This window comes from Sinohyriopsis cumingii, chromosome 2 (genome assembly GCF_028554795.1).
Source record: "Sinohyriopsis cumingii isolate HCF-2022 chromosome 2, ASM2855479v2, whole genome shotgun sequence".
Taxonomy (NCBI): Eukaryota; Metazoa; Mollusca; class Bivalvia; order Unionida; family Unionidae; genus Sinohyriopsis; species Sinohyriopsis cumingii.
The window spans coordinates 78,893,787-79,037,965 of NC_142962.1; the positions used below are offsets into that span (position 1 = coordinate 78,893,787).

Here is a 144,179-nt window from a genome sequence, read left to right on the forward strand (position 1 = left end):
TCTCTTACTGATTTCATGAAGAAGGTCAAATCTATTCTAGAATAGAGAAATCCAAGGTAGACTTAAGGGAGGCAACTCATCAGGTAACATCAAATGTATGGACCAATCTTTGTAAACTAAACCACATCAGTTGGGAAACTTAAACAATGGAATTCTATACCCAGATTTACCCCATCTGTTGATAAAACAATATGCATGGATAATGTATTTTAAGAACACTAAGAAGGTCACATTTAAATCATTTTCATACTGGCTGGCACATAATGTTGTTGAAGTTGCTACTATTTAGACGTTTGTTTTGCTAGTGATTGTCACCTGCATAGAATCGAATCTAAAGCAAACAGAAAATCATGCAAAGTAAAAAAGGAGAGGAGAAAAAACACAATGTAAAAAGGGACATCCATTTAACATAACTCACCAAAAACTTAAATGAAACTGGTGCAGACATATTTGTTCCTGTGAAAGCTCCATAACAATTGGCATGTCTGACTCCCAATAAATTTTTGATGTTGTCCTGCTGTTAGCAATATCACTTCGGCAGGTGTGCTCCCATACACCCTGAGGCCTACAAGAAAATAAAACCCCGAACTTCTTATATATAGATCATTATAACTTAAATTTATGTAAATAAGATGAAATATATGTATTAAAACATTACATCATGAGTAGATATGGATGTAAGAGCATTAAATTAAGGCAATCATCATAAATTAGGAAAATATACTAAGTTTGAAATGAAAATGTTGATAAACTGAATAAGTATGTGAAATACTTCAATTAAACCACCTTGCATGAAACTTATAAGACTTCTGTTGTTCATTAGAAGAATGGATCAGGAGCAATACCTGGTAGCATTAAAACTGTTGAGTTAACTCCCTTCTTCTACTATGATTAAGTGCTATCAAATCTATATGAAGTGTATGTTTGGAATACCTAACTATGTCAGATTCAAGATACGGAGGTAATAAGGAAATGATTTATGGCACAGTGAATCACATTTGACAAGACTGAAAAAATGACACCGGTTCTTAAGGTCTCACTGGACAGTTTATCTGGTGAATTTTCATCCGACAATGGCCAATTACAGAAAAATGAAAATAATTTTACACTGAAGATACAAATAAAAACATACTAATGATTTTTGCAGAAAGCATACATGTGAAATTTTGACTGCAGTAATCAGGTTAATTCCTGATGCAATTGGTGGTTTTTATACTGAACTAACACTGCCACCAACCCCTAAATTTTACATTCATTTTTGACAAGAAATAGCTATTTTGAATATTTTTTTGTGACAAGGCAGCTAAAAGAATCAGTATGTGCCTTATGCACGAATAAAGTTCACTAGTACTATAACAAATTAGCATACTTTTCATCACCCCTCAACCATCTAGATTTTTAGATATTTACCTCTGTAGCAGACACACATAAATACGTAAGCCAAGTCGGCAGCTCATTTGCAGCCCAAGTTACGCATTTGATCTCCAATGCTCATCTAAATGCGACAGGCAGTCACCAAGAAGCCAACCTATTTCCAAGCCTAACTCAAAGTAAATCTAAACCACATTATAGATTTAGCTTATGTGTGAATTTATAAATGCTAGGCTTGTGATAATTAGGTTCATGCCTTCTATCTTAAAAATTAGGGGGGTGTCAAAATACGAAACTATCCAGTGAGACCTAACATCCCAATCGAATTACACTGAATTCCATTTTTTGGCACAGTGCGGAACATTCCGGTCGAGTAGGTGGTGTATAAGAATTAAGATGGCGTCACGTGTCTAGTAAATTTACTAATGGAATGTGTGCAGTACATTTCTTCGTGTTGAATCTATCATGGTGTTGTTCGTCCTTTGAGTTCAAAGAAGACCATTACATCACTAACTGATTTGCTTTTTTGGCTGATCAGGACATATTGTATTCTGATCTGTCTGTAATACACTGGACATGGTATGTCGCTTGAGGTTTCTTGATCAAAAGATGACGTGCTGCAGTAGGCTTTGCTGTACTCGCCTCTGTTCTGCCTCTGCAATTCTCCCCTAGTCATAGTCTGCAGCTCCAGTATGGATGAGACTGCGCCAGGTGAAATGATCCTGTGCGAGATCTTCCTAATGCTCAGGGTCAATTCTGAAGTATTTCGAGGGTGACTAAGGATGTCGGGGGGGGGGGGGGGGGGCTTTGAAAGAATGCTCTTAACTTTAGAATGTCGCTTTTCTTCTTTAGCTTTATACAGGAGACACATTATGGTATTCGCTCATCTTACATCCTGGGGTTGTGGTACGTCAATCTCATTTATGAGTTCATCATTGGGGTGAAGATGCCTATCAGTTTCCTTGGACAGCCAATGTAAAAATGGTGCAGCCTCTTGGCATGGCATCTGTATACAGTCCAGGTTATATGTCCTTATAGGAGGGTCGGCAATACAATATCTCTCTGAAATTTCAATTGTGTTTGCACACTGTTACCTCTCTGCGCTCCCACACATTTGAGCGTTGTCTGTAAATGCCGTACTTTCTTTGGAAATTTTGGCATTGGTTTCGTCATCGATGTGGACTGCGCGTGGCAATGTACAGTCCATGTAGGTGAACTTGTCCACTACCTGAAGCGTTTGGATACTCACTGTGATGATAGCTCGGAGTAAGGCTTTCCCTGGTGCAGGTTGGTTCATCACTTCGACTTTATTGATACTGACTGTGAGACCGAAATTACCACAAGCTGAAGTGTATTTTCTACTGGATGTCAGATTCAGATTTGGCAGACTCCAGTCATCAGCAAGTAGAAGATCAGAAAAGTCACGTCCTGCAACTTTGTTTTCTCCTATAATCTCCTCAAATTAAAGAGCTTTCCTTCAGTTTGGCATGTGATGCGACTTCCAGTGTCATAGTCACAGACAGCACCTTTAAACATAGCAATGAACGGTGTACTGAAGAGGGCTGGGGCCAACACGCAGTTTTACTTTACTCCACTAGTGACTATGGATAATTCAGATGACTCACCGTCGACCACAACTTGAGGGGCCCCGAGTGGCCGAGTGGTCTAAAGCGCTCTCCGTTACGGATCACTGCCATCTCACCTCTGTCTGCGTTGTTTTGAGTCTCGAATTCAGCCAGTGTGGGTATGTGAGAAAGCTTGCCAGTAGCTTCTCGTGGGTCGGTGGTTCTTTCTGGGGTTTTCCCGGGTTCTTCCTCCACCATTAATACTGTTGTGTGCTGAAACATGGCGTTAAACCCCACAACAACAACAACACAACAACCATAACTTGAGCGAGCATCACGTCAAGGAATTACCGAACCGCTAAGACATATTTCTCAGGGCAACCATATTTTGCTATGATCTTTCAGAGGCTACAAAGAATTTTGTCCTGGTCGACGAATGTCCTGTACAGGTTGGAGGTTTATATCTCTTGAAATTGATGATCTGCACACACCATGTATGCGATCCCACGTTTTTTCCTAAACCACTCTGACTCAGGCAGATGCCTTAGCTCGATGTGATGCACAAGACGATTAAACAGAATTTTGGAGAGAATTTCACCTGTTATTGACAGCAAGGCGATGTTCCAATAGTCGTCGCAGGATTGTATATTGTTTTTCCGCCTGTACATGTGGACGAAAACCATCTGCATATATTGGCATGCTCTATTCGGAATATGTATAATCCCAACTGAATAACACAATAATGCAATGCTGGCTTGATTTATCTGTCGCTAGAGCAGACATAACCATGCCATACTCATGAACATAGCATATAATTTACAATCAAAGTATTTATGTTAAAAGTTAGCCAGTGTGAATTTGTGTAAATTATTTTAGTGCCTACTGAAAAGTTGCTGAAAAAAAAAGTTGAAAATGTTTAAGCGATGGTTATTGAATTAGTATAAGGTATATAGTGACAGACGGATAAATGGCGGTGATTGAATATATGTCAGTGTGGACATGTAAATGCATTTACTCATCTTAAATTAAATATAAACTGTTGTTCTATAAACTTTAAATATAATATGTTTTAACCACAATCTGTTCAATCCAAGTCCATTGAATGTGCTGCACCTTAAAACAACAACAACAACAACAAAAAGAAATAAAAGAAAAGAAAAAGAAAAAACAAACAAACACACAAAAATCTTCCAGACGAATATTAATGACCGTTATGTACTTTTACACACAAGTACTCGAAGCGAGCTTGATGTTGAGGAAAAACCCAATAATTTGAAGGGGTAAAAAAAGTCATACAGAGTGACAAAAATACCTTAGATTACCCACATGACGCGTTCTGACATAGGACCGTCAGTAGTGAAGGGGGATATTATAGGGTCTATGGGACTTATCATTAAAAAATACCCTTGGGACAATATAGGGTCTATGTAAATTTAACATGGAGAAAAATCGTGGGACAATATAGGGTCTATGGGAATTAACATGGCCAAAAACCTAAGAATAAGAAGTGGGACAATATAGGGTCTATGTAAATTTAACATGGCCAAAAACCCCTGGGACTGTATAGGGTCTATGTAAAATTGAAACAGGGAGGGTCTCTATTTTTTTTTTAAAAAAAAATAAAAAAATAAAATAAAAAAAGGGGTAGGCAATGGAAAGGCTATCTCTTTTCGAGAAATATGGCTGGCCCTGAAAAGGGCCTTTGGGTTTCTTCTAACACTTCCACTTCTTCAACCATCTTCTCACTTTTGTCACTATTCCTGTCTTCTTTTTCTCCTTTTCCGGCATCCAGTCCGGGTGACCCATGGCTCGGAACTTGGCCTGTATTTTCATCCAGTTGTTATTCAGTTGGTCGAATTCTAATTTCTTCTTCTTATTCTGTTCTTCCTTTCTTTCTTTAGTCCACCTTTCCTTTATGTTCTCTACTTCTTGGGTCAGCACTCGTTTCATAAGTTCCTCGGCTTTTATAAGTTGGTCAACACCCCATTTCACAAATGACCACTCACTCCATACTAATATATCTTGTAGGAAGCATCTTACTAATCTTGTATTATCCAGAGCTTCCTTTAAGCTACCTACTCTTACATAGGGAGGGTTAATGAATCCTCTTATTTTCTTCACTTCTTCTTCCAACATACTGTCAAGGAGATCCATAGCTAGTTTCAGACTCCTCACTTGTCTTGTCACAAAATCCCTTGTAACTGGATATTTCCATTCCTTTTCTACTCTTTCCACAACATATACTCCATCAACTATCCAAAAATAACTGTGTCTCAAGTTGTTGAACAGGTCAGATACAGCTACCATTTTCTTTCCGTTATTCCGTAGAATGGTGCGAACGACTAACACTGTGGGTTCTTATAGTGAAAGTGCGGACGTGATGGAAAACATCCCCCTAAAAAACATAAAAATTGATCTTACCTAGATCATGACCCAACAACGCGCGGACGTGAAGGAAAACATCCCCACTTTTCTCATTTCATATAATATAACCCAAACTATACTCTCCACATACGCTAAGAAACAATAAAGAAACCCATAATCTACTATTCACACAAACTTACTTCATCATTTACAAACACAAACACACAAACACATACACTTCCACTATTAATAAAGAGTTAGTGTTTATATTCACACTACTCTACCTACACACATTGGCAAATCGATCGTTATTTCTTTTCTAGAGTATTGGGTAGCCCTGAAAAGGGCTGTTTTGTTTGGAACTTCATGGACACCTGGTTAATGGTGGCACCTTCCAGGCCTGGCGCCACATACACATCTTATCCCCCAGTTACTTTTTACCTTTTGGGGGGAGAGAGCAGAGGCAGGATATGTCGCTTCAGAATCCCAATTTTCGCTCTCTGGGATTTTGAAATTTCTTCTCTCCTTTTCCTCCTCCTCCTCTTCTTTGTTTCTTCTTTCCTCTTTATATCTTCTTTCTTCTTCTTCTTTATATCTTCTCTCCTCCTCTTCTTTGTTTCTTCTTTCCTCCTCTCTTATCCTTCCCTCCTCGACAATGGCTTCCGCGGCCAGTTCATTTAATATGCGCCTGGCATATTCCAGATGCACATGAAGCTCCAACAGTTTCTCCAGTCTCGTGTTCATTTTTGGTGTTGATCAATCAACAAGGGTAGCTGGACTGCCGAACGAGTTTCAATTTATACTGAAAGCGCGGACGTGAAGGAAAACATCCCCCTAATAACATAAAATTCATCTTACCTAGATCATGACCAAAAAAAAACAACAACGCGCGGACCTAAAAGAAACACTCACTCACTTTTTATGCTACCCATCACTATTTTAAAATTTTTTATAAATCACTTCAATAGACTATCCACATACGCAAAGCAATTCAATCTAACTCCAAATATACACCTCAAACACCAAAAAACATCATTTTAATCTACTATCCACACCAACTTACTTGAGCTCTTACAAACACAAACACACCAACACATACCCTCACATTTTTTAAAAAAAGAGTTAGTGTTTATATTCACACTACTCTACCTACACACATTGGCAAATTAATAGTTATTTCTTTTCTAGAGTATTGGGGTAGCCCTGAAAAGGGCTGTTTTTTTGTTTTGCTATGGCATTCTTTTTTAGTTTCTAAGAATGCGATGTCCTCTGAGGATAGACTTTCTGGCGATAGGTCTGCTTCTTCGGAAAGAGAAGAAGAACTCTTTGGTGTCGATACGACAATCGACAAAGCCTCTGTCAGCTTCAGGTTGCTGCTGCTGTTGTTGCTGTTGTTGCTGCTGTCTCTGAAGTCTGTACTTCTCTGTCCATTCTTCTTTCTCCCTGTTCATTTCTTCTCTGAAGAGTTCTTCTATCAAGTCTTCAGTGATTTTTAACATTCTCACATTCTCTATTTCTTCTGGCTTTGGTATCAGACTGTGTCTGACCCTATGCAAATTCACGTAGGCTTCGTTGAGCTTAGCTAGTTTGGAGCACATCTTCGTAGGAGGATGAGTCGACAATGGATGGTTAGACTGGAAACAACCCCGGTTCTTAAAGTCAAAGCGCGGACGTGAAGGAAAACATCCCCCTACACGGTTTTCTAGTCGCAACGTTCAGTGAGTGTCATGAGAGGGATAGTAAGAAATGAAAGAGCATCAATCCAACATTCCTATAGCTAAACAAACCACAAAGGCATTTTTTTCTTCAAAACACAACATTTTTTATTCAAAAATCACTTAACACTAAACAACAACTCTAACATTTTTTTAACAATATAACATCAAACAATTTTTTTCAAATCACAAACAATTTTTCTCAATTTACAACCTACTTTAAACAGGGCTGACAACGTTGTGAATGAAATTGTGATTTCCACTGTTGGAAATCATTAGGCCATTGATGGACACTACGTTTCCTAGCTTGAGACAAAAGATAAGCATAATGGTCACAAAACCATCGATCTACTTTCACATCATTTCTAGCAGAAGAACGAGGATCGAAATGAGTCACTAAATGTTCTAAGGAATAGCCCAGGCTGCGATGATGCAGAAAATACACACAATATTGTCCACACACCAAGGAATCTGTGCCTTGTAATTTCACGTTATTGAATCGGGTGGTTTGAGCATTTCTTCTCATAAAGTCAATGATATCGTCTTCCAAAGGGGGCAATCCGTACGAATCGAAATATTCCACACATCCTTCTTGAGGAAAGTAGACGGCTACCCAGTGGGTTCCTGGGAGATGACTGTCGTCCGTGTTGATCACGTAAGCTTGATGGTCTTTAGGTTTGCGATGAGGGAGTTCATCTTTAGCACAGACGACAGGATTCCAAGAAGCCGTATACGAACTGTGGTTCAAAAGGTAATAAAGTTCCCAGGTATCCATTGTTTTGTGTTTTTTTTTTCTTCACAGGTAATAATAAGTCGTCAATTCGATCCTGACTTTTTGCTTGAAAATGTCTGACGAATAAACGGTTATTCGTTCTGTTTCCTCACTCTGATTCAGGAGAGCTTCGATACGATGGCTCTCTTGAGTGGTTAATGGTGGACAAGAATGTTCACGCAAGTCTTTATACCACTGGTGCAACACGTCTTTGTCCGAGATGAGACTCCAAGCTTCGTCCAGATACTCGTCCAATTTTTCTTCTTGACTCAACATCAGGCATTTATCGTGTTGAATTTGACTGGGATGATCGTTTTGACATCCATAGCAATTTTTCTTGATCAATTCTGTTATTTTGTCGACCAAGTGTTTGGCAAAACAGGAGACTAAATGTGCTTCTTGTTCTGGCCATCTCGACTTCATCATGATTACTTCTTCTTTTTCCAGGGTCTCCTCACATTCCATGTCCAAAGTTTCTCCACTAGGTAAAGAGGGATAACAGTCTTCCATGGCTTCTAATAATCTAGAATGACTTCTCTCAAACTGTTGATTTCTATGGTATTATCGAATTCTGCATACAGGATGACGTTCACTGTCTCGTCCAGTGGCTTTGCAAACTGAAGTTCCACACGAATCTGGCCAGATTTTATAGGGTGGAAATGTCCCTCGTCGCTGCCTTGGTCTGGAGTGAAATCGAAAGCCCACAAAGCATAGCCTCCTGCATAATCGTCGTACGTAATTCCGTGACTGGTGTTGGTTCCTAACTGACCGGTGGCTTCGTACAGGGACAAGTACGACCTTAAGTAATTCATCTTCGTGTCACTAAAGTCAGGTTCGAAAGGTCGGGTACACAAGGTTTTGCCATCGCGACTGACTTCGATTTTCTTCACGTCGAAGTGTTGAAAGTTGAAAGGATTTTCTTTGAAGGCTCCGTTGAAGGCTTCATTCTCGACCATACCAAGGATTAAACGCTTGGGTAACTGTCCTTGAAACAGATGATCTTCGATCATGGAATGATGGTTAGCGGGAATGGTGAACGTTTTCACTTCCACACGTCGGATCGGATACTTGGCGGTCGTTCTGCTCAACGTTTGACTGATGTCGTTACCCACTTTGGGTAACACTTCCACGCGTCGTACGTAGAGTTTGGCCTCCTCGATTTTGCTTTTAGGATTGCCAGCATCAGTATCAGCCAACAAATGGAAAGTGGCACTGCTACGATTCAGTCTCAAGCGGACATTCACCCCGTTCAGCAAATATTTCTCTTGCAACCACATGTCCAAATGCAAACGATCCATCAGTTCTAAACTCTTTCCACCTAGGATTTTGCTTCGTCTTTCCACAAAGCCGTCATTGTCTTTTTTTAATGTGTCAAACTCCTTCGCTTCGTCAGGTTCCCATAGCACGCAGGCATTGAGATGAGTATTCTTGGCATCTATTCCGTACGTCAAGAGATTTTCCAGGTAGGCACGGTAAGGGTAAGTATCCATGCTGCTGCTGACCAGTTTGTTATTTAAGTACAAGTCCACTGAGCTGAACAAGGAATGCATGAAATTGTTGACGGGAGCTATATTCTCAGTGTCTTCTACTGTACCATTATCCTTATCTAGAACTTTGACTTTCAGGTACAAGTAACTGCTGTTCAGATCGATGTAATCTTCGGGCTGTCCCTTGATTTCAAACTCGATGGGAGCAGAATCGGTCAATGAGGAGACGGGATGAAATTCCACCCACTGAGATTCTTGCATCGTCATCATGGTAGGGGGCATGGCAAACAGATCCAGTTCCGTCTTGGAACATGCGCATGACTCTCGGTGCATCATTTTGTTCTGTTCTTTCTCAATAATCGAAAACGTCTAAGTCTCGAACGGTTCTTCTTTTCTTGGCCTTTCTAGCTTGAAGTCTGGTGAAAGGGTGTTTTCTTCGTCGTCGTCTCTTTCTGCCTTGTCCTTGCTGAATGCCTGACTCGGTAGTGTGCAGGGCATTTATAGGTGTGTCTCGTCGGCCTAAAATGTCTTTGCCCGTTTGCAGCAAGACATTTTTGCCAGCCCTCATGAAGGCTTCTTTAGGGTTTTGTTTGTCGATGATGACATTTTGGAGAAATTCTTTGCCTTGCGTCAGTGCCGCATCTTTCAAGGCGTCCAGTCCGCGTGTCACCATCGGTTTCAACACCGGGGCCACCGAACGAAAGGCGGATTTTAACATGTCTCCTAAACCGTGTCCTCGCTGTCGTGCTACCCCTCGGTACACTGGATACATGACTTACTTACGAGTCGTGAGAGAAGCGTTTTCGAAAATGGAGTTTCACCGTGACTTTTCCTTTGGTGAATGGAATATTTTGTCCCAGATCTCCTTTTATAGCAATGTTGACCGTGTCCAAATACGACTTGCTGACGGGTAAATAGTGAGGATGGACAAATTCGCGGTGGACGTGGTAAGTGTTTCCACCTTCCTGGTCACTGGTCGTGGTACTATCCACTTTGAAAGGAATGACACGCAGTAATGGCACGGAGGTGTGTCCCACCACGTTATACTCCACCACATCGGAATACACGAAGATCAAATTCAGTCCTTGGTTCAGTTCTACCGGGGAACGAAAATACTTGTAAAATTCCGTATTGCCGTTGATCTTCGGATTAAAATTTGGAACCATTTTTGTGTCTCCACCTAAAATATCAAACAAGTCACGATTGAAACTGATGGACAACGTTTGGTTATCCTGAAATTTCATTAGGAAGCGACGAGCCACTTTATGGTACTCCAGGGTGACACTTTTTTTGACTCTGTTCAGGGCTTTGCCAAAGACTAACTCGAACCTGTCCGCAATAGTGTCCACCAAATGTTGGCCACTAAAATAAAACCCTGCCGGAATTTTCAAGGTGTAGATTTTGAAGGTTGGATTGATGGTGGATGTTCTTGTGATCCCTGAAAACCCGCTGATTTCATTCATGGTGTCTTGTAATTGTTGGTTCAGGATTTCGACCTCAAAAGTGTTTTGCTTTTCGGTGATGTTTTGGATTTGTGTAGGGTGAATCATTTCTACTAAAGCCACTTCCCAATGGGCTTCGTGATCTAAGGGGATGGCTTGAGGTAATTTGGCTGTGTAACAGCACAACGTGTTGTGGGGAAACACCTCCATGGAACTGTCACTGGGTAAGGTTAAGTAAAATTGGTTTTCGTGACTCATAATTCCAGAGTTCTGTGGCTGTCCGAGGGGATATTACTGGATGTCAGAGGCGTGTCTCCGCCCAAAATGGGGTTCTGATTGTGGTTGGACTGGTGACTGACACTGGCACTGGACACAAGGTTCCCGGGGTTCCCGTTCGAGGAGAATTTCAGGGAAGGATTAGGAAGCAGGTAACCGATGCAACTGCTCAATAAAATGGTCCACAATTGTTTGTCTCCTTGTTGCAAACTCAAATTGGCGATGGCTGCCCCGATGACACAATACACCACAAAGATTTGGCAGAAAAAGACGATTTGCGTTTTAGGCACACGTTCTCCACACCACACCCACAAGGGTTGTTTTTGTAAATCTTGCACAGAAGAACTAGGTGAAGAAGGAGTGGTCGACGTAGCTGCGTCTGATGTGTGAAAGGGCATGTTGGTCACTTCTTCTTTTTATAGTCGATGACTTGCGATGCGTCGATCCAAGAATCGAAACCGGGTGGATATCCTTTCCAACGTACTTTGACTTCTTTGACACGTCGTTTGCCCACTTTACGGGTTCTGCGTTCGAGAATGCTTTCGATGTCGTACACGTCGTCTTCTTTTTTGGTGACACGTTGTAACTCGGGCAAATAAAACGTTCCTTTGAGTACTTCTCCGTTCATGTCTTCCAATTTATAGACGGCAGGATGACGGCCATGCACTCATCCAGTGACGCGAAACAATTCGGTGGTCCAGTTAGGTAAGTAACCTTTGTCGAAAGTGCGTTTGGTTTTGCCAATGCGTACCCAATCTCCTACGGTCAACTCTCCACTTTTCTTGGGGACAGCCCTCGTCGGGGACGTACCGAACAGACGCTCGAACACCATCACTTCGTTGTCGGGAGTCACGTCTTGCGGGGCACGTCCGATGCTTCGATGGTAAGATTGGTTGTACGCTTGCACCAGGTGCGGTAAGATGTCGATGTACTTCAGAGTGTGGTGATGCGTAAAATATTTCCACATGCGTTCTTTCAAAGTGCGTTGAAAACGTTCCACGATGCTGGCTTTGGTTTCGGGATTCTCGGTGGTAAAAAAATGAATGTCACGTTTCTTTAATTCTTTTTGGAAAGCTTGGTTCAGAAATTCGGTGCCTTTGTCCGTTTGCCATCGAAGAGGGTGACGACCGCTTTGTTTCAACACCCGTTGCAGGGCTCGCACTAACTCGCTGCTCGATTTGGAAGTCAAGGGCACGACCCAGGCAAATTTGGAAAAGACGTCGATGACACAAAACAAATATTTGTAGCCACGATTGTAGCTGGCCAAATGAGAGACATCGGCTAAATCGGCTTGCCATTGATGATCGATGCCTTCCACTCGGGTGCGACTTCTGGCAAACTTGCGTCGAATGGGTTTGTGTAAAGTGTAGGTAGCTTGTTCTTGTAACCATCGTTGCACTTGAGGTAAACGGAGACTTTTCAGTCGCGTTTTGGCAGCACGATACAATTTTTGAACTCCTGCGTAACCTGCAGGATGTGAGGGATCGTAGTAAATGCTGGCTAAGACTTTTTCCATTTTTTTGTGTTGGTTGGTGTGTTAATAAGGCACCCACTCTTGGAGGATGCTACTCTTTTTCTCTTGGGGTATTTTCTTGGATTGCAATGCTTTGCGTGTGCGACCGGCAATAGGTGTCGAAGAGGAGGAGGATGTCTGAGCGGGGGATATCGGTTCTTGTTTCACTTCTGTCTTCACTTCTGTCTTCACTTTCTTTTTCTCTTGTGATGAAGAAGGGGTGGCCATCATCTTTTTAATCCATCCAATTCTGGAGGTAGGTGGTGTTGTTAACTTGCGTACTTTTTCTGGTGGAGTTTGAAACCCTTCTTCTTCTTCTTCTTCTTTTCCTTTTTCTGTCTTGGTCACTAGTACTGGTACTGGTACTGGTGATGGTGCTGAACTTTTCATCAAGGTCTTAAAATCTTTCAGAGTGGGTAGAGCTGTTTCGTCTAAAGCTTTCTGGTGAAAGAGTTGTAGTCGTTGCAAGAGTTGACCGTACTTTTGCGATTTTTCTGTTTCGGACAAATCTTGGCGATCCATCAAGGACTGCAATTCGTGTTGTAACTGGGACATCTCGCTCAAATTGGGATTGGGAGGTAAATGCGGGCTGCGTTGTTCTTGCCACCGATGGTATTCCATCCATCGTTTGTAAGGCACTAAAGCTAGTTTTCGTCCTTCCATGGGGTTGTCAGGGGTCGATTCTGAGATCTTGGGACTTTCGAAGGCCTTTTTATCTTGCTCCCACCAGTCCTCCCAACATGGTTCCCAAGACTCCTTTCAGTATGGGGCCTAACAAGAGAGGCAAAATGCCTCCACGTTGGACCAACATCTTCTTTTTTTGACGAATGGGAATTTTCTTTTGAACCATTTGGCGAAGAACGTGACGATGTTTGCCTAAGCATTGTTTCTGGTGTTTGGACAAAGGGATCGTGCCTTTCAAAACGTTCAAACAACATTCGCACACGGTATCGATGACCTCTTTGGAGGCCGTTTGAATGAGTTTTTTTCGTAGGGGTGGAGAAGCTTTGGACAGGACAGATAACAGGTCCCCATGTTTGGCTAAACGTGGTGGCAGTCCTTTCCTTTTCTTTCCTTGGGGTTTTCTGGAGGGTGACATCTTTGAGTCTTTAGGAGCACCAAAAGAACACTGATACCCTACTTGGTCACAGGCCTTTTTTATACTGGAACGCGTCGCCACTGATTGTCTTTACGGCGTATCAACTTCATGACAGGCATGACACGTCGTGCAGGGGTACGTAACGGACTAAATCGAGCCAGTTCTTGCTTGGACAAATCCAGTAAACTTTGTAACATGCCCGATCTTTCATGGACTTTGATTTTGGGAGAAGGTAATTTGTGAGCAGCAGCCACTGCCACTAAATTGGAGGGTCCTGCCACTGGGGAAGTTCTTTTGGGGGTCATCAACGGAGAAGTTCTTGGTGTGATTAACGTCTCCAAGTACTCTTCAGTTCCTGGTGACATCAACGGAGAAGTGGATAAACGTGAGGCTGTCGGAGACACAGTCACCGCTGTGGCAGGTCGTGGTTTGCGAGTGTAAGGCTGCGTCCTGGCCGAAGTGCCTCTCTTGCGACTAGTTTTCTTCTGTGGACTTTTCTTTTTCTGAGGACTTTTTCTCTGTTTCTTTTTCTGGGGGCTTCTTTTCTTTTTCCGGGGTGGTGTCTGGTAAGAGGAGGGTCCTGCCACTGGAGAAGTTATTCTTCTTGGGGACCTGGACTTTTTCTTCTTGGGGCTTCGTTGAACTTTTGTCTTGGGGATAACTTTGGGGGCATTAGGATCCCATCTTAAGAGTGAACGAATGATGACCCCTCCTAGAGTACCGCTCCCTCCAGGTTTCAAAATGATTTGTTTTTTGGTTTGAGTGTCGATGCGGGGATCGGCCAGTTGGACCAAAGCGACTTTGTTTCGATCGAAAATGCGTTTGGTTTGATGAGGAATCTGAATGATTCCTTGGAGTAATTGACGTGTTGTCACCGTGAACCATCGTAAGACTTCTTTGAGACTAGCTTCTAAGACACGAGCTCGTGTTTGTGGATCTTTTTCTCGACTGATGCCACACAAGGCACGAATCAATTTGACGGGAAGATGCGACTGAAGGGACGTCATGTTCACACTGTGTGAGACAGACGAAAAAGGGTCTGAGGTTTTTATAGATTTTTTTTATGGGGAGTGAAATGAAGTCGAGGACGGAGACGTGTACAGGACAGGCCCTCCGTCTTGGCACCAGTGGTGAAACAAGTGGGTACGAAATCGCAAATCCTCGGGAGTGGTAGGTTTCAAATCGACGAGTAAATAGGCGTGTGGCGTTTGAGTGGCATCGTCGTACGCCTGAGTCAGCCAAGGCGTTCCTAACTATTTGGCTAAGACTTGCACTTGCGATTTATCTCGAGGGCTTTTAAACAAGACCACGTAATGTGCATTGAGACTGATGGTGCGATGGGCTTTACTTTGTTGAAACAAATTTTGGGTGATGTAAATGACACTGGCATTACGGTGATGCCCTTTGCGCGTGAACCACAATTTAATTTCTTCTTCGTCTTCTCCTAACATGTCGTCGAAAATGACCAAATGGGTTTGACGGGAGTCAGAGACGATGCCGTCGTCTTCTTTAGGAATGCCTTCCACAAACACGATGGAATCGCCTTGACTTTCTCGCAAGAGGCTGTACGCCGATTGCCACTCTTTGTAACACCACACGATCCGTTGAGGGGGTCGATCGATCAAATGATGTTTATGTTCGATCAAACGTTTGACGAATTCGGTTTTGCCTGAACCGCTAGGTCCAGCAATGAGCATGTTAAAGGGATGGCGAAGATACAAAGCCTCCCAACTGGCACGATCTAAGTGTTCGTCGATGACTTTGACAGTAGAGGAAGAGGGAGCAGAGACAGCAGAGGTAGTCATGGTGTGAGAAATGTCACTTGTGACACGAAAAACAAACAAGACAAGAGTTTATATACTTTTTCAGAACACGTTTATTGAATGTTTTTTTTTCAAACATGAATACGAAAGACAAAAATACATAAAAGCCAAAGGCTTAAGTACAAGGATAAAAGGCACATGATAACTATGAACGTGGAATAAACACAAGTGTCTGTACAACAACATGTTTTGGGTAATGTTCTAACCAGTTCTATAGTAGGGGGTAAGGTCACACAAGTGTCCTCTCGAAAGGGTCTTTCAGGCCTGTCCACGACAGTCCTGTCCTGGGTGACGGGTTCTTCTGGCACCGTCACTAACACGGGTTGAAAAGTAACTTTTTTCCTTGAACAACTCTCGTGCATATTGGGCCACTTCTTGGGTCCAAGCCTCAAAACCCCATTCTTTCCAGGCACGGACATCTGTCCAATGGGGATGTAAGTCACAAGCTACACACACATCGTCATACACGTCTTGGGTAGCTAAAAGCTGACGAATCTTTTTTTCCTGTTGAGGTCGAGAAGTATCCAGATGAAACCGCAAGGCTTTGAGCAAAAGAAGTTTTTCGTGACCATTTAAGGCCATGGAGGTGGTAAGTACTGATCGTAAAGAGTCCACAAAGAATCGGCTGGTAAACGAAATCCCAGAAAACAAGTCACTAAGACACACACCACTTGTCGTCCCAAATTGAATGGATACAGTTCTTGTAATAATTGATGGTAATGATCCACGGTTTGAATATGGTCATTGAGTTCCTTCCACGGAATCTGTTGGATGACACACGACATAAGTCGTGGCATAGCAGCCTGTTTTTATAGTCTCTTTGTTTCGAAAAGAATACACGTACTTTCTAGCCAGTGATGTTCGTTTTCCAGTTGGGAATGTAAATCTTGCATACTGTAACCGAAACTTCAGAGTTCGATTAGAAGTTTCCTCTTCCGCTAAGTAGATTCCACGGAAAATATGTTGGTAATCCTTTACCTCGTCTTCCTCAATGGGTTGCTCTAGGTGAATCTCGAAGTAACCAAAATGATCAACACGTGAATCATCGGGGGCCTGGAAGTATTGAACAAGGTCTGACCATTGAAACAATTTCTGACGAATCAGTTCTCTTATACCATTCAGGTACCAGTGGTTAAAGATCTGGTGACGTAACGGATGCAATTGTTCTTTACGTTTCACTTGTATTTTCACCAGCTCTCGGTAAATCCTTTCTCTCAATTCCACAGGCAAAGCACGAATGTTCTCTTGTAAAGTACTCATGAATAGGTCAGTCTGTACAATTCACAAAAGTAATCCACATAGTGAGTAATTTCTGACCACTGCCATTCAGGGTAACGTCCAAGAATGTCACTGAACTCTTTTGATGTAAACGGTCTAAAGCGATATAATAGGATGAATGCACCCTTGACCCAAAGAAATCTAACACACTGGTTGACTTTTTTCACTTTCCTCTTATGAATTTCTCGACACAAAAGTTCTACAGTGACCCATTGAGATTTCACTCTGGCAAACCCCTGCCAAACTTCCTTGTAAATCTTCTCTTGTAGTTCTTTAGGTAATGATTCAATATCGTTTTTGAAATGAAGTTTAAATACTGGTCTCGGTGATGTCCAACATTTGACTCCTAGCCAATCTGGTTTCTTCTTCGTCAACGACATGGTAAGTTACTTCAATGTCTCGGTCCCACTAAGGGTAAGTAATGACAATTCGGTGACCATCGAGCATGTTCTACGTAGGCCGAATCTTGCGGTTCCCAGTAGTGAAGTGACACACCGCAACTGAAGCACTTGACTTTATCTCCTTCGCCCAAGTAGAAAAATCCGGCTCTGGCTAATTCTTCGGGGGTCGGTCCTCCCAGATACTTAGGCCATTTTCCTTTGAACGATTGAAGACGATTTTCAAAGTCGCAGTATTCCGACAAACGCACAGGAAACGAATATTCGTCTTTCACAGGTTCGTTTCGATGAGGGTTGGGTGACAGGAACAGGAGTTTGCTCAGGGCTGGATGACATCCGTAGGGGGGTAGACGTGAAGGTGAACATTCCCCTTTAAAACGAAACCCAGTAAAATGTCCAAGAGGACGAGCGGCATCACTTTAGCATCCCTCAGGTTTGACACGCACAGCATCCCTTTCCGTGATAGGGGTAGTGACACTAAAGTTCCCATGATGCTTTACGGCATCGCTAAGGTCACAACGTACAGCATCGTACCCATCGCAAGGCTCACAATCGCATTCCACTTCAGAAGTCTCACACTTGAATTGTGCCTTTCTAAACAACTTGTTTTGTGTTTCTCTGAAAGTATTCATCTTGTTTGCTCGGTCTTGGTAGTCACAATGAACTATCGATCTTGACCATAGCCCCCTTTTTATACTAGTCGCAATGCAGTCTCCAGCTTGTACATCTTTCCTTTTTTACGTTTTTTATGTCCTGTTCTGGAAGGTACCGTCTCTAAGGTACCGTCAACATTGTACCGTAGTGTGATGGGTGGAAAGGCCATAGAAAGGTAAGGGCAGTGCGGAGACCATCGAGTATGTTCCAGAATAGCTGAATCTTTATAGATACATAGATCCATTCGTAACTTCAGTCCACAAGCGAAACACTGTACCTCGTATCCCAATCCTGACTCAGGTCCCCAGTAGACAAATCCTGTTCTAGCTAAAACATGCGAAGAAGGTAATCCTTCCCTATCCGTAGGCCATTTCTGAAACGTGTCCAATCGACGGGCACAATCACAATAGTCAGGTAAGAAGACTGGAAAATGGTAGGGTTTGAACTTGGAGTTTTCATCGGGTTTCTCACTCGATTCTTGCTGTGGCGAAGTCATCTTTCTGGTGAGTGACTATCCTCTTACAACCAATGTTTTATACCAACGTGTTCATACGGTAAGGTGAAATGATTGGGAAGTCGCACTCGCTTCTGGTACACGATTTGATAGACTTTTTCCAAGGGCCGACTGACGATGTGGTGAGTGGGTAAACGTACAATCTTGTTGGGTTGGTGAGTGGTCACTTTAAAGTTTCCATCCTCTCCCGATTGCAAGGCTTCTTTCAACACCCCAAAGTTGACCACTCGACTGGTACGATAATTCAGAGTCAGTCCTTTCACTTTGCACATCGTGTGCACTTCTCCTTGTTTGTCCCGGTATTCGTAGCCGTAATTTTTGGGACCGCCACTGACGAAACTTAGAATCTTGTCGTCGGGATGCTCGTCTGTCCAGGCTCCTAAACGGTCTCCTTCGATGTTAGGGTGATGTTGAATCGGGTGATGGATGTAAATGCAACTGTCCGTGTCAAAGTACAGGACGCGTTCTTCTAACAGTTCTAAAGCTTCGTACAATTTTAAGCGAGCATGAGCTGTCACGTAAGCCGCAATGATGACATTTCCAAAAGGGTCGTCTTGTACAAAGTCCAGATCTTCTTCGTAATTGACCAAGATCAAATTCTCTCGAACGACGTCCACGTGTTTCATGTATTTGGTTTTGTCGTGAATCATCTGGAAGTAGCGGGAAGGTTCTGTCAAATATTCCGTCTTGGGTAAACACGGTCGTTGTGCCATTTTACCCCACAAGCAATTTAACATCACTTTGGCAAACGATCGCCTGCCTTCGTTTTTCTCGATGTGGTCTAAAGAGATGCCTTCTTGTTCGTAGTATTTCTCTTTGAATTTTATTTGGTCTTCGGGAGTGTGACACCAGGAAGGATAGCCGCTGGCTTTTTGCTTCAGTTTCAAAAAGGCATCCACGTAGTCTGCGAAAATGCCTTTCTGAGTAGGGTCACCCTTGCGGTATTGTTGTGTCTTGGGAAAGTGGCAAATTTCGTACACTTCTAACAGTTGGTATCCCATGTCCAGAGCTTTGAACAATTCTACGCTGACCCAGGTTCCCGTCAAGGCCCGGTCTTCCTGGGTGTGCTGACAAGGTTGGTCTTGGTTGCACGTTTCGGCACAAGTACGGCACAAGGGAAACATCAGTTTGCCTTGACAATGGTGAGGTAAGACGGGATGGTATAGGTTCGTGGGAGGCAAAACTTTGCACTTGATCAAGCCTTCGTATTGTCGAATGTTTTTCAGGTCGATGTGTTCCGTCAGCAATTGCGGGTGCCCTGCAGGAAAGCGACAATATTTGCACACGTAGGGATACAGCGAACACACGTCCAAGTATTTGATTTCTTCTCCTTTCTCTTCGTCGGCTTGGTACAGCAAACAGGTGGCATTGGTCCTTCCTCCGTACAAACTATCCCTCGGGTTCAGCGGGTCCATGAACTGGTAACTTTCCACGAGGCGTTTAAACTCGGGATCGGTTTTCATACGGTGATCGTACTCGTGTTCCCACATTTCCACCACTTGGTATCCTTGCTGTTCTAACTTTAGGCGCCGCTGACAAGTGTCCTGGTACAAGTCTTCCATGGTTCGTTGCAAAAACTGATTTTTAGTGCCACGGTCAGGGTAACAGACGGGACATCCGTGAAATAAGCAACCGTTAAACTCGTACACGATCTTGGGGTTTTCTAAGTCCCAGCCATCGACCGAATACGTTCCGATGGTCTTTTCGCCCCCTCCGTTGCGGGCATGTTGAATCCACTTGTCTTCCTTGTCGCACAAGTAATGTAACCAACGTAGGGCTTTGACCGAGTATTGACGCTTGACATAGTGGGTCGTTTGAGGACTGATGACAGCCACGGTCTTTTCAGGCATGAATCGTTGTCGATACACTAAGGAACACGCTTTGGCAATGGTGCAAGCTTCTTTCAAAGGATCGACCCCTCCGTGTTCCATGAACAGTTCTCGAAATTTTCCACAGCAACGCCGTAAAATGTCCGCGTCGGAACGACAATACTTTAGCATTTCTTCCTGAAAGTCGAAAGGGTCCGAGGCGTGAGCGTGGTACCAAGCGTAGAAAGCTTCTCGTTGCTCGGTACGCATGTTGTCGGGGTCGTAATAGTGAGCCTCAGGTAAATGGGGTAGAACGGCGTGTTGATTGGCTTCCGTATTGAAAAAGTGTGGAAAGTACCCTTTAGCCATTTCTGTCATTCCAAACGTTTTAGGCATTCGACTCAAAGGCATGGCCAAGTAACTCATCGAATCTTTAAACTGTACTTGTCCCACTTGCATGAAAATGATTTTGGCTCCGTTCAAAGTCACTTTAGGACGCTCGGTGCCTTGTTCCGTATAGTACCTCAAAAGAAACTGTCCATCGTATCCGGAGAAATTGTGAGCCATCACCGTGGCATGACGATGACAATCTCCGTAACGTTCGATATCCTCTTGGCTCCACGTCTTGTCGACGGGGTCTAAGACCCATTGGGCAAAATCGGCTAACATGTTCGGCCCCGGAAAGATTTTTTCACGCCCTCCGGGAATCTTGCTGCAGTGAGGGCAATGACTGAAGATAGGTTCTTGAATGCACTTCTCGCACGCTCGATGAGCCACGCAGAAATTAGGAATGTGAATGCCGGTCTCTTGCATGCATTCGAAATCGAAAAAGATGAAATTGCCTTTCTTCTTGTGACCGTCCTCTTTCTCTGGTGGGGGTTGGTATTTTTGCACGTAACATTCGTGTTCCAAGTCCACGATGTGGTGACAAATGTGACATTTTTTCTTTCCTGAACATACGTGTGCCTTGGTATTATTGGTACGTATGACTTGTTCACACGTAGAGCACAATCTCAGCAGTTGACAAGCGCATTTCTTCTGTGAACCTTGCGTCTTCAAATGTTGTTGGTAACAGGTAGGGCTGACAAACGTGCGCAGACAAGTTGAACAAGGCACTGGTTCTTCGCTCAGACAGGGTGAAGAGGCCAAACATCCTGTGCATTTCGATCCACAATGCTTGTGTTGCTCTCGATTATTATAACCATGGTCACATTTCTCACAGTAATAACCGTATCCCAGGAATCCGGTGATACTGGTAATGGTATCGAAATGGTCATCGTGATGATAAACGTGAATGTATTTTCCGTCCTTAAAATCTTGCCCTCGAAACAACAGAGACCCGCGCACTTCTTGAGGGTGCACTTTCAAAGTGTATCGTGGAGCTAGGGCATCTTGCAATGTTTGCATTTCAGGAATGCCACAGGGTGTGTCTTTGGACATGCCAGCTTGTCGTAACAGGAGTTCTGCTTCACTTCGTTGTTTGGCTCGGTCCGATTGTCGAATGTTCTCCCAGTCTCTTTTCCATTCTGCCGTGTCGTTCTTGTTGGCATAGGTTCGTCCCACCACGATGGCACGGGCTAAACACATCTGGTCATGAGGATTGTGAATTTGGACAAGGCTACGCTTAATGCTGCGAAGGTCGTTCACCAATAACATCTTTTTGCGTCCGGTCCCTTGAGGAGGAGAGACGTGGGTCATGTCCAATGTGGCTTTTCCATCGGTGATGTCAAACTGGTCATTAGATTGTTGCACGTGTTGAATCTTGTCCATGACTTTGGAAGCGGTCAATTCTGCAGGGGTGCTAAACTCGATCCAAACAGGGGATTTCAAACCGTCGTGTTGTATGGAAAGTCTCAAGCGATCGTCTTCTTTGGGTTGACATTGTCGCTTGAGTGCAGTGAGCAGAGAATCCCACACTCCGGTGATGAACCCTTCTGCTTTCTCTAACGGTACTTCGGACTTGAAATCTTTAAACTTCACCGTGTATTTGTAAGCCGTGGTTCTAAATTTTCTAGAGGAACGCTTTTCCGTCTCTCGAATGGAATAGTATTTTTCAGGGTTGACTAAGGGTGGTGAACTTGGTTTAGAGGTTTCTGATTCTGGTCCTCTTCAAAATCACTGGCATGAATTTGTGCCAAGATGTCAGCCCTGGTACGAGGCGATAGATCACGTTTCTGCCTCTTACTTTCTTCTTCTTCTTCTTTCTTCTTGAATGAATAGGATCGTTTCATCTTGAAAGCAAAAAGTCAAATGACTCAAGTTCAAACACCATGAGCTTCTTTATAGTCATAGCAGACCAGTGTATATAAAAGGGTGTGTGTCTTGTCCTTTCACTATTCATTTCACTCTCAAGCCGAGCACAACGATGGAAGAGACTAACCAGATGGAACGTTTCGTCAGAGCTTTGCGAGGGGTCATTAGAAAATTCTCTTCAGACCAGCCTACGGACTACTCTCCTTCCTTTAGAGATAAAAGTCAAGATACTTGCTATATCTGTCAGAAGAAAGGGCATTGGTCTTCAGAGTGTCCAGACCGTCAAAAAAGAACAAAAACAGGGACTAAAAAAGACAAAAGTCAAGATACCTGTTATTATTGTAAAGAAAAAGGACATTGGTCTCCAGATTGCCCAAAAAAGAAACAAGAGGAGTCAGAAGAAAAGAGGGATTCTTCAGAAGAAGAGAGGGATTCTTCGAAAGAAGAGAGGGATTCTTTAGAGGAAGAAGAGGAAGAAAAAAGACAATTCTATTTACAAGAGGCAAAGAAACAGGAGAAGAAGAAAAGAAGAAGGGAAGAAAATGAGGAAAAGACGGTGAACAAATTCAAAAAACAGAGAGACTAAACAAGGAGAAAGAAGAAGTCAATGAACTTTTTATTAAAGTGTTGTGTTGTGAATTGTGAATTGGATTGTAAAAAATGGATAAAAGAATAAATTAGTGATATAAGGTAAGTGTCTTTGAGTTGTGATTTTAAAATAAGAACGTACACTCATGCACTCATACACAGACACGTACTATAAGGTAAAATGGGTGGGGTTTATTTTTGAGTTATTGGCAAATTGAAATTGTATTTCTTTTCGAGAAATGTGGGTGGCCCTGAAAAGGGCCTTTTTTGGTGTAGGGGTGAGTTTAAGCAATCAACTTTAACTGCCTTAAGCCTTTGCCACGGCCAAGGCCTACTTCTGGACTACGTAATGTTGATGATGATTGAGTTGAAATCACTAAGGGTGGTACGGTAGGCTTAGTCACAGGGTTGACCTGTTTAGCTCGGGAAGGTCGTATTCTCTTCGATCGTGATAAAGAAGTCTGATACATTTGTTTCAGACTTCTTAACTCCGCTAAAATGTCCAACAGTACCGTGACCGTTTGATTTTCACCCTCTTGTTTCTTTGCTGCTACTTCTTCTTGCTGTTGCTGCTGTTGTTTTTTTCTTACCTCTTCTTCTTGTTGCTGTTGCTGTAGGAGAAAAGCCTGTTCCGCTTCCTTTTGTCGTTGTATAAATTTCTCCAATTCTTCTTTCTGTCTCTGTCTAAAATTCTCCACTTGCGGTAATGAAGAAGGTAACGAAGGTTCCGGAACAAATTCTTGCGAGGAGAGAAAATCCACAAAATCCCAATTCACCTCTTCTGAAAGTAAGTCCGGGTTCCCTTGGGCGGTCTCCGCTGCTGGTGCACCCCATTGGATCGTTTTCTGAGTTTCCGTCATGTTGAATCACTGTCGCATAGATTGACTGCACACAAGCGCTAGCAGATCTATATTGACTACGTGACGTCACAGACTGCTCTCTTCGGATTGGATGCGGCTGGCTGAATTTTGTAATGCGTGTTCGGATTGGTGAATGAACTCAATCCGTTTCAATCCTACCTGTACCTATAAATAAGCGCAGTTCAGTGCATTGATTCACCTGTTTCTAGTAGCCTCAAGATGTGGACCGACGTTCAATCTTCAACCCTTGTGTCAACAATGATGTTCAGGACGGACATGCTCATGTATGTCCGGTCCAAGTGGACTGTTGTTGGTAGGACAGATACAAGTCTATGGATGAGGAGAGTTTATATAGAAAGACAAGGATGTCTCAAGAGGGTACTTGTGTATGGACCGGCAGTTAGAAGGAGTTTAAGAAGAAGAAGATGTAACAGATGCCATCTATGTTAATATTAATATTAACATAAACCCAAAGGCCCTTTTCAGGGCCAGCCATATTTCTCGAAAAGAGATAGCCTTTCCATTGCCTACCCCTTTTATCTATTTTATTTTTTTATTTTTTTTAAAAAAAAATAGAGACCCTCCCTGTTTCAATTTTACATAGACCCTATACAGTCCCAGGGGTTTTTGGCCATGTTAAATTTACATAGACCCTATATTGTCCCAGGGGGGTTTTGGCCATGTTAATTCCCATAGACCCTATATTGTCCCACGATTTTTCTCCATGTTAAATTTACATAGACCCTATATTGTCCCAAGGGTATTTTTAATGATAAGTCCCATAGACCCTATAATATCCCCCTTCACTACTACCGTCTCTCTCATACTGTATAAGAGAGAAGGTGCGTAACTACCAACTTCTTGGTTCCACCCATGACCCTCGATTTCCTTATGCTATTTCCGTCTTTAAATGCACACGGTCATACTCTATAGCTTGTTTTACTCATGCGATATTTTTCTATTCATCAAGCTATAATTGACCTTTCTGCGTTATACCAAAAGTTACGGGCTCCGAAATGTGCAATTTTTGCGAAGTTTGCATGCCGGGACAACGTAGTGCTCATGTGACAACCGATGAAAAGAACTACATGTAACCATGTTTGCGACTCTACGATACATCCCTTCTTTAATTACAGAACAGTGGTTGATGCAAAAGTAAGTTTGATTTACAATTAACTCGATTCAACTTTAGGAATCCTGTTCCATGGAAGAATTAGACACTGTCTTCTTCACTAAACATACATCGCATACAAGCGAATCTCATTTTCAAAACATGTTCACTATTGGGAACACACGTCAACGGCGAAATATAAATGGCTCAAAAGGTTGTACTTAACTAACATCCATGCATCAGAGAACCGTTTCATGATGTAGAATATTTGTATCCAGGCAAACATAGGTAGTAACATGATCGTATCATGCTAGAAATCAGTTGAATGTCTTAAATTATTGAGAGAATACATTAAAGTTTGACCTTTTGAGCTAATCATATTTCGCCGTTGACAATGTGTGCCCCAAAGTGTACATTTTTTGAAAATGAGAGTTGCATGTATGCTATGTGTATGAAAGAAGACAATTGACATAAAAATGATACTTTGTAAGTTTAACATCGAAAGTATGACTATGTACCAGAAAGAAGCAATTACACAAGTATTTGAGTGAAAGGTATTTGTGCAAACAAGGACCGACACTGGAAAATTGCTTATTTATCAGTCCATTCAACTTGTGTGCACCCCTTGTCTCGATCATGTAGGAACAGTGTTCAAATTTGAACAACTTAATTTTGATTGGATGCGGTGGCTTGCCATATCATGTAATGGAGCAAAAAACATCATTACAAAAGTCAGAAAACAAATAGTGTAGAAATCTACTACATTACTATAATCATGTTGCGAAAAAAGTTTGGTTTATTTTGAATTTATTAAGCCCGTACACGATAAATAAATTGGCAGCGTTATACTAACCTCATCGTGTCCGCCATGATAGATAACGCAAGACTCTCGCCGTGACCCCATTTCTATATAAGGCTTATGTTACATATATCTGATTTAATATATATTTATTTTAATTTAATTTGTTAGTTTTAATTTTTTCTTACATGCTATTGTAATGTAACTGTATTCACTGGAGTTATTTTTTCAAAAAATTGGTTGACCTGAATCATTCTTTTCATAAACACCAGATGTTGGCCTGGAAGCTGACCTTGATTCAAATTTAGTAAACAAAGTGTTCTATTTTATTTTAAAAGGATTGGTTGTTGTCAAGGTCATGATGGAACTACGTGGGTTAAGAAGTAAACACTTTTTTTTTTATTCTGGAAAAAATCATTGGTCTAATCAAGGCCATATTCTTTGTACGTGATATAAATACGATCACGTGACCCACCGTCTGATTTCGCAGCTTGGGGGAATTTCGAAACTGTGTCTTATGATACAATATAACCTTTGTTTTAGAGAGAGATCTCAGTTTGGGATTTTTCACACTGATGTCAAGTTAATTTGTTGTAGCCAGATTTTGAGTTAATTATCTACAGATCATATGGATTTCAAAAGGATTAATTCTTTATTCCCTGGAAATGTTTTGAGGAGTGCTCACACATAAATTTTAGAAAGACATTGCTTACAAATTTAATTTGGATTTCCAACAGCGGAGTGCCATTATTTGTATTTCTACAAGGAACTGTAGATAAGCACAGTACTGACTACAGCATACGTCATCGTCATCCATCATGGATTTTCCATCAGGATTCGAATTTTTGCAATTTAATTCGTGGATTATTCTTAGATTATTTTTGGATTTGATTCTTGACCTCGTAAGTTATTCTCTTTTTTCATTTTTACCGAATTTTCCAGGAAAATAAATCATTTGTTAAATTTTGAAAAGCTTGTTGTTTTCACTCTTTCTTTGTTACTGTTTATTCAAGGAACATGGTCAAAATTGTTGATATTAGGCTAAAAACGCTCCATTGACACATATAGTCCATAACAAGTAATGCAGTTTTTTTCTTCTTCTCCATCACATGCAGTTTTTCATTGTGCTAACACTGCGTGCTACATTCAATCCGGTTTGTACTGTAAAATATCCACGTACTTTAACATTGATTTTGCCGTATTTATTTATCGAGACGTGTATCTAAAAGCGAACAATCGCCATTTAAAAGTGCGGCTATAATCAAGTTCTAAAAAAACCAAATTAACCCATTGCTGACTATTTGGTGCTGATGGCATTCGGACCTATACGTTAGACCTAAAACTCCGCCCAGCTGCAAACGAGCCTATAAAACACGTACTGTTCATTATCTTTTCCAGCGACCATATTAGTCGGTGATCCATATCATCACATGTTAAGGTTATATTGTCACACGACGTACCACTGTATTGCATTACTCATTTCTGACCAATCAAGCATGCCTTTCCCTGTTTTTTTTTTTTGTTTTTTTTTTGACAGCAGTACCCGGATGGCATATAAGAAACATTTTGTGGCTAGATACGTAATATATAAGAATGTTTATCAATTTTAACGCCCTTTATAGGAGATCAGCGGCTAATACTGCAAAGGTAAAACATATTTTTAGGAAATTATTGGACATCTCAAAATATGTTTAATATTCAGTGTGAGGTATTTTTTATTAACAAAAAAACACGAATTTCATCTAGGTAACGCCGACGGATGTGTTGGCGTATCAAGCATATCAATCCAGTTTTCTGAAATAAATACTACACATCATTAACAATTATTGAATCAAAACTTGAAAATACGAGCGCTCAGCTGATTTTAGCAGTGAATGAAATGCAATTTCAGAAATACGATTTATAGCAGATAGCGGGTTTTTACCAGAATACACTTTTTGGGTTACTTCCCCTCTAAATGACATGGAGCCACCACAAGTTAAATTCAGCGGATTTATGAATCGTACACCACAGTCAAACTCCAAACGTATTTACCTGGCACAGTGATAGTATCGCAGAAAATTTTATAACCCCATTCTACCTTTCAAATTTAGAAGCATACATAACTCCATCAGTGTAAACTTTTGTAGTTTGTAATTATAGTCAAGGGCATATGCAATGAAAAGTCGTTGCTATTTTTAGGAGCAGCCAAATTAACATGATGATCAGCAACACATCATTGGCATCATTTTTGTTTATTACTAGCAACTAGACGTTATAAGAAGTCTCTCAGTGAAAACCTTATGCTGATTCTTGCACAGATAATAAAGAAAGTACAGTTTTACTGTATACATTATGCAAGATACTTACCACCGATGACTACAATTAAAATAATATAGACTAACAAAATTTTGTGAATCATAACAGCCATGTACATAGAGTACAGACCTTTCATCTTGTCATAGATCAGAAAAGCTTATGGGTTGGTTGGTCTTTAGCCCCTTGTCTGTAATCTGTCCATCCATTTGATAGCACAAGTTTGATGTCTTGTTGATCCTTAATGAAAATTTGCTGATTTGATGTCTTATGTACCCATACAGTAGCCATCTTCAGTCTTGTGATTACTACTTCTATCAAGTGGATATTCATATCAACATGGTGTTTTCAAGGAATGATTTCTTATGATGTCTGGTTCATGCCTGTGTGACATCCAGTATGTCCACAAATGCAGCCATCTTAAAAACGTATTTATTGCTAATGCTTCAGAATTGAAATTCATATTAACATGGGATTTCACCAGCAAATTCTTATGATGTGTGCTTGGATCTGAATGAAAATAGTGCTGTGTTGATGTTCAGTATGGCTGCCATGGTGGCCATGAAGAAAAGCTTGTTATAACTACACCTTCTGCTTGGATGGTCATATTAAGATGGAGTTTTCACTGATTGACTTTATATGATGTCTTGTTGGTCCTTAATGAAAATGATGCCAATCTCTTCTCCGATGTGACTGCCATCTGTTCCTATTGAATGAGTGGTCATATCAACTTGAAGTTTTTACTAGAAGACATCTTATGAAGTCATGTTGGTCATAAATGAAATTTGTGCTGAACATACATCTTTAATAACTTGACTACAGAATGAATAATCATATCAGCATGGTATTTTAACTGACTGACTTCTTATGATGTCTAATTGGTAGTGAATTAAATGGTGCCGATTTGTCTTTTAGTATGACCATCACAGTAGTTATCTGTTCCTTCTTTTACCAGAAGACTTCTATTTGGTCTTAAATGGAAATGGTGTACATCTGATTTTGAGAATGGCCACCATATCTTGAACATCGTGTTATTGAAAATATTCCTTAACAGAAAGTCATACTATTATGGAGTTTCTCCAGAAGACATCATAAAAAGACTTCAAGGTGCTAAAATAAAATGGTGCTGATCTGACATTCAATATGGCAACCATTAAGAATGTAATGAAAATCTTCTTATTGCTTCTTTTAAATGAAATTAATTTTGATGTGGGGTTTTCATCACAAGAGTTCTTATGGCGTCTATTTGGTTCTAAGTGAAAATAAAGCAAATTGAGCCTCAGTATGGCTACCATGGTGTCCCTCATGAAATATTGTTATCTCTACTCTTCAAAAATGGATGGCTTTATCAACATGGGGTTTTCACCATTAGATATCTTATGATATCTAGTTAGTCCTCAGTGAAAATGGCATCAGTTTTTTTTAATCTGTTATGGCTACCATAACAGCTACTATTCCAAGGTTCTAAATGAAAATTGTGCCAATCTGATATTTGGTATACCCACCACAGAAGCTTATTTGAAGATCTTGATATCACAGGAATTTTAGAGATGATTTCAACCCTTATCATTCAAAAGTAAGAAATTGTTGTGTCTTGAATTCATTCCTGGAAATAATTTTGGGTCTTTAGAATGTCAGTCTTTCTGAGGAACTCCTGTCTTGATGCATGCCAAACATTCCACCATAATGCAGTTGGAATAGAATTGGCTTTACTTTTCGATGTCTGCAATATGAATATCATTTTAAAGCATTGTGTATTGTAAATAATAATTAATAAATAATAATAATAATAATAATGATAATATTATCAATATTATTCTAAAAACTATAATTTATATACATTATTTTGATTATGATTATTATTATTATTATTTAAAAAAATTGTTAATTTCATAATTATGATAGAAATATCAAATATTATTTTAAAATGTTTTGTTTGTTTTTGTTTGTATTCATCAATGATTTCAACAATAAAATTTATTTAGTCATCAAAATTGCTTCATTACTTAGATTATACATGCATATATTAATATTTCTTTCTGTCTTTAATTTTAGTAATAATAATTTAAAAAATAAAATTAGTAGATACTTATATAAAGACTGCATTATTTGGAATGTTTGGCATATAATAAAAAGAAGATAAAAATTGTAAACTATGTAACAGTACTCTAAAAACATGACATTTTTTTTTATTCAGAGAATTTTGTCACTGGTTTCATCTCCCTGTATTTTAAATGTAGCTTTTATGGCTGTACCTGCAAGGTGTGTCCAGTATAAATGTTGACTTTTTTCTTGCATGAGTCTGCATCACACCAATCACGTACATTAGGCTGCTTTGTGTCCACAAAATAGCAACGATTTATCATTGCACTTGCCACTGGCAATTTAATTTTCCAAACTACAAACATTTGATTGGATGGAGCATTTGCATTTGAAAGAATTTGCCTAAAATAGTGGCTTCAGATTAAATATAATTTTTAAGCTTGCAGATCTGGAACAACATAAGATATTATTGACACAATAGCAGCATTTCTTTTATGGTTCTTTCAGCTTAGCATTGTGAATGATGTTTGCATCTGAAGATCAGTGAATTTTCACTTAAGCATTTGAAAATGTAAATAAAATTACACAACTCATAACAAATGATGCCCTTGTATCATACAGGTGATGCTTACTATATGACAATTCAATTTACATGCTTTAATTTTAAAACCATTGATAATGAGGAAATAACATTCAGTTTATGCCCTATTTGCTATCACCAGCACAATGTGCCGTAACTTGTGTGCAGCTTATATATGTGCATACACAAATATTTCATCATTCAAAAGGTGAGCACAGTTAACTTTTGATTTGCATTAATGTCTGTTTAACCAAAACCTCAAGAACAAACCAGTTGGATGAATCAAGTGTTGCCTGTACAGAATAGTGCCACACATTTGATAAATGCTGTAATCCACCATGCATGCATGTTATTTCACTGACAGACAGGAAAATGTTTGGACACTGTTATCATTGCCATGATGATTCTTAGACTTGCCAGATACAGTGGCAGTTACTCAAAATCCACTTGCTGATCAATGATGTTTCACAATGATAGATCTGACCAGGCAGACCATACCTTACATCCACTTACACAGGTAGCTTTTGTGGACCTACAACCTGCTGGTGTGCCAGCCAGAACTGGCATCAGTGGCATCCATCTGGTGTTTGGTAACAGCCTGAATTTCAACTTTGGATTAACATTTTAATAAACAATTTTACTTTAATCTTTTAAACTCATTTCTTTTCTTATTCATGTATAGTAGGTACACAAGTATAATAGGAAGTAGGTACATAAGTATAATAGAAAGTGATTAGTATAATTTTAGTTACCCTGTTGAATGAAAACATCATGGGAACGGATATGACATATTTTTTAATCGCATTTTTATTGAGCAGTTTTAGATGTTTTTCCCAAAAATTGCTCATTTGTATGAAAATCAAAGAAACTTAAGCTGCATAAGATATGTTTAGTAACACAAAATGTGAAAGTAAATTAACATAAGAATTGATGTTGAAAAAACCTTTATTCATCTCAAAAATAAATAATTTCTTCAGATGCAATGAAAAGCAAACATTGTATCATATAATGCCTACATATTATGCTAAAATTTAGATGCTGACCCATTACTTGTAAAATTTGCCAATTATGGGCTACGTATAGTGTTCAGAATAAAGACTTTTTTAAGATGGCATAACAAATTATATTTACTTTTGTGGGATGATACATTGTTGTAGAAAAGAATATTATGAAACAGAAAGTATATTCTGGTGCTTTATAATAATGCTGGTGCACATAATCTTTACTAATTGGCCGATTTATTGTGAAACATACACTAAATGACTTTTTATAATGCTGTCTAGTTGGTCCTAAATTAAAATTTTGCCAGTTTGATGTCCAGTATGTCCACCATTACAGCCATCATAAAATCTTGTCAACACTTTTACTTTTAAATGGAAAATCAGATTGGTGTGTGGTTTTCACTAGAATGTCTGCTTGGTCTTAAAAAATATTTTTGTCCAGATATTCACTATTGTCACCACAGTGGACATCTTGAAAATTTTGATACTGCTACTTCTCTTGAACTTCATGTTAGCATGTGGTTTCTCAGAACAAATTCAGTATTCTATGTCGTCTAGTTGGACCTGAGTAACAATTGTGCTGATAATTTTGATATACAATATGGCTAACACTGCATGCATCTCGAAAACCTTATCATTATTCCTTTAAGATGGAAAGTCATATCAGTGGTTTTTTAGCAGAAGGCTTCTTATCATATGTTGTTGATAGGAGATTTCTTATGTCTAGTTGGTACTAAACAAAAAAAATGCTGATTTGATATCCAGTGTGTCCACCATGGCAGCTATTTTGAAAATCAGGTTGTTGCTACTCATTCTAATTGGAAAGTCTTATTGACATAGGGTTTTATCTAGAAGACTAATTATGATCATGTCTAGTTGGTCTTGAATATAAAAAGCACAGATCTGCTCTCAGTATGGCTACTGTATTGAATACAATTTAAACTTTTGTCTCTAATTTTTTTGAATGGTCATACCAACATGAGGTTTCCACCATATGTCATTTAATGGCATCAAGTTTGTCCTAACTGTTACATCAAAGTATCCAGGCTGCCAACCTGGATAATTTGACAGTCTTGTTGCTTGAGAATATCAGAGATGACTTCAATGCTCAGAAGCTATAATGAAAAAATGTCTTATCGTGAGCTCCTGTACATTTTTTTGGTATGATAGAGTTTCAGTATCTTCAAGATACTCTTGGGTGGGGATAATGTTATAAACATTACTATCCTCCAACTTCCCCTTGTCCATATGATTTTAGTCGATAATAATTACCTATTTCTATATTTTATATATATATATATATATATATATATATATATATATATATATATATATATATATGTATATATATATATATATATTTTGTCTTTTTTTCTTCTTTAAAATAGGGATTGATGTCCTTGTCTGGTAGTTCTTCAGCACCAGGGTTTGACAATAAGACTACAAAGCGTAACCAGCCTCTTGGAATACACCCTACACACCCACGATACTTGAGACAAATGTTTTATCAGACCTTATATAGTGTAGGTATCAGTATCAAATGCACTCATTGTTTTCAAAGTATTTAAATTTACTCCATCAAAAGGGACAGTAAATTATTTCTAACTTGTATGTGAATTTTGAGACATACTTTTCTGTCACTTAGACAGCAGTGGTGTCAGTGTTGAGATTCTATCATTTACATTATTTTCTGTATTCTTTTGAAATGTTTGGTAGATTACTAATATAAAAGCTGTCTTCAAAGACCCTTGCTGTTAAAAAAATTCACCTGTTTTGAGAGATCAGATGCTCATTGCATATACAAGAATGTTACAAAGATAAATGATCTCCTGAATGAGATTCCCCTGTCTTGAGACACCATGTGATGTTGGCAGAAGTGGCAGCCTTTGAAAGTTTTTATAAACCTTTATCTTTGACAGAATCTTTTTAAGATACCTAACAATTTTGTTGAGCTGTTTCATAGGTCAGTTGGTTTCACTTCTGTAGGGAGTGCATTTGTTACAAGTTTGGTTAACCACGTGCCTAGGATCAACCTGGAACAAAGTGGATTGGCAATCCTTGGCTAGAGAAGGTGCTCAGGGTTCCCATACTACCAGGAAATCGAGAAAAAGTAGGGGGAAATGATAATGTTTTTCCTGACTGTGAAAAGGTCTTGAATTTTGCATTTACTGATGTAAGTTGGGGAAAACTCTGGCATTTTCTGCTACCACTTGACACCTGAAACAAGGATGTAATTGAGTCATAACTAAACTGATCCTGGGTTAAATTTATCGAGTTCTGACCAGAATATTTGGAGGTTGTGGTATGGATCGTTTGGTTGCTTGCCATAAACATATTTGTTGAGTCAATCCAAATGCTCAGTAAATTAGATTTGTCTAGTAGACTTTTCTTCCACAGACAGATCGTTATTATTTTTCCTTACTTGGAAGGTATGAAAACCAGTCTAACATCACAAGAGGCCAACATGGTGGCTGCAAAACTTAGATCCTTACCAGATGGCCTTTGTTAAATTCTTTGTTAAATTGAATAATATCAGCATGAAATTGATATGAAAATTATTTATTTCTCAGAAATTGAGAGCATTAAAATCCTTTTGTCTTTAATCCACTGAAAGACCAGATAAAACTACGGCGTTCATGAAATTTGACCTGGTACTTGGATTTGCATTGTTAATCGCATGAGTACACAAATCATACAAACCACTTTTTCAAATGTTGTAGAAAAAAAATAAAACATAAAAAATAACAGTTGTATAATGGTTGTAATAAAAATGTAAAAATGAAAGAACAAAAAATTCTCTATATTTTATTTCATGAACAGCTACTAGGGTTTTGTTGTATCTTGCAACTACCATGTTGATGTGCTCTCTGCTTGATGAAGCTGACTGGCCAGATTGCTGCAACAGCAACAGGTTTCTTGTCATTGTTCTTGAAATAAATACTGTATATTGAGAATAATGTTTTTTTCTGGTTTTTACAAAAGGTATCTGACTTTAATTTAATATAATTCAATTTTTAAAATGGGGTTATCACGTGAGCTGGACTTCCGATGTAGTTATTTGTGAAATCATGTGACTTATAATGCAGATGGCGAGTACAGAGTCAGGTTTCATCTATGCTGTAGTTCTATCTGGTTTGTCAGTGGATTAAAGATAAAACGATTATGATACTTGCCATTTCTTAGAAAATAAATCATTTTCCCATTGATTTCATGCAGGTGGAAGTCATTATAACATCATTTAAATTTGCTAGACCAGCTGCTGAGTGACTGTCATATACCACTACTGCATGGTGGCAGCAAATTCTATATTTTCCATATGCAGTTGCTTACCCCACACTCCATCCTAAATGTCCAGATGTGAAAAATGGGGTGGAATATCCAGGACTGCTATTTGTTTTAAGACAAATTTGTTGAACAAAATCTTGAATCTCTGAGCTGAACTTTGGTGCAAAACTATTACACAGTGACATGTAGCTTGAAACATAAATTCAGATCTTAAATAGAATGCAGGAGAAATGGGAAATCATCATTCCTTGTATATATATTAAAAAACAATACTAGCCCCGTATCAATACAGGTTTGGGCACTAGTTTATTGAATTACAAGAAGACAAGTTGATTTTGCAGAAAATTCAATCCTTGTTTATACAAAAATATATCATTTTGAAGGTGTTTTGTCAGAAAATAAATCAACCCTTTTGAAAATGTTACAAGATAAGATTTTAATACTTTGATTATATTGGTTGTTTTTCATACTGTGATAGGAATGTTTAATTCCTATAACATGCATATATTGCTTTAGAGTTCTTTGTAATCAGAAGTTTGAAAAGAAAAAACCTAATATTTGTTCGTTACATTGTTTCCACATAAGCAACATAATGCAGGTCAGCAAAGTAAATTTAGAAATTTTATTTTGCCAAATTATAGGAATATTAATTGTTTTGATACATTTTTGGGTTTTGTATATGAACATCTTTTCTGACCTAGATGTTTTGGAGAGTCTTGAAAGAGAAACATATTTAGATTTAGAAAATGCATATTTTATAATCTGAAATGTATATTTAATTCCATTCAGTAATGGTCATATGTGAACCTTGAAAAAATTCATTTCATCCTGGAAAAACCATGGAAATTTATCTTCAGAAAAGTATGGGAACCATGGGTGCTATAGTAATTACTGTATTCAATTGAAACTTTATGACTATGGCTTGTTCTTTTTTATGCTTGAGTTTCGTGTCTCAGCTGCATAAGCAGATTGCATTATCATGTTCACTTGTAAGACACTGGGTTCCACAGAACCCATGTTGAATATATCTGCCTAATCCAGTTTTGTAATAACAATACATACTACAGATTGTTTCTGTGAAGTTGAAATTGATTAGTGAAGTGATGAATCAAACAATTTTTTAGTTAGTGGGTAACACTGACCTCAGCTATCTCAAAAGCAGCTGACATGAGCCAAATATAAAATGTTTTGTTCGAGTGAATGGCAGGTCAACATGGTTTTAAAGTCTGTGATGCCTTTTCCTGTCTTGTATTTACTTTCAAATGTGCACAAGTTTTCTTCATCAGTGCTATATTTTTGCAGAATTTGGCATGGCATTCTTTGAAAATTTTGAACCAACACAATATTGGATGAAATTGTGACAGTAATACTGGTCCATTCTGTGTTCTTTGATCTAAGAAAGTTACTTAATAATCGGATGGCTGTTAGCATTATTAATTTAATTATGGATGGATGGTTTATGAAGAACTGGTAAGTACATTATGAATGTTTCTTTTTCTCAGACCACAATGTATTTTATGCATACAGATTTATGCAGACTTTTCCACACCGATATAATGTGTTACCATTTCTTTTATAGCTCTAGTAGTCATAGAGTTGGCAAGCTTGCAACATTTCAGAGATCACAACCTTTGACAGTATATCTATGATATTCCTACTTACACAAAAGAGTGCTTGAAAGCCAGTTAATCTTCTTGATGAATACATTTATGGTCATCAATACCCGTCAATAAGTTTTCTTAGCAGTAGTATGGTTTGATTCATATCTTAAAATCACAATGGAGAGATTGGCCAATTTAAAGTTATAGTGACAGATTGACTTCCACATACATGTAATTGGTACATATAAACTCTAAGATAAGATGACTTTTTTTTTACCTAAACAGTGTTACACTTGGGAGAACAAATGCTTGATTTAAATAGTTGTAGATACACTTAATTAGTAACCAGCCAGTGTTTGGTTAGGAAACAATAAGCAGGTGATTATTTAACCCTTTGCTTCCCATAGAAAAATCTGACCCTGTTACCCATGCCTCCCATATGAGATTCACATTGTTTCAGTCTGGTTTCCAGTATAAAACCCCCATAAACTGTAAGGCAGCGTCATTGCATTGCTGGAAGAGCCTCACAGTAAGCTATTCATTTCTACCACAAGTTAGCATTTGTTATCATTGCCAGATTTTTGCAAGTTATTATTTGTCACCATTACATGATGAAAAAATACTTTCAAAACACAAGTTGATATGTTTTAATACAAAATTTCACTTCCAGTATCATATGTGATATGATTTGATTGAAACTTTGCATATTGAAATGAATGGAAGAAATTGACAACACATTCTTAATTTTGTATTTTCATTTTATATGCCCCACAGTTATGGCTGATTTTGTGTTTCAAACATGTTAAAGCTCCATTAAATATAACAATGTATGGAAGAAGGCTTGCCATGTTTGCGTGCTTTCTAAAAATGTGATTTTTAACATAAATAAGATGATAGCATTATGAATTGATATTATTAATCTAAACTTAAGCATCATACTTGGAAAATATTACACTTATAAGTAACTTATATGACTGAAAAGGCCATAATAGTTAAATCAAATTGAGGTATTATGATCGGCTGACATCTACATATCATTTGTCGGTTAAATTGAGATTCATATGGTCTAATATACATCATTAATGAATTGCCCACTGAACTTAGACACAAAGACACAGTGATCCCATTCAAGAGTGCTCTTAAAACTCATTTCAACTGCAAGAACAAATTTAAAGACCTAATAATCTTCCCTACCTTAAATATTTTCACATTTTTTTAAATGTTTTTTAATTTCATGGTGTTTGATTTTTGTAATGATATCATTATATTTGTGTTTTTTATGTTATAGGTGTTGTCTAATGTTGTAAAGCACTTAGAACTTCTAAAGATTAGGCGCTATACAAAGTCCTCATTATTGTTATTATTATTATTATTAAAACTGGATGTTAGTAAAGTTGATTTATTAATTTTGGTCTGCATTTGGTTACCATGCAGTGAATTAACATTTAACTGGAATATATTACCTATTCATAGTATACACTGTGTAAAGCATAGAAATGCATAGTAGAGGGCAAAGGTAAAAGCATAGCTATGTGTAGATTGGGGGGGGGGGGCAAAGAAAAGGCGTAGAAAAGAGTACCTAAGAGTAAAGGGTGAATACATGGCTTTTAAATAAATGACAATGACTGTTGAGATCAGGTGACCATTAATGTGGGTTTGACTGTAAATTTTATAGGGCACATCATGGCATCAAAACCTTTCTAAATTGTTCAGTTTATGCTGACATGTTATCCAATATATCACAAAAAAAAGAAAATCTTAAAATGACTTTTTCTCAAAAACAACTTTTAGGAATTTGAAAGCATTTGACTGAAGGTAACCTAGAATGAAGGTCATATGGTTTAAGACAAATGATGCTGATCTACCATCAGATAAAAATTGGCAGCTGTTGCCAAGAATGAAAACCCATTAAAAAAACCTCTAAAAAACTGCTCAACAAAATGTGATCAAATTTTACGAAAAGCATGCTGGCATAAAGACATATTCAGAATTGTTTAGTCAATGCTGATCTGCCATAATATATGGCCACTCTAATAACTGTTGAGTGTCTTATTGTACGCCACTGTACAAAATTTGCCAAAATTGAAAGGAACCACCCTTGCTAGAAGACAGTTAACATTTGTAAAAATTTGTAAATCCACCATCAATTTAGACTGCCATTACGTAAATGGAATAAATTTATAGCCTTCATGTTGATCCATTATCAAATATAAATGCATTTCTGAAAATAGAAATTTGTAAGCAAGGACTTCTCCATCTACTCTGAAGCTGACCTGTCATCAAATATAGCCACCAATACTAAAAATGTTTTTTTCAAATACCAACTTTTCAAAAAATTTCATCAGATATGATAAAATTTGGCAGAAAGCAAAAAGGATTTATTAAAAAATAAATGATACTAATCTGTCATCAAATATGACATCTATGACTAAACTATGAATAAAAAAAACTCTTTTCTTCTTAAACACTGCAGAACAGAAATGGATCAAATTTGATAAAAGCATCCAATGAATGCTGACAATTTGATACAAAAAATGAAATTTGACCATCAGATCTGGAGTATGTTACTGGAAAAAAGAAAAACTTTGAAATGACTATTGCTTAAAAATGCTAGACAGAATTTGAAAGTAAGCACCATTGTTTGAAGGGCTTTAAGACTTTTTGAGGTGATGCCAATCCACCACCAAATTTAGCTTCCCTTACTTAAAAAAAGAACATTTTATAGAACTTTATTTTAAAAAAGGTAGCACTGTACAATTTTAGCATCTGACAAAAAGCATCTTGGCATAATGAATTTTTAATATTGGACAATTTATGATAATTATGCCATCAAATGTATTTGATGGTACAAAACCAGGGTTCATTCTAGGCTGCACCCATGTCTCAATGACTCATATTTTTCATCACTGGTGCAAGGAAGTTTCCTCCATGGCACACATAGGGCACATAAAAGAGACAAAATAAAGATTAAAGGTCATTATGATTGATTTAATAATTGAGTCCATCCCATATTAACTGGATATAGTGTGCTCATTACCAATGAAGCATAAGGGGCTCTGAGTGGTCTAGAGTGCTCTCCATTACGGATCACTGCCTTCTCACCTCTGTCTGCATGGGTTCGAGTCTTGGATTCGGCTAATGTGGGTATGTGAGAAAACTTACCAGTCACTTCTCATGGGTCAGTGGTTCTTCCTGGGGTTTTCCCAGGTTCTTCCTCCACCATTACTACTGGCCGCCATGTATAGCCTATCATGTGCTGAAAAATGGCATGAAACCTTACAACAACAACAACCAATGAAGCAAAAAACAATCAGTTTCATTAGCTGACAGAATGTCTTACTGGTTTTGATTAGCTTGGACACCAAAAATATGTGCTTCAGGATCATTGATAGAAAATTTACAGATGATGACATTTTTAGAAAATATGCTACTGCATTTATTTCTATATTACATGTAGTGTACAGCAAGAAAAAATAGAAAATCCAAATTAAATTCTTGAGAAAAACTTACTTGAGAGAAATTTAAATCCCAATACAGAAGGCTTGAGACAGGAGAGGCTGATAATGATCAGGGTCACTTGGGTCATGGATTTATTAATTTTGGCTGTAAAGTTTCATTTTTCTTGCATTATATACTTTGAATCATTCATTGTTGATTTCAGATCATTCACTTGTTATAAATTTCCTTATCAACTAAAATAAACATGTCCTGAACAGTGGACATGGTTATTTTAGCAGACAAGGAAATTATAGAAAATAGTGAAGCAATCTGACTTGACAATGGCTGATTTAAAGCATATAGTACTGATAAAGTGAATGCTTTTTAACAGAAACTAGGTTAATTGCCCATCCTAGGATGGGAAATAAAAAAAAGTATTAAAAAAATAATTTTAAAAAATTGGGATGAGGGAGTTTACAAGAAAGTTTAAACATAAAAATACAAAACAAGGGTTAGAATGTGTCACTGCCGCCACAAGTTTTGAACTCATGACCTCTTGTTTGGCAGCAGTGACACATGGAAAGAAAAATCTGGGTGTTTATATATAAGATTAATAAATCCATGATGTGAACACTAATGAATCTTCTTATGTCAAGAACTAGTACTGGAATTAGAATTCCTCATGCTCAAGACCGTTCCGGTGGCCTAGGGGTTAGAGCATCCTCCTCGAATGCCGGAGGTTGTGAGTTCGATCTCCGGCCGAATCATACCAGAAACTTACAAAAATGGTACTAACAGTTACCTTGTTTGGCAATCAGCATTAAGATGTTAGTGTTAGGACTGGTTGGCCTGGTGTTAGGATAATGTGACTGGGTGGGACATCATGCTACATGTCTGTGGCATGATGCCCCACTGCTAGACATTGCTATAAACTGTCACACTGCAGACATCGTAGCAATATGACTGAATTTTTTTTAACGCTACGTTAAAAATCCAAATCACACACACATACACTCATGCTCAAGTAATGATATTTCCTGTAGAATGTATTTTTGACTTTTGAGTACATTTTTTCCTATCTGTACACTACTGCTGTGGAAATAAATGATATTGTTTGAATTTTTTGAATAAACAAGAAAAAGGTATGGGTATTTGTGACCAGGTAAGAGCTACTGGAACCTGCTTTATTGGCATTTTTGGAACACTAGCAAAAGAAGAAATCTTGAATTAAGTTCTTTTCTTGTAATATCTAGCTCACTCAGATTTCTTGACAAACTGTTCTTGTGTTTGGCTGTTTGTCAGATGTTACATAGATGAGCAGTCTTATTTATAACAGAAGTAATCAAAAACAGTAGCTCTTGCTCTTTTTTTTTCCAGATACAAGATGGGATATTAGTATGGAAGAAGTTCCCATCAGATCAATTGTTCTATAAGACAACAGGACTGTTTGTAACTTTTTGCTTTGCTTATGCTGTGTATAGAATGTCTTGGATAAGTTTGCCAAAGAAGAAAGAGGACTAATCGCTTGTTGGTGATGTTAGGTACATACAGTAAGTAAATCACAAACGACCTTTTAGTCCTGCTGCAAAATCATGTCACTGATGTAAAAAAGAAAGGGGGTGGGGTGGACAGGCTAAAAACCACTTGTGTCCATTAACAAAGACTATATTTAAAAAATAACCTCTATTATCACCAGTGTCAAGTAAGGTGGGGGTACAGACTGAAAGCAATGTCCATTATGAAAAATGGCCCAACTCTGTTGATGGCTGAAAATGGCTTGTTAATTCAGCATGCAAAAAACTATTCTGATTACTGTTGATGATGCCTTGTATTAATTACCTTTATCCAGATGGTTTCTATAGTGTAATACCCACATGCATATAACTGTTTGGCTCTATGTTTTGCCTCTGGAATTGTATCATTTTTTTCCTCAACTTAATTTTTTCTCTACTAAAATTAAAGTTATTAGGATACTTTTTCATAAGCTGATATAATTAAAGAAGTACAGGACAAATTTTTTATGACAGTAATTGTTCAGCAGGAACAATTTATGTATATAACTGTTTGGCTGTATGTTTTGCCTCTGGAATTGTATCATTTTTTTCTCAATTTATTTTTTTCTCTACTAAAATTAAAGTTATTAGGATATTTTTTCATAAGCTGATATAAGTAAAGAAGTACAGGACAAATTTTTTATGACAGTAATTGTTCAGCAGGAAAATTTTTACCGTTCCATATGGGCTTTCAAGTCAAAGGTTGAGTTTCACTCCAGGGTTTATTTTTTGCAGGAGGTCTCTAACGTGTTCTACGTGAATTTCCATTTCCATTTTTCTTTCAGAGTCTTCAAAATACTAAATCATATTCTATGCAATTAATTGCAGTTTGAATTGGCCCAACTTTGTAATATTATTAATTGGTTTGACAGAATAATTTGTATTGTTTAGCACCCATTTAAGTCCGTGATGTTAGTTTCAAAATGCTTTAATTAATTAAAAAATTATTCGTCTAGTTACAGATGTGTTTTAAATTATCTACTGCTCATTTTTCAGCTACCTAAACATCTGAAATATTAAACATGATAATTATATTGGAAGAAAAAGTATTTTAAGATTTTCTGGATTTCTTCTCCTCCAGCATCGTTGGCATGATGTCTATTCCAGTTACTAAAATTAATTTATGCTTCTAATAATAGTAATCTTTTGTTAAATAAACTTGGATAGTAATAATTACATGATTGATGTCTGAATTTGAAGGAAATAAAGATGGACAGAAAGAAATAGGTACACGTATACATAAATACAGTACAAACTGATGCACAATAATAAGTCATATAGGAAAAAAGGAAGTTTATTATAATCTACATTTGTAGAATAAGGCACAGGTTATCACAGGGAAAAATAGAGTCTGAACATTTAAATCAAAAAGATTGGGCATCATTTATGTTCCAAGTCACATTACAGTTTCTTATGGCATAGATTGGTCATGGCAGAATATTCTTGCATTTTATTATCATAATAGTGGTAATGTTTAAGTTATATGTTAGAAATGAAAGAAAAGGCTTATGCATTTGTAAAATTGGAAATTAATCCCTGCAATAGGCAGTAGTGTTAATATTGACAGTCTTAGGGTGCAAAATGCTCAAAGTGATCATTACAGTTACAAGTGAACTTTTTACCGTATATACCTGTACATTGTATCTGACGATAATTACTCAATTGACTGCCATTATAGTAGTGGCTGAGTGGTCTAAAACTCTCACCGTTACGGATCACTGCCATCTCACCTCTGCATCATCCCTCACACTAATTACTCAAGCAGTTGCCATTTCAACACAAAGGGGTGTAACTAAAATTATGCAATGGAAAATTTAATGCGGTGGAAGTAAAATTTGCAGTGGAAAATGGAATGCAGTGGAAACATGCATTGGAAAATGGAATGCAGTGGAAATAAAATAAACACTGAAAATAAAAAATAAATCATGATAACGCTTTTTGTGACTATTTTGAACTACATATGGTTTCTGGTGATAAATGAAAATCAAAACATAAAAATGAATACTTTAAATAATAGTGCATATTTACTCAAATAAGTTTCTACTTAAGCGTGACACAGCATTCATTCATGATTATGTTCTATATTATGCATAATGGTTAGAACATGCATCTGTTGATGAAATCTTTCTGTTAACATTCCTTAATTAAAAGTTGCTTAAAAACAATACAACTCATTTCCTTTGCATACTTTGTTTTTATTGCTCTAAAGCTTTATACTATCCAACAAATTTGGCAGAGAAGATTATTTCATGAGTGATGTTCTCTAATATGTATTATGATTTGTGATTTACATGACCATGCATCACTGCATGGCCTGTGCCCAGACTACTTTTTGGAATCTAGATTCAGTGATACGAGATGCCGGTACTCGTCATGACTTGTGTATGCCATTGCTGTTCGGTCATGTGGGAAATGTGTGGAAGCAAAGATAGTAAAAACTGTAGACTAGAATAGGATAGGTTATGCACTAGTAACGAGTCTAACAGTAGTTTGTGGAAGGAATTCCTCTGGAGAAAAATGTAAATTACGGTCGTCAGTTGTCAGATTGTGCTCTTTGGGGAGCCAATTAACTGTCCCACTTCACTACAGTTAATTTAATGACTTTCATATCTGGTGGGATTGCTTTTGCATAAGAGCATAAGAGTTCGTAAGGGTAATTTTTATAATGTTGGCTTGGTGGTGGTGACCCACCTCCACAAACTGGTACCAAAGCACCTGACATGTATATCCTAGTCTGTGACTTTCTTTGCTGGTAGGTGTTTCTATCTCATGATCATGGTTCAAGTCTGACACATTCTCAGCAGGCTCAGTGTCCATGCCGATTCATTGCCGAGAAGAGGTCAGATTGTTCACACCGGAGTACCGAAAGATAGACCTCTTCGCAATGAGGTGAAACCATAAACTGTCCATCTTTGTCACTCCACATCATGACCCAGAAGCTGGGTCGTGGCCTCAAATTAATCAGTATGGACGGTTGTTCGGGCTGCGTCATATCTGTGACTTTTATGGTACCACAGATAACACACAAGAAGAGAGTGCAGACCAGCTTCAAGATGATTCTCATAGGTTTTTTCGGTGACTGGAGTTCTCGGCATACTTGGCACATTCTGGAATAGGTCCTTAAGAAAATCGGCCCATTACAGAATCGGTCTGTGTAAATTTAACTAAATTTAAAAATTAGCTCTTTCTAGCTAATATGAACAGAATGCATGTAAAAATGGTTAAATAATATGTAAACTGATTCTCATTGTTTAACATTTCTTAAAATATCGATCAATATAAAGTAAACATAATACTTTTCTTACACAAACGTAAAGAAGTTAGTGACGATATTGTTTGTGATGGGACATTTCCTATCCTCTGCCATGTATGAAGTGAGATTTTTTATTAATCCACGCGCTGATCCCGGATTACATAAAACTTTGCATAAAGTTCACATTTCAAATAAATGAAGAACACAAACTTAACTTCGATCAATAGACTTAATGATCACTCATTAAAAAGTTTTTGTCAAAATGTAGTACAGTAAAACACTTTAAAATGAACAACTGAAAATCCCCTGAATAACTTTTTGCATCATTTATTTGTTATATATCCCATGCTTCGTCAAACATGTTAATTCACTTCATACAAATCCTTTTTTATTTGTATGTTTTTTTAAACTTAGTTTACTGTGTTACTTGGATACAGATTACCCGCTTCTAAGTAGAGTCCTACTGCAAACTACCCAGATTTAGATCAGCCATCATAATATGATGGCAAATCTGGGTCAGTGCAGTTATTAGGATTAATTAGTGCAAATAACACAATACAAGCTGATCTCGCGCATTACACGACAAAAAATCAGGGTATTTGCTGTTGGACTCGACTTATAATTGATTATATGTGGCACTTAAAGTAAGATTTTATATTTTCAGATTACATAACTGCTGTGCTTATGGAAACGGGTAAAATTAATTTGGCCACTGGTGATAACAGTTTCTAAACCAAGAACAGTATATATGGACTTGTCACACTGACCACCATTCATTCTCTAGAGCACAGAGATGTTTTCATTTGCTTCCTGTTCACGTCACTTTTGTTGTAAATTTTATTGTTTTAATTAGAATTAGAGAAATAAAGATTTAAAACCATTACCGTTATCCGTATGTTGCATTTTGCTTGTATCTTTTTAGGCATTTCTGAGAGCATAGCACACATAGCTTATTGGCAGCTCATCTCCATATTCATGATTTTCAGAGTGTTTTCTTTCACCGAGAAAAAGTAGCAGCTGAAAATACATCATGAAGTTGTAAATCTTCTCAGTCTTGTTGCATATGAATTATGTACTTACTGGTAGTCCTTTGATCACAGCTCTGTTCACAGGTTTTAGAGCAAATCTGGTATTGTTTAGTTTGGTGTTTTAATGGTAAGCAATACTAGCAGGTTATTTATTATTGAGGTCATTGGAATAAAGTAGCTTGCTCAAGGACGCACCATTGTAGATTGTCCCTGCTGAATTGGAGGCAGGATTGGAACCAGCACCCTTTTGGTTGCATAACTGGCACGTTAACAGTTTAGCCGCTGTTACTTCTGCCTTCATAATCGGCTATTACAACATGCAGGAGAACCCATGGGGATTATTCTATATCTCAGATAACGCAGGAGAAAGGTTATAAATCAAAATTCTGTTATTTAACTTATAAATCCGCAAACTTTTCCCTCAGAAATTTAAAGTTTTGCGAGTATTTGAAGTCTTTACAAGTTTCGATTTGTGAGATATTACGCACACAGACACGCATGCATAAATGCGTGAGCGCGTGTACACATGCACACACACAGTGGCAGGCATTCTAAATTTTCTTTGTGCGAGACAATAAGAAAAAAGTTTGTGTCTCGTTTTAAATAAGAAATAAATCTCTGAATTAAATATTTTCCGAATACTAATAATAAAGTGACTTGCAGGCTTGAAGGCTTGAACATCAGTGGCAGATATATCTAGGCATCAACTTGGCTGGTTGCTATCAATTTTTTTTTTAATGTGTGTATCAGCCTAAAATGTCCCACGACAATGCCATATCGCTAACTAAGATGCAAAAAGGTAGATCTGAAAGAATGTTTGCTGTCATTAGTGTCCAATATTCGTAGTTTGAAGATTGTATGTTATGAACAGTAAATCCATTATGACAATTTTAAAATCACCTTTTTACAAGGTCAGTTATTACCTCAAATCACAAGAAAGATGGAGGGCCATAATTTTACTTATCACAAAGGTTGCAAATTTTGCATGAGAACACTGTGCATGGTAAGATCTCTAAACAACCACCTATTGATTATGAGGTCATGGTCCTGATTGAGAAAAAGGTCCAGTTTCGCTTCAGATTTATTTCTTACATTATCTTCTAAGTGTTATTTTTTACAGTAGATTTGACTAGCTTTTTAATAATAACCCATATATTTTTGGTCTTCATCCATACAGCTCTTACCCATTGACATTTTCATTTATTCATAAACATTTTTTGAAAATCTTTCACTGATGTTTCGTAAAACATTGTGAAACCATGTTCTTGTTACTAGAATTCAGTGATAAGGAGAGAATAATGCCATATGAATGCCAGTAAAGTCATTTTTGATATTGACATTTTTTATTCAGCGATATAACTTAAGTTTTAGTGAAAAGATTTCAATGCAACTTCTTGTACTTATTTCACATTAGCTTGAGTATAAATTTAATTGATTTTGGGGCCAGTTCTAGTGTCAAAGTCACAATTGTTAAGATGCATAATAGCTACACATATAATTTCTGGATAATAACCTTTGTATTTTATTTTGCCATAAAGACCGGTACATGCATACTGATCATTTTATCTAGAGAAAGAAACCTGTTGATTTGGCAATTGGCAGGTTGAAGCGCAAAGTTATTGTTGCTAAAATACGTTCCATGCATTTCTTTTTTGGACAGTAACTGTGCTTCATTTACCGATTTCAAGGAAATATGCATATGTTTCTCCAAAAAGAACCATGAACAGCTAAATTCTTTAAAAATGTTAGGTCAAGAATAAATCGAGTCATATGGGTGAAGACTGACTTGTGTGCTGTTAGAATCATGTCTTTTACTGTGTACTCCATGCATAATGCAAATAAAGTTGATGCAAAGAACTAACCTGATGATGATACATTATTAAGTGTTGTTTGATGTCCTTTTATTTATTGATTTGCTTACATTAGGATTAATGCAAGTAACATTTCATTATTCCAAACACACTAAATTTCAAAGCGAAATATGTACAAGTTAGGACAAAGAGCTGATGGCAATAGGTGCATTGAAAGGAGCATCACTCACTTGTCTGCTCCATAGGGCTTTAAACAGACCAACTTGCGTAGCGACCCACGGGAGAAGCTGAGTCTTTAGGGGCCATTACAGTTCTAAATTATGACAAAAAATGCAGGAAATCCAACTTAAAGATTCTTGGGTATAAAGGTGCAATATGGATCTGGTTAAAATCCAACAATCCAGGTTTGTTGGATTTCTACCTGATTTTTGAAACCTATAAATGTTATTCATCACAAACTCAAATCGGGGCGACGGATTTTTAGAAGTCATAACTGGTGTAAATGATGTTGTTGAGTGCTGGAAATTGAACTTACTCAGTCTCGCATCAGTATAAGGTAGAATGACAAATTTAAATGAAGTCCATAAATTGTTGTGCAGAAGCAGTTGTCAGGAAAACGGGCAACAGTGGGTTATAACTTTTCCAAAGGTAACATGGACCGTTGACAATATAATTCCAGAACTTATCGATATGAAATGCGACCAATCCATATCTAAAATTCAGCAGTCCTTAGTAATTTTAGGCTTTATAAATAAACGCCAGGGCAATGGACAATCAAGTTCCATAACTCCCGTAAATGATGTGGAACTCAAGAAATCAGAATGATTAACGGTCTTACTGATAAAAAAGGGTTAAGTTACATTTGGTGGAAATACAGGAATCCTCAGCAAACTTGCCATGCAGAAATCATCGTTAGGAGCATGGGAAATAATTTAAGCATCCTCTGGATGGTATGGAAAACGAGAATCAGTTACTCCTGGTCTCATCAGATAAAATCTGATGGTGAAATTAGGTTGAAATGAGTCAACTCCTGGTAAAGTAATGCTGCAGGGACTAAAATAATAATTGAGGACAACTCGCACGAAGGATGTACGCATAAATAACGGCATCAGTCTAGTTTTGAGATCATGACTCCATGGAAAGTAGCGAGTACTTTTTCTCATAAAAATTGTCCAAAGCGGATGTTTATGGAAGTCTTTGAGAGACACAGAACCAAAAGGTTAAGAGACGACTCTGCTAAGTGGGAAGTGAGCGAATCTCAAAAGCACAAAGTACATTTAAGGCAACTTTTATAGACATGAATCTGAAGACTTCAATTTTTGTCTTTGATGTTATATGAATTACGTATTCAAAGAATTTCACAGATTTCTTTGATATGAATCTTAAGATAATTGATTAAATTTATTGTCCTAAATGATGTGAATCATGTATTCTAAGAATTCATTATTATTAGGTTTGTAGGATGTTTATTCTCATGAATTATTAGGTAGCAAATGACATCGTTACCACAAGAAGTGAATTTTGTTTTATTTATTTTTGTAACTAGGATTTCAATTCTTTTAACAGAGAATCGGTTGTATTAGCATTGGCTCAACAATTCAGTCTATGTGGCTATTTGTTGTCAGCTGGAAGGTGCAGACCCGACACTTTGTCAAGTTAGTGATTAATAATTCACATGGCAGGGCCCATATTATTTATTAGGTGAGAACAGACTATGTCATGGATCAATTAGTGATCATTACTAGTTATAATGGGGAAATACGTTAATCTTTCTGTACAGTATTATTTTGTTCATAGAAAGAACTATGCTAGAATTTATTAGGTATAGAATGCAAGATTGGGACCTGAAACCATATTAGCAGTTAGTGTCTGAAATATGATAAGACTATCTCTGACATAACAAGAGGAGTAAGTATTTTGTACAAGTAGTAAAAGTCTGTAATATTTAGGTTACATATATCTTGTTTTAAAAGAAAATAGCTCCACAGGATATGGAAGAGACAATCCATACAACAGTTATTGAGCCATAAGAGGCTGGATGCAAGAGAGAGAGACCATTGTAGGCCGCAACACATGGGAAATCAGAGGGAATAAATCAACCCAACCTACTACTAGTGCTGAATCTGGGGTGACTCGCAACCAGTCATCGGGTTATGGAGGCATGCTGGACAATCAAAATTATCACACGATTATATGATGAAATTTGTTTTAAACAGAACTGCTGATAAAACTTTTCATAGTTATTTTCTTGAAGTGTATCCTTAAAGTGTCTTGCACTCTTTTATTTTGTTAATCTACTTAAATTGTTAAAAATCTGTATATGTGGATTGTGTTTTGCTCTGTTCTATATCTCAGCTCAAAAATGCATTTATTTCATCCATTAATTTTTATATTTTTATTATTCACTCAATCTGGACTATAGCACCAAGGTCGATAATCCCCATGACATCGATAATCATGACACCCCAGTCACAAAGAATGAAAGTAATAACAACAGTTTCTTATGAAACCTCAGCACAATTGTGGCTTTTTGATGCCAACCGAAGTTGAGATCAATACATGTAAAAATAAATTGCGCAAACAATGTAGGAAGATAAACCCTTCCAGAAAGAATAAAAAGGAATTATATTTTTTTAAAATGAAAATTAAAGATGTTATAGTTCTGTAAAATGTGTATAACATAATAGACAATGGTACCACCATCTGAAATCCTTAAAATATCATCAAATTTCTTTTATAAACTGCATTTCCTAAAAAGTTGAACAATTTCTCAGTGGTACAGCATCATTCAGTTTGCTCACACAAAACGGATCAGAGAAATTACGTGGTAATATGCCAATTGCATATTGGACTATATACCTGGCACATGCATACCTTTTGAAGCATGATCCTGGAACATCGAACAGAATGCATTCAGAATTGTGGCACAAATTTTAATCTCTGTCATTGTAATCTAATGTTCTGGATTATTTTCAGTCTCTGATAAGACCCTGAACAGGTTCAGAATGTTAGTACTACTTTTTGTCACGTGTCATTTCTGTATTGTTATGAATTGATTCCCTTCATTAGAACTATAACATAGTACAATATATGCAAATGTACTGACAACTTTAACATGATCTAACGTATAGGTGAGGCTTTATATATAAATGTCCAATATATACTTATATCCATTAGGTAGCAGGTCATTCACAGAATGTTTATGGTATAACATGGAATGTTGGATAGTAGATGACTGGGTTTGGGTCACAACAAATGGTATTTTGGATATTCATTGTGTGGTAATTGGTCAATACCCATGGCATGTTGATGGTATATTGTGGGATATTGGTAACCACTCGTGGCATGTTGATGGTATAATGTTGGGTGCTGCTGGATTGTTGATGACTGGGCATTGGTCACTGTATACGATATTCTGGATAGTAAGTGTGGAGTATTAGTCACTACAAATGGTGTGTCAGATAGTAAGTGTGTAGTACTGGTGACCACATATGGAATATTGATGGTATATTATAGGGTGTTGGATTGTAGAATACTGGTTGTTGGTCACTATGCACTGCATGTTGGATAGTACATGAACATTTATGGTACAGTCTGTGATGTTGGATAATAGATGACAGGGTGTTGGACACTACAAACAGCATGTTCATTGAATAATTTGGTGTATTGATCACTACATATGACATGTTGGATAGTATAATTAGGGAATTGGATGGTATAATGCAGGGTGTTAAATAATAGTTAACTAAACATTGGTCACTACACATGGCAGGTTGTATAGTAGATAACTAAGTACTAAATAGTAGATCACCGTTTCTCATAGCCACCTATATACATCCACATAAATTTTTCCATATGGAGGCATAATGTTCAGTTCCAAGTTTTCTGAGACTACTCCCAAAGTAAACCTATGGCATATTGTTGATTCCCATTTCACTCCAGAGTGTCACATGCTGCTATTCACATTTTAGGACACCAACTTTTTTTTAACAAAGTAACCATGTAGCCTCAGCATTAAATTCCCATTAGATGTTATGGGCTCCCATTCGAGGTCAGCATCTTCTAATAATGTAACAATGCATACAATGTGTTCTAGGTAGCATATTTGTCTGCTTTATAGCCTAAGCATTCAATTCCCATTTGGCTCTAGAATGACCCACAATGTAAACCTAGGGCATAATTACTATTCCTATTGGTTTTCAAGTATCACATGAGGTCAACAACTTCTAAAGAATGTAGCAATGTAAACAGTGTGCTCTCAATGGATTAGATAAAAAGCTTTATTGGCTCATTGTTAAATTTCTGTTTGGTTCTAGAAAACTCCATAATATAAACCAGTTTAATGTTAATTCACATTTGGCTCTTTAATAGCACTTATTACTACTAATGGTATATATTTTCTCATCTACTTCCATCCTGACTTTGCAGCATTTATTCATATTTCTTAACAAGCATATATTGTGTTTGATATTTGAGATTTTATATTCCCAAATTATTGCTAATTTTTTAATTGATTAATTCTTTATAAATTTGTATTGCTGACTGTACACTTCATGGCACCTAGCAAATAAATATATCAAGCTTGTCTATTTTGCATGGTGCTGTTATTTTCTTTAAATAATTTTATTATTTCATATTTAGAAACCTGTGAAGTCATCAATTTCAAAATTATTGATGGCATGTTTCATGTTTACTCAAGTGCAAGTCTTCACTGGTAGCCAACTACATTAGATTAATCATAAGAAAATGTTCACTTGTTCCCAAGTCTTGAATGATCTCAACAAAGTCTGAGAAACACAATGCTAGTTTCTTAGAACAACTGAAACAAATTGATTGCAAATAATATTCAGGTATTATTGAAACCATTTCTTACAGAATTATTAGTTAACCATTTATTGAGAAGTTGTGATACAATTTTCAAGATGGCCCTTGTGGTGTCCATATTGGATATCAGATTGGCATCATTCTCATTTAGGACTAACTAAATATACAGAAGTGTTCTGGTGAAAATCCAGTGACAGTATTTCATCCTGTTCAGGAAGTAGTGATAACATAATTTTCAATATGGCCACTATGGTGGCCATATTGGAGATAAGAATGGCACCAATTTTGTTCAAGATCAACTAAGCATCATAAGAAGTCTATTAGTGAAAACCTTTTGTTCAATAATTCATTCAGTCAGGAGTAGCAATACTTAGATGGCAGCCATACTGGACATCAGATCAGGCCCATTTTCGTTTAGGACCAACTAGGTCATCATAATAAGTCTTTCAGTAAAAACCTGATGTTGATTATAACCATTAGTTAAGAAGAAATAGTAAAAACAAGATTTTCAAGATGACTACTGTGGTGGCCATATTGGATGAGCAAAAGGCACCATATTCATTATGGATTAACTTGACCATGGCATGAATGTTTGTGTAAAGTTTCATGGCAATCCTCCAAGGGGTTTATTAAAATTAACAATAAGATACATGTTAATAAAAGTGAACAATGGATGATGGACAACAAAAAGCAGACCATTTCTCAAGTTTGTCTTGTCTACGACTAGTAGAACTCAAAATGCCTACCTCATTTTCTTTGGTTACAATATATTGGCCAATGAATGCCAGATGATGTCTGATCTACTTGTAAACACTTTAAAAGAAATGTCATAGTAGGTGCCAGTCTGATATACTTTAAGTTAATTTTTCACAGTTCAGGATTTAAAAAAAATAATATTTATGGAGCAGTGAGTGCAAGATTTCTTCAGCTAAATGATATCTAACTGGATGCCAATTAATCTGATCTGCACATTGTACAACAACACATCTGGGTCTATGCAGTTTGCAACTAGATTTGAGTTATAAGCAAGTATAGATGCTGCATGGGGGTGAAGGTTTGCTTGTTTGATTTTGTGGGGCTTAAATGACCTTTTACTAAATTAGAGGCTATGCATGGTTGCCAGTATATTTGTTGGGGATGGACCTGGGAAGATCCACTGATCAACGGGAAGCTACTGGTAAACTTTCCTATCTACCCATATTGTCTGAGTGAGACTTGAACTCGCATGGGAGGATGGGGTGAAAGAATATAATATTTGGCAGTAGTTCTTTATTCTTAAGACAACTAATTGTGTAGACAACAGATGTGAGACAATAGTATCACAGATAGAATTATACATACATTTTGTAAAGGCAAAAGAATTCTACATTTGTTTCATTGAAAAAACATAACCAACAAACTACAGTCATATATGGGTATTAACATCTATGATGAAATATATAATAGCTAATATAAATATACATTCAAAAATTATGAAAAGGAATAATTACAAATGAAAAACAAAATGTAAAAATTATACTATGTACTATTCCTTTATTTTTTTTTAAATTGAGCAGCAGGAAAGCGAAATGAGAGTTGAAATGTATCTGAGGAAGGAATTGACTATGCAAAGCTCTGAAGTGATTTAAAAAAAATATCAATAAATGTTTATGGCAATTATAAACAAACTTTTTACATAAATATTTCATACACACAAATACATATTCCTTCAGCCTTAAGTTTAGTTTCACTAAAAGAAAGCTCGCACTTTGATTATTTTTCTGGTGGAAGGAAGTACATCAGTATCAGGAAAAAACTAGACAGTAAAATCCTAAAAATAATGCACTTCTTTTCAGATGTATGGCAATTTAAAGGGAAAAAAGGTAACATACAATATAATTCTTTGCACAATGAGTTCATTAGGTCCTGGTTTTGAAGATATTTTTTGCATGCAAAATATTACTTTTTGATTCAACAAGAAGTCCATCAGGTCCTGGTTTTAATATTTTTATACAAAATATTGCATTTTTTATACAATATATTCAGTGGACAGGAGAAAACTGATCACATATGGGACCATTAATTCTAGCTGAAAGTATAAATCATAGTGGAAACAACAGCTGGAAATAAAAAATGTTTTCTGATTATCTATGAGCAAACTTATTTTCAAGTCAACTGTTGGTCAATAAAGTCTTTGTGAATATTTTGCACATATGGATATATCAAAAAGACTACAAAAGTGTGTATATCTTTCAATCTTCAGGGTCCTAATGTATAATTTACAGATAAAGTTGAGCATAAAATGTTAATATGAGCTATTGGTATGTGCTTCAGCCATGATAATATTGGCAGCACTTCACATTTATATCATCCTAATTGGATACCTTTTATGAAAACTGTAAGGAGAAACACTTTTCACCTAATATATCAATAATACATGTAATAATATGTTTCTGACATAAAGAGTTCCACAACAGCTTGTAAATATATGGCATCAAAATAAACAGCTTGTAAATATATGGCATCAAAATAAAAAATTAGAAAAGTGTTCACAGAACAAGAAATCATTGCCATCCCCTTCGTACAATCTCAAGGTGCATTGTCTATGAGAAACTGACCTAGCTGGAAAACTTAATCAAAGTCAATGAAATACAGATCACTTTTTGTGTTTAGGTAGTGTTGTACTCACCAAGATGCATCCATGCAAAAAGTTGCACACCTCTGCGACCAATAATACCTGAGAAATTGATTTTATACCTTGTACATTTTTCTGTGTGGGATGTTGCTATACTTGTGCCAAAACCATTATATGCAGTGTGCTAGTAGTATAACACACTGCCCTAAATGTTTCCATGTGAATAGGCCTGCCTGGCAAATTTAGTGCACTGTGGTGCATGTTAGGTTCAACCTAAATATTAATCATTTAACCATTTTTGTTGTCTGTTAAAAGGTTTGAAGAGTGTATTCCAAATCTTATGGTTGTAGAACAATTTATTTTTGAAGACTTGTTTTTTTATGTTTTAAAGTCCTGAGAGAATTCATCCACTGTCATGTCAATGACCAACCGTGACTGACCTTTCTTAACTTTTAAATCTTTTAGTTCATTGTCTAGATCTGTATACAATCTGATAAAAAATCAAATTCATTGTTGGCTATATAGATATTGGAGACTATATCTGACTTGCTGAAACCTTCATAGTTATAATTTTAATTCGAGAAAGTACTTAATAAAGTCTGCAGCCTTCATTCTGGAGAAGGGAGAATGTGACCTATTTACTTTTACAAATGGCATATTATGATTATTTTGATGTGATATCATGGTCATTTTCCTTGATGTCTATTGTTTCTAATGGGTGGAGGGGCCTCTAAAGCCAACTAAAAAGGGTGAGTGTTTCCTAACGACATAGAAATTCACCTCTATGAAGATGATGCATAGGCATCGCAATGTGCTTTTGTGTGATTTCAGTTGAGGTGTCAAAATGTGTTTCAAATGAAATGCACTAGAAGCAACCAAAAGCGCTTGGTAAAGGGTTAGCATGAAAACTTAAAACCAAAGTCACAAAAACATGACATGTAAGTCACAGTGACCTACCTACTAAGTGCTGAACTCAACAAGACATACCAGGCTACAAGACTCGGCAATAAAAAATGTCTGAGAAACTGAACAAATCTAAAGCTTAATCAGAGTCACTGAAGTGTAATATGTAAATCATCATGACCAAGTTTTGGTAGGGTTTTTATTGCACTCACAACATTGCATCCACAAAAAGTTGCATACCTATGTGACAAATAATGTCAGAGAAACTGACCTAAATGTAAAACAATGAAAGTCACTTAAGCACAAGTATAGGTCATAGTGACTTATTTTGATTAAAATGATGTTTTACTGACCAATCTGCATCAAACATACCAAGCTGTACAACTTAGTAACCAACAATTCCTGAAAACTGACCTAAATACAAGACTTAAGCAGAGTCTTTGGATCATGAAAATTCACAGTGATTTGCACTTAGTTTATATTTGTGGAGCTCACCAGAGACCTGTTACATACAAGATGCATGGATCTGGGACTTATAATGTCTATGAAATCAACCTAAACACAAAAGTAACCAAACTCTGATAGCCAGATGTGTGTGTATATATATATGGTTGGAAAAGGGTCACACTATACTTCCTTCTCCATTACTGGTGGGGATTAAAAATGCTTTAAACATTAGCCCAGAAAACAAATATATTATGTTTTGTGACATGTGTCTATTACAAGATGAAAACTCTTCTAATAGATCTTATTTATTCTGAATAAGCTATTTAGTCAATTTAATTTTAACATGATATACTGTGCCTGTGTAGAAAGTATTACAGAGAAATTTACACATTAGAACTCATACACACTTCAAAAGCAACAGTAAGTATTGCTTTATCAACATAATTACAAAGGATACACCTGAAAAAGTGTACTCAGAAATACTATATCTATTTGGATGCACTTGTACTCTTGTTCTCTCTTTACCATTATCTAAAAACTAAAAAGTATATTTAAAAAAAGGAAAAATTGAAGAATGCATGGTTTTTGCATTGAATGTGAAATAAAGAAAATACTGAAGCTAATCTATTCTATAATTTGATTAAATGCTTCGTTACCCGAATTGTTATTCTACATATATATGAATTCAACCCTATTCAGAGAAACTCTGATTCAATGTTTTCAGTTATCTTTTATCCCTGATCTCTAATCAGCATTATATATTACAATCTACATCGGTGAATAACTTAAAGGTGTTGCCTACGTAGGCTTGCAAATAATTAAAATTATTTACCTGGTTCCATAAATTTTATATAAAATAATCTATAAGCTAATGAGAACTTTAATAAAACAAACTGTAATCACAAAAATAAATCAACCTTTTATAAGGCAGACAATAAGAGACTGAATTATTTCCTCAAAATCAAGACCTGTTTCAGAAATTAAAGATTTGTACAGATCTTATTCTAATGAACTGTTTAATGCTGATTCATAATAAGTGTGATCCATTTGTTAACAGACAAGCGTGTAACTAATAATATTTACGATTACTGTTGTTACAACATCCTTCCTGCCACAAATTTAAAGATTCCAGACCAAAAAAAAAGACTTCCAGAGATAACTGTGACAAGTTTATTGACCTAATGAGCCGAAAATACTTAAAAACTGCAAGCAAAATGTGAAGAGATGAAAAGTAGAATCTAAAGTACAAGATTTTATCTACTATCTAATACTTCTCCCAAAGGCAAAAAGCAGTCACATTACCAGTTTCTGTAATAATGAAAATTAAGGACTTTTTTTAGACTTGTAGTCATTTTTCAATTTTTCCAGATATTTTTTGACTTGGAAGTGCAATTTTAAAATGTTAGACCTCGCCCAGATTTTCAGACCTGTGTGATAAATATAAGTTTCAATTTTGTCTATCCTTACAATGTAATTTGGTATGCTAATTTTCACTATTTAAGTTAGTTAACCTTTGTCTAAGTTTACAGCATTATTTTGCATCTCAAAATTTTGAGTGTCTCATTTTTGTTACAGGTTTTCTTCCCCCACCCCCTGGTTGAGATTTCCACTGCATAGTGATGAAAGCTGAAGTGGGATAGGTCATCCTGGCTATTTTAGTATCTTAAAGGTTGCTTCCCTTCCTATCAAGGAAATATCTCCACACTGGAAAGCATTTACTCAATAATACATACAATGAAAACATGCAATTCATATAGCCAATAATAGGTATAATATAAAATCTGCAATTTTATTTTATATATAAGTAGACACTTTTATATTTTATATCAATTGGTCGACAAGTATTTCTTCAAATCATGTTAATCTTAGGGATCTACTATTTTTAGCCAGACACTGCATAGTAAAATAACCGCTACTGGGAGATAATCATCTGCCAGGAAGGGAGGTAACTCATACAATACAAAATAGGGAATATGTGCCACTTTTTTTGCAGTGACAGTTGCAACTGTGATAACACCAAAATGAAAAATTATGCCATGATTAAAATGGTTTGACAAATATTATCCAAAAAGGGTACATCTGAGTAGGGATGTACTGATACATCAATACGTATCATGTTGCAATATTTTCTTGCTGATACAATACCTTCTTTGGGTTCCTAATATTGCAATTCTCATAATATGATTAAATAAAAACGAATAATTTCCATTAATAATAGCAGGTTTGTTTAAAAATTACAAACTCTAGACGTAGATATGTACATTTACCACAAAAAAATGAATCCACAGATATATAGAGCCATAAGTTCTGGTACAAATTTAATATTTGCATGTGACAAACAAAAACAACCATTTTAATTTCTCATAAAATGTTGAGAGACTGATATTAAACTATCTTGATGAAATTGATCTTGAAGAAGCACTTGTAAAAAAAGTAAAAGGGTATTACTGTAAAGGATCATGATGACTTTTACTTCCCATTAAAAATTAAATGAAACAGTTCAGATATCGGTCTCTAATTTTACTCTGAAAACTTACGCTCCTTTATGAATGTAATAGTAAACTGTTTTAAATAAAAACAAGTTCTGCACATTACAGAAGGAGAGAAAAGAAAGCAATATATACATAGCTATTGAAAAGTAGTCTGAAAATCTTTTTAATTAAAATAAATAAATGACTGCTGTCATAATTTTTTGATGCAGGCAATTGCATTTCTTGTATCAACTAGTCAGGGATAAAAGATAAATGGATTAAGAGTACCTTACAAGTATTCTACAAGTCCTGGGTTTATGTCTCAGTCTGGTCACATACTTTTCCTTTGTGTCACATGATTAGTAGTTTCTGACTCCACTAAAGTAGAGCTTTTAATATTTTAACAACCTTGTACTCAGCATAAAAACGACAAAAGAGTTGAATGCAAATATATTATTTCTGACTCTGTGTATGTCATACAAAATAGTCAAATACAAATTTTACAAATATGTAATTAGCTCTAAATTTACAGCCCCCTACAAGAATAGTTACTCGATAAAGTATTAAAATGGAGGGAAAAGTTATTAAATATAAACCCTATATACAGGGTAAATTCAATTTTTTCTGCATAAAAGAAGTGGATGTAAATAGTTCCTACTTCTAACATGTAAAAAATTTTGATAACTATTTCATTTTAAATGCAGAACATTTAATAGACCCTGGGATCTCGTCTGACAGGTGAAACGGACCTTGCTCTGGCTCGTGCTGCCTTCCTCTTGATACGTTCTCGAGACCGCTGGATTTTCTGTGCCTCATGACTTCCAGTGGTGCGTCGAAAGTCCTCATATCCACTGAGGAATCCATCTTCCATATCTGCAAGGGCTTCTTCAAGGCTCATGGTTGTAAATGTGTGACTGTGATGCGCCTGGATAAGTTTCTCAAGGCGTGTAATTATCTCATAGTCAGGGATGGCAAGTGTGTTGATATCCAAACCAAGCATGCGAGCCACAACAGTGCGGAAATCCACAAGCTGAAAAAGTCATGGGTAAATTTTGATGAAGAAAAAAAAAATTTATCTGTCATTTATTAACAATATTAGATTTTTCCATGTGAGATGATTTCTGCTGACATTATGTTATACACAAAAGATAAGGCACAATCATTATCGGAATTAACACTACAGCAGAGTGGGCATAGCCCATGAGTAAGTTCAAATCTGATACTGGGCAGTGGGATGCCTGGCTGTTCTACAAATAATTGTATTAGGATCTAGTGACAATTTCAAGCTCCACCAATCACTTTCTTATCATGTCATTGTCATAACCAATCCACTGAAAATCAGCTGTATGTATGTTATATCTTCTGTCTGAATTGTGTATATGTACTATTTATCCTCTGTCCAAATTACTGCTGGAGAGTTGGTTTTGCCTGCTTGATCTATACCATATGTATTGGTGTGGCTTACCTTATCAAGGTGAAAACATACTTTCATTGTTGTGAGTAACAGGAAGGGGATGGGATAGAGAATAATTGAACTCTTACTTTCAAAACCTTTAAGTTACAGTATGGTTTTTAAGCAAACTTGACCTCTTAACTTATTCAGAATTAAGCAGCTTGAAGATATTTCATAATTTACAAAGTTTCACTGGCCCATTATACATTATATACCTTTAATTTTAAAGAGAAACTTCAACCAATTAGCTCAGTTTAATTAAAAAAAACGGAAAAGCTCACTATTTTAATAGTTTAATGAAACAATTGTAATAGAAATGCACAATCATAAACCAAGAATGAAAATTTATTGGGAACTAAACTCGAGGTGGCCTTGATTACTTAGATATATTACTATTATCTCCCATCTACAAATGATAAGATAATGTTAACATTGCACTTCTTATGAATCAAAATCCTATTTATTTATTTTACAACTATTTCTGTGATTCTTTTGATATTATTTATCTTTACACATGTATAGTCCTATTTTAAGGTATTTTTGGTCTATTTACTCCCTGTTTTGTTAACTGCATTTGTTTACTTTCTTTTTATTTCACGATTTCTTTGGGCACTAACCTGCTTTTCTCTGTTCTGAATCACATGCAGAGCATTTTTAGTTGTTTTCAGTTCGCTGGAGAGTGCTTGGACAGCATTGTCAGCAACAACACGTTTTTCCTCAGAGGTCTGTCCTTGTTGTGATATTTCCCCTTTCAGATCTCCAATTTTGCGTGCCTGTTTCTTTCTGAGTGATTCAAGCTCATTTACTTGATTCACCAGTTCTTCTATTTCCTTTCTCTGTTCTATTGTTCTTATCTATAAGTAAAAATGAGTCCTGTTTCCTTATCTCTATATTTAAATTCTCCCATCTTGTTTTTCCCTTCCTATAGCAGGAAGTTCTATTCATTCGTTTATTCACTTACCTATCTTTGTATTGACAAACAAGAACAATTTGGCATGACTTAAAGTGCAAAGCCAAACCATAATTCCTAAAATAACCATGCGTCCATGAAAACAAACAAAAGATACATTTCTAATTTGGTCAAGGATTTAGGAATGGAAAATAACGGCATTAATTTACAAAACAGTAACATGAGAAATAAGCCAAGACCATAATGTTTCATGTTCATGCATCTGGTTAAGTTCTGGTAAAATGAGAGCTGATTAATTTTTTGCAGTCTTAAAAGGTTGAAACATAGCATTACTCTGCTCAATTATAGATTAAGAGCTATTTCATTTAAATTTTAATGTAGATGCGGCTGGGTGGTGGTGGGGGGGCACTTTTTCTGTACCGGTTGGGGTTCATTTGTTTAAATTCTTTTCTACCCATGTAAAGAATGGCATCCCACAGCATTATATTTAAATGAAATAATTTTAAAATTACAATAATATTTTCAGTGTTTTCAGTAGATACAATGATTCTCCTCTTATGAGGTTTCACATCCTGAGAGAAACTATGACTTTATATGGGGATCACCCTGGTAGCCTAGTGATTAGCTCATCCACCTTGGATGCAGGTTCAAACCCCGGACAAGACATACCAAAGACTTATAAAAAATGGGACTAAAAGCTGCCTCACTAGGCACTCAGCATTAAGAGGTTAGTGTTAGGACTGGTTGGCCTGGTGTCAGGATAATGTGACTGGGTGGGACATCATGCTACATGTCTGCGTCATGATGCCCCAGTGCTGGACATCACTATAAACTGCCACACTGCAGACATCATAGCAATATGACTGAAAAATTGTTAAAACTACATTAAAAATCAAAATCACACACTTTATATGGGGAGAGGGGAAGCTCCATGAAGGGGACATAATACAGGATGAGATGATATTCTATCAATACGTAATTTCTCTTGTGGGCTGGGGTTGGAGACCCTTACAGATGCCAGGAAGCACTTTGAAATAAAAATCTAATAAATCTTACCCTGAGTTCGCTGCCTCCCAGAAGTTCTGCCTTGAGATTTGTGATTTCTTGTCTGGCATCATGCAACTGTAACTTGTATTTCTCTATCAGCTTCTCCAGCTTCCTTATCCTAAGAGACTCGTTGTCACGTTCTTGCTCAATTGTTGTTTTACCGAGCAACTTTTCCTCTAGACTAGTGATCTTTTTCCTAAAATATATAATGAGGTTTAACTGATCTTTTATGGAAGCTAAGCAAAGTAAAAACAGAGGACCTATAATTACTTCATTATACCCATTTATTACAGGTTTATTGTAATATACCAAAAAATCGACTCCATCTTTACAAATCATTGCAGGTAAGCTTCTGCAGGGTGATATGGACATAACTGATATCTGGCTCTGATTTGCAAAAGAACTAGTAAGTGTAAAACAGTCTACTGGCTTTACTTGCAAAACCTGCAGAAAATTACAATGCTGCAATAAAAATGGTTGATTTATTCTGGAATTTATGCAATTGCCTTCTGCTACAAATTATACCTCTAAATAAAATCAAAATTCATTTACCTGTTCAAAATAACTCATGCTGCCAACTTTTGAAGCTGTTTTGTTTTTAATTTGGTAAAGTATTTTTCAAAAAAATGAAACAGCATGGTATACCTATACAACTATGTTGAAATAGACTTCAATTGTAAATTCATTGTATCAGTGTATGTATAGCACTCTGTCACTATAAGGCAGCCAGTATAAGGCAGTCACTAAGGTGGGCATAGCATCCGGGCTCTAATTTTAATATTAAAAAGTAATATCATGTACATTAAATCCCAATGAAAGGCGATCCTGTATATTAGGCAGTTCACTTATATGACTCCCATTAACAGCATTATAGCCAGCTGCTATAATGAGGGAGTACTGCAATATATTATACAGTACTTTACAAATAGCCAGCCATTATATTGAGGGAGTACTGCAATATATTATACTGTATTTACAACAAGCCAGCTTTTATGATGAGGGAGTACTGTAATATTTTACTGTATTTACAAACAACCTACTTCTATTCTGGTTATTATCCTGTCATTTTGATTTCTAATGCAATTAGGTGATTTTAGTTCCATGCTGTCAAATAAAGCTGACATGAATGATTTGTGAGTTATGCTCCAGTAGTGAATTTTTTGTGGGTGAAAGCTGCAAAAGATTTTTAACAATTTCTCAAAAACTAGATAAGGAGACAAAAAAATTTAAAATTTTAGAAAATAAACAATTTGTCCAAAATAGCTTGCAAGTTTCTGCCATGTGTACATTTTCATAGTGAAATAAACTACATAGCTCAGAAATTCTCCGAGGGTATGTATACAATTTTCATCAGTTATTTTATGTCAGTATTTTCCCTATGTAAACAATTATTTTTATTTGCATACGCATTAAATGTTGCTGAGAAAGGTAGGTTCTTCATCAACTTTGAGATGTGAAAAAAAACACAGCAGACCTTCATTCAACTAAACAATCATGAGTTTAAGCATTGTATTTTATGTATTATACAGTACAACCTGCCCCAAAGTCACCTCTAGTAAACAATCACCTGTCTTAACCAGCTGCATCTTTAAGTTTCCCTATTGTAATGAAATAAAGCTGAATTAAGCAGCCATCTGCTTTATGAGTTCACTTGCCTGACTTTTCAGAGGGGGCTGCTTAACACATACAAGATTTTTCCCTGGGTGGTGAAGCAGTCTAAAGCATTCGCCTTTACTGATCACTGCCATCTCACCTCTGTCAGCTAAGGTTCAAGTCAATGAGATAGCATGTCAGTAGCTTCCCATGGACTGTTGGTTCTTACTGGGTATTTTCCAGATTCTTCCTTCACTAGTTATACTGGTCACCATATACAGCCTATCATGTGCCAAAAAAATGGCATTCCACAATGACATCAAAGATTCAATATATATATATATATATATATATACACACACACACACACACACACACACACAGAACTTAAACAAAAAACTTTGATATATATTTTAGAAAAACGGGACCTGAACAACAGAACTCAATACCTGAGCATATCAATGTGCAAGTCTTTGCTCTCCAGCTGCTCCTTGAGTGACTTAACTTTGCGCTGAAGGTTGTAGATATGTGTACTGCGATCAGCCAGTGCATCAGCCTCCAATTTTACTAATTGCTTAGCACGTGACAAAAGAGCATCAACTGTCATGTCAAATCCTAGATCAACTGAAATGCGATCCATCTTCATTACTTCACCAAGATGCTGCAAACACTTCATATACTGCAAAGAATACACATCGTGCATCATTCGGATTGATTGCTAGAAACAAAATTTAGAAACAAGTTGAAGAATATGAAGTGCCATCAGAGTGTATAGCACTCCTTCACAACAGGTCTTTCATTTATAAGGCATGTATGGTCATGGATCCCACTTCATTATGTTAGAATAGAAAATTATCTGACACTGTATTTGAAAATAAACATGCTTCATTATAATGCAGATTCACTATAAAGTAGTATACTCCATGACTCCCATGGACAGCATCATGAAGGAATGCTGCATTATTAAAAATGTTTCATATAATTTCAATATTTTCTATATCTAGAGTGCCCACCTAAAGGACCTCCAGCTGGATATTAATTTTCTAATGGTGTAAAATCAAGTCTCACTCATCTGAATTAAAATTATAAAACTAACCCTGATGGCTCAGTGATTGGCCTGCCTGACTGGCAAGTCAAAGCTTGCTGGTTCATATCCTGCCCTACCACTCCGGTGGCCTAGTGGTTAGAGCATCCATATTGGATGCAGGAGTTTGTGGGTTTGATCCCAGGCTGTATCATACCAAAGACTTATAAAAATGGTACTAACAGCTGCATACATGCCAACCCCTGGTGAGGAAAAAGTGTAATCCAAGTGGTCAAAAGAGTAATCCAAGCAGAAAAAGAGTAATCCACATATAGCATGATAAAAATTCAATGAGCATATGTACAAAATGATTTATTTATCCCTCTGGACTTTTAACATCAATTACTGCTTCAAGTTTTCATATATAATGCTTTAAGCTTTAAAAAGCAACAGACTCTCATATTGCATTTCAAAACATTTTGTACCAGCTGAGACTATGAATGTTTGTTTTGCACACCAGTAGAGAACTAAGTGCTGGGTTACAGAGCCTGGATCTGAATTCAGTTTTAGTTTTGCTAACAATACTGAACAATCGCTCACAGTCAGTATTAAAATGGTAAACAACCAATATTCCTTTCATAACCTGACAAAGAAGAGGAAATTTATATCTTACAGTTATTGGGTCTTTTAGCTGGGAAATAAGAGGAAAAAAATCAACATTGTCCGCATGAAGTACATTGTCAGGTAGAGTGCCAACTTGATACTTCAGGAGTTCTCCTTCTAATTTATCAGCAGCCTTTCCTGCAGTGTGGTGCATCATATAACAGAGACAACCTGATATGTACAATAATGGAGACATTTTTCAAAATACAAAATGTAACTCCTTTATGAATTCATTCCAGTCATCACTGATGCAGTATCAGCTGAAAACCCCATACAGTTCTGCCAACTTATGTTTATTCAAATCATTATCAAGCAAATAAAAAAATGTTTTCTCCAGTGGAATCTACTGTTAATTCTGGTAATGAAAGAAGAGCACTCTAACTTTGCCCTTTTTGTTGTCAAAGTCTCTTACATAGACTGGGTACAACTTTTTGTCATAATCACTACTCCTGTCTGTTGCAATACTAAATGGCCCAATTTTCATGGCTTCTGCAATTTTAAGTGAAGTATCTTCTGCTAAACACTAAACAATATTAGATGATTTTGTTCTTGGACATGCAGATTTTCTGCAATTTCGGAATCAGGAAACATCCTTTTGAACAAAGGACCGATGTAGTCTTCTACCGCTAGGGGTAGTCCACGTTCTATTAAGAACTCGGTAGCTAATGCCTCTGCATTTATAAAATTCATGTCCACAATTAAGTTCTGCTGTAAAAAATAGAAGTTACCTTAGTAATGGAGTTAGTAAAACCAGCTAATTCAAGGTTTCTTTGTTTTACCACCATGACCAATATTAAAATCCTTCTCATGTAGCCTGCAAGGTATATGAAGCTGCCCTAGAATAGAACGCTGTATTATGTAATTCATGTATTCATCTCTGAATCAGATTTTTATATCTTCCTAATCCATCTGTGAAATTATTTGAAAATATGTTTGCTCTAACACGCGCATCGACTAGAATAAATCTGACTTGATTTTTAGTGCCAAATACCTACAGACTGGTTCTGTACCAGATATGAATTAGAACAAAGAATCTATGAGCAAAGATTAAAAGTTAGAAAACCAGTCTGTTCTCTCCTAACTAAGCCATACAGCTACTATAAATAGAAACTGAGGTCAAAAGTAGAAACCAGCATGTTTTTTGGAAATAGGGCAACTGCTACAAATAGAACATAATACTGTTAGGAAAGTGCATGCAAGTCTTCGGAAAAGTGTACTCTTATGTCCTAGTTACATAGAAGCCATCTTTTCTAGAATACGGTCTGTGGGATTAATGGGATGTTAAAAAAAATGAGAAAACAAATTATTAATTTTTTTGGAGGGGGATATACCAAAAATGTGTAATCTGAATACAGTTACGTGTAAGGCGCAATATAGTGAAAAAAAGCATAAAGATTAGGCCAAAAGTGTAATGGTTGGCATGTATGCAGCTGCCTCACTTCACACTTACCATTAAGAGGTTAGTGTTAAGACTGGGTGGCCTGGTGTCAGGATCATGTGACTGGCTGGGACATCATGCCACATGCCTGCGGCATGATGTCCCAGTGCCAGACATCACTATAAACTGCCACACTGCACACATCATTGCAATATGACTGAAAAACTGTTAAAGCTACGTTAAAATCCAAATCACATACACACACACACACACATATCCTGCCCAGATTGACTCAAGTTCATTGCTTTTGTGTGTCCCACTTCCTTGGCATATTACAGCATTTCATTTCTTGTGATGCTATCAAATACCAAACAAATTTTCTCCTGCATTTTTAACATCAATGCTTTGTGTCAGATAACAAGGCTAGACTGTGTTAGATGTATGTGTTTACCTTTTCTTTGTCTGTTCTCATGCCATCTCTCAAAACATCCCCTGCTGCCAATTCACCCTCAGCACTGCGTAGTCTTTCATCCATGGCTTTAGCATCATTTTCTGCCTTCCTGGCACGCTCTGCAGCCATCTTGTGAAGATCATACTGATTCTCTAACTGTTCGGTGACAGACCTTACACGGTCTTCGAGTGACTCAATTTTCTACACATACAATGAAAGGTGTGATCGGATGTACTGGGCATGATTCAAATATTGTAAAAACAATTTCATTTTGCAAGCATCAATGTTTTTTTATTTGATTTAAATTACACTCAGTAATGGTGATATTTGCAAACAGTATCATTTGGATGACCAATACTTACTGCAAATAAAAATCTTATATTCGATGGAGAAAATTGTATACAAGTAAGCTAAACCTATAAAACAAGAGTATATAGTTTTTTCTGGTTATGGATTTCTGTAAAACTTCAAACCCGACAAGATTACAAGTATTGCAAAGGTTATTTGAGACTGGATTTGGTCATCAAAAAAAATTAAAATATGTCATACTGTGAATAATTGAGATAAAACAAGTTACTACTACACCTCTCTCTCGATAACTTGCGCACAATGGGGTCCACAAACATAGATCGCACTATAAGCAAGGGTGCGAGTTACTGAGGGACCTCCAAAAATTGAAAAAAGTCACTTTGACATCGAGAAAACCATGGGGGGGAGTGGCGTTAGGGAACTGGGCTGTTTAATTATTGAATCCTTATTTTACAATCACTTCGATAATAAGTTTTAATAATGTGCTTTTTCTAATGAAGTTGTTTGTTAGTCTGTTTAAATAACATTATTATCAAAATGTCCAACATGTGAATTGTTCCAACTGGTTTCCACAACCATCACATGTACGCAAACAATCTGTGTATTACATCACTGCTTTTTGTTTTCTTGATGAGTCTGGTTCCCATAGTGGTGTTTAATAGTATCCTGTCATATCGGGAGTCCACAGAGGAGGGAACTAGACTGACTGTTGATACACCACCAAACAAGATACCTTTTTCTCAAAAACATGCGATATTTATTTCATGAGACAACTGTCTATGTCGAAACTCAATTTTTATTTTGTACAATATTGATGTCGTGATTTCCTTGGAAGTAATAATGAAACTTCTTATCATCCTTCAGGATATCTCCAAGTGCCAGTTCAAGAATTCTCTGAGACTCGCTTGCCCTCAATGGTCTGTATCTGTGAAATCAAGCTCTTTATTTTACAAAATATTCATTTCGCTTAGCTGCCTTGTTATCTTTGATCACAGTTATGAAAGAGTCAGTTAATTTAAGGTAGTTTATTTTACATACACAGTAACATTTATAAGTGTTCAACTGAACAAATGAAGTGAGTTCACCCGACATATGACAGGGGCCACTAGATTTTAAGTTTGTAGAATTTTCGTGCCTTTTAACTTTTCTTTTATTCCACCTCCTTTATCTGATTCAAAAGACATAATGTGATAATACAAAGAAGGCCAGCTTTTAATTCAGTGCAACAATACAACAAATACTTCCGCAAGTCAGTTATCAAAACTCGGTCGGCACTTAATTAGGTTCTCAGAGAAACACTCGCAGGCATAGCTGTTACGGTAGATTGACGCATTTTATTTTTAATAAAAAGAGGAAACATTGCATTTATGACAATTACACTTAAAAGGAATTAAAAGATGGAACTAGAACACAAATTTCAATTGATAATTTTTTAAATTTAATTTGTATTTATTTATTAAAGTACTGTCTCCACTAGGCGTAAGTGACATTTTCATTGACAGAAATTTCCTTATATATCGTTAATTGCGGTGTACTAGGAATATCGTTTGGAAGGAAAATGTAAAAAATTGTATGACCTATTTTTAAATCTGATATTTCAAAGTGTTGATTAAAACTTCCAGGTCCTATCTACTGTTTTCGACGATAAAACGAGTGATATATAAAAGTTTCTGTTACCAATTTTGATTGCGATTTTCTTCAAGTCCAACAGATAGGGATAAATTTTTGGGGTATTTTCTGATTTAAAAAATGGGATCCACACCTGACTTCATGATTTAAGCGGGTTCACAAGTTATCAGGGCGCACGTTATCAAGGGAGTGATGTAGTACTGTCTTAAAAAAAATGCATTTAAATTTCTGAATAAAATGTACTCACCTGGACCCAAAAGTCATGAATAGAAACAGGTTGCGGTAATTCTTCCACAGAATCATAATGTTTAATGTTTATCCCATGTGTCTACTACAATAGTTTTGGCAAATTCAAAGTTAGAAAGCTAATAAGCCAACCCAACACTTTTCAAAACATTTACAAGGCATGCCCTGGGTCTAAATGTAGGAGATATACTGGGCATTGTTATTATGAAGATCTGAATGACTATAAAACAATTTCTCATAATAAGAAATAACTGTTTAATGATCAATGACAAATTAAAAAAATATTTCTATACAAATGCAAATATAACATTTTCTGATCAAGAAAAACAGTGTACCATTCTGAGTTCCCTGTTCTCTGAGACAATCTGATGAATTCTGCGCTTGATGGATTCTTCTGTTGGATGTATCATCAAATCATCCTCACTCAAGAGACTGGCTAAATCTTCACGGAAAGCACTGGATTGTGTCTGGGAAGATCGTATAGAGTGTGTAGATGTTCTATATTCACGGTCAAGGGTTGATAACCTAGTGTCACGTAATTCCATTTCATTCCTTGCTGCCTCTAGCGCCCTCTGGGTTGCTTCAAGCCTTTCTTTGAGTAACCTAACTTCAATCTCAAAATCTCTTCTTGACGCCATTGCATCATCTCTCTCCTGCATAAATAAGATAACAAACAAATGTTTTCAATTTTCATTTAATTTAGAGCTTTCATTCCCTTAATATAAAAATTTCAAATTATTCAAATTAAGTTGTGACTAATATTGACCATCAAAAATTATTCTTGTAAAATATATAATCATAATGGTTGGATTATAGCTTAACCATGATTATTTACGTGGGAGAAAAAGGCTTCTATGTTTGTGGGAACAAATCATGTATCAGATCATGAGTCTGGCCATGCTCAAAATATCAAGCCATACCCATGAGTTTTGCTATTGAGAACATTTATTTAGCTATGAAAGACTTAAAAATTTTAACACTGACATTAATTGAGGGTGGGTGTGGATGGATCGGTACACATGCATACGAACACACGAATAATCTTCATGACGAGCTTTTAAACATAAAAATAAAAATTTTAATGAATTTTTCAATCCACATGAAAAAATATGTATAGTCTTGAGAATATTTACATGCAGTCTACCTACAGCATTATAGATTTTTGGACCTACACAGTTTCATTATCACTGGACTATTTAATGTACAACCACTTATTTTCAATACTATGTAATCCAATATTACCTTGAGCATCATTCACATCTTTCTTAAATTGAAAATGATAAACTACAAACTTAAAGTATAAAAAAAGATCGTACTGGTACTATACCAGTAACTTACCAATCTGAGGGCATCTAATTCTGCAGTGTAATGTGTTGCTACTTTTTGTTCCTTGCCAACCTCTGACACCAGCCTCATTATAGTTTCTCGGCTAGCCTTAGTCTCCAGCTCTGTGCTATTAAGAGCTTCATTCAAGGTAACAACTCTTCCTTTCAGCATGGCATTTTCTTGTACCAGGTCTGTTAACTGCAAAAAAGTATAAATTTACGCAAATTCTACCTAGACTATTTATTTGACATAGTGTCTTTGGCTAATTAATTTTTAAAATAAAAAACTGGATACACTGATGGCATATTCACTGACTGATTAATTGATCCACTTTATATTTGCTTTTGTTTGCTTATTTGATAATATTTATTTATTTAGTTTGCAATTACCTATGTATCTATTTAGCAATTTCTTTCTTCTTTTTCTTTTTCAATTTATTCATAGCTTTGGAGAAAAAAACTTTTTAAAAAAAATCTCAAGCAGCATTGCAGAAAACAAACAAGCAGCTCTAAAATAATCAGCATTTTCTTAAGCATTCCATGAAAAAGAACCATGGGTAAAATTGTGGGACCCTTTCATTTTCAGGGGTGTCTGCTTATTATCCAATTATTTACTATTATTATTATCTGCTTCTTACATCACCAACAACAATGAATATTTACCTTAAATTCAATACAATTTCTGCTTTTATACTAGTATTTCTCTTTCATGCTGAATTATTGTAAAATTTTCTTATGTTCTACAGGTAATAATTGAACAAAAGTTCCTGTGCACATCTCTACAATTGTTTTTATGTTCAAATTGCTGCACAGCTGAAAAGAAACAAAACTGCATTTTTCATTTAAGTCATCTTTTTTAACTATCCTGTTTATTTGGGATTTTTTTCTCTTTGTATTTTTCTTTGCAATCTGTATGCTTTGATGGACAAGCTATCACTCGCTGTACTTGTACCAAATCCTCAGGCGTGCCCTCATTGTGATCATCGTAAACTTAAGTTCAGTTTTTTTCTGTCGTCACTACATACATAGTAATGTATGACAGACTGTTAGTTGTTAATCACCTTCACTGACCGAAGTATTCAGAGTGACAAGAAGGCCATTATTCTTTAGGTGATTATGATTCCCTCACTCAATCAGACTCCATAAAAACATGATGTAATTTTGATCAATAAAAACCTTGCTGCATAGTCCCAGTGTTATAAACAAGCTTCCTGATAACTTAGAGAACTTGCACAAGCTTGAAAATGACATAAATGGTTATATTTTGTTAGATGCCTTTTCAATGCATAACTGCCTGCATGCACCCTTTAAAATATTTTGCTAAAAGGAGCAAGGGTGCTGCCTGGAGAAAACACAGACTAACAAAAAAAAAACAAACAACCAAGATCATAACTTTAAAAGTGCTAAGAGTACATATTTATCAATATTATTTTGCTAGTTAATTCAGGCATATAAAAGGGGAAATTTTAAGTCCATCCAAGGTCAGTACCTACCATATAGTAGATACTTTTTGATGATGTAAAATCAGATTATTTTGTCAAAAATAAATGGGAATTTCAATTTATGGATACTTAATACAAATGCTTATACACTGGGTTCAAATGAAAACATTATAGTCCCAGACCTAACATTATACAATGTGTCAGCACATCAGGCTGTATGCACTTTGTCATACTGATTACTCCTAACAAACTACATAGACCTATATCTGCCTGCCCCTCATGCAACAGTAGATCAGGGTCTATGCACTTTGCAATTGGAGCTGACTCGTAAGTGAATATGTCTAGTAGCCATGTATTACTCATTATGGATTAAGACAGGTTATAATATTTAAGGTTGTAAATTTTGGTGGATTTTACTTTTGCAATCTCAGCAAAATTTCTCCACCACTAAAATTTCCAGGTTTACAGTGCATCCTCTAGGTTTTCTGGTTTCTGCCACTTGAAAGATGACCTCACTAAAATCTGAGCTATTTATAGTTTATTTTGCAAGAGGTCTAAGCTTATTGTACAGTCATATAAGAAAAAAATTACTAACTTTTCTCATTATGTCTTCTGGCTGAGGAAGAGCACCAGTGATTTCCTCAAGGCGCAATACACTGCTGAAGTTGGTGACGAGGTTGTGATATTTTTTCTCAAAACTCTGAACTCGTGCTTCTGCTGATTCTCGCTCCTCCAGTTGTTTCCTAAAGAAGAAAAAATGATTATTTTTTTTTCACAACTTTTTATCTTTAGTGTCATGTAAATGTATAAAACGCTACCACAGTAATACATAAGACATAGTAATTTGGGGGCGGGGTCTTATTAACTTGAATATGTCTGACGTATCACTGCTTAAATATAGTGATTTAAATAGGAAAAATTGATGAATGTCAAATAAAGTAGTGCAGATCACAGATTTATGCTCACTAAAAGTGACTAATATATATATATATATATATATATATATATATATATATATATATATATATATATATATATATATATATATATTAATACAAATAATACTATCATACAGGTCAGAGAATTTTTAATTTGTACTCTACGGAGATTCAAACCCAGGTCCGTGGGTAAACGGCACCCATTGCATTGCCTGCACACATGAGCCCATATTCCCTCATGACTAAGCACACATCACCAATAAATGATGTTACTCAATCAGTGTTAATGCCATTCCATTTCTGGGAGCCATGAATATGACCGGCTTATAAGTAAGGGAAGATTAAACCATAGGATGATCCAATAAAAATGTGTCCTCCAAGTACATTAAAATACAAAATTTTAGTATTTAATAATGTGAAATTTCATTATAAATAGTTCACCTAAAAAATAATCTGACCAACTGAATGGTATCCATCACCATACCTGTGTTATAAAAACAGCAGTGGTACACAAAGTGGAATTATTGTGGGGGATCATTTTAAGTGGCTATTTTCCATACAAGGCATATACCTCAAAGTTTTTGGTTTCCTCCACTTCAGAGATCAACTAATGAGAGTAAATTACATGAATTAATTGATGACAGCTAATTATCTCTATACCTGAGTCTGCTCTCCAGGTCTACAATTTTTTCCTGAGCACTTTTGTTTTCTTTCTGTAAAGCTGACACTGCATATTCACTGCGCCCTGCTACAGTTTGGTATGCCCCTGCTCTTCCTTCTATCTCTGAGATCTGACCTCTCAGGGATTCAACAAGACTTGACAGTCTGCACTCATTTTCTTTACTTGTCTCCAGCATCATATTCAACTCCTTGATTTTCACATCCTTCTCTGATATCAAGTTCTCAAGTTCCTTGACCTGAAAATAGTTACATGTTAAAAAACATAAACCAATGTCAATCCATTTAACTATAGACGATGGATATGCAACAAATGTTTACTCTGGTTGATGGATATATGAACATTTGCCGATTCCAGTTGTTGAAAATAAATGCACAACCTGAGTCAAATATTTCTTGCTTTAGTATCCAGTTCACAAGAAGTGCTTATATTTCTATCATATTAACAATTTTACAAAGAGCACCTTAAGGCGTCAGAGTAATTAATGTACTTCTATCTTGTGGCAAATTGAGAGTAGGCTGCTGCTATTTCGAATTCTCTGAGCAATTCAGCAAATCACTGCTTTTCTGCTGAAATAACTTAGTTTATTTTACATCTATAACCAATAGCTGATCCTTTTCTGCTTATTTCCACTGCATTTCTGCTGAAACATATTCTGTGTGTTTTGTTAGCTTTCCTTAACTTCCACTGTAAAACCATTGAAAAAATGTTTGTTGTTCTTCAAAGTTCTGCTTCAAAATCTGCATAAATATTTTTCCAGATATTCATAGGAAACATGCAGAAAAATATTTTATCCTTAATTTCAATATTTCTACTGTAAATGGACTGAAAGCTGATGTTCTTTTGGTGCGAAGAATTACTGCCTTAAATAATTATAACTACCAGCATATTATGGGATAGCAAGGCAATTCCTACCAGACCTCAGAGTTTAATAACTTTGTTTCTTCAAAAAGCATATCTGATTTACAAAACTTAACACGAATTGTGATGTTCCACTTTATGTATGTTACCCATGCAAAGTAAACTAATGGACTCTATCACAGAAGTGCACAGAAATAGCAAAAATAACATTACCAAGGCGACTGTCAATAAATTAAGTATTTTCTTGAGTGGTGTTTATTTTTAAAATCTCTGAAAGCCTTTACATTTAATTGTCTGACTACAATTAATCACAAACTGTCCAAGGGTGACAGTACTCCACACACAAACTGTCCATGGGTGACAGTACTCCACACACAAACTGTCCAAGGGTGACAGTACTCCACACACAAACTGTCCAAGGGTGACAGTACTCCACACACAAACTGTCCATGGGTGACACTACTCCACACACAAACTGTCCATGGGTGACAGTACTCCATGCACTATAAGCATGAAGCTATGTGAACTATGAGTATTTACTGTTTATAAAGGCTACAGGTTAATGGGATATTTCAGGCTTTCAAACATGTCTCTCTCTTATTTTCATAAGATATACTGGAAAAATAATTTGTAATCATGTCAGTGGTTGGAAGGGGGCGGATGTGGGACTGAAGTAAAACATGGCAATTTTGATACGACACATTGTGATCAAACTATCTGTGATTGGTCCATTTCCTTCAACCTGAGGATCATCATAGACATGTACCACTCCTTGTTCTTCCAAGAATACCTGATGTAGGCTATTAGAGAATTTCTATAAAATCAATACATTAAAGTTCTTCTCACTATAAAGTGCATCCAGGTATAACACAGTCTTGAATACAACACATGCATGTATGATTATAAAGCACATCTGTATAAGATGGTCTTGAATATAGCATGTGTTTAGGAATCCCATTATACTGGGTTGATTATATTTCTCCATTTTAAATGTATTTCAGATTATATATTTTGGTTCTTGTTATTCCAACAATTATGTTTATTATAAAAACAGAACATTCAGCTATCACACACAGTATTCAGCCTTCAAACCATGCCCCTGTATTCCCCAAAAAATAACTGATCATTTCCTCTGATTATGTGATATATCAACAACCAACTTCTCTTTACCTTTACTTCCAATCTCTCATTCCGGACTTGAACTGTGGCAAGTTCACTTCGTGCATGTTCAAGAGCACTCCTATCCCCTAGAAACATGGTGTCCAGCTGAAAAAAGGGAACATTCTTATATCATTGAAAGACAAAGGTAATGTTATAATGTTTTAACCAAATACAAGACCATCATACAAGCATCTAAGTAAGTAAGTAAAAGTAAGTAAGTATAAGTGAAAGTCAAACCTTTAATCAGTACTACAGCAACAGCCTGTACAAAAGGACCTCTGTATGCAAAGCCATGACTAAGAGGACACATTTATATCTAAAAACCACATGATCTTACCCCCCTCCCCCCCCCCCGTCTCCTAAGTACATGTAGATGCAATAAATGTTTTGTTTCATCTGCTGAACTAAATGCATGACTGTAACTAAAATAGGGTTGGTCCATATACCCGATCACAGTTACAGCAAAAAGAATAACTGCATCCAAGCATTCAATAGGTCACAAAAGTAGTTCAGATTCTGACATTTATTCTTGTCCAAGTACCCTGCCAAAATTTGCACAAAGAGTAACTCACATGCAAATTTTACCACTCCTAAGCACACCTTCATGGAAGAAGAGACTGCCAGAATTTTATGTAAATGATCAATGCAGCAAATACTGCTGTATTTTGAAAATGTCTTATAAACAGTAATTAGCATAAATATAAAATGTCAGTGCATCTCCTTATTTGGCTTAAAGCAGGGTAAGAAATTTCAGTTACTGATTTCAAGCAGCATAAAACATATCATATCCCTTTGATTCTGTTGACAGGATTGGTTGGTTTCAGTGTTTGAAGATTATTGACATGCATTATACTATGTGCAAACAGAAGTAATTCCAAAAGGATTACAAATGAACTGAATTATGGTTGGATTACTAAAGAACTGACTCAGCATAAAAAAGGGTCATTGTTGTTTTGGTGTTTAAAGTTTGTTGAGATATCTAAGAATGCATTATCTCCCAATGCTTAAAACATTAAAACCTAAGCAAACAAAATATCACACAAAATTTAATGATGAATGGAAACAAGAATTTCAGAGGTTGGAATCAAGTTCCTGCACATCCCATATAAAGCTTATTTTAATATCTGTTACAGTAGCAAGAATGACAATATACATCATGCAGCATATTAATCCATTATTATTAAATTCAATAACAAATATGCCAACAATGAAATCCCTAGTCTCAAAATTCTGCATCAAATGTGGATAAAGATGCAGAGACACTGTTTGCCAACTTTGTAGCTGAACTTAATCTCCCATTTACAGTAGCAGAAATTTTTTCAGATGTAGTCAAAATAATGTTCCTTGATTCAGAAATCGCACAAAAGTTCTCAATACAAATGGACGAAAACTGCTCATATGGTGACCCAAGCTTTGGGTCCTCAATGGGATAAGAAAGCCAAAGACATATGCCGTAATGAAAAATTCACTATTCTCATTGAAAATATCCCTCTTTTTAAGTTGAAATTCATGACCAAATTTTTCAGATCTTTTGATTTTTCCTCAACTGACACTACAGTTCTGTCACATTTATGAATAATGTTTACTGACTTCACTCCTCTGTGTGTTAGGATATGTGACGAGGTTCATATAAACTTGGAATGTTTTAATATATATAAACTGCAAAACATTATAAATGTATACATTTTCATAATTTTAAAGCCTGATGGGTGGTCTATCTTTTTCTCAAGATGGAGTGGGTGGGTCAATATTACGTATAAACTTATAGCTGTGATGTGAAACTTCTTTATGTTCACCTTAACAAGGCATACAAACTATAACAATACCAGTTTCTGAAGAAACAAATTCACAAGGATTATAATTTTGGAAAAATTCTCAAATATTTGTTAACATGCTCTCTAGTAGTTTTAATTTTAAATTTCTGAAGCATTTGCTACTTTTTCTTTTGCATTTGACATTATCCAGTACAAAAGAAGTAAAACTACAGAACCTTGGCTGATATCAAAGGCATATTCTTTATGATAAAGATAGATATGAACAATAATATTTATGTTTGCAATAGGCATACATACCCTTACAGAATCTGCTGTGCTTCTCATTGTTACCTTGGGTACAGATTCCATGCTGGAAAATTAACAATATATATATATATATATATATATATATATATATATATATATATATATATATATATATATATTCAAACTGATTCTAGTCACCATCCTGTATTTACAAGCAAACTGTGCATAAAGACATCAGTAGTCTACATCTTTATACACTAGCTTAACTGGACAAATATACACCTTGAATGTCTAAACACAAACACAATGAGTTCATGGATAAAGCTGAGTGTTAAATTCCTAGTGAATGAGTTCTTGTACAGTGTGTGTTGAAAGATCTAACTTTGTCGTACTGACTGGACTGGTTTAATTAAGAGCTTTATGGCACAGCAACACAAGTAGGTTATTTAGTACCAAGGCAATTGGAGTGAAGTGCCTTGCCCAAGGACACATCATGGTAGCTGACCCAGGCTGATCAGATGTTAGGATTCTAACCTGCACCCTTTCAGTCATGAGACCGCATGCTAACCATTAAGCTTCCATGACTCCCTCCTACTGACTGGATATAAATCATATAACTAAAGTTTGTATGTCATGGAAATTGTTGCCTGTGAAATTAATGTGCAATCTTCTTAAACTTGAATTTTTCCAAAATTGTCTTTTCACCATATCTACACTGAATAATAAAAGATCAAGACAGCTGCATGCTCTAAAAACACACACATTACACCAATATGAAGATTTACTTCAATATGAAATTTTGAAATATAAATATACACCTGACTTGAAAGACCGCCCCTAGTACCAAAATAACAATGGTTTCTCAAGATGCTGACTCTCATGACAGGTAATAACACAATTAAATCAATAAACCTGTACATTAAGAATTTGGTCTATCAAGATCAATGCTCTCAGGACAGTGATCTTGCAAGACAAGAACTATTTGAGTTAGTTTTCCAAAATGATATAACATTTGATACGTTTTCATAATTTCAATTTGATAGAAAATTGTAGTTGTGTTTTTTTTTATAAATTAGAAAACTCTCTTGAATATTTTACAGGAAGTTGGTCCATTTAAATGTAGCATGCATATCTGACATATCTAAGAAGCTTTATGTTGAATTATATACAGTCAGTAAAGTTAATAATCCATATATATATACAAACCTGACAAGCTGCTGAATAAGGGACTCCTTCTTCTGCAGTTCATCTTGAAAAGACTTGACTTGTTCCTGAAGCTGTGTAAAGTAAAAGGAATGTCTTATCAATTTAACATTAAAATGTACTGCTATGGAATATTAATTTATATTTCATTTCAAATTCAGTACATTTGATACCATTAATATTTGCTATTCAAAGTCTGACATCTCATATGGTTTGCACCAAAGATTTTTATTCCTTAAAGGTTTTCACAAAATTGTATTGTCATACCTGAAAAACTGCATAACAACAGTTTCAACCCATAGGTATATTAGTACAAAGCAATGGTTGGTAATACTCAACATGCTAGACATTTCTGAGAATTCTATCACTGCGGTTCATACCCCTTTATTTTAAGTGTAGTTGTTATAGTGATGAGTATCTTGCATGGTATATATATATATATATATATATATATATATATATACACATTTTGTGTCAAGAAAGAACAATTAAAGAAAGTGATACTCATAAAATGTACAAAAAATATCCCACATTTTGACTCGAAATGCATGTGAAAATGTGATTTCTAAATGTCAACATGATCCACTTCATTACCTTCTTGAACCTGTAATCCAGAAAATCCTATTTACTAAGCATTGTTTAGAAACATACAAATAAATACATTATAAAAAAGATGGAAATGTATACCATAAAACAATTCTGCATCTTAATCCAAGTTTCCGATTTTGCAAGAAGTTGTCCCACACATACAAAATTGTCTGCTACCCAATTTGTCAACTTGCCGCTATAACGGGTTTCTCAAGAAATTCCCCAGAGTATAGACTGTTTTTAAATCGTTTAATAAATTTTTCCCCATAAACAAGACATTGTAAGCATATTACATCATATTCATTGTTGTTTCTCTTCCACATAATAGCTTATTTTTTATCAAATGTTGAACTTTACTAATTTTTTTTACAAGATCAGTTTAGTTTGCTTAATATCTCTTGCCATTTACTGTCATTGTTATGTTGAATTTTGTAAAACTAGCTATAAACCTGACCTAATAACTGGACTGAAATGCAGACAGAAGCAGTCCAAAGTAATGTATTTCATTTCCATTGCGCAGTGGGTAAACATTGTCTTTTCAAACCTGTGCGCAGAATAGGCCAACATATTGCGAGTCATGAAAACATGGGGGTGGTATCCTATGTGTCCAAAATTAATATTATTTTGATCAGAATATTCTTATGACAATTGTATCTTTTCAAATAGTAAGCATTGCAGTATTTTCTTTTCTTCAATTGGTTAAATTTGGTACATGTTTAGCTTCAATATTGGAGACGGAAACCTTATGTGTGCAGAAATGCCAAACAGCATTGTATATGTGTGTATGTAAATGTATGTATGTATATATATATATATATATATATATATATATATATATATATATATATATATATATATATATATATATATATATACACACACAATAGTTCTTGCCACAACCCTGTTGCTTATAATTTTAACTGCACTGCATGTTCCCCTCCTTAACAACAGCATAGACTTTAACACTGCATTGATTGTGAACACAAAATTTGTTCTTTGTGCTACGTTTCACTGATGGACTCCAGTCCAACATACCTATCCGACCTCACCCATGTTTACACACCAGCAAGATACTTACCCTCCTCTTCTGACAATCGTATACTCATTATTCCCACTACGAAAACAAAGTCATATGGACAATGTTCTTTTGCGTACAAGGGCCCAGCAACATGGAATGAATTGCCCACTGAACTTAGACACAATGACACAGTGATCACATTCAAGAGTGCTCTTAAAACTCACTTATTTCGACTGCAAGAACATTAAACTTAAAGACCTAATAATGTTCCCTACCTTAAATATTTACAGCATTTTTTAATATTTTTTAATTTCATGTTGTTTGTTTTTTGTAATAATATCATATGTTTTTTTATGTTATAGGTGTTGTCTAATGTTGTAAAGCGCTTAGAACTTCTAAACATTAGGCGCTATACAAAGTCCTCATTATTATTATTATTGCTGACAACTAAATTTTTCCAGATTATAATGGAAGGGGTTTTGTTATGGTTTGAAATTTGAAAGGTAAATATATGTCAGGTTAAGAAATTTGTTAGATTATTATTTTGCTTAGTGAATACATCTGGAGATTGAAATTGGGGTATTAATTATAACTGAGGTATAATTCTTAATGGATACGAAGCTAACTGCAGACACAAAAGTGTAAAAGTAAGAATTAAAATGCCCAAATCTTATCGGATTGTAGAATTTAAACACGCAAACCTTTCAGTGACGAGTCCTTACATTGGCTTGTACCTAAATAAAATGTGTCATCTTCGAATCAATGTGAAGCGTTAAAGTTTTACACACAAAAAAATATTGAGATAGTGTTAACTACATTGTGCTTACTGAGATTGAGAAAGTAAATGTTGACATAACCAGTCGAAGCACGAATCCCGCTAAAAACAACCTCAACAATCACGTTTGAAAATATCATTTTGGCTAAGCTACATACCTCTACTAGTTGTCGTTTATTATTAGATGGGGATGGAGGTCTCGGTTGAAACAGTGCATCGGATCTGATGTAGCTGTGTGGTGATCCAGTGCGTCGTCTTAGGTCATCCTCGAATGCTACGCGCCGCTCTCGTGAACTGTCCAATAAAGATGATGATGTTTTGATGGCAGGGAGGCCATCTCTCTCAAGTTCTCTTAAATAACTCATGCCAGATTAGTTGTTCTTTCCTTATTCCTCCCTCAGTGTGTATAGGGTATCTTCTTTTATCTATCGTTGCTCAGTACCATGGAGGGAGCATTAGTTTTGATAATATTGATTGCCGCATAGCAACAAAGAAACATTACCAATCTCGCAGATGCACGAGATTTCATGTAGTGTAATTTCTTAGACTAGTTCCCTGTCTTGCTTACCATTATGAGAGATACATGCGTAGATGCGGTAAACCAGGCTAGGTAAATCTGGCCACTTTCCGTTCTAGACTGGTCACCGTTCTCTATATTTAGATAACGGCAATAGGCTACATTCCGTACCTGTAAGTTGAGAGCATGGCCAGTTAACAATCGGAACACCGCTTAGAGCATGAAATAAACTACGAAGAGGTTGCAGTAATACAGACCAATTTTATGCTTTTAGTGATTCGCCTCTGGCCGAGCGGTACGACTAAAATGCGAAAAGTTACCAAAAGTGCGAAAAGTTACCGAAGGAAAAAAAAAAATTAAAATCCAGAATAAAAAGATATAAAAAAAAACGAGAGACAATATTTTATATAAATACTCATGTTTAAATTTGAAATATGTGTGCCGTTTTGAAAGAAATCTACAAAATATAAAGATTTTAGGAGCACTTTTCCCACCCGTTTTAACTTTATTATTTAGATGCCAAAATCAAGTTTTTATAGCTGTTTCGAAATAAGTATTTACACTCATGCTAATGAAGATAACAAAACCCTTTGCTATTACTTACTTGTTTTAATCAACAACAAAAATGTCGAGAAAATGACTTTGTTGTAACTTTGAGTGACCGAATTTTTGGAACAAATAAGCTTAAATGCTCAATACAAGGCAACTTTTTTCGTCTTAGCTTACATTAATGTTTTGTGTTTTTCTCAACGTTCTGTAAGTTTTTGTAACTGTTATCAAACTTTTCGTAACTTTTCGCACTTTTCTCAACTTTTCGTAACTTTCCACACTTTAGTCATATCCCTGGCTGAGTGCACTATCTATGTTATGACATCAAAGGCCGAGGTAGTTCTGATTCTAACCAGTCCGGGTACCAGGCAAAAGTATACTGACAAGGTTATTGATCAAATAAACGGCCAAAACAATCGCTGGTTGAACATCTCAAAAATGTTCTTTAAGTTTAATTCTCTAGCAGGGAGGTTAGTTCAGTCGAGTCAGTTAGCGGCTTACACTCCACAGGTAAAACAAGTTTGTTAAGTAAAATTATTGGATATCGTCAAGGATGTTTCTACTGACTACTGTACAGTATATTAGCCTCGAACACAGGGAACGTTACAAAGAAAATTTGGAGTATCCGTCCATGAATCAAGGGATGGGGGTTCTAATTTGTAACAGTATTGTTAAGGTTAGAACTCCCATCCCTTGATTCATGGACGGATACTCCAATTTTTCCTTGCAACGAATCTCTGTGGCCCGGAACGCTCTATTATCGTGGTACTTAATGTTGTTATAGGTACATATTAAAACCTATCTGTTATTGCTGCAATCTTACAAATTGTAAAGTTTCTCAGACTATCCCTCTATCTATTCCTATAAAAAAAAGTCGCAGTCATTCCAGTCGTGTTAATGTAAATAAAACCGTATATGGCGGCTGACACATACTACCGTACCATGGGGAAACAACTCTATATTGTCGCGGTATTTATTCAACTTACGTATGGTAGTTCGCACATACAATAAACATAAATTTCAACTTAGTGACAAGATGGCATGTCAGCGCTTGCACTGGCTGAATATTTCCACCATAATAAAAGATGCAAGACTAAATTGAATACACTAATGTCAGTTAAGTTGAAATCCATGATAACAACTGTAGATATTAAAATTAAAAATTAGATATCACTTTGTCTGAATTTTAAGTGTAATGTGGGCAGAGAAATCTATATATACAAATGAATCTATTATTAATATTATTATTAGTACAGAAATATTACTGATTTTAAAAATAGCTTAACTATTGTTGCCTTCCTTTCTATTTAGGATACGTAGGATCATCAGCAACATTTTGTCAATTTTGGTTGATATTGGCTACCATGCAATGAAATTCCAAGCATAAACTTGTAAGGACATGTACGTCACCATCAGTATTATATGACTTATAATCAACAGACATCAGACAATAACACTGAATATAGTTCGTAATCAGAGCCAATGCAGGTATAGCAATTTCGACTGGAGTTTTGTATATGATCAACGTAATTGCATGCACTTTACAACAGAGTAATGTTTATTCTTTTTCATTGTAAAGTCAGAGGTTTTTGAAATGTTAATCACGCATGTTTGGACACCAATTTTTTATCTGTAATAGGTGTGTGGCAAAATTCAAAGACTTGCCAGTCCTGCTTCAGCCACCTGCTTTGTGTGAAAATGTGTTGATCATCTAGCTGTGCTGATATTTACAAAGACAGAATTCAGTGGCAGAAAGACCCCTTGATGTACATGTTGCCATTATAAGAGTGCATCAAAAGAACATGATGCAGTAGCTGGGCAGCAAGTACAAAGGTTTTGTCTGGCCAGCTGGGTGGGAAAATGTACTGATATTTAGGGTAACATGGTCATATTACGACCAGTACGGTAATTCTGACCATGGATGTATATCCTGCGTTTACAGCAAATATATGCAAATTACTTGCTATGTACTTTGTTTTTGTTTGTGCACATGTGTATGCAAATTAGTAAAGATGTTAACATCGCGTGACATAATTGCCTCAGTATTCTATCTTCAGCGCAAGTTCATAAGGTGCATTCATACATTTTATTATTCAGTCATCCAAGATTTGTATAGCTTTCAATAACATTATAATTATGTTATCGTAGCTTTAAAATAATGCTTTGTCTTGCTAAAAAAAAGTAAAAATTGCACCAGTTTTATGACAAATGACAATAGTATGCAGTGTTTTATATAGTGGTCGGATTTAACGTGGGTTATTTTTCATAAGGACAATTCCGACCAAGAACACAAGCTTAAAGAAAATGTAGAATTATTATTAGTTTGTATTGAACTTTGAAGAAAAAAATCCTGGAATAAATATGTAATTAAAAACAAATAAATAAAAAATTAAAGGTATAAATCTAAATACAAATAAAATGTTAATTATCACTAAAACAACATCCATAAATATCTGTATAGCAATATCACTTTATATCTGCTATCGCTTTTTCTTGATATAAAACAAAACAATTAAAAGCATTTAAAAATTTCAAGATAAACAAAATCTTTGTATTTTACAGATGAAACTTGTATACGTATGGTCCATATATGGTAGTCAGAATTACTTTATTATTCATATGACAGTATATAATGTGGTTTTTAAAATCATAGTCTAGTCTACCTGAAAATATAGAATATCCAACAGTCACCGCAAAAAAATTGTTTATTATTGTACATGAATGAAGTGTGCTTGAAGCACAACTTGTATGGTTTAAAAACAAATGCAGCATATTAGTAAATTACCTTCATGTACAAAGGTGTACTTCTTAAGTATATATAACAGCAAGACAATAGTGTCAGACTAATCTTTAAAACGAATACATTGTGGAGAACCGTTCACATGACATGTATGGATTCTGTCCAAATTTCAACTGACGTTTCCCACCTAATGCAGGATATTCAGAAAGTTAATTTTGGGTCTCATGAGCTTAAATGTTCGATTATTAAACATAAAGACAAGAATAAATAGCTGTCATCTTGTGTCCATTCCAACGTCACTTTGTCTGATAATTATCCCTTGTAGTGTTGCTTTAAATTTTTTCTGGGTTAAACCTTCATAGGTCCTGCTGCAGATTCATCAGCTTGTTAAATGCAAATGCGAAAATGATACCTCAAACAACATACAAGCAAAGTTTTTTTTTTATCTGCATGTTAGTCCCCTCTTTTGAGTGGGACTAAAAGTGTACCAGTAATTAGTAACTGGAAATAACCAAATCAGAGGAAATCCCATGCTCTCAGCAACATGGAATTTGGCAAAACCATGAGTTTAATAGGCCAACATCCAGTATTTATGAAAAGAATCTAGTGGTACTGTGTGGTGCAGCATTGTTTGCATCATGTGGTTGCCACATTGTGTCCAAGATAATCATATGCAACCAAATTATCATTGGTAATTTTACTGGCATTGGCTGGTAACAGCTTGGCAAGCCAGTATCATGCTAGTACCTCAAGTTTGACAGTTACCTGAATTCCCTACAAGTGTTGTTTGCCACATCATCGTTTGATCTCCAATGTGAAAAATTTAGCTAATGAGATTTTGATTGTGTGTCGAAGCAGATAAGAAAGGCCTTGTATGAAGTTCTTATTGTAAACAGTCTGATATTGACATGTGTCTAATTATTAAAAACCGCTCCAATGTCCTAGTGGTTAGAGCATCCACCTCGGATGCATCACAGCAGCGTGAGGTTGCGGGTTCAAACTCTGGCCCTGTCTAGTAAAAATGGTACTAGCAGCTGCCTCGCTTGGTACTCAGCATTAAGAGGTTAGTGTTAGGACTGGCCAGTCTGCTGTCAGGATAATGTGACTGGGTAGGACATGACGCTACATGTCTGGCATGATTCCTCAGTGCTAGACATCACTATAACTGCCACTCTGCAGACATCGTAGGAATATAACTGAAAAATTGTTAAAGCTATTTTAAAAATCCAAATCACACACAGACCCTACCCCCAATTATTAAGGAGAATATGTTGTAATTGTTATCAATGAGAAGGTAAGTTATTTACTAATTGATTTCAGGATGGTAAGGTTTGAAATAAGGTTTGAAACACCCTTGCCATAAAGCTGCTCTTGTTTAATGCATGTAGCTTGTTCTTTGCATCAACAAGCATATTCTTTTAAGATATCCAAAGGGTCCATAGTCAAATTAATGTTCTGTAGAGAATTGATAACATTACATGTTTTTGTTCACAATACCCATCATATATATCTGTTTCTGTCTGCTGGAGTAAATAACACTTTGTACCAAGCTTGTACATTTGATAAAGCTCTTCAAGTGGAATATAGCTTTTAAGCCTTTTACCTGGGTGAGCTGTGGAAGTGGCTTTAGTTACAGCTGGTTTTATTTTATTGTCATTATCTCGCTCTGTCTTCTCCACATGATTTTATCCCCATGATATTTCAGCCATTTTTTATTTGATCTTCAACAGGGTTTGATGCCCTTTTCTGGTAGTTCTCCAGTACCAGTATTTGACTCCATGACTACTAAGCCTGCTCTTGTGCATGATATACCTGAGAAACCCAAGACTGCACAAACTCGAGGAGCAGCAACATCTGCAAGTGCACTACCTCATGACGCTCCTCATGGAATACACCCTACAAAACAAGGTTACCTAAAACAAATGGAATGGCAACAGATTTTATGTGTATGTATATATAGTAAAATGTGCCAGTTATAAGGATTTCTAAATACCATTGGAATTTTGAGACATATAACTTATCCTGTGGATATGGCTGCATTAATGTTTGTGTTAAGATTCATGAGAAAGCTGTTGAATAATAAATAATCTACCTTTTTTGTACAGTATTCAACTGAAAGTTTTGGTTTTATATTACTACAGTAATACCTGTCTCCAGAGATCACGAAAGACGTGCTGTTTGGAGAGATCAGTTACTCTATGCATGAACTGTTAGTTATATAGAAGAATTACCTGCAATGGGATCCACCTTTCTTTAGAGATTTCTTTTGGTGGAAGGGGTCATTGCCCGAAATGGGATTAAATGATTTTCATAGATTGGTCTGTTTTCCATCGGCTGATGTCTGTAGATCCATTAGTTTTTACTGATGACATCATTGATCATCTGGTTGGTCCTAAATGAAAATGTTTCTACTTGTACATCCAATATGGCCACCAAAGTGAGTATGGGCAAAACAATGCACCCATGTAGTGTATCGATATGCTTCATGATTCAAAACTTTACAAATTTGCCAGAAGCATCCTGGCACAAAGGCTTTCAAGTTTGTAGAAAGGATACCAATTTGACATCAAATATGGCAGCTGTTTATACTGAAAATGGAGAAACCTTAAGATGTTTTCTTTACAAAAATTTATGGATCAAATTTTGCTTTAAAAAAAAGCATCCTGCTATCAAGAGCTTTGAATTTGATATAAATGATCATAATTGACCATGAAATATCGGCAGTGTTACTGAAAATGAAAGATCTTTTAAATAATTCTTTCTCTAAAAACACTAAACAGAATGTGATGCATTACACTGGAAAGATTATGACATGTGCTTTCGTATTTGTACAAGGTATGCCCATCCACTACTAAATTTGGCAATAGTTAATACAAATCTACAAGCAATTAATTGATGTAAACTTGAAAAAACTGCTTTGACATTGACAGAAGGTTTATCAATGTAATACAAAATAATGCAGCTGATATGACATCAAATATAGATGAAGGTATATGAAACAATTATTTTCTCAGAATATTTTATCATTTGCATTCGGAAATATTTCTATCAAAATGACTCAGATTTCTTGGGTCACAAGTACTTGCATTTGGCTATTAGGCAGATGTTGAGTGAATTCAGGCCCGTTTGGACTTTTTGTTTATAACAGCTGTAATGCAGATTATCTTTTTTAAATAATTTTTCATTTTGCTTTTTCTTTTCAGAAACAAGATGGGAAACTTGTATGGCAGAAACACCCAGTAGACAGAGTTTTTTTATATTTGACATTTGGACTTGTTATATTTGGCACTGCTTTTGTTGGCTATAGAACATTTCTGATGTCTTTCCCACAGAAGAAAGAGGACTAAATGCTTGGTAATGATGTTAGGGAGATACTGAAGGTAATTGATAACATGAAATGGGATCCGTATCATTCTACTGTATAATGATGTTCATGATATAAAAAGAAGGGGTGTGATGTAAACGAATTAAGGGAGGGGGAGGGGACAGGCTGAAAACAATATATCTGACAGGCTGAAAACAATATATCCATTGATAACAATGGTCATATGTATGTGTGTGACTTGGACTTTTAACATAGCTTTAAAAAAAATTTCAGTCATATCGCTACAAAGTCTTCAGTTTGGCAGTTTAAAGTGATGTCTAGCTCAGGGGCATCATGTCGCAGACATATAGCATCATGTCCCACCCAATTACATTATCCTTACATCAGGCCAACCAGTCCTAACACTATCCTCATAATGCTGAGCATTGAGTGAGGCAGCTGCTACTACCATTTTTGTAAGTCTTTGGTATGACTGGGATGGAGTTTGAACCCATGAGCTCCCACATGCGAGGTTGATACTCTATCCACTAGGTCACTGTAACGGTCGATAACGATGGTCAAACTCCATTCATGAAGATATATGAATGTTTTATTCTGCATAATGCCACCAGTTATGTTGATTACTATTTGGGATACCTTATATTAAGTTTATCCGAACACTTTCTGTAGTTTATACAACCATGCTAATGACTGTTTGAACTATGTATTTAGTTGCGATGAAACGGGGCTTTTCACAGTATTGTCTGCTTTTTAAATTAAGAAAATTAAAGTTAATTTTTAGATACTTTTGTTTATTAAGATATAATTCATGAAGTATGGGGCAAAGTTCCTGTGGAAATTTTTAACTGACTGTTTTTGAGCAGAAAAGATTATAACAATAATTTATACATAGACTAAGAGGTCAAAGGTTACACTTTTGAGTTTATTTTTCATCCACACCATAATAGATTGTTGAAGAATTTTATTTTACATTTGATTAACGGTATACATTGTACAACAGTGTTGTATGTTGATCAATCCCAGGGGACAGTTTCCCACCCCAAACTGCCAGTGTCCCTCTAAATTTAACAGTTCCTATTATCTAGATTATTATATTGGGACAAAAGTATGTAAGATGTCCTCAACAGCTCAGTCAAGGTGCAGCATAGATACCAAGTAGACATTATGCACTTAATTTCACCTTTGAATTGGCCATACATTGTATGTATTATTTGATGGTTCAGCTGAATCACAGTGATGTTTACCCTTCATTCAGTCCAATCATGCATCATGTAGTAACTGTATAGGTTTCTTTGTGAGTGTTGACTTTAAGATGCAACAATTCAGTTTTCTAGACAATTCAGAAAATTATTTCTTCCATTAAAAATGCTTTTGCTTGTCACAGTTTGAAAGAAAACAAAATTTATTCTGAAATGAGAATCATGTGTCTAATCCTTAAGCAGTACATACTGTTAACACTTGCACATTGTGTAATACACAACTTTAAGCCACCTTAGATTCTGATGCAGTAGGGCCATCTGCATATGTACTGTGGCAGGGTTGCATCTAGGACACTCGATCATTCAAATACTCCCCAAATTTGAGATTTCCCACAAGATTTTTAATCCTATGGGGGCAAAATCGTGCAAAAAATAAGAATTGTGCTCATTTGTTTGTTAAGACTGCATTATTTTATTATTTTTTTGCTGTAAAACTCCCGGTTGTCACTCCAGTGGATATGTTGTATTTGTATAGTCCTAAATATGTCATGTATTTCTATGTGTTATGTGCTCATTTGTGTGCATCTAGGACACTCGATTGTTCAAATACCCCCCAAATTTAAGATTTCCCACAAGATTTTTTAATCCTATGGGGGCAAAATCATGCAAAAACTAAGAATTGTGCGCATTTGTTTGTTAAGAATGCGTTATTTTATTATTATTTTTTTTGCTGTAAAACTTCCGGTTGTCACTCTCAGTGAATATGTTGTACTTATATAGTCATGTATTTCTATGTGTTATGTGCTCAATTCTGATTGGATAATAACAAAGGTCAGAAGAGCATATTTGATACAGAGGCTGGCTTGGTGGTACAACGTGTTAAATGGCTAAATCAGTTAAACTCGGACACTTTTTCATTATTTTAGCAGTAACACTTCTAATAGCAGTCAGGGTGCAGAAGTTTCTGTCAATAGGCACAATGACAGCGAACAAACACTTCCTCTGGCTAATCTCATATCAGACGATGCTAGTGATGATGTGCTTAAAGATGCCCGTGATGAAACTAAGGGTCCATCTAACGCCAAGAAAATAAAGTACTCTTTCAATTCATGCTGGAAACAAAATCGACCATGGCTAGAAATTAATGAAGAAAATGAGATGCTTTGCAGATGGTGTGTAAAAACTGGTAAAAAAATAATTTCACACTTGGAAATGCTAATTTCAGGACATAACCCTTGACATACATGTTGAATTACCAGCTCACAAACAGGCGATTCAGGATTTGAAACTAAGTGAAAATCTTAAAACTACATGCATGGCAGCTATCAGCAAGAAATCTGAATCAGTTATTCATGCTATGTCAGTTTCCCATTACTTGGCAAGGTAGAATATTGCTTCTCTAAAATATGGCTCACTGTTGGATTTTGTTGACTTTCTGGGTGTTGGTGTTGGCAACATGAGAGGTGGAGGAAACACAACATATTTGTCAAGGGCTTCTGTAGAGGAATTTCAGGTAAGTTCTTTTATTTTATTTACATTTTTTCTATTGAAATTTAGATGGAGAAATGGTGTTTACTAACAAGCAACCAAAACATGATCAGTTTGGTTTCAATCAGTGCATCTCTTGAGGAATACATGTGTTACTAAATATAGCACCTAGCATTGTGACTGGCCAATAAAATTGCATTTGGTAGCTAGTCATCATAACTTCACGTCAGTGTTGAATGGTTGATAACATTTTTCTGTTTTAATCAATCTGGATTATTGGTACCCGTTTCTTTTGTCATGAAATTCTTTCCTGTCTAGACAGGTCACATTACAGTATCACTACAACGGGTTTTCGTGTTTGAAATGATGATACAGTCACTGTTGTTTGAATAATTTCCTGAGCATGTAAGGAGTTGCTGTCGTCATCATGATACAGCACCATAGTCAGAAAAATCCCATCACTTGAAACTTATATAATGCTTTAGTAAATAAGTTATTATTTGCTCTGATGATCATTGCAGCAAATGACATTGACCCTGATCTGCTTATATCACAGCTGTGCATATGTAGGGACCCATCAATGATGTATATAATAGCAATGTTTGTTGTTTTTAAAATCATTGTATACAGACAGGCATAATCACTTCCTTCATTACTATAATTGAATGACTTTAATTAACAGAGAGAGAGACTGTAGTGCCATATTATTTTAGCATTTAAACACCTTGATGGGATGTCTTAAAATGACCAAATTATCACAAGGCAACATCCTTAGATACTCCATGGTCTTAGGTTAAGGTTCTTGCACAATTTGCATCTGAATTTGGTCATTTTACTTTGTTTTTTAAAAATAAAATATTTGTTTTCCATTTCTCAAATTCCTTTAATAATAATAAAATAATAATAATGATAATACAATACTTTTATACTTTGATTTATCATCAAGCTTTATTTTTTTCCAGGATTGCATAGCAACAGTGATAGAATCTGAGTTAATGCAGAAAGTATGATGTAGTCCATTCATTAGCACCTTAATTGATGTGAGTACAGACATTTCAAATACCAAGAAGCTGGTCATTTATGTGTGACCCAAAACAAGTTTCGACAGTGGGGGTCTCTTGCTAAGACTATCATTAAAAGAGAAATGTACCCTAGAGACAGAATGTGCGGACTCTGGCAGATTGTACATCAACATCATGCAGACACGTTTCCAAATTTTCTTCAGTTAGCATCAGCGGCCATGGTTATGCCACACGAAACTGCTGACTGAAAGAGGATTCAGCAATCAAAATTGAACCAAAACTGCAGGAAGAAGTCATGTAGAAGAAAGGGTGCTCAACAGACTCATGATTTCAATTGAAGGACCTCCTCTGAGCGACTTCAACTTTAAGAAGGCATTGGTAGAGGATGAGGAATGACAGGAAGCTATTTAGGAAATAGTGATCATATCTGCAGAATAATGCATTCACAATTACAGTCTGTCTGGATGCAGATGTATATATGTCCCAGTAAAAAGTTAACTTATAGAAACTGTATATATACTTTCCCTAATTCATTTTGAGCTTTGGACTTTTCCTTAAAAATTATTTTTTGTCATCCATGAAAGGAAAATATGTGCTCTTCTGATCTTTCTTAGTATGGATTTGTAACCAGTCAGAAACACACGGAAGTACATGACACTTTTTTAAGATTGGCCAGAGGAGTGACACTATTTGCAGTCTATGGTTTGATTCTTTAATGGTTAGTGTGTAGATAGAATGTTATTAGAAAACATAAGACTTTGATTTCAGTTCTAAGTGTTATACTATAATGTAAGAAGACATGAAATGCATTTAATGCACTTATTATACTTGCTATTGCTCTTTTTGAATGCATTGAGGGTTTTTTTACACCATACTGGAAGCCCCCCCCCCCCCCATGGCTACAGCCCCCCCCCCCCCCCCCGGCTGCGTTGGCCCCCTCTTTTTTCAGATTCAGTGGTAGCAAGTACCCACATTTATCAAATCCTAGATGCAACCCTGCTGTGGTAGGGACTTGACTTGAATAGATGCTCTGCAGAAATAGACACTTAGGTAGCCATTGTCCATGCTGTTATAAAATGTTGACAAGAATTGTCATCAAAAGCAGATGTCAGTTTCAGATCCTGGCTAGGTTAGTGTGTCATTTATATCACATGAAATCATATATTACAGTCTATGGTCTTAAACTAAGTAACAGAAAAAAGCAAAACAAACAAGGTTAGTAAAAATTATCCGATAATTTATTTCCATAGAATACAAAGTGAAAATTTAAAGGAACTTCAGTATTGTGAATGATACTGCAAATAAACATAAAAGTTCTATCACAAGTCCAAAGTATTGAGTGTTCTGAATGAATTCCAGTGGTGTTCTGAATGAATTTATATCCTGATTGTGATGAAGCACAAATAGTATTGAACATGCTGGTGTGCTAACAGTCTTGATATATTAGTTTTATAATTCAGAATATCTTTGAATGAATTCACAAAATACCAAGATAGTCCAAACAATCAATGATCACTTTGTAATTCCAACAAACAATTTAATAAAATAAATTATTCCTTGTAAATTATAACTAAACACAACTAAACAACTGATATTATGAGAGACATGAATAATTGTTTACTTATTCCTTTTATACAGACTGTTACCTGACTTAGGACACAACAAAATGGGTTCTTAATAGTTCGTAGCATATATATATTGCAAAAATTATGTTTTTTTTTAAAGGTGGTAAAGATTGCTTTAATTTAGGTTAATTGTAGATTAACAACTTTTGTATATAAATTGCAAATGCTGAATTTTAAAATTTTGCATGTTATTATATTATCTCACATCACACTTTGTAACATATTATAGTTGGTGATGAGTATACCAAATAATTTGGAAGCTAAGTCACCGTAATTCTACCAAACTTTCTTATCAGTACTAAAAACATTTATTCAGTACTAATTTCAAAAATAGACTGTAGATCTTAGGCACTGGGATATATCCTTTACCTGTTGTTTACAGTCAGTAATCTACTGTTAAAAAAACAGAAAATAATGTTTAAACAAATCATACCATTCAGAAGAAAGTGGTATCAGTGGAAATGTTTGAACCAAGTGGATGGTGCTTTTGTAAGTAATTGTGAATGTATCTAGTTGATAGAACAGAAAGTATCACTATTTCTGGCTTTAAAAGTAATATCCATTAAAGAGCATTTATACTGTACTATATTATACCATCAGCGATTTGTGGGAAACCAGTGATCATCTTCGAGCTTAAAAATTGCTTCAAGGGAGATTACTAAAAATATCTTGTGACTAATGCCCAACTAGTTAGTGAACTTTGAACATTGATCAAGATCCATAGCTGTCAACCCTCATGATTTTGGCATAAAATCACAACTTTCTACAGAGATTCATGGATTCTCGCTGCATGCAAAACAAATCGCGAATTCCCCAATTCTTAAGTATTTTAAATTTTCCCATTTGTTTTTGAACATTTTTCTTCAAGATTTTAAAAAAAGGCACAATTGATTAAGGTACCTTTGATTCCCCCTGCATTAGTTATTTCTTCTATCATGATTATAAGCCATATGCCATATTCTACATAAGCCCACAAATGAGATCAAAACTGTGACAAATATATTGAATTATGAGTGCACATGTATAATTCCTGGTATGCCATATCAGCAGGAAGCAGCAGCTGAAACCCATTTAAGACATCTTACCGTTTATGCCTGGTGGTGCCTTGGACCTTAACTTTGAGAATAAACTTGATCTAAAAATATGTATCTTTAGTATTATCCTGTTTGCGGAGAGAAAGCATCTTCAAAATGAAGAGCTCACAACAAAGTCAGAGGGTGTTAACTTGTAAGTATATGCATATGATTGGATCATAGCTTTTGTCATATTGATTTGCAGTTATTATTAGCTTAACTTGGGAAAATATATCCAAATTTGTAAGTTTACACAGTACTAAATTATTTTATAGATACAGTATTACACTTTACCTGAATTCATTGCATAACAAACTGTTTATTCATATACTATGTTTTAATGTCGATTGTTTACAATGTAGTTTTCTATTTTCAGATTTAGTGATTCTCCATGGATACTATCTTGGTAACTTGGTGTGTGAAATCTATAAGAAAGTACAGAAAAAAGTGGGTTTGTCATGCTGACCATCATTCATTCTCAAGCAAAGATTTGCATAGGGAGTTTCTTGTTATCTATTTTGCTTTGATATTTTATGAGAAGTAAAAAAATAAAGATTTTAAGAACATCACATATTCTGTTGCGTGTGTGTGTATCTTTTATCACTGTTTTTTTAGATGAATAACAGTTTTTAATGACCACTAGCAGTCACAATGTCAGCCAATAAGCCCATCTTAAGTGCATTCCAAGATGAATTCTCCATCTCCTCTTCCATCTCTCTTCTCTCAACAAAAATAAATTCAGTAATGATGATACTCTGTTATCCAGGTAGTTAGGCGGTTGTGTCAGTGGCCTACATCATGGAGGTAAACCATCTTGATGACATCAACACCACCCTCACCGACCACTAATCCAATGTCCTGCATATTCCAAGACTGTTTGGTCAAAAGCCATTATTTTGTAATTATACTCTTTCAATACATATTGGCTCAAAGATTTTGTAATGACTTTTTTACTCCGTGGATTGTCATCAAGTTTAAACATGGGTTTATTGGAGAACATTGATGATATAAAATGATCTGTTGGTCTAAAGATCAATGTTCTGGAATCTCTTTAAAGAACAGGGAAGTGAGGTTTGAAACAGTTATGTTTGCAGGTGGACACTGAGTATCAAACTAGAATATTTTTTTTTTTTAAATTGTGTCACCAGTGTAACATAAAATGACTTTGGCAGACCATCTCTATTATCTACAATGATAAAAGTAATGGCATCCTCGAAAAAAACATCGAGAAATGCATCATGAGGTGGCAGATTTCAATCTAAATAGTAATGACTTAATTTTCATGCATGGTTCTTCGATTTCAGTGCCCACAGTCCTGTCCTAGCTTACCGGTTTCAGGTTTTAAAAATATTGTCAGTCACGTGTATAAAATTTGCAGATTATTTCTTGATAAATTATAAAATTTGAAGTCTTTCAAATGTATAGCATACAGTTGTTTGATATTGTGCACACAGACAAACATATTTTAGACCTGCCAAATGAAGACCAGCATTTTGTATGTTAATTGTCAATTATTCCCTGATACTTGGTTGTACTGAATAAATTCCAGAAATCTAATTAAAGACCTGTCCTATCTCAGTACTTGTTATTCCTTGCCAGTGAAGTTATGGGGGAATATAACTTTTTTCTTATTTGTTCAGGTTTTCTTTGTTATTTTATTTTAGTTGTGAGAATGCAGTTCATGTAACAAATTTAAACCATATGTTTCTTTCTATTTTTAATGTGATGTACCATCATTGTGTATTTATTATATTAAATACACAGTCTTAAGATATTTATTTTGTAGTATTTATTGTGTAGGCCTAATGTTTATGAAGTTTTGGGAGGCTTTATCTTCCTAAATTTTTACATCCAATTCTTCATTGTTTCTTTATTGGAGCTGTTTTCTTTTAATAGGCATTTTTAGTCACTATTGTGCTGACATGCTGATAAACCCTACAACAGTTACTACTTCTATTACTTGTTAATTTGCAACTAGAGTCATGACAACCTCAGTATCTTGGCTCCTGTTTCAACTACACAGAATAATTTGGATTCATATCAAGGTGAACTATTTTTGCTTTACTGGTTATAGACTAGAAGCGTCTAAGCAGTTGCTTTTCATCCAGTGTCTGGCCTTGGTTGGCACAAGTTTTGTTGTCGTACTGGGAGTAGTTAAATCAACTGCTTCAGATGCATTCTTCGCAAGATCTTGTAGGTCCCATATGAAAATGGTGCCACATTGATGCAAATTTTCATGATGACAATATTGTTATTGTTACTACTCCAAAGTGGATGGTCATAATGACGTGGGTTTTCACAAAATGACTTTTTATGATATCCAGTTGTTTAGAAATGAAAATGATGCCAATATATCATTCAAAATGGACACCAAAGTGACTATCTTGAAAAACTTAGTATGAATAGATGATAATATCAACATGGGGATTAACCTTTAAAAATTCTAGTGAAGACTAGTTGATCATAAGTGAAGATGGTGACAATCTGGTATCCATTAAGGCCATCATTGTATTCATCTTAAATATCTTGTCACTGCCACTCCTGAACTGATGGTCATATCAACATAGGTGTTTCAGTAAAATACTTTGTATGATGTCGGGTATATTCTAAATGAAACAGGTGTGTTTGTTGGACAACCAGTCTTGAAAATCATGTTATCACTACTTGAATGGATTGTAGTATCAACATTGGTTTTCACTAAATGACTTTATATGATTAGTCCTAAATAAAATGGTACTGGTCAGACATCTACTGTGCCCACCTTGATGACTATCTTAAAAGATTGGTTAACACTTATTTTCCTGAATCGACAGTCATACCTACATAGATTGTTCACTAAAAGACTTGTTTTTTTCCATGATATTTGATGAAATTGGTGCCATTCACACATCACACATATATATATATACACACACACATTAATGGGGCTAAAGTGCCACCTTCAGATGCCAATATTTCATTGTAAGACTAGCTGGTGTAGATTCATTGGCATTGATTTAAAATAGATGGGATGGTCAACAATATTGAAAATATTTTACGTTAGAGTCATCCAGTAAAAACTTTCCTCGTGGAGCGTATCATGCATTCTAAACCGACTAATTCTTACCAGTATCCACTCCCGACTAATTCTTACCAGTATCCACTCCCGACTAATTCTTACCAGTATCCACTCCCGACTAGCTGTTAAGTAACACTGAAGAAAACTAACTAGCATGTCCACTGCATGGTAACTTTCCGCCCCAATGCGCCAAAAGTACAACATACATTTTGTAAGTATTAACACTATACTGAATCGTCCAATCTTCTGACGGGTATATTTCAAGAAATTCCTATGGATGCATACCTTAGTCATAAAAGCCTAAACCTATTAGGATCACGGGTAACTTTAAACTAGACCAGAGATTCAGACCAGCATTGACTAATTTGCAAACATATGCCTAGAACCAAATCTTCAAGAAGTTCAACAAAGGGAGTTAGATACCTGATTAATCAGAAGTTAGGATTTTAGACAAGAATGGATTCTGTCTTCTAACTTGCAAGATTTGTGTCATTCAAAATGTCGGCAAAACGGCAGATTTCAGAAGGGGAATGAATAACTGCAAAAGTTGCATTTGTAACCAGCCAATAAGACTTGACTGGACACTCGGGTTCCTCAAGATGCTACCGACTGAATCAAATCTCAGGTGGACCGGCTCAGAACACTCATTTAAGGAATGATACTGCATACTTATGACGTGACGGATTTGTTATGCCGTCACTGTGGTAGGCGTGGGGTGGGGTGCTTCCAATATTTTATTTAAATTATTATAGAAGGCACACCCAGGCTCGATTTGGTTGGAAGTTAAATTAGTAAAAGATAGATGTACAGCTCCGAGCTCCCCGTCAGCAATGCCGACGATTAAATGATTGAATATACAAAAAAAGTGAAATTCAGCGAATAACAATTTAATGACAATTCAATAGTGAAATGATTACAATTTCCCAGTACTCTCTTTCCGCTCGAACCTGTGATAGCCTATTGCATCATTTGATTAGTAGTTTGTGATAGCTTTCCACCTGTCCTTGTATTCTACTCATCCGTTTATTCTTCTCTCTATTCATGGAATTCTTTCTCTTCCGCCCGACTTTCTCCAAATTTATTTTCCTCCTCGACTTCTCTATACTCCTCCTTCTCCACTTTATCCACCTCGACTCCTTTTCCTCCTCCTCGACTCTCTTCACCGACTAGACTTGTCGACTCTGACTGCTCTGCTAGTCTCACTTCCCTCTCCCCTCTTAGAGACTCGGGACTTATCTGAATGGAAGTTCTGTCCCCCAAAAAGCTTCCTGTAAAAACACAAGGAAGTTACAATATTTTCCTTAGCCCTCTCATCTCTCACTACCTATCATCAGATAACGGCTATTAAATTTCTTTAGTCACGCATTCATTCACATGAAAATACTCGTACGTTCTTGCATGGTGAAACAACGTCGTAATAAAAGCACGGTATCAATTACTTCTCATGCATACATAACAAATTGCGTCACATCAGTACATATTCATAATGCCATTACACTAAACAATATCACAGCAATCAGGCGCATTTCTTACTTTACCTTAGAACTCATACAAAGTACACAACTATTCAAATACCCATGCTCTGATACATTCATACATCCATATTAACTGATCTTACACACTTCAACCATTTTCCAAATGCACAATTCAAGGATGTGTAAAATCGAACATGTCACATGAATAAATGCACTAATTTGCTACGAAGTAACCTATTAGCGAATGACAAAATTAATTCTGACAACAAGCTAACAATCTAAATAATTCTCTACATAATACTCACTTTTATCAAATACTCATGCAAATTAAACACTACTAAGGCAATTCTACGTACTAACCTATCCTAGTATTTATGTATACATACTACACATAACTACAATTGCAATGCCGTAATCTAAAAAAATCGAGCAAATAACTTACTGACCTTTACGAAGCTTTGTCTTTCATTAGAATCTTCTCTCTAAGTTTTACCGCCAAATTACGAGCGGCTCTCGGAGTAAACGTAAATTACTCGGCAATCTTCCTAGGCGAGACTAAATTTTCGCTTGATAGAAGTTATAATTCGGATCGAAATTATTATCACACCCTCCGTCTCAATTCCGATTGGATGTCTCTTGGATTCAATCCAATCAAACTTAGCGGACAATGTCCTTCTAGCTGTCAGTCCACGTGGGGACGGATTTAGAACACGCCCCATTCCTACCGGTTCTTCTGATCTTTGTAAGACAAAGGTGGGAAGTCGCTCGATCTAACGCCTGTGCCGCTTCAAGATGTCGGGTCATCGCTATAGTCACGGTCGCCTTGCGTAAGAGATAACTCTAGCCTGCGGACATTTTTGGACATCAAAACATGGCTTGTAATAATACCTTAGTTCATACACGACTTATGAACTGGGGCTGAGGAAAAGTTACACGCTTCCAAATTGCTCCAAATACAAAATGTGCGTTACTACACGCAATAAAAGAAACAAAATCATAACGACGCTACACGCTGTCTACAGACACGGATATGCACAAAATATATTGTTATCTACAGAGTGATCTATGCCATTCAGCGCTCATGCTCATGAAATCGACACCTACGTTCTCGGTTCCTTTGTCGTATTTGATCTGCATCTGGTACTGTTTGAAGAGCGACCATCGCATCAAGTGTTCGTTCGACAATTTCGCCTGCGTGAGATAGGCGAGGGGTTGGTGGTCGGTCTCCAATATGAACATCATCCGTAGAAGTATCGCTCGAACCGTAAAATCCCAAACACGATTCCGAGGCATTCCCTCTCCGACATGGAGTAGTTCTTCTCGGCAGCAGACATTTTCCTACTGCGGTACGCGTCCCCTCGTGCTCTTGCAGTTGTAGTTCTCCCAGGCCCGTGTCACACGCGTCAGTGCGAAGAACGAAGTCTTTGGACAGATCCGGTAGACGGACAACAGTGTCAGATGTCAGCCTATCCTTCAACATCAGGAAATCGTGCTCGCACGCATCCGTCCAAATAAGTTTACTTGGGGTCCGTTTCCTGGTCAGGTCAGACAACGGCCCCGCAATCGCACTAAAATTGGCCACATACCTCCGGTAATACCCGGCCAATCCCAGGAATGACCTGACCTCAGTTTTCGTTGTGGGGCATGCGGGGACAGCGTGCCTTGACTCAAGGTGTGTCCCAAATAGTCCAACGTATGAAACCCTAGGTGACACTTGGAAGGGGATCCGTCAATCCCGCCTGACATAGCCGATCCAAAACGTCTGCTAGCAGAGTGAGGTGCTCATCCCACGTCTCTGTTGCTAGCAAGAGGTCATCTATGAAGTTGTGAATACCCCTATCGCACAAGGGCTTCAACCACTTCCGCATCATTCTAGTGAAGACGTTCGGCGCATTCTTGACTCCGAACGGCATGACTAAACATTGGTAGGTCCTATTGGGAGTAGCAAAAGCGAGACTCTCCCTATCCTCATTCCTTCCAGGAATTTGCCAATAGCCCTTGGACAAATCCAACTTCGAAAAATATTTCGCTTTTGAGACAGAAGTGAAAATATGTTCTGGGTCAGGTAGCACATGTCGACTTGAAATTTCCTCACCTTATTCAGCTTCTTGAAGTCGACACAAAACCGCTCTGTGCCATCTTTATTCTGCACTAAGACTACCGGAGAGCTGTACGGAGAACCGATAGGCTCGATTACTCCCAGAGCAATCTTCTGCTCGATATCTTCTCTTACAAGTTCCGGTCGTCCACAGCTTTAACACGAACTTGACAAGTGTCGTTCTCCCGGGTATTTCCGTAAGCACATCAGAATGCCCTGTAGGCCACGTCTCTATCTCTTTCCGCTGGTCCGCAGTCAACATGGGGTCACACTCCAAGTCCGAGGGTGTCTCATCCCTCGTTAATGGACAGCTCGGGACAGTGTTCGCACCTTCCGTATCGCCTTCGACGTCCTCGGTGACGATCGTGGCGACGACAGAATCGCTGGTGGTCTATCTTTCTCGGTATCACTTAAGGAAATTGGCATGATACAGCTTCTCCTTAGTCGGTAGCCGTATGCGACAGGTTTGACCTCCGACCTTCTAGGTTACGAGGTACGGACCCCTCCAAGAAACTTTCAACTTGTGTTCTTGGGGCAACAGCAACAACACCTTGTCCCCTATTTCATGCTGGCATGGTTTTACGCGCTTGTTGCATTGCTTCACCTGACGAGACTTCGTTCTCTTGAGGTTGTGAGGGAACAAACTTCTTCCAGTTTATTTCGCAAATCCGCGACGTACTGATAGGCAGTACATACCTATTCGTCAGCGTGATCGTCCGTCCACAGCTGTCTCCGTACGGCGATTGGGCCACGTACGGTCCTCCCATACAAGAGTTCAAAATGAGAAAACTCTAAACTCGCTTGTGGTACTTCTCGATATGCGAAAAGCACGGCAGGAATGTACCGGTCCCAATCTTTGAGGCAGCCTTCGCACAGCTTCTTAAGCGTGTTTTTGAGAGTCCCGTTAAGCCGCTCGACCAGTCCGTTACATTGAGAGTGATACGATGTAGTCGTAAATTGCTTAATCGACCTCTGTCATCACGCAACTTATGAATTGTGCCCCTATTTTGATCGGTCAGGCTCTCGTCGTGAACTCTAACTCTTGACAAATCCCAAACAGGGCCTCAGCGACGGTTTCCGAATCAATATTACGCAACTCGACAGCATCCGGATAGCGTGTAACATAATCTTCGACCGTTAAAATATACCGATTTCCTGCGATGACGCGGGTAGCAGCAGGGGGGGGGGGGCGAATCCGACATTTTGTCCAATCGTTATTTTGCTTAATTATTACTTTCTGCACTCAGCGGATCCGGTGTAGTCAGCGCCTGGTAAAAAAAAACGACGACGGTCCATCCTACACGACGGTGACGTCATTTGGTTTAATGCGCGCCGATCCCAGTTTTGGCAGCGTCCGGTAAACACAGCGACGACCGCGTCGATGTCATTTCCCCCCCCTGCTGCTAAGACGTTATTTACAATGATCTCACAAATAGAGTAACCACTAACTCCTCCTCTTGTAGATCAATTAGGTTATTTGACTGATCGGTAAGTCTAAAATTAATTCTCGTTAAAAACCGATTATGGCATCGCATATAGACCGGATTAATCGGGCTCTCAACGATTAAGAATCCGGGAGGGGCTGTTGGCGAAAATGAATAAAGGATATACCCCTGTTGAGCTTGATTTGATTGTTTGGTAACTACCTGGTAACTCCCTTCGATAACATCACACACTAGATTGATTGCTATCACCGATGCGATATTTACGTTGTATGGAGCAATATGCCTACCACCATCTCCGTTATCGTGTCTGAGGATAGTTGATGGACCGAAAAAATCATTAAGAGACTTTCTTAGTTCTGGCGCGTTGTATCCTGGAAACTTGAAATCGGGTAAATCGGCTTCTGTGATATTATACTCGGTTAGGAATTTTTGTTTATTATCATCGCTGCTATCGGATATCATTTTAACGATTCGTTCATTGATATATTCCATGTCTGATATAAGTTGATTTAACACCTCAACGTGTTTTCGTGCTTTTGTTTTCCGTAGCTGTTCTAGTTGTAATTGGTAATTACGATTAATCTCGGCAAACGCACCAGTGATATCATTTAAATTAACTTTGACAATGACGAGCAATTCAGGAGTTTTCTTATACGGAAAATGCCATTCAATGGTATTCCTGTCTTGAAATATAAACCCGCTGGGTAATAACGTGTTTTTCATAATAGACAAATTATCTCGATAACTGGGATCAATTTCATGATACGATTGCGCATTCGTGTGAAATTCCCGCGGACTTTCATGAGGTGGATTCTCGGGCCAACTTAGTATGGTTCTTATTGAACTGTTATAAATATCAACCATATACCCCGGTGTGCTTATTTCAATCGTCGACGATAACGTTGGTTCATGAACCGTAATAGCGATTTTTGATTCTTTTCCTGTGATCGATTTTATCCTGCGTTGGAATTCTTTATTGATTTGTTCTACTTGGTATGACCCAGTTGGTATTGTAACCTCATTCCAGTCTGGGGTCCCATCGGGTTTATTTGTCCATGCAAAAACCAGCGAGTTATTAGGTTGTTGTCCGTTAAATGCTTCCGCTCGGATATTAGGCCAACTGTGATATATTCGCAATTTTGCCAGCGCTATTTCCTTCACTGGAATCGGAGAAGGGAAGTTTACACTGAATTCTGGCTTCGTTGATGTTATCGATATCATATTTGTTTGTACCGGAGTGGTGTTCTCCGCGATCCGTTGAAATAATTGCAACCATTCGGGGTTCAGCGACATTATTATTATTCGTCGTTTCTAGTGTTTAATTTCAACACCGAATATTAACAACCTGCTTGTTTTCAGGAGGATGTTTTAAGCCCATTGAAGTTGTTTCAGCCACGTGGTTTCCAGCTTCCAGTTGAAAATCCTCGATTTTTGACATCGCGGAGTCATACAACTGGACCATCGTGGAGAATTCAGCATCGGATATAAACGAATTATCCATCACCAACGAGATCAACCCGGATAATTTCGAGTACGCGTCGGATATTATTTGATGTTTTACTGTATACTCGTTGAGTTTTTTCTGAGAACACGATGATATCTTTCTAGTGATTGCGTTGGCGACTCCAGCAATTGTTGTCGCCGCGGAGATAGCGATTGGAACAGCGATCGGGGCTATCATGGTCACCGTGGATAAAATAACACCGGTACCGGCTACTATACCCGACACCGAGTACACGGCCACGTCGATGGCGGTTATTTTACGACGGTATTTTTTTATTTTTGCGCGGTATTGTTCGGAAAGCGTTTTTAAGCTCGCGGAGAATTCTTTTGCGGTATCGAATCGATATTGATGTGACGTCGGTGATACCTCTGATTCAATTACCCTGGTGGGCATTTTATTTTAAAAGAGCTAGTGTTTTCAATTACTCACTTAGATCCGCTACAAATTCCACATACCATGTGATGTTTGCCCTAAATAGACTGCTATCAACGGCTTCAATTGTAAATTGTTCAACTGTGTCCTTGTCTATAATTGTTGATATTGTATTGTTAAACCCAGATGAACTCGACGATGATATATTAAACTGCATCGCTGAAATCAATGTCAATCGATAAATACCCTTAACAGTTGCGGTGATATTTACTGTATTATTCGTAGGAGTCCAATCGAATGATTCATGATGAATCGTGTATACGCTATTGCCGATGCTCCCATGAGGTGTTTTCATTTTTTCGAGTTGCTCTGTCATTCTAGGTAGTCTGTCTTTAATCTCTGTAATATCAGTTTTGATTGTTTCTATTTCCTGTCCATGCGCGTCTACACTCCTTTTGTTCGTTGCAACATTAGTTTTGATTGTTAATATTTCCTGTCCATATATGTGTAACCCCGCGTTGTTCGTTGCAACATTAGAGCTGATTGTTTCTATTATCCGTTTATGCGCGTCTATATTATTTATGTTCGTTGCAACATTAGAGCTGATTTTTTCTATTATCAGTTTATGCGCGTCTACATTATTTATGATCGTTTCAACATCAGTTTTGATTGTTTCTATTTCCTGTCCATACACAGTGATATCATTTATAGTTATTGTAATTTCATCCGGTTTGGTATTTTTTTTACCAAAGAATTTATCAATGGTGTTATCAGCCCTGTTAAAATTTTTTCGTAACGTGTAAAATTGGCCCGACAGCGTTGTAAACTCCGAAATAGTATTTTTTAACGAATTCGACACGGATATATAATTGTTGTCAAGTGTACTTATTTTTCCATTTATTGTCAAGATGGATTCACCTGATTTAAGTCGTCCGTCATCGGTATACAACGCGATGGTGTTCTCGGCGGCATCACGCTGTCGTATTAAAACGTCATTCAGCGACACATTACTGGATTTCAGTTTACCCTGGCGGTCTTGAAATACAACTATTTCGCCCGGGTCAACACTGGTTAAATTTAACGTATCAGCGATTTCATCCTCGATTAGTTTTTTTATGTCATCGGTGGCGAGCGTTTCCGTGGTTTTTTTCAGCGCCGAAACCGGTCGTCTCCAGATATCAATCATTATTATTGTAAAAAAAACAGTGTTTTTAATTAACCCGCCGGGCCTCTACGACCCCACTAGTGTATTCGTTTACAACCACATGAGGTGGTTTCCGCGATGATGAAATCGCCGCGAGTACGTTCAATACCTCACGGCCGCATATCGGTGGGTCACTTAATTGTTGTGTTGGCAGCGTGGAATAAAAAACCGGGGCTGAACACGCCCGGATATACCGCATGAACTCGTTTGGCGGGGCTAACCCGTATGAATCAAAATAGACGATCGCACGCGGATCAATTGCGTATGCAACCCAATGAGTTCCCGCTCCGGAGGATTTATCGAGGTTAATTATACCGGTTTCAATATTCCTTGGTTTTTTCGGTAATTGATCCCTCATGAAAACACCTCTGAAGTTTTTTATCGCTAACGCGTTTGCGGCATCTATTAAATCAAAATTAGACATTGGAGTCATTAAACGGTTCCCGGTAGTCTTAGACCCTTCCCCGAGTACCATGAATACGGGGTTCCCGGTAGTCTTAGACCCTTTCCTGCTACGGGTCGTTTTTTTTTATAGCCTTTCCCGGTTGCTTTCTTCAATGCCATTCCCGCCGCGGTACCAACGGCTCCTAACGCCGCCGCCTTCGCCACTGCTGGGGCCGCCGCGGCAATCAACGCTGGAATCGCAGCTAACAGCGGAAATATCCCACCGGTCTTTTCCATGTTTTTAATCGCTGCGGCTGAAAAATCTATTTGAACACCCTTTTTATTCTTCATCGCATCATTGAAATGTTTTATTTGACGCACCGTCAACTATATCTTATGATTACCACCTGCCATCTGTGACGGCTTTAACGTTATTGTGGTTCCACATTGTTTAGCCGACTTTGATCGTAATTTCTTGACTTGACCATCGGTCAACTCTACACCGACAACATTATACGACATTTTTATTGTAAACGCGTTTATGTTTTCAATTACATGTTTTCCACTGGTGCATCAACGATTCTCATTCGTCCACCAACACCTTCCAACAGCATTGATTTATCGCTGAGAATGACAGCAACCGCTCTATAATCGGCAATAACGCCGCGAGTTACATTAGCTCGGAAGTGTATATCAACGACGGATTGTCTTGTTAAATCAAGATGTTCCAGCGAAAAGTAATAGATCGGATATAGTTCTTTGAAATCATGTTGTGATATTTGCAAACCAGTGTCGACGTTTTGATCACGACTCATATACGACAGCAACCGATGGTACACGCGTGCAATATGGTTTTGACCGTAATTAAGTTGTATATCCTCAGATGGTTCCTGCTGTCCGTTTATTCTCAGCGAGACGTCAGTAACGCCTAATCGATCAAATATCATATGGCTGGATAGTTGATTATCAACTCTCGTCATATCCTGCAACGCAACAAATATATGACGCGGAGCCGAAATGCCTTGTTGTGATGCCAGGTTCCATGTAAATATACCATTGATATTTGATTGCTTAGTATCTGTTGTTGTTGTTAGCCAACTTAGTAATGATTTTCCTCCCTGCTCCATAAAGGATAGCAATCGTGCCTCTGTGGTAATGGATGGAGTCATTACTGGCATCCACAATAATATTTTAGTTAAAACGACTTTACCAGAGTCATTATTTGGATTCGTAAGATCCGCTGGAATTCTCCAAATTGCATTTCTATCATCACCTTTTCGCACAAGCACCACGGTATGCTTTGCTCCGTAGATAACTTTTCGCACGTTCCTACAAAATCCAAATATATGATGCAGTGGAATCGCGCATGAGAAAGATCTACGCGGCCCTGTTAACATTGATATGCGTGTTGCAGCTCCGATGTTAAAATTAGGATCGCTGTTTATAATCATATTCTCAACATCAGCATCAGCGTTATTAGCATTATTTCTTGGTCGTCTTACCACAAATTGCGAGTTTCCAGCAGTGTTTCTAGTATCCTTTGCAAACATCATAGATGGACCCGCTGATCTTGTATAATCGTCGGAATATCTTGCTAGCCCGATTATTGTTGTAGCAACATCAACATCACGTTCTATTGATTCAATTTCTCGCCCGTCAATGAGATATTTTGCGCTCTCAAATAGCGCCATTACGCCGTTATTGACTAAGCCAACTTTGGTACCATCTGGATACGGTGCTGGTACAGCAGGAGTATCGGCCTCTGTTACAAGTTCTCCTTCGATTTCAATAAACGCTTCAAACGGTAAAAAATATTTACTGGTATCATGGACTTGAAGTTCAATTCGCGATCGTATGTTGGGTTGTACTGCATGATAGGAATAAAATTGATAATTACGGACAGAATCATCCTTGTGCACTGGTGCGTCCATATCAAACGCCGGGTCAGCTGTTCGTTTAAACATTTTATTTAATAATACGCTGATGCATCTAAATCATCATCGTCGTTTTAAACCACTTCCCGCTATTATGTTTGCGATGTCATCTTGATTATTGTTTACCAACGACGCTAGTTTTTCTTCCACGGCGTTATTTATTACTTTACTGACATTTGCAGGCATCACTGTCGTTGATGGCATCACCGGTGGTTTCTGTTTTCTTTTTCGTGAAAATCCTTTGGATTTTACCAACGACATTAGTTTATCTCGTGCTGCAGAAAACACCCTTCCGGCAACATCTCCAATAGCGCTGATTCCCTTATCACGAATAACATCAATGGCCTTCATTCCTAATTGTTTAGCTAACGGCGCCACTTTTGGAGCCATTCTTGTAAATAACCCCGCAATGGTGCTACCGAGACCGTCTCCGTACCACGCGCGGTATACGGGCAATCGTGAGTTTACCACGTAGACGCTGACTGGTTTATCATGGTTGTAGTGTATAATCATCTTTATTATAAAAAACACCAGTGTTTTCCAATTAGTGGTTGATCACCCCCCTTCCCACCACCGAATCATAAATTTTGTCAAAAACATCGATTTTCTCTAAATGATTTCCTGGGGTTTTCATCGGCGGTAAAAATCCGCGTTTTTTGTCAATTTTTGTCGTTTTTGGTCGTTTTTTGGTCGTTTTTTGGTCGGTTTTTGCCGGTTTTTGGTAAAAAACATCGATTTTCTCTAAATGATTTCCTGGGGTTTTCACCCGTAAAAACCAACCAAAACGACAATTTTATAATTTTTTTAATCATCCACTAACTCGTCTATGAGCGTTCGATATGCATTAATGTCCATGATACCACCGGCAAATAACCGCCTGCAAATAGCAGCGGCCTCATTGATTATTTCCGGAGAGTTATTTCCGGCTCGTTTTCCTCCGATTAGTATTTCTAGCCGTGATATATCACTGAGAACACTACCAGGACAAGTAACTTCTTTACCAACAGAGTATCCTTTTCCGTGTTTTGGTCTTTCACTTTTTACTTTATTGTGGAATATTATATAATTATTATCACGCGGTGGTAATTCATTTTTATGTTTATTTGCCAAATACACTATTCTTGTCCAATCCTTTAACGACCTTATATTTTTCTCGTAGCCGCTATTGATATGCTCATCTCGTGTGTCCTTATCAAAATTTGTAACAGTAAAATCAACTAATTCTTCGTAGCCGAGATTTCTAATTTTATCTGTTGTGCTCTTTTTAAGAACATTACGGGGTATATTCCCCTCTTTCCGTATTTCTTCCGGTATTTCTTCCGGTATTTCCTCCGGTATTTCTTCTTCTGGTCCTCTTGCGGTGGCGCCTAGTTCTTCCTCGTCGGCCATTGTAACATAATGTTCTTGTGGGTCCGTTATAGCGAGTGGTGGCGGCCTCCGTGTTGTAGCAACCGCTATTTTCGCAGGGAGTGTTTCCAGAGACTTTTTTGTTTGTTCGGTCTGAGCCGCTATCTTTTCAAGCGCACCGAGGACGGGCACAGTTGCCGCCGTAACATCTTTGGTCGCTTTAGTTACCGGAGCAAAGAGCTATTCGCTTCCAACAGCAAAATCAGTTTGTAGTTGTTGCCGCGTTTGAAGTTGTTTTCGGACCCTGTCTCGTAACGGTATGAACTTTTTAAGCGCTACTAGCCGCTCTCTGGCTAGCCGAGTAGTAAGTGATTCGCCTACCATTATTGCAATTGCTCCGTAATTTCTAATTTCCCGCCGAGTGTGGCGGGGGGGGGGATATATCCCAGGGGCTCCACGGAGTTTTCGTCTATAATCCTTCTAATGTTTTTAATTTTATTAGAGATTTCTCGACGTCGTTCAAAAGCCTGTCCGAGTTTTTTTCGTACTGTCTCAACGGCAGTAAATAGTCCAATAAATGCATTTACGTCATTGCCATACAAGTTTTCATTGATCGTATATTGTAATCGCTTTATAAAAGAATACTCGCGTGGCAAGGTATATCGACCTTTCTTTGATTGCTCATTAATAATTTCATAATCGGACAATATTTTTTGGTTATCAAGCTTATCAGATAATTCAATTCCTTGATTTTTTAATTTTAAAATCTCGGTTAATATATTATTGATGTCTTCGATATTCATATTCTTATAAAACATCTTATTTTTAAATAAAAAAAAAATGTTTTACAAAATGAACCCTGCGTATCAATCCCGAGGTGTGTTAACATTCGATGAAACCGTAGGATAATTCGTTTTCTTCCGGAAGAGACAATTTATTGTAGCGTTCGCACTGTCACGGTGACCTTGTCACTCGCTGATTTCTGTTATATATGAAAATCGAATTCTATGACCCGTCTTTTTTGAGATCGCTGTTTGATATACTCGTTCTGCAACAAATTGTATTGAGGCTCTACAAATATCGAAATATTTTCCTGCCTCATTCATCGACTGAAATATTTTTTCCTCGTGAGTTGTTGTATCAAATGACTTTACGCTTTTTGCTTTTTTTGAGCATTTACCAGTTTGGCCTTTTTTACTATTTTCACTCTGAGAGATAGCTTGCAGGTTTATAAGAGAATTATTTTGAGGACATCCATCAATATGATCAATAACGAGACCGTCCTCGATTAATCCGTTGAATGCTTCAAATACCACCCTATGAACATAATACTTCTTCTTTCCGGCACCAAACATCAAGTATCCGTGATTATTTTTCCATCCAACCGGCTTCTTCAGTCTACAATTTCTAACAACGCCGTCGCGAGATGCCTCGTAATTAACGAGGACGGGATGCGGCTGAAATTCTTGGTTCATTTGTATAATAATACTACTTGTCTAATTCATTATTTGGTTTAATTATAAACCTTGCAATGTAGTCCTGAGGAGTTTTGATGACGAAGTCTGCGGTGGGGTCAATGACGGCATTTTTTATTCGCTTGTCGTAATAGCGTTTTAACTCTCTGTATCGCTTTCCGCCACAATTGATACACAACTGCGATTTTCCTCTTACACCAACGTGACAAACCAAGCACGGGAGGGGGCCAAGAGAACCATTACGAACGCTTTGTAAATGATACCCGCAGAATTCACCTCTACATGATTTATTGCACGGGGTTATCGACCCAATCATCAACCATTTGCAGTGATTCATTATACTATATTCTTTCATTTAAATACTTGTTTTAATTATATGGAAGAGTTTGAGAGATTAGCAGCAATTAAGCCCTGGAAAAATATTAAGTTCAATCTCGATAGAGTCCTCAAAGACGCACCAAAAGCGTTAATAAACGATAGAACCCTGTTGAATAAAATACGCGACTGTATCAATGAATTCAAGCGTGATGGTGCATCTCATAGTTGGTCAACATTTCGAATTGATGGTGTTGTTGATGCTACCATGAACGACAACCGCGCAGCAACGATAATATCACAACTTGACGGTAAAAGGTATTTCTTCAGAGTAAAATTCATTGTCCGGGTGGAATCAGGTAATTGGATCATACGTGATAAATTTGAACCGGTTCTCAGCGATAAGAAAACAGTCATTGTTAGCCGCGACTCCAAGCCAGAGCTGTTAACCGGAATTGACAGACCATACTATGAACGAGCGTATCCTGAAACAGCAGTTGTCTATGGAATATACCCGTTAAATAAGAAACCTGATATCGGAAAACTAGCGCCGATGAAACAGTCAACGGGGATAAATTGTGTAGCAGAACGAGTAATAGAGCATTTTACAAATGCGTGTCGAGGAAACAAATTGACTGATTTACGACGTAGTAAAATAAACCAATGGGAGGAGACAGTGCGCGAGCGAGGAGCAACCATCAGCGACATAGCGAAATTAGAAACGTCGCTGAGATTTCCAATAACTGTTACAACAATAACCGGTGAAGTATTATATGAATCAAAGTATAAATCAAATGGAGCCCCAATCAAAATTATTGATCATAACGAACACGCGTGGACGCCCGCGGTCACAATATTTCCACGGGATAGAACAGTAAAGTATATCCCCGGGGAATTCCTGGGAGAGGATGGTTTTCTCGCGGAGAGGAAACTATTTGATGCTATTGCCTGCTTGTGTAAAAATGACCCTGTATCAGTGTGGTTACTTCGCAGCGCTGAAAACGACATGGATACCTTTGATCAGTTTGTAAGACCAAACGGTGAATTATATCGCACTGAAGCGTTTCACAACAAGATGAAAAAAACCGCCATGGAATTTGAAGAGCATGATGAACAACTGCTAACAAATTGTTTTACGATTCCATCGGTTGCGGCTCATGTTGCAGCAAGGAAAAATGCGTGGAGACCAACGCGCAAGGAATTTCTACCGGATGTACAATCCAGTTGTTTGGAATACTATCACGGTGGACTATGGAACACTGAATACAACCGCGACGCTATGATCTCGGTTGATATGGTTGCCTGTTATCCAGCGAGTTTTCTCGGGTATGGATCCGCCGCTGAGTATTTCAAACGATTTGGACACCCCAGACATGAAATGACTCGTGTTGCTATTAATGGACCACTGCCTGATTTTGATTTAACCGGATTCGCTCGCATAGTATCATTTGAATTCGCAGCAGGACTTCATCGCTGTTGTTATATTTGAATCGGTAGACACATGGCTGAAAAGAGATGGCTTCCAATAGCGCTGCTACGGTTTATGATTGATTGTAGCATGCTTGTATCGTTGATTGTCAGTGACGCGATTATATCATACCGGGCGCAGACTGAAGTCTGGTTACCAGAACCAGAGCGTCTAGATAGCATAATTGACGAGTCCAGAAAACACATTGATGCCGACGAGGAATATATCATTGAATGGTCCAAAAAGATATTCAACCAACGAAACCGCGAGGCAAAAGATCTCGGTAGAAGAATAATTGGTAAGTTCACACAAGGTGGAAAAAACTGCGACTACAAACGATATTGCTCACGGCTGATTATAGATGACGCAGAATATGATTTCGTAATCAAGGACGCAGTGGCAAAAAATAAATACGTGAACTGCAAAACAGCTTTCTTGTCCAATGGAACAAAGTTGGGTACAGTTGTTACTTACGCCGATGGAGACAGCCCCGCCTATCCGCATTTGAGGGCGTCTATGCTGGGTTACGCCGCTATCAATTTATTCTCGATGATAAATAGATTTCCCGACACCGCGGTTAGAGTTGCAATTGATTCATTTTACATAGACGTAAAGTACAAGGGAAACTTAGCCGAGTTTACTAGTCCGGACGAGAGTTGGGGTATATGGAGAATTAAAAATGAAATACGACGCGATTATTCCCCGTCAGCAAATGTCACCGTTGAAAACAATTACTTACGCGGTGATAAATTGTCAGAATGGTCTAATGCACCACCGTGTTCTGATCCAATTTGTAGATACAAAACAGTTTATTTAAGCGGCTGTGGCGGGTCAGGAAAGACGACTCGGGCAATTGAATTATTTCGAACGCGGGCAAGTATAATCGTGCTTACACCGACCCATAGACTAGCGCGAGAGATAAAACAACGAAATGTTGACGCCGTTACTTATCACAGCTTTTTTCGATACAGCGGCGGTGAGTGGACTCCTGATCGAATGGGGGAAAAATTTATTCCTGAGGTTATCATCTGGGATGAGATATGTACTGTTTCGTTAGATACTTTACAAATGTTTCTTGAGTGGTTGCTGCGCGCGAATACAGCGGTAATCATGTGTGGCGACCATGGCCAACCACCACCATTTGTCGGCGAGGGTCCACATGATTGGTTAAAGGGTTTTGTGGACTATTATGAAGAAACCGATACTGATTACCGAGCACTTGATGAACAACTGCGCGAGGTTAAAAAATTAATCAGATTACAGCCGGATAGAGTTCAATGTGAAATAATCCGCGAGGTGATTCCGGAAACGCCGTTAAATGAATTCTGGGAAACATGGAGACCAAACGATTTGATTGTAGCGAGTAGAAAGATAGTCAGAGACACACTTCAGCGGAAGTTGTTTGCGTTGCATAAGGAAAAGTTTCCAACGCGTCCAGTGCCGTTATGTTATAGACCCGCGGACACACGGCGGCAAAACATTGAAGTTGAAATCCCGGGCCCGACAGCGTCAGGGACAAAAAAACAAATTCTTGTGCTGAATGATATTGTGCTCGTTGATATCAGCGTCGTCGAGGACGCGCTACGTGCTGATAAATCCCCGTGGACGCTAGGATACGCAACGACAATACATTCCTCGCAGGGATTGACTATCACGGATACAATTGTTTGCATGGTTGATAATCGCATCGAATGGTCAAATCTAGTCTATCTTGCAGTGTCCAGAGTACGGAGAATGAATCAGCTTCGAAGAACTGTTATTGACGAAGCCACCGACGAAGCCGGCGACAACGATGACATTACTGATGCTAGCGTCATTGATAGAAAACTCTCGGGTTACCGCCAACAGGATAAAAAAAAACAGCGGCGTTTTGATATTGATGCCGAATTAATAATTGTGTTACGACAACAACAGAATAATCACTGCGCGAGTTGCAATTGTGTAATGCGCTGGCGTTATTCGGATAAAGACGCTCGCCAATTTACCGTGGACAGGATCGATAACAGTCTCGGTCATGTCAAAAACAATGTGAGGTTAACTTGTCTTGAGTGTAATAGACGCAACGGCGCTAGTTAAGACCACGCGGGGGCAATTGAGTATCGTCAGGTATCACTTGTAGTTGCTCGCGAGTAAACCCCCGCTGTGGGGCAGTTGAATCCAGTCTACAGATCGGTGGTCTACCAGTTGATCGTGTTATCGTTGATATGTTATGTGTGGTAACACTCCAAATAGGATCAGTAGCTCGTTTTTTACCGCCTTCAAGCTCTCCTGGTTCATACAGATATCTAACAGTGACATCGCCGAGAATCGGCTTGGAAACGCTATCTATTTTTGATCTTCCGGGTATGTACTCGTATTTAATCGCGTCGCTGGGCTTCATGTTGATTGCTCGGGTAATCTCGTTATTTAACGCTGCAATTACGCCTGGTAATCTTTTAACCCATTCACGAGATCGTTTTTCTTGGATGAATTCCTTCGCGTATTGATACCCAAATAACCGTTCAGCAAGAGTCCGATTGAATCGTTCAACAATTGCCTGATCACGATGTAGCGCAGCATGACCTCGTCGTATCGCGACGCTATGATGTTTCAGCGTTGATAAAACAGCGCCGCGAAATTCACTACCAGGATCAACTTGTAATAGATTTGGCCAGCGCAGAGGGCCCCTTCGATAAATCCGCTCAAACGCATCGGCTACTTCAGTTGCTGACTTTGTTTTCAACGGTTCCGCTTGTTTGTATCGACTCGCAACATCAACTACAGTTAGCGCGTATTTGTAACCGTTGTCATGCGGCAGAAATAGTATATCAGCTTGATGAACTTCATTGGGTACGGTAACATCAAAGTGCGAGAAGTTGATTTGTTTAGGCGGTGGTAGATAAATTTGCCATATAGCCTGTTTGGATAACCAATTAGCCGCAACGGCCTTTGTTACCTTTGCAGCGCTTGCGAGTTTACCAATTGCGGCCTTTCCTTTCCAGTATCCTCTCGGAGAATAATAGATGGATTCCATGTTGTTATTATAAACGCTAGCGTTTTCAATTAGCAGCGCGAGAAGCTCCGCTTCCAATCATTAATTTACCTTTCATAGCCGATTTTACCAACCATGAAGCCAATTTTTCTTTGAATGATTTATCAGGAATAGCATTTAACGCGTGAATTAATTTTACATCCGCGATATGACGCTGTTGCAGATCACCGCTACGATAAGCTATATCATGTATCCGACATGCTTCGTCGATAGCGTTTATTGGATACTCACCGGGTCGCGGCTGATTTTGATCATCGAGTCTGATATCTAATCGTGTTCCGGGGCCACAGTAGCTATATCCTGGGAGGTGCTTTTCTCCTGGATACTTTGCCCACGGTGTTCCGGGGAGTTTTGATAACTTGGCTGCAATATCACCTCCTCGCTTTTTTTTAAAGCATCCCCGGGTCTAATAGAAATAAATCTAAATTTCTTTGTACCGCATTGTACACACTTACCAGTAAGCGCCGATCTGTTATTTCTCGTTGTAACGGTTGTCATATCATTTGTGCCAGTACGCACTCTACACTTCACACAATATAGATCCATAATTTATGTATAGAGATATGAATATAATTGATTTTTTGGCGACTAAAACGAGAGAACCAGTTAAGCATGTTGCAGCGTTACCAAACTCGATCCGGATGATTATCATCGGACCATCTGGATCCGGCAAGACGCAATTGTTACTTAATTTAATAATGAGATGGATGAAGTGGGATAAGTTGTATTTAATCGCCCCTAGCGTGGATGATCAACGATGCTACGAGGTATTGAAAGATTTTAACGAGAATGCATCAGCGATCGCTGAAAAAAATGTTATTGAATTTATTACAGATATCAATGATGCACCAGGTATTGATGATATTGATGGCGACGTTAACAATCTAGTCGTGTACGATGATGTTATGTTAGACAATCAAAAAAACCCAGCTAGGATATTTTCCAGAGGCAGGCATAAAAACACCGACGTGATATATGTCACTCAACGATACACTCAGATTCCAAAAGTAATCAGAGACAACTGTAATATTCTTGCTGTATTCAACGGCGTTGATACACACACGCTACGAAATATTTGGCAGACATGGTGCGGCGGTGACATGGACTTTAATGGTTTTCGAAACTTTTTTAGTCATGCTCAGTCGACCCCACATGGATTTGTAACGATAAATTTACATGATCCTCGGACACGATATCGTATCGGACTTGACCAAATATTCGGTTAAATTGTAACTAATTTTCATTGTAAATAGCCCCTTAGCAGCAGGGGGGGGGGCAATGACATCGACGCGGTCGTCGCGCTTTTTTACCGGACGCTGACGACGCTGGGATCGGCTCGCAGAAAGTATTAATTAAACCAAATGACGATTGGACGACCCCCCGACGACGACGTCGTTTTTTTTTTTACCGGGCGCTGACGACACCGGATCCGCTGAGTGCAGAAAGTAATAATTAAGCAAAATAACGATTGGACAAAATGTCGGATTCGCCCCCCCCCTGCTGCTCGGGTTTTATCGGTCCGATCAAATCCATCGCGACGCGTCAAAATGGTTCAGCGATAAGGGGTGTATTCCCCAAGGGGATGGGTCGATAATCCGTTTCCAGTGTCATTCTCTGACAATTGTCACAGGAGAGACAGATACAGCTTTGCTCAGGTAAGATATCTTGTCCGATATTTCCTTCACAATTGCTGCAAGTAATTAAAAATCTACTAAGCATGCAAATATCAAAATATAACATACATATGTTGAAAAAAATCATAAAAATTCAAATACACAGGATGGAAAATATCTCACAACTGTTCACTAATACCTCTTAATAACTAATGCTTTAGGTCGGAAAGAAAATAATTATGTCTAACTCAGATCCCGGACGAAGCCGCCTACTGTGACGCGTTTGTTGTTGTTGTTGTTGTTGTTGTGGGGTTTAACGCCATTTTTCAGCACACGATAGGCCATATATGGCGGCCAGTATTAATGGTGGAGGAAGAACCCGGGAAAACCCTGGAAAGAACCACCGACCCACGAGAAGCTACTGGCATGCTTTCTCACATATCTACATTGGCTGAATCTGAGACTCGAACCGGCGCAGACAGAGGTGAGATGGCAGTGATCCGTAACGGCGAACGCTTTAGACCACTCGGCCACTCGGGGCCCCGTGACGCGTTTGTAAAACCATCACTGTGGTAGATGTGGGATGGGGTGCTTCCAATATTTTGTTTAAATTATTATAGAAGTCTCACCCAGGCTCAAGTTTGATTGGAAGTTAAATTAGTGAAAGATAGATGTACAGCTCCGAGCTCCCAGTCAGCAGTGCCGACGGTTAAATGATTGAATATACAAAACTGAAATTCAACGAATAATAATTTTGTGACAATTCAATAGTCAAATGATTAAAAGTTCCCAAATACTCTCCTTCCGCTCGAACCTGTGATAGCCTATTGCATCACTTGATTAGTAGTGTGAGATAGCTTTCCACCTGTCCTTGTATTCTAGTAATCTGTTTATTCTTCTCTCCTATTCGTCCAATTCCTTCTCTTCCGCCCGACTTTCTCCAAATTCATTTTCCTCCTCGACTTCTCTATATTCCTCCTCCACTTTATCCTCCTCGAGTACTTTTCCTCCTCCTCGACTCTCTTCACCGACTAGACTTGTCGACTCCTACTGCTCTGCTAGACTCACTTCCCTCTCCCCTCTTAGAGACTCTGGACTTATCTGAACCGGAAGTGTTGTCCCTAAAAGCTACCTGTAAAAACACAAGGACGGTACAATATTTTCCTTAGCTATCACATCTCACACTACACTCAGCCTATCATCAGATAGCGGCTATTAAATTTCTTTGGTCACGCATTCATTCACGTTGAAATACTCATACGTTCTTCTATGGTAAAATAATAAAAGCACGGTATCAATTACTTCTCATACATACATTTAAAAAAATTGCGTCAAATCAGTACATATTCCTAATGCCATTATACTAACAATATCACAGCAATCAGACGCATTTCTTTACATTACAACTCATACAAATTACACAAATATTCAAATATCCATGCTCTGATATATCCATACATCCATATTAACTAATCTTGCGCACTTCAACTATTTTCCAAATTCACAATTCAAGCATGTGGAAAATCTAACATATCACATGAATAAAAGCACTAGTTTACTACAAAGTAACCTATTAGCGAATGACAAAAGTAATTCTGACCACACGTCCGCCTAGGATGCGAGAGGTCATGGGTTCGATTCCCGGCCAAGTAATACCAAAGACTTACAAAAATGGTACTGACAGCTCCCTCGCTTGGCGCTCATCATTACGAGGTTAGTGATAGGACTGGTCGGCATGATGTCAGGATAATTTGACTGGGTGGGACATTTCAGGTAAACACATTTATAATATTTGTTTAAATTATAGATGTCATAATTGGTATATTGTGCGAGTCCTAGATTGACAGACTTCACACACAGAGAGAGAGAGAGAGAGAGAGAGAGAGCAGGCATTGTCAACATGAGTACCGAAATGTAATGAAATAATCTGCAAAATTATACCAAAACAATCCACACACTAAAATCGATAGAGATTCAATGCAGGCACAGTTTATGTTTAACTGTACTGCTCATAGACCAGAAGAATTAATGGATTGCCTTCTGTCTATCATCCGCTGTCTTGCTGTTAGTTCAACATATTGCTCATGAACTATCTGGAGGATTGTCAAGAAACTATGTGGACACAAAGGTCGCCATGTTAAAGAATCTTGTCATCGATACTGCACGGATAGTCATACTGACATGGGGTTTATTCTAAGACTTATGGTGTTTTATAACTTGTCATGGCGGAACATGGTGTCTATCTGACATCCGAAATGGCCGCCATTGTGGTCATTTTTGAAAAATTGTATATCTTTGTTCCCAAACGAAAGGTTTTTATACAGTACGACATATAATGTCTAGTTAATCTTAAAAAGGTATTGATTTGCCAATCAATACCAACACAGTGGGGTTTAAACTAAAGGACTTCTTATCATGCTTTGCTGATTATAATATGAAACGGGTTACAATCTGGCACCCGAAATAGCCCAAACTATGACCATTTTTGAAAATCTTCTTATTTCTACTTTTACTTAACGAATGGTTATATCGATACGGGCTTTACGCAAAATAATCTTGAATGTCTTATTTATTCTACATTAAAATGATGGTGATTGGACAAGCAACACTGTCACAGTAGTGGTCTTCTTTAAAATCGTATCACTACTACTTAAATGAAAATGGTTCTGCGCGTACATCCAATATGGGCAACAATCTTGTAATCACAATTCCATAAAAGATATTTATATCGAATCGAGTTTTAACTTGTTTTGGTGTGTAGTTGATCATAAATGAGAATGATACTAATCCGATATCCTATAGGACGCCATAGTGGCCATCTTGAAAATCTTATATTATTTGTGTCTATAGTGTGTGTTTAATATTTTTGTCCATGGTTGTACATTGTATGGGCCATTAGTAACGGCATATTACGTTGCTAACTTGTGTCCAAGAGTGCAGATTATACTTTACGATGATAATCATTTGTAAACAACAAGTTTACATCGATCTGAGTTCAGGACCTTGGCCTTCCCTTTGGAAATTCTGTGGTATATCTGACTTTTGTCAGTTTGTTTGATAAAATGTAAGTAAAATGTCTAACCTTGTTTACGAATTTGATGGAAATTTACATTCTAAATGACCTATATCCAAGGAATTTTGTTATGTCATACGTCTGTTGATATTCGTTATATACGAACAAGTGAACACTTATTCAGTATTATTTTAATATCAGTCTTTGTGGACAAAATTTGAGAGGAATTATGTTTTTAAATTATTCATTGACGTTACAAAGTGCTCATTGATATTTCGGAATAAACACTATTTGGGGATTATTGTGAATTCATTCATAGACATTCTGTATTATATCATTGTGACATATCAATACATTTGTTATATCAGCATGTTCAAGACTCTTGGTACATCAGCACATTCAAGACGTCGCAACCGTTTCACAAAACAACGTACGTCCAAGATTTTCTTAATATTTTACGTATACCATTCGTACGTGAGTAAGGGTGTTTCACTAACGAGAATTACGTAATTGTTTCCCAGGTTTCCCTTGAAATTTTCACGTATCTTTACGGCAAGTTACAGGCAGGCAGAAGTGTAAAATTTTAATGGGACTTTCTCTATTGTAAATCATATTTATAAACGTTCCCCGTAAAACAAATAATTACGTACACAATAATAAGTATATGGTGCGTAACAAGCGAGACATTAAGTCATCAATTTTAATAGATGCTTCCCGATGAGGTCACTAGCAGACGATATTTTGCCCATTTTGCCTGGACGATGGGCACTCTGGCAGTTTCTCCAATATGAGACCACCAAAACTGACCATTTTGATGAAGGCACACTGAAGCAAAATCAAATTATAAATTACAAATATAGATACTACTAGAAAGCCTGATTTGTTTTTTGTTTATGCATGTATTTTTGTAATAGTATCCTGAGAATTCAATGAATTTATTTCAACTTCCAAACACCATATAAATGCAACGGTAAATCTGCCAGCATACCATTAAGTCATTTGGTACATCAGCACATTTAAGAAGTCGGTACCGTTTCACAAAACAACGTACGCCCAAGATTTTCTTAACATTTTACGTACACCGAATGGTGATTATGGCTGCTGATGACGTCATTTGGGAATTCTTTTAAAACCTACGGCGGAGAAATGAAGCCTTTAAATGCGGTATGTCGGATCTAGGAAGTGCAGATATACAGAGAGATATTCCGTCCAATGTGATACAAAATATATTGATGATAGTAAAGAAATATTTCAAGATGCTGAAAATCTAAACTTCTAGACCAAGTTCTTTTTCATGCCTTCTGTTCGATACATGTAAGTTTTTGCGTTTTTACATGTGGCGATGTCAATATTTCCACTTCTTTATGGTAACATCATTTGTCTTTTAATGTTGTTGTTTTGGGTTATCGTCATTTTTCATCGCATGATAGGCAATATATGGCGGTCAGAATAGCTGATGGAGGACGAATTCGAGAAAAACCTGTAAGAACCACCGACCCACGGGAAGCTAATGGTAAGCTTTCTCACATGCTCACATTGGCCGAGTCCGCGACTCGCACTCACGCGGACAGAGGTGAGATGGCACTGATTAAACCATTCGGCCACCCAGGGCCACACTGTCTTTTAATAAATAAAATAATCAAACAGTCCTTACTGTAAACGATGATCACAATCGTCAGCAATATCTTCATTATCACCAAAATAACCAGTCATATCTTTAGGAAACTGAAATTAATGTTTTAATAACGGATAATATTAGGAATTCAATCATGCAGATTATGTGGTACTGTGATAAAAAAATCGTGTCAGCGAAAACAAAATAATTTTTTTTTAAAAAAGGGGACATCAGTATAATTATTTAAATGCAGAAGAATGTTGCCATTCCCTTTTCCTGAACAGATTTGATTATTTTTGTTCGAGTATACATAATATTTTTTTAAATAATTAAATTGTGTATGTTTTCAATGAGGACATTCAGACATATCAAAACAGTAGCTCATGATTCTTTCTTTATTTCATAAAGACTTTGCTATAGCATTTGATGTTAATGTACATTTTTCTTCAAGTGCACTCGTTTACAAAGGTAATATAACCAAAAACGCCATAAAAGAAGAAAAACAAAAACAATGCATCTAGTATGACATCCAAGTGAAAACACCAACATTTCATTAATGGTAAGAATGTGGATATTATTGGGCGTTTTAATGCTGTTCAAAATAGAAAATTGAAATGATTTTACGGAACTTTTATGCCTCGAGAACGATGATGAGTACTTTCGCTTAGTTATAAATTTATTTATATTCTCAGCTTTATTTAGATAAAAGTGCAAAAAGCGAGATACGTTCTTTCCTTTATCGATTTAAAGTTGTTCTTGTTAAATTTTGCTGACAAGATTTAAATATAAAAAAGTATAATTCCAAAACGTTCAAATATTGCGTAAAAACTAAAATAATAATCAAATGCAAGCAATGTTCAGAAAATTTAATTAGATCATCTACATTTGAATAGAATATAATTATTAAATTTCGTTTTTTTTTCTGCCTCAAGAGGTTTATTAATTTTCTTATTAACAATGTTTCATTTGTTTTTAAAAAATGTCCAGCTCCAAACAGTTTTAAAATGTGTAAATAAAAGAAATAAAAGACGGCTGTAATGCCCTGAAAATCTATTCAGGTCATCTAGGTAAGCATAAAACATGTTACCAAAAATTCATTTGTATGCGTTGCATGTTTCCCGCCCATTTATGCTATAAATGTTCTTCGACAGATCGGCGGAAGGCAAGTAAAGTTAATTTGAATTATTTATATGCATATGTGCCTGCTTCGATCAGACTTCATTGCAACTTAGTTATTTAAAAAACTGTTATCAGTGTAGAGCATACTTTTTTCAAACAAATATAGTTTCTAAAGTTTAAGCCATAAAATAGATTTAACAGACCGTGTAGACCTTAGTCGATACAAATAGAAATTAAGAATATCTGCTCATTAGTTATATGAATCTCCCTCTGCTAATTGGAGACATAAACTTAAAAGTTTATAGAATTTTATCTCTTTGCATTAATGTATTATTACAACAAGAATTAAACCTATTTTACATAGCCAAAATTACTATTACAATTCTCAAAACACTACTAATTATTGTCAGCAACATTTGTGAACTAGCGATTTTCCTCGAATTCGGTGAGAAGCAATAATGATACCAGTACATATACCGGGAAACAACCCTACGAAAAGGAAACCTCCAAAAATTAAATTTCATCATCTTTTCGGATTCGCTTTACGCATTGAAAGGCTTGCAAAATCTTAAAACTGCCAAACCGCTAACAGCCAATATCTTACAGAAATGAACACATCATAAACATTTTTCGGAATATTAAACCCACTGCTGGAGACCGGTATTCCCTCGTATAGATGAAATCGTTGAATCGTGGTATTCTGCGTATTGAACACAAATACCTGACTAACGCATATATCCTAAAGAGTTAATCTCTTCCAGACTACGTACCCTGCCAGTGCCCACTGAGAGTGCAACACATTCTTGCTGATTGTGTCAACTTCCAGCCCGTAAGACAGAATAATTGTGATGGAAACTCAATGAGACAATACGAATATGTGCCATTGGAGAAAATGCGGATGGTGTTTCAGTATTTTACATGTTTTACCTTAATCTTTAAAATTGTATATACTTATAACAGAATATGAATATGTTTACTTTTAATATTTTATCCTGTTGTATTTTATGTTTACACGTAGTTTGAAGGTTTTAACTTCCCTGTGTTTTGTGCAGTTCTTAATTTTTTAAAATTATTTTTAGAACACTTTTAATCGGCACCCTGTTGCTGAAACGTTTTGGGTTGAAATGGAAGGGACTGAGTTACTTCTTGCATGTTCCCATACGACTGACGTTACTTGTATACCATATATATCACATTCACCTACGTCATGTGGTAGATGCCATACCACTGAATGCTTGACGTCGCTGTAAGGTCTGTCAGTAATTTGACAGATGTTCCAAATATCAGCCGAGACTGTAGGATAATAAGTTGTGTCAGTATACGTATTGTCAATTAGAAACTGAAAAGTAGAAAACAGATCCTTTGACACATCATGCCAATGCACTACTGAGAGAAATATTTTAGGACTTGAGTATTATTATTGGTACTTAATTATTTCGTGTCCCTAACGTAGTGAGAACATTGGTTTTAGATCAGTGATGTGAAATATTGGAATTAACATACACACATTACCCCTCCAGAGTATAGGGAATATTTACTGTTTCAGTTTCCTGTTTCAGACATTTTTCTCTCAATCAATCAAGAAATCCCAAGGTACACTCACATTCTTTAACGACAGATGAGTAATTGGCAAGCTTCAGTGTAATCTATTTTGTCCACCATCTGTATCCCATGGGCATTTGAGTAGGCGTTTGATGCCAAAACGAAAAAACGTTAAGAAACAATTTCTGGGACTTTTTCTCTGGCATATAGCAGAAGTAACGGTAGAAACAAAAGTACAAATCAGATTACGCATAAACGATGCACCTTTATTCAACATCATCACCGATATCGTCATCATCTTAACCCTCTCTTTCTCATTTTCATTCGTTGTTACTTTCTTTGTCTCTTCTGATTTTTCTTTTTTTTCTGTTTCTTTCTATCATCCTCCTTCTTCGCCTCCACCTTCTTCTTTTCAGATTAGTGGTGTTTTTAAATTAAGTTTAGTACAATCATCATTATACAGGTAAGAAATTTGAGATTAAATTACATGTCAAAATTCGTATACACATAAAGTATTACACAACTATATAGAAAAGTTCTAAGTATTCATGTCGTTTAGTAAAGACATGTGACAAAAGGGTAGTGAATGCCCTAAACTGAAGAGTTCGTCGTTTTAAAAACCTTTACATAATTTCCCTCATGACAAAATATTTTCTGATGCAAACACTCTTTCAGTAAGTCGAGGTCGTAAATTACTACCCCTGAATGATGTAATTCGGGAATCACTGGTTAAACCTAAACGTGTACTGAAATAATTGTTAGGTTATGTAGATAAAATTGGAATGGACAAGCATATTTTATTGTGTTCCTACTGATATAATTGTTAGGTTATGTAGATAAAATTGTAATGGACAAGTTTGTTTTATTGTGTTCCATGTTCCTGATTACTATTTAATTCTTTCGTGGATAACGTATCTTTATATTACTAAAAATGTCAGACAAAAATGTGATAAACCTTTGATCAATGCACATTTCCAAAATCTTATAGGCATATGTGAGATATCATCCTTTAGGTTTACTTTATCGAATGCCTTGTCTGACAAGGTTATTCACCAAATTCATTCAAAACTTATACTCTAGAGATACTAAAATATTACTAACTTTCAATTAATCCCCCAATACATGATCTACGATGCAGTTTTAATGTGTTTTAGTAATACTAGACATAACAAAACAAAAACATCTTATAGTTAAAGACATATTATGTTCGTTTCAGCGGAAGTGTTCGCACTCTCAGTAATTTGCTTATTTTTTATATTTTCAGTGACGCCTTCTGTCACCATTATATTTCTAGTTACCCAGGAACCTGAGAATGAAGCTTACAAATATAATCGGATAGAAGATAGCTCAGCAGACAATGACATGTACATTTCTTATTTCTTAATCCACTCTATTGACACAAGGTAAGAGACAGTCAACGATTTCAAGACTAAGATTGAATGTCGTCATAATTCCTTCATTATGACAAGCACATTTTATTTATGCATACAAACGGACACACGCATGTAGACTGGTAATGGCATCTCAGGTAATGACATGGGCCGTATTAAATTTTATACAACTTTGTGAAGAGTTGCCATCTGTGGTAAATAACATGCAAATAAAATGTAATCGACATTAAGAATGAAAACATTAGAATTACTGTTTTACCTCTCTTACAATGGTACAAGACAAGTATGCAAACATTGCTTGGCATGTATGTTTACTTTCATTTGTGTTTTAGGTATGTGTGGATTTTCTTTATCATCAAGCAACTGAACTTCCCTGGCGTAAGCTTCATGCGAGCTCTCTCAGCGCTGTCATCACTCATCTAGTCTGGACGTATGCCAGTTGTGACAGTGTTATCTCCTGTTGGTTGGAACGCATATTCCTGACAATGTTTTGCTCTTTTGTCTTGCGTAATGGTCAAGAACTTACGTGTTTTAATCCACGGTTCAGGTTTTTTTCAAGCAAAATTTAGAGCCTGGATAAACATTAACCAACTAAACCACTGGGGGCTCGAAAATACTTTGACTTACATTTAAATTTTAACTTCACTATCAAGTTGAATTTCTTTTCATCTAAGTGTAATTCATAATTATTTAATACTAATTAGAAACAAGATTGTGTTACTCACTCAGCGTACTCTAGGTGGCTCAGGTGCTAGGTGTTGATTGGTCTTTGATGATATGAATTGCAGAACAAGGGGAAAACAATCGAACTTAAATGAGAATGTTTGAATGAAAGAGCACATGCAATAATATACGTTTAAAAGGGATACATTATAAAACGAATTTATTTGATAAAAATGAGCTTGGTTGAGAAAAAGCTGACAAAAGACAAATGGAAACGCTTAGAATGGAGCTGATAAACCTAAAAATCTGCCACAGAGAACAGTATGTTGCGCTGACAGAATGTTGGCCGTCGGTGAAAAAAAATTGTGAGATAATGTCGCAATAATTAATTTGTGCTTTTGCATTTTCTTTCATCTTTATTTCGAAATTAAATTTCGGTTTGTTGTTATAAGTGTTTTTGCTGACATTTTTAAATCAGTAAGAACTATTGGTACAATATGTGAGACTGCTCTGCCATACTGACCCGGCAATCATTTATCATAACGCAATAACCCAAGATCTTAAAAGAAATATCTATGATACTTTCCATTAGGACATCGAAGGCGGAAACAAATGAAAAACAATAATCGGAGAATGTTGGTGCCAGATTATTTATGTTTTGATTTAGGTTTGGGAGCACTGCATAGGTCAGTCTATTTTTATGTTATTGACTTAAGTACATGGATATGCCCGTCGCTGTTTCTACTATTTCTACATTTCGCCATAATTCAATATACCAATTTTAACTGCTTCGTCTATAGAACTGTCCAATTGAAATATTAAAATATGCATTATTTATTACCCTCATGCACATTCAACACATAAATAGTATTGTTGGGGCAAAAAATAATTGAAACACGAGGTAGAAGTAGCGTTTTAACTAACGTGGTCTAAAACTTAGGAATTTTACAAAACTAAAGTCTGAAATTTTCACCTATTTTCTGAGAACTTTGTACACTGATAATCCATGATACGCGGAATTCAGAATACTGCAACATCCTTGGTTATTACAACTATCAGAAAATTTACACAATCACGTTTCCAATAAATTTTACACAATCACGTTTCCAATATAATTTACACAGTCACGTTTCCAATATAATTTACACAATCACGTTTCCAATATAATTTACACAATCACGTTTCCAATATAATTTACACAATCACGTTTCCAATATAAACACGATTTTATTGCTTGTCATGCTAAAGTAGTTTTAGCTTCAGCGAATGAATTATTTCGCAAAATTCCTGACTAATAGTTTTAATTTCCGTTTCATGATAATAAAATCGTTCTTTATTCACGTCTCTACCGCTTTTTGAAATACGTTAAGCTTATTTCTTAGATATTGTTACATATGTTTAATTTATATTGGGTGCCTTACCTTTGTCCGTGATTGTAGTTATAAACAGCATGTTTAGGTAGCTAGAGTTCAAGGTGGGACTAGGTTATCCGTTGGAAATCTGTGCATTCTATTACATTATTAATGAAGTGAAAATGTATATCATAAGGGATTTGATAAACAAATAATTCACTTATGTTATCTATCGGTCTGTGAGAATCCATGCTCTGAATTCGAAGTTGTGTTCAAATATAACACGAGAGGAACTCTTCATCAAAAATATTCATTGGAATAATAAACTGCTCAATGACTATTGGACAAACACACTATTTTGGATTAGTGTGAACTCATTCAAAAGACTTTCTGTATTATATCATCATGGTACATGAAAACAGTCAAGCCAGCAGCAGAGGGGGTGAACAGACCGAAACTAAAATAGTACTGAATAGACAAAAACAGTTTCGGTTTACTTATTTCGACGATAAACCTTTCCATGACGACCACAGAATAAAAAAAAAATATCCCTGAACGTCGAATAATTTCTCTCGGAGAGACTCTTCGACGACCGGGGAAATGCAATAACATCCGCGCGCTGACGTTCTTGGTTTACTTCAATAAATCTGAAACTATTCCCCCGCGGGTCGTCATTGACACGGTCGGTCGGTCCAGCCCCCCCCCCCCTCTGCTGCTCTACGAAATGAGTTTCCAAGGAAAAACATTTTTATGTTAGCGGAATTAAATCATTGACAAATAAATAATGGCAAATATTGGAGAAGCACATACGACTAGATTAGCTCGAGAACGTCTCGAAGCAATTCAGAAATTTCTTCCTGTCCGTGATAGTGTCAGACAAAAATTACAACTAAGACAGCAAGCACGGGAAGGCTTTGCAGAGACTACGGAGGAATTATTTAAACCCGTGACCAAAGCTACTGAAAAATCCGCAGCTGTTACCAAAGAGGCTTTAATAGAGCAAAGGAAAATTTTACAGGATATTTCAGCTGGACTTAAACCCGGGCCTCCACCTGATGAGGAAGTTGTTGTGTCAGTACCTGCTGGTAAGCGAGTAACAGGGAGAATTACTGACCCCGCCAAAAGATTTACGCCGGATTATATTGAACTTCTTAAAAATGTACCAGAAGAGAAATTACCTGAGACAATACTGTTAGGATTGATTAGAAGAGATGTGTCTTTAAACCCAGAACACGGTTCTATGACAGATGATAATTTTATCAAATATTCGTATCGTATACGTGAAAATAAAAAACAAATCAGCAGGGACGATACAAAATACGATAGACTTGTAGATGCTATACGTAAACTTGAAATTCCACCATCGCAACCTCAAGAAGAAAAATCACCGTTGCAACACACAGAACGACAACAATATCCTTCACGGCGAAGAGCAATAGATCCTGACCTAACTCCGTTAAGTGAATACGAGGCTGCATCTGAAGGAAGTCCGCGGGGCCAAAAATTCAAACAAACTAGGTCGCCGATAATTAGCTTAACAACATCTTCTGAAAGTTTGCCTCAAGACATTTTATCCCCAAGAATTGTACCATCAACAGGGGAGGGTTTAGGATCCGGTTTTATTGCCTGCCCTAATAATATCATCGATGATGTATCACGGTTGGAAGTTCTCATCGGAGGAAGACGTGCCGGAAACAATTCTCCGGAAATTATAAATGAAGCCGCAGATATCTGTCAGAGACTATTTCAGCGTGGCATCATGGATATCAGCATCTACCGGGGGCTCATTGATGAACTCGCAGACGGTTACCACAGCGACTAATAATTAAATTTGCTAGCAAATTCAGTTAGATAAACAATAATTAAATAAAATGATACTACACGATTCTTTTCGCAGACCAAGAAGTGTCAGAGTAGTAAACTCACGATTACCAGTATACGAGGTTGTTTACGGAGATGGAGTCGGTGATGTTGTTAGGGATTTAGTCACAAGAATCGCTCCGAAAGCTGGACCGTTAGCAAAACAATTCGCGATGAAAGCCGCTGATGTTGTCAAGGATAAAGCCATTGGCACTGTTGGTAGTCTTGCCGGGAAAGCATTTCAATCAATCAAGGATCGACTAGCACAGCTGATACGAAAAAAAAACCCAGTCGAGAGGTTGGTGCCAGTAAAACTACCATCCACTGAAGCTATGCCGGCAAATGTTAGTAGCGTAGTAAATAAGGCCGTAAATCAGAAATTAGCTGAGATCGCAACAGCAGGAATTACCTCCAAAGCGTTGCAAGATAGTGTAACTGCTAATTTGATAGCTGGTAGTGGTTTCCGGTGACGATAACATTTTAATTAGATCATCACAAATAATAATAATGTTTGCACGAAAATCCAATGACGCGTTTGATATGTCCAAACCAGTACTTAAAGATGATTCTGTACGTGATTTTCAATATTATTCTTATGAAGCACGTGATCCTAACCAACGCGGAAGAATTGAACTACAGGTCCAGGATACAAGTAGATACTTCTTGCCCGCTGAGGCCTTCATCGAAGTTGAAGGTAGGCTTTTAAAGAATGATAACACTAACTACGGAATCGGCGACCGAGTTGGATTTGTTAACAACGGCATCATGGCGTTATTTAAATCCGCTATTTACATGATAGATGGAAAAGAAATTGAAACAATTCATGATAACGTCGACGTTGCCACAACAATTCTCGGGTTGGCGAGATACTCGGATGATTACACCAGATCAGCCGGACCATCAATGATGTTTGCAAAGGATATAACCGACAGCCCCGAGAACAGGAATGTAACAATGAATAATGCCGGTGACGCAGTTGCATCGATGAACGAAAATTTTAATTTGGGTTTTGCAACACGTAGATCGATGTTAAGTGGAGATGAAGAGTTCTCAGGTGTGATTCCATTGTCTCACATCTTTGGATTCTGCAGAGATGTCCACAAGGTCATATTCGGTGCCAAACACACAGTTGTACTTGTGCGAAAACCTGATGATAATGACGCTATCTGGCGAGATGCTGCTGTTGCCCCTGGTCAGGTAATACTAACTAAACTGTGGTTGTGGATGCCAGTGTTGTCTCCGTCAATCACCGAAGAACAACGACTGTTGTCTTTCATGGACACGGGCGTTAAATCACTGCTATCCTGGAAAACAACAACCACAGACGTTATTCAGGGTGATAATGGTGGGTTGTTTACATGGCATATATCATCGCAACAAGGAGTATCAGAACCACGACATATTTTCATTGCATTTCAATACCGTGCTAGAACAGATAGCCAGGAAAGAAATCCAATGGTATTTGATACACTTGGAGTTTCTGAAGTTTCGTTGAGAATAAATGGGCATCAGGAGCCATCTGAGGATATATTAATAGATTTCGAACATCATCGTGTCGCACGCGCGTATCATCGTCTGATGTCATTTATGGGGCGCGACCTTAATGTAGACACTGGCCTACAAATATCACAGCGAGACTTTATGAGTTTATATCCGATTTATTACTTTTCGCTGGAACATCTTGATCTGGTTAAACAATCTGTTGTCGACCTACATTTCCGAGCTCGTGTAGGTGTTCCTGCTGGTGGTTACAGAGCGATTGCTGTCATACTCTCCGATAAAGCAATGCTGCTTGAAGGTGTTGGCGGACGAATGAGGGTCATCGACGCTCCAATCGAGAATATGTAACGCAATTAAAATCAAACTTAGGATATAATGTCATACAGTCATGTTAATGTCACCTTGACTTCCGGTCAAACGAAGAAATTGCAATCAAAGAACGCAAGCACGTGCGGGACATCAATAACACTAAAACGAGATCAGATTACTGGTGGTCCAAACAAATTGTCGTTGACTAATACTCAGCTTAAACATTTTAATAAGGCACTAACAGCAAAAACCGGTGTCCGACTTGATTTCTCTGCTGCAGCTATCAAGGACATGACTAAAACCGGTGGAATATTTCCTCTTCTCGCAGCAATACCGGCGTTGATTGCCGCGGCAGCACCAGCCGTAGCAAAAGCCGCAGCACTCGGTGCAGTTGGAACTGCAGCTGGAATGGCACTAAAAAAGGCAACGGGAAAAGGATACAAGAAAAAAAAGGGACGCGGTCTAAGACTACCAGGAACTCCACCATCATGGTATCCAAAAAAATTCTAACGCCGTTGAGCAATTTTGATTTACTCGATGCTGTTAAAAAATTGCGTGTAAAACATTTCAGAGGCGTATTTATGCGAGATCAATTACCGCAACGACCGAATAATCCAGAAACTGGCATTATCAATCTCGACAACAAAGATGGTCCGGGAACTCACTGGGTTGCTTACGCGATCGATCCACGTGGAATTATCTATTTTGATTCGTACGGTTTAGCACCGCCAGTTGAGTTTCTCAAGTATGTCAGCAGATTTTCTAATGTTCCAGTGTGGCAGTCGACGTTACCAACACAAACATTAATTGATCCGCCCATTTGTGGGAGGGAGGTTTTAAATGTTCTTGATGCAATCTCAAGAAATCCAGCAACTCCTCCTCATAAAGTAGTGTATGAATATACCGCATCGAGAAATGCTAGCATTTGAAAAACAGCAATAAGAATAATGGTGGATATTTACGGAAGACCTTTCACACGAGGAGGTAAACCAAGCACAGATGCTGATCTCTCAAAATATGCGACCAAAGATGAAGTCGATAATCTTTTGAATATAGCTGGAGTTGACCCAGATGAAGTTGCTATTTTCCAAGACAGGCAAGGAAAACTAAGAACGAGCAACATTAAGTGGAATGATATAATTCGCAGAGTTCTTGGAGCTACCAAGGATAACTTCGTTGCATTTAGTGATGGCGGCCGGATCAAGGACTCGAATATATCAATCGCAAGCATCAAAGACAGTATTGATAAAGGTGTTGATAAATGTGTGAAAAAAGCCGGTGACACGATGACAGGCGAACTCAGCATGAGCGGCAACAAAATAACCGCGTTAGCGAATCCCGAATCCGACCAGGATGCGTCAAACAAACAATACGTGGACATCGTCAACGGTAAACTAAATACGCTGCGTGCAGAGCATGATGTTCACGTGGGCGCGTTTACAAGATTTCGAAGAAACTTCGTAAAAACTGATGAGGTCGTGGATAAGTTCTTTGGGACTCCTCCAGTCGTCGATGTAAAACTCGCTGATGTAAAGACCGACATTAACACGATCAAACAAACACAGCAGGATATCGTATCGGGTATTCCTGATATCGTTAACAAAACCAGTTTGATTAAAGTTCCCACTGGAGTTACTCCGGGGCATATCACCAACATCGTATTCACGGTATCATCGGGATTCGCAACATGGTCACGACAAAATAACACTATCAAATATACAGCAACAGCCACCGGTGTTTACAGGTTGTCTGTGTTTTCAGCCGCTAAATTTGAAATCTTCACAACATATCCTTGGAGACATTCCACCGATAAGTATTCCGGGGTTTGCACTGTAATACTAAACAGCGGAACCGAGGAAACATTTATGCTTGAAGCCGAGGACGATAGTTTAACAGCAACATCTTACTGGTTTTGTTTGGAATTCGTCGCTGCAACGCCTCAATTGGTTACCGCGTAATTGAATAATGTCAACGACGCCAGATGCTCAACAATATCGATACAATCAAGTCCGTGAGTGGCAATCTGAGTTAAAAACTGTCATCGAAGTAACTAGTCAAAAAGTAAAAAAATACAAGCGCCGCATAACAGTGCTGGATATTATGGTTTATTCAGTATCTGCCGTTGTTGCATCTGCCGGAGCAATACTATCAGCGGTCACTCCGGTAACTGCAGCAGTCGCCGCCACGATCTGTGTTTCCGCGGCCACAACAACAGCTGGAGTTTTCGGCATCATAGCAAAAAAAATATCATCATGTGCTAACACAAAATTACACGATTACACGACAAAATTAAATACAGCCACGACCGCATATCAGAAATTATCATCGCTGATATCATCATCGTTAGACGTGCAAAGTAGCGACGCTAAGATATCAGATTCTGAATTCAAACTAATGTCAGATGCGTACAATGACTATTTGAAAACTAAACAAATAAATAATGTCAATAGAACTGCTTCAACAAATAGTCACAAACACAACACCGGTAAGGACCACAATGATCTCAGTGTCCTCGACGACACCAGAATTCGGTATTAATTTTCGAACTCCAATTCCAGTGAGTGAAATCGCGTTAGCAAAGCTCAGTGTGTATCACAGCTGGCCCAATGTTAGGTCGGCATCATTTGGTGGTCTGCAGCCAAATAATTCATTCGTGTTCGGGAAAAGCAAAGCCGACTCCGGCGAACAGGGTGAACTTGACTGGAATACAATTACACTTCCCACTGGGAGTTATCAGATCGAAGAAATCAATAATGAGATACAACGCCAAATAAAACGAATCACCGGCAAGGAAGCCAAAATATCTATAACAGCTCATGAACCAACGCTGTCTGCGGTCATTGAAATCTCAACGCCAGGATACGCCGTGGATATTTATAACAGCTCAATCCGAACATTATTAGGATGGCCAAAGGCCCCCGAGGTTAAACCTCGTCCACCAAAACCTGAAAAATCGGATTTTATGACCTATAAAGAAGCACTACACGACCTCGAGTACAATTATTATTTACTCCTTGCAGATCAATTACTAGCAAGAAAAAGTACTTTAATGCCCGATACTTGGAGTATAGAAGCTCCACGTGTTAAGGGGGGGCAGGAGCTCCGTGTTTACCGTCTAGATGATATAGAATCTGAATTATTTATTCCGATCAATCTAGTACATAAACAACAGCTACAACTCCTGCGAGTATATTTCCAAGATTATATTTCTGATTTAACAAGTCCGCGTGATAATATTATCACAACCATAGAAAAACTAAACAAACTCGCATCGGCCATGGAAACTATAAATCTAAGAATAATTCAGGCTTTACTGGATCTTAAAGACTATATCGATGATAATTATAGACAGATAGCCAGAGCAGATTTTGCAATTAAATATGGTATTCAAGTGAATGATATTTCAGATTTTAAATTTCCTGGATATAACGTGCCCGAGCTGAGAAAATCAGTCTCTGATCTCATCGATCAATCTTTCGAAGATATTCTTGCCGCGTACGAACGAATAAAACCACAACCTGTTATTCTCAAGCACGACAACAGTACAGCATCCGATGGCAGACACATCTCACCCGGGATCGTAAATATCACAGATGTTATTGCGGTCAATCTTGTATGTGACGTCATCGATGGCAGTTACAGCGCATCAGATACTACGACGGCACAACAGGGGTTTATCCTGTATACGTTCACACCAAGAGACCCCCCTGGTTTTCTGATTGTGCAAGAACCAATCAATCCGGTCTATCTACGGTGTCATAACCCGTGGTTGTCAACGATAAATTTCAAACTCACCGACCAGAGGGGGAATTTGTTGGACCTGCGTGACGAGACTGTTAGTATAAACTTACTGGTGAAGTCCTAAGTCAAGGGATCCATAATATTTATAATAGTTTTTTTTTCTGCACTGATCCATTTTCGTCATTTTATCGTGCAAATACCCTATCAAAACCAGCATAAGTTATCGTTGAAAGTGCTAGCACGCATTTAAAAAAAAACGGTTGTGTATAATGTATCAACCCGAGTACATTCATGCACGAGTTCATATTCATGATAAGCAAATTCTTTACGAGGCAATAAAAACCGCATTTCAAATACAGACATTCCCAGAACAGTATTTCCCCGTTAAAATAATCGTTGACGTGTATGGTGACGAAGACTTCTTGTTAACTCCGTCACAATTAACAGAGCTACAGCAAAATCATATGATCATAGTTTGGTGTCAACGAGAACAGATTATGAACTATTCTCATTCCTGTATTGATGTTGAAACGCTTAAGCAAATCCTGAAAATCTGAAAGCGCCCTTCACTTGAGAAACTCTTTGAGTTTCCAAGGGCAAAAAAAATAATACACTTTTTTTTTTACCCGTGGAAATGTGCTTTACACTCCAAGCGGGGGGGGGGGGGGGGCGCTAGCGTTCTCAGGTTCTACTTTCACTTTGTGCTGTGAGTCACACGCTATGCGGTTTATACTTCCTTGTCGGCCTCGTAGTCAGAAACACTAGTATTTTTGTCAGAAATGCAAGGCATTTCCGTGTCTAGATTCTTTATATAACCTTTTAACCGTCTCACCCTGGTGCTAATTAATTTTCGAGTCTCATACTCTTGTGACAATCCAAGACGAATCTTCTCAACTGCACGGCACAGTGGAATAAATTCAGATACCTGATTTTCAGTTATCCCGGCAAGTGATCTGTAAACACGATCTTGCAAACCCTTAATGAACCTATAACGAGCAGGGAGATTGTTCTTCCCCAAGCGTGATAGCTCATTCAAGGATTCAAAATCTGACATAATTGTTTCAGTGTCTAGTAAAATATTAAAACCTCGCTGTTGTAATTCTTTAATTTCAACAAGTATGGTATTTATATTTTCGTGATTCATATTATTATATATTTTTATATTTTTAATAGAAACACTTTGCATGAGAAACGCTAGCTTTCCAAAACAAAACGAGACAGTCGGAAACATTTATCCCCTGCAAGGGCCTAGATCGTCAAATAACGTTCTAGAACCCCACGAGGACTGCTTCCGACATGACAATACAACATGTAACACGAAACACTTTATCCCCTGCAAGAGCCTCTAGATATCTATAGGCTCAAGAGGACGTGTTTAGTGAATTGACAAGGACAAACATATAACACGTAACTTATCCTAAGGACGGACCCCTCTGACTGCCAAGTGACTCAGAGGCACATTTATTTACAAGACGAGACAGCCCTGGCTTCTAGGATCGAGTTCTCTAGCAGGCCCGGCAAACATTTATTTGACAACACAAACAACCTTTACCTCTGATTCGAGTATCACAGCAAGCAAAGGTACAATGAACATGTAATCTTATCCTAAGAGACGGTACAGAACAGACAACCTTTACCTCTGATTCGAGTATGACAGCAAGTAAAGGCACAATGAACATGTAATCTTATCCTAACTTATCCTAAGACCTTATCCTATGACGACACAAACATACACAGGTGGGTCATTTTCTACGGTCAGCAGCAGAGCAAAACCATCCATTGAATCGACCATTGGATGGTGCACAAAAGACACCCGCCATTGGCGGATTAAATTTTTGGTTTTGCTTGCGCGTGCTGACTTTCGATCGACCCAAAGGTCTTAGGGAGCGATTTCGTATATAACCCAACTGTTACTTGCGAGTTGGAAATTCGCTCTAGCAGTGGGCGGGACTTGTTTAAAATATTTTAATTGTATGTTTTCTTAAGCGCGGTCATATAACAAGCACAGAAGAGCAAAACAGTCGGATATATTCAGTAAAACGAGGATATTGTTTGTAAAAAAATATATATTCTACGGTAAATAAATGATTACATGTTATGAACTCGATAAAATATTTTATCAAGGTGGCTTTCTTAGGGGGAGCAAATCCTCTGACCAGCAACGACAACTCTGCAAAGCGTTACACACTCTCGGAGGAGTTATCGTCGTTTGTGTCAACGATAAGAGTTATATAACAGAATGAAATCTTCTGTTTGAGCTTCTTTGAAAATGCTGTTTTGTAGATCCCATCTGCGACATGCTGTACAGAAGGTGGACAAATACCGAAATACCTACCGGCGGCGTTTATTGACTGGAATACAATTTCTTCACCTGTAATTGCGTTTATAGATTTAATAGCTCTTCTTGCAACTGTTTTACAACGCCCTGTGTTACCCAGTAGGCAGTTCTTGCTCTGAGTGACCACGCGAAGATTGTTTATAGAGTTATCAAGTATGTTACCGTTAATGTGATCAATGACAAAACCCTTAGGGATCACTCCAAAGAAACATTCGTAAATAAAACGATGACATAAATACCTCTTTCCGCACGTGGCAGTAAATCTTGAATAACCACCATTATCAACTCCACCAACTGGTCGTCTTCGCGTGCAATGTCGTACTATGCCATCTCGGTTTGCCTCATAATTTGGAATAGTTGGATGTCGGACGAATTCTTGATTCATTATACTATAAGCAAATCATTTGTCTAATTCATAATTTGTCTGAAAACTTATTTATGTAATCACGCTCCGAGAGAGCGTTATCACAGTCTGGATTTTTTTTATCATAATACCGTTTTAGTTCTCGATAGCGTTTTCCCCCACACGCTGAACATAATTGCGTTTTTCCTCGTACTCCAATGCCGCATCTGATACACGGTATCGGTCCTAGACTCCCACCGCGGACCTGTTGAGCATGTTGTCCACAGTATTCGCCTCTGCAGGGTTTGCTACACGGCGCTGATGAATTTAGTTTGATCCACTTGCATGAGAAACTCTTTGAGTTTCCGTTCATTATATATAATATTTTTGTCTATTTAAATATTTGTCTTAATTATAATAATGGGTTTTGAAAGACTATCCAGAATAAAACCCGTATCAGGTTCTCGATTCGATCTTGACCGGTTAACCGCTGATCCACGACGAAGAGAGTTAGCAACGGTAATTGGTGTTATCAAGAACGCCAAAGAAGAGTTTCGTCGTGATGGTGCCGGACATGTGTTCTCTACGTATAAAATTATCCCCGACGCGAGCATTATCATTGATGCTACCATGAACGATACAATCGCGCGTAACATAATTGGGTATCTCGACGATAGAATATATTTCATACAGATAAAATTTATTGTTAGAGTCGACGACGGAAAGTGGATTATCAGAGACAAACTAGACCCTGTTCTTGATGCCAAGGGGGTTCGTGGAAAAACCGTTCTGTTAAGTAAAGACTCAAAACCGGGAGTACTTGTTGGGATTGATATACCATATTATGCCAGAGCGTATCCTGTGACCGCAGTCATTTATGGAATTTATCCGATGAAGAAACCAAGTGTTGATAAACTCAAACCGATGAAGGTGTCGCCGTTGACAGAGTCAAGGATGAATTGTGTAGCTGAGCGAGTAATGGAACATTTTAAAAATGCAATGCGAGGAAACGGCCTAACACCGCTAAGACAAACTAAAATAACAGCGTGGGCGACACGAGTAGCGGATAAAGGAGCGTCAATAAATGATGTTGCTGAGCTAGAGCGATTACTAAAATTTCCTATAACGGTTTCATCGTTAACCGGTGAGGTATTGTATGAGTGTAAATACAATTCCCGTGGAACACCAATAACTATTATCGATCATAACAGTCACGCCTGGACTGACTCGGTTAGGATATTTCCGCAAGACCGTGTTGTGAAGTATTATCCGGAATTGCAAAGCAATTCTGGGAGCATGTTTGATTTTATTTATCAGATAAGTAGAACCGATCCAGTGTCTGTGTGGTTATTCAGAAGTAGCAAAGATGGAGAATATGATCAGTTTGTGAGACCCAACGGGGAAATATACAGAACAATGGCGTTACAGCAGGAAATGAAAAAACTCGCAGAAAAATATCATGCTGGCAACACTGATACGTTACTGACACACTGTTTTACTGTCCCGGGTGTTGTCGCGCATGTAGCCCGGGAACGAAATTCATGGAGACCAACTCCGAAAAGTTTTCTTGCTGATATCCAGCAGAGCTGTGTCGAATACGGACACGGCGGTTTGTGGAATACTCAGTATGATCACCGCGGTATGATATCCGTGGACATGACGGCGTGTTATCCAGGAAGTTTCCTTGGGCGTGGAGAATGCAGCGAATATTTTAAACGGTTTGGCCACGCTGGCAATACCATGACAAGAGTAGCTGTCAACGGTGTTTTACCCGATTTTGACTTGACCGGATTTGCTTGTGTGTCGTCGTTTAAATTCGCTAAGGATTTACATCCTGTGTGTTATGTTTGGTTTGGCAGACATTTCGTTGAGAAGCGATGGGCACCGATAGTGTTATTGCGATACATGCTTGACAGTCGAATACTGTTGTCGCTGACGGTCAGCGAAGCGATTATATGTTATTGTCGTCAAACCGAAGTTTGGTTGCCAACTCCAACGCCGGTTACGTTAGAAGAAGTCATCGAAGATTGGTCACGAGAATATCCAGAAACTTCTATCGACGCTATCATCAAGAAAGCTCCTGAAGTACTTAAAAGCAAACTCAGAAATGATGAAAGCACAGCAAAAGATCTAGGACGAAGAATAATAGGGAAATTCACTCAAGGTGGAGCGTATGATCATAAACAACATCACAGTCGATTAATCATGGACAAGACTGAATTGGATCTTATTGTCGCTGATGCAGCCACGAACAACATGTTCTGTAACCGCAAAGATGTGTTTCTGTCAAACGGGGAAAAACTAGGGACTGTTTTTAGTTATATTGACGGAGAATCATCTCAGTACATACATTTGAGATCTTCGATGCTGGCTTATGTATCCATAAATTTGTTGTCGATGATCAATAGATTCCCTGTTGCCGCAGTGAGAGTTGCAACGGATTCATTTTATATTGATAAAAAACACTCAGCGCTGTTGGATAATGTTATATCGGATGATCCATCGTGGGGCTCGTGGAGAATAAAGAATGAAATGTTACACGGATATTGTAAATCGGCTGATGTTGAAATCGAGGATGAGTATCGCAGCGCAGAAATATCTTCGATGGTTTCGTCGGGGGCAACTTCGTTGTTGCCGCCGGTGCACGATCCTGTTACAAGACACAAAACAGTTTATCTGAACGGTCCTGGTGGTTCTGGTAAAACAACTCGAGCGATTGAATTATTTAGAAACTCTGACATGATTGTGCTAACACCCACACACAGACTTGCCAGGGAGATGAGACAACGGGATGTTAACGCGTGCACGTATCACAGTTTTTTCAAATACAGCGGCGGCACGTGGACACCTGAACGAATGGGAACGAAATATATTCCCGAGAAAATCATCTGGGATGAGATAGACACTGTGCCGTTGGATACATTAAAACAGTTTCTGGATTGGCTGCTAAAGAAAAATACCGCAGTGGTGATGTGCGGCGATCATGGTCAACCACCCCCATTTACAGGTGAATCTCCACACGAGTGGCTGAAAACTTTTGTAGATTATTATGAGGAAATAACTAACGATGTTAGAGCACTCGATGAAACGCTGAAAGAGTTTAAGGCACTGATCAGGCTACAAACCAATAAAGTCCAGTGTGAGATAATGCGTGAAATAATTCCAGAGACTTCGCTGAGCGACTTTTGGGAAACGTGGAAACCAGGTGATTTAATTGTGGCAAGTAGAAAGATAGTCAGGGACACACTTCAGCAGCGGTTATTTCAGTTACATCAGAAGAAATTTCCCATGTTGCCAGTGCCGTTGTGTTATAGACCAGCTGATACGCGATTGCAGAATATTGATGTTGATATTCCAGGGCGCCTGACTGCGTCGGGTCCGGAGAAACAGAATTTAGTATTAAATGATATTGTCACAGTTGATGTTGATGCTGTTGAACAGGCACTGAAAATGAGCAAATCCCCGTGGACGCTAGGATACGCTATGACCATCCACAGTTCGCAGGGACTAACTATTTCAGATACAACAGTTTGGATTGTTGATGATCGCATCGAGTGGTCAAATTTAGTTTATTTAGCCGTGTCAAGAGTAAGAAGGATAGGTCAGTTACGAAGAATTGTATTAGATGATGTTGTCAACGACAGCTCAATCGCTGATGACACAATAAGAAAGAAATTAGCCGGTTACAAACAGAGCGACAAAAAAAATGGTAGAGAGTTTGATCCCAAACAAAGTTTGGATGTTGAATTTGTAATACAATTACAACAACAGCAGAATAATCACTGTGCGAGTTGTAATTGTTTATTGCTGTGACAGTATTCGAAAAACGACCCAAGGCAATTCACCGTAGATAGAATAGATAGCAGTCGCGGTCATACACGTGAAAATGTGATGTTGACCTGTCTTGAGTGTAACCGACGCAGAGGTGTTGCTGCAGTTATTTAAATGATTGAATCACTTCAGTGCGGATCACTTTAGTGATCGGGGTGGTAATTGTGTATCCTCGGGAATCACCTGAAGTTGCTCGCGTTTAAATCCGCGTTGAGGAGCAGTCGAATCTAATCTGTAGATTGCGTTTCTCCCAGTTGATCTGGTTATGCTGGATATCTTATGTGTAGTAACACTCCATGTGGGATCGGTTGCTCTTTTTTTTCCTCCTTCTAGTTCGCCTGGTTCGTATAAATACCTAACGGTGACATTACCCAGCAGTGGGGACGCTAGCGTCCCTGGCTGCGTTGAAACATTTTGTTGCTGTTGTCCGCGTTCACTGACGCGGGGTATATATTTTTTTGTGATTGCATTTACAGGTCTCATGTTTGTTGTTCTGGTAATTTCATTATTCAGTGCGGCTATCACGTTTGGCAGTCTTGCAACCCATTCACGAGATCTCGTATCGTAAATGAATTCCCTCGCGTACTGGTATCCGAATAATCTCTCAGCGAGTGTTCTATTAAATCGCTCAACAATTGCCTGATCCCGATGAATTTCAGTATGTCCTCGTCGTATGGTAACGTTATGCTGCTTTGTCAGTGATGACACCGCGCCCTGAAATTCCTTGCCAGGATCAACTTGTAATAATCGTGGCCAGTTTAGAGGTCCTCGTTGATAAATTCGTTTAAACGCAGAGGCGACTTCGGACGCTGTTTTAGTCGCTAACGGTTCTGCTTCTTTGTATCTACTGGCAACATCAACTACTGTTAGCGCGTATTTGTATATTTTTCTACGGACAGTATCATGAGGCAGGAATAGTATGTCAGCCTGATGAACTTCATTGGGCACACTAACATCAAAATGTGCAAAGTTGATTTGTCGAGGTGGTGGTAAGTAGATTTGCCATATTGCTTGTTTTGATAGCCAATTTTTGGCAACCTCGCGTGTTACTGATGCCGCGTTGGCGAGTTTATTAATTGCTGAGTTACCTCTCCAGTATCCGATTGGGGAATAATAAATCGCTTGCATTTTTATTTAATTATCCAGCGCCTAATACTAATTTAGATTTCATCGCTGATCTTACTAACCAATTAGCGAGTGACTCCTTAAATGATTTATTTTTTATGGCGCTTAGTGCATGAATTAATTTCACATCCGCGATATGCCTGTCTTGTAGATCTTTACTTCGATAAGCAACATCATGTATGTGACACGCTGCGTCGATAGCGTTTATCGGATACTCTCCCGGTTTTGGTTTAGATTGTTCATCAAGTCTGATATCTAGTCGTGTCCCTGGACCGCAGTAATTGTATCCTGGGAGATGTTTTTCTCCGGGATACTTTGCCCAGGGAGTTCCGGGGAGCTTTCCAAGTTTGGCTGCAATGTCACCTCCGCTAAATTCTCGCTTTTTTTTTGAAATCTAAATTTTTTTGTGCCACATCGCGTACACTTACCAGAAAGTGCTTGTCTGTTATTTTTTGTTGTAATGGTTGTTAGATCATTCGTAGGGGTTCGTGCCTTACACTTCACACAATATAGATCCATAATTATTATTCTTTATATACAAATGGAAATTACAGATTTTTCTGCGACGCGAAGAAAGGAGCCAGTTAAGCATAATTCAGTGCTACCAAACTCTATCAGAATGATC

At 37.4% G+C, this 144,179-nt stretch overlaps 3 protein-coding genes and 1 long non-coding RNA gene across 4 annotated transcripts in view; 3 read left to right on the plus strand and 1 right to left on the minus strand.

Moving 5' to 3' along the window:
- Nucleotides 1-27,201: 27,201 nt before the first annotated feature.
- LOC149805247 (uncharacterized) lies at nucleotides 27,202-45,611 on the plus strand. Its single transcript, XR_016414818.1, has 4 exons — nucleotides 27,202-27,337; nucleotides 32,998-33,132; nucleotides 41,311-41,483; nucleotides 45,404-45,611. It is a non-coding gene; the product is annotated as an uncharacterized LOC149805247 (long non-coding RNA).
- Nucleotides 45,612-53,656: 8,045 nt separating this feature from the next.
- On the minus strand, nucleotides 53,657-82,025 carry LOC149805248 (coiled-coil domain-containing protein 170-like). Its single transcript, XM_089948863.1, has 13 exons — nucleotides 81,710-82,025; nucleotides 79,174-79,244; nucleotides 78,019-78,070; nucleotides 75,956-76,051; nucleotides 73,906-74,162; nucleotides 72,903-73,050; nucleotides 70,879-71,064; nucleotides 69,876-70,193; nucleotides 67,357-67,557; nucleotides 64,290-64,519; nucleotides 62,257-62,443; nucleotides 60,908-61,144; nucleotides 53,657-59,867 (listed from the first exon to the last, which is right to left on the minus strand). The coding sequence occupies exons 1-13, from the start codon at nucleotides 81,914-81,916 to the stop codon at nucleotides 59,547-59,549; spliced, it is 2,511 nt and encodes an 836-aa protein (XP_089804989.1). The 5' UTR covers nucleotides 81,917-82,025; the 3' UTR covers nucleotides 53,657-59,546.
- A 926-nt stretch (nucleotides 82,026-82,951) lies between these two features.
- Nucleotides 82,952-95,658, plus strand: LOC149805249 (uncharacterized). Its single transcript, XM_089948864.1, has 4 exons — nucleotides 82,952-83,127; nucleotides 87,088-87,303; nucleotides 88,561-88,737; nucleotides 95,466-95,658. The coding sequence occupies exons 1-3, from the start codon at nucleotides 83,056-83,058 to the stop codon at nucleotides 88,702-88,704; spliced, it is 432 nt and encodes a 143-aa protein (XP_089804990.1). The 5' UTR covers nucleotides 82,952-83,055; the 3' UTR covers nucleotides 88,705-88,737; nucleotides 95,466-95,658.
- A 25,906-nt stretch (nucleotides 95,659-121,564) lies between these two features.
- LOC149805250 (uncharacterized) overlaps nucleotides 121,565-144,179 on the plus strand; it is a 24,807-nt gene continuing 2,192 nt past the window's right edge. Inside the window, exon 1 of the mRNA XM_089948865.1 lies at nucleotides 121,565-126,504. Coding sequence (XP_089804991.1) covers nucleotides 126,305-126,504 — 200 coding nt within the window. The 5' untranslated portion in view covers nucleotides 121,565-126,304. The remainder of the gene's footprint in view (nucleotides 126,505-144,179) is intronic.

Excerpts from the sequence above, each read along its gene's own strand:
- LOC149805249 (XM_089948864.1), top strand. The coding sequence starts at position 83,056 with ATGTTCTTTAAGTTTAATTCTCTAGCAGGGAGGTTAGTTCAGTCGAGT. Across the intron at positions 83,128-87,087 it reads TAGCGGCTTACACTCCACAG|GGTTTGATGCCCTTTTCTGG; the intron begins GTAAAACAAGTT and ends GATCTTCAACAG. Across the intron at positions 87,304-88,560 it reads AATGGCAACAGATTTTATGT|AAACAAGATGGGAAACTTGT; the intron begins GTATGTATATAT and ends TTTTCTTTTCAG.
- LOC149805248 (XM_089948863.1), bottom strand. The coding sequence starts at position 81,916 with ATGAGTTATTTAAGAGAACTTGAGAGAGATGGCCTCCCTGCCATCAAA. Across the intron at positions 78,071-79,173 it reads CTTATTCAGCAGCTTGTCAG|CATGGAATCTGTACCCAAGG; the intron begins GTTTGTATATAT and ends TTAATTTTCCAG. Across the intron at positions 59,868-60,907 it reads TTCAGAACAGAGAAAAGCAG|CTTGTGGATTTCCGCACTGT; the intron begins GTTAGTGCCCAA and ends TGACTTTTTCAG.